We start from the raw sequence: 142,930 nt of genomic DNA, 5'->3' as shown, positions 1-142,930 counted from the left end.
TTACCTTTAGAATTATAAAATATGACAACTTCCTCTGTAACCTTCCTTTTAGCCACAGTAACTCCAATGATTTAAGTAAAAAAGCAACATAAGCTTGACTTGTTGAGTTCTCTCCTGCGTTAGATATCTTGGGTCATTGTTTAGTATTTACATCGATAATGTTTTGAATTATTGAACGCAATTCCGATAGTTTGAAAAATATTAAAATTACTATTATTTTATCACAAAAAAAAAATGTTTACAGATTAAAATAAGAATTAATTTAATTAGTGTCACATCAACCATATAATAAAGTTGACAAATGAATTTGCCATCAACTTTTTAGTTTATTTGTGTATGTATAACTTTTTAAAATTTCATATTTTCAAAGTATATATAATTATACTTAAACTGGCTTTCAACAAATAAACAATCAGTAATATGCAAAAAAAAAAAAAAAAAACATTATGATTGCATCCAAATGCACACAATATTAAATTTAAACCAAAAACTAGGCTTCAAAAATTCAAACTTACACCACCATAGTTGCTAGAAACAAATCTTAATTGCCATCTAATCCAGTCACCAGAAAAGGAAAAAAAATGTGGGAAGAATAAAATGGTTCCCTGAGTGCGACACCATTGATCCATAGTTTCCTGGTCCTTTGTCAAAAGCTAACCGGGTTTTAAGGGCTTATGGTGTTGACATTTCTACTGGCCGGTGTTCATTTCCATGTACAGAAAAAGTCTCTCTTTCATAGTTGGTTTATAGCCAATTTTTATAGTATATCTTATTGTTCTAAATATTCTCTTCTTCTTCTCTATCTGAAGCGTCTTTGACCCAAACATATCTTTGCAACCTTTTTTTCTTCTCACCCTATTTTTGACCTATTGATCAGGCATGCGTATTTTTTTTTTCTTCATAAGAAGTATACACATGTTAGGTATACAAAATTTTTATGAATTGTTTGACAAACTAGCTTAGATTGGAGATTTTTTAAGTAATTTACATGTTCATAAAGTTAAAAATCCATTGCATCTTACATGTTACTTGACCATTCACCAAAAAAGAAAGTTAGAAAGGATGTGATTGAATATGATGCCCTACCTTAAACAAAGTGTCGAACATAATACTGACATAAAATTACACACTCCCACACACTCATACACACAATAATGGACTTCTTAGATCAAATTAATATTATTATGTTGAAGTTTTGATTGAAGTTGAACGCATCAAATTCCAATCCTGATGATCTAAATGCAATTGCTTTTGGACTTAGCTAGCCCCTGCCCATATGATTGGAAAGAACCCAATTAATTAAACCTTTCTTTTTTTAATAGTTTTTGGGCTAGGATAGTTGAATACTTGTATGTACTAGAACTAGCTAGAGCAAGACTGGTAAAATTTTGGCTAAAAAATGAGTCAAAGAATGTTCAAACATGACAAGAAGCTGGGGGTTGTGCACTCTCACCATACTTATCCATGTCCAGTCCGTGTGAAACATGAATGGAATTCAAATTTTTCGACAGAAACAAAGCTGTATTAGAACTCTTGTCTACATTGACCTAATCTAAACTGCGTATTTGGGCAGCCATGTCAACCTTAAAAAGCCTATTTTCCAGTATTGGGCTTGGCCGGCGCAGGAAAACTTAATTATGCGGCTTAGAAAATTTCCAATCCAAGCAGAGATTTTTGAGTTACCAAAAATGGTGTACTTTTTTTAAAAAATTTAAATAAGGATTAAATGATTAAATTCATTATTTGTGTATTAATTTAATCTTTTTGATTAAGTGATACTGAGTTTATCACTCTTTGTCTTGGAACAAATACTTTTCTAAAATATGCGTTTAAACAAAGAAACATTTGATATTTAACAATTCAAGCTTTACCAATATTTTAATTTTTCTCTTACTTCTGTATTTTCAACTTGTCCTGAAGCTTAAAGGACACAAAATTTAATGGTTTATTATATTTTAACCCTTATAGTTTAGGAGTATAACATATGAAATCCTAATATTTAAAATAGTAACAAATTAAAACATATAGTTCAAAAGGTAACAAATTAAACTTCACTCATTTAAGGGAAATTATATTGTGTTTGGAATTTAAAATGAATTGCAGTTTAATTTGTTACTTTTTAAAACCCCACATGACTTTTTTTTTTTAATGAGAAAAAACCCCCCCATAACTTAATTTGCTACTTTTGAAACACTATGATGTTTAATTTGTTACACCTCCTAAACTATAGAGTTAAAAAATTTTAAAGTTCATACAAAAAGGGTAGGTGGCCATTTTCAAATATATTATGGGACACACATATATGATACAGGCTAAAATTAACCCCCAAAAAAAATTTATGGGTTACGAATAGTGTAACAAATAGAAGTCTCCCAAACATATTTAAATATGTTAAATTGATTTGGAAAATTAAGACAGACAAGAGGGAAAAACCTTTAGTCTTTGTAATTTTTGTAGTTTGATGACACATAAGATTCTCTTTTCTTTAATTCTCCCTTTATTTCTAATAAGAAATTATAATTAGTACAAGATGAACACATATAAGAACATTTCTATTCTTTTGATTGAAGCTGGATGCATGTATATTCCCCCAATCTTTCAAACACGTATAGTTAAAATAATTGTAAATGATAGCTGTGGCTAACTATAAAGAAGCAGCCAAAGCAAGGAGAAAAAGATGACCACCAATGTCTCATCTCTAACAAGCACGCCTTCTTGTAAAGCTAAAATTTAAGGTTTAAAGTTTGAGTTTTAAGCTTAAAGTAAGTGTTTATTCAGCAAAAAAAGATTAAAGAATGCTTTTGTGTTCCCCGTGGTTCATTGCCATTTATACAAATTACAAAGTATGCGTGACAATGTTGGTTTCTAACTCTACATTTGGAGCAATTATATATGGGCATGATTCTTCTTTAATATAACAACATTATTTTTAGACGAGCGTGTTGTTGAATCCACTTGCCAAAAGTTTTTTCCATGATAAGTGAACTTTAGTTTAATGATTTGTATTTTTTGATTTGATTGTTCAATTGGCTATTGTGGACCCTTAAAGCTTTCTTACTCAGATTTCATTTCACACATGGTGGTGTGTGGTGGGGAAGATCAGATACAGTATAATTGTGACGTGGTAGAACAAGAAGAAGCACGTGTTGGTCTTCGATGCACTGTGTTTGTAAGTTTGTGACATATGTTTATTATTATAGCAGCCATGAAAGGGGACCATTATCCATTCATTGTTTTGGTCCTGTAAGTAAAATTCCTAATATGGGTTGGTGACCTTTCAGGGGGGAAGAGATATATATATGGGACTTTTTGTCTTTGAGATCTATGAGCATCATTATTGGAGTTGGTCATCCATTGTTGGGTTGGGTTCCATTAGCTGATCAAATCTTGACCCTGGCTCTAAACTCTACTTGACCCTAAAAATGAGTCCTAATGTGTGTGAAACAGGCAAACTGCAATACCAACTGTGCTATAATTACCATGCACGCGTGCATTTTTAGTTTGCTAGAGATGCCACTTTCAGTGTGTATGATAACTTTTGGAGAATGGTATTTTGTGCATTCAATATGTATAATCATCATCTCTCTCTTATAAACAAATCGATTTCTCGTAAAAATCTACATGTTTGTGAGAAAGATGATGCATATTTAAAATGCTTTAAGATAGTTATGTTGCAATTTGCAATTGGTTTGGCTAAGTATAAGGGAATCTAAATAATTTTTTATAAATATAGTATATATATATATATACCCGATGTATGTGATTATTATTACGACTTGCAAATGGTTTGGTTAAGCATTAAAGGACCAGAGTTAGGGTTATATACTATGTTATGTGCAGCAATTGGGCTAAATTTTTTGGTCTTTTGCATTAAGATAATTAGAAATTAGTTTCTATACCTGACACCCACAAAATTTATGAGTTCCCTTTAAAAGAAAAAAAAAGGTTTAGATATCTTAATAACTTTAGTGGAAAATTACAATTTATCTCATATTGTTTGGTCCTAGTTATCATATAATTTAATTCACAATTTTCAATTGCTACATACGATATTTGACTCCATATGACTTGTGATAAACTGAAATGGTTTGAGTTTTTGTTCAAATTTTACATTTTGTCGACAAAAATCATTTTCCTAATTGTAATCTACTCTCGTTACAACTTAGTCGCACAACCTTTTCAACTTCTACATTTTTACCCCTAAAATTTGGACTAAAATGAAATCCTAGGCTTTATATTGGACAAAATCCTAACAATTATATTTTAGTCTAAATATTAGTTGATCACACCTAACAATTAAAAATTTATGGACTAAATTATAGTAGGACCACACCATAGGGGTCAATTATAATTTACCATAAATTCAAATAATAATGAGGTCAAAAGTTTCATAGAAACAAAAGTGATCTCATTAATAAAATTAAATGTTCAAGTATATCACAGAAAAAGTACAAATGTCCAATTAGCCGGGCAATTTTCTTTTATAAAAGTAATTATGTAAAATATTCAGTATGTATTGTACAACAAGATATATATATATATATATTCATAAGAAGACGGTAACCTTTATTAAGACAAAGATAACAACATTATATCATAAGTCACAACAGACTCAACTATATAAGGAGTTTCTTCTATCCAAGTTACATAACCAACAACATGCCTAGCATATTGTGCCAATAAATGAGCTAGACAATTACACTGTCGAAGAATATGTGATACCCTTGACCTCCGAAAGTCTTGCAATTTCAATCTAGTCCCCTCAATTAAAGTACTTATTGCTGATAGTGGTTCACTACATCCAGTTATTGCATCACAAACAATTTTGGAGTCACTCTCAAATATAACATCCTGAACACCCACGTCCCAGGCAAATAAAATGCTCTCCTCTAATGCCTTTGCCTTGGCCTCCAATGGCCCCAGAGGTACTAGAAGTGCCTTGCTAAGAGTTGCTTCAACTTGTCCATCATGGTCTTGAATGATAGTTCCTACTCCGATAGAACTGGTGCTTTCAAAGATTGCAGCATCACTATTAATTTTGTACTACAGGTCATCGGGGGCTCCCATCTTACCTCTTACTTAGGACTGGTCTGGGATAGCTTCAAATTTGCATTCTGGAGCTCATCCAGCATGTATTGTGCCTTTTGTAGAATAGCTACACCTAGTAGTCTTGCCTTATCAAGCCTAACTTCGTTACGGTTGAACCATAAATACCAAGCCACCATAATGACAAGCTCTAGTAAGTCATCCCCCATTCTTTGCCTGAACTTCAAGTGCCATAAAAAAATCCACAAATTCTAGAAAATTGGCCCCACGTACTTCAAAGGGAATACCAGAAAGCTTCCAAATCTCCTGCGTTTTTTCATAATCCCATAGTACATGCCCGCTACTCTTAGCCCCCAAACTGCATGCCTCATAAGTAGGATTATCAATCACTTTTCGGTGACATAAGTTGGCTTTTGTCGATATGATATTGTTACTCGCACGCCATGCAAAGGACTTGACTTTGTTTGGAACGTTGAGCCTCCATATGGTTTTCCAAAACAGTTTATTTGACCGGTTGTTTGATGCTTCCCCAAAACTCCTATCGTGTACCATCTCCATCTCCAAGGCTAATTTGTAAGCACTACGCACCGTGAAGTCCCCTTTTGGGGTAAATGCCTAGACCATTTGATCATAAGGAAGTCGAAAGTTAAGGGGAATGCTTAGAATTGCAAAGGCATCTGTTGGGGAGAAAAATTGTTGAACCATATCAGCCCTCCAAGCCCATGTGTATGGGTCAATGAGCAGGGAAACCTTTGCATCATGTGGGACATTGGCCGGGCTTGATGTGATTTTGAAAGTAGATGGTTTAGTAAGCCATTTATCCCTCCAAATATGTAGTGATTGTCCGTTCTCCACCTACCATCGATGCCTTTTCTGAACAATTTTTTGACCTGCCAAGATACTACGCCAAGCAAAAGAGGGATGGTTGCCTAATTTAGCCGAAAGGAAATCCCCATCAAGAAAGTACCGTGCCTTGAAGACTTTATGGACCAATGAGGTAGTGTTAGTTTGCAATCTCCAACCCTGTTTTGCTGAAAGAGCATGGTTAAAGACTTTAAGATTGCGAAAACCCAAACCACCCTCTTCCTTTGGTAGACACATCTTGTCCCAGCTCAACCAGGCCATTTTGTTTTTTTCATTTGTTTTCCCCCACCAAAATTTACATACCATACTAGTCATCTCATCACAAAGAACATTAGGGAGTTTAAAGAAACTCATAGTATACGTTGGCACCACTTGTGCCCTAATCTTGATCAAGATCTCTTTTCCTGCATTGGATAACAACTTCTCTCTCCACCCCGAAAGTTTACCGTCCAACCTCTCAATTAATTGATGGAATGTGTTACACTTACTTTTTCCTACTAGTGATGGAAACCTAAGGTACTTCTCATGTTGCTTAATGATCTCTGCCCCAAATCTGTGCTTGATCTCATCTTAGCAAGTTTTATATAATCAAAAGGAAGATATATAATTAAATCTTATAATGTAAAAAAGTCTAAAAGAGAAATTTAATCAAGACCCTTCTCTTTTAATATTTTTCAAGTAAAGACATGTATACACATGTATGCATACAGGTACAAATATATGCCCATATATGTGTGTTTATAAATTTCAATTATATTTTCTTATTATAATCGCCCTCCAAACAAAAATTCTTTACTCCACACTTGGTTATGTGAGGTTAAGCTGTAATTTAATTTTTTTAATTAAGATTTATATTTATTTACCAACTTCTTATCATACCACGCAATAATTTGGTTGATGAGCAAATGGTGTAATTAAAGAGAGATTTAAAAAATAATAATAATAAAATCTAAGTTAAAAAGTACTCAAAGAGTTAAGATTGATAAATAAACAATAAAAATTTCAATTGCTATAATTAGGACACAAAACATAAATAAATTTAAAAAAATAAAACTAAGGACCCTTAAAAAAATTCAAAAAAAAAAAAAAAAAACCCAATAAATTGAGAGAGAAGGGGAGGGGCGGGGGGCGGTGGAGGGGGTCATAGATTAGCATATCTTTTTTAAGTAGCCATAAGTCAATTTATATTTTGAACAAATTAATTGCATTATTATGTAGTACGATTACTCTTGTAGAAAAGAAAGAGACGAGGAAAAGAGGAATCGTATTGTTTTTTTTGAGAAGGAAGGAATCTTTTTGTTGATGATGTTACTTAATTATTTTTCACTTTTATTTTGGAACAGGTTAATGTGTATGTTTATCATGAATGAAAAATAGTTAGTAGTTGGTACACGTGTATTACGATTAGATTGCATGGAAAAGAAAGAGAACCGGAGAATTATAAAGGGAAAAAGAAGGTTTTAACGATATTTGTGTTTTTCACGTTTATTTTGTAATGGATTATAAGGCCAAATTTGAGAGCACCAAAGCTATAATCTTTTAAAAGATGGATTTCGATTCAAATCAAGGATAAAGGAGGCATAAGCCTACAATTAGAAGAACCAAATTACCAAAGACAATTTGTCCATCTTTGAGGCTAAATGAAATATGTTCTTTTTTATATATATATGTTTTTAATTATAAAGCACTTTCCTAAATTTAAAATTTAGAAATATGTTTATCTTGAGAAGTATATGAATAACAAACCAACGTGTGTATATGATAAACTCCTTAATGGATTGTTATGATTGTTTTGCTTTTGTACTTAATTTTGATGGCAAAGGAAATAGCACTGAAATTTTCAAAAGAAAACGTTTTTATTTATTTATTTATTTATTAGGTTTCTAAACATGAATTTGACATGAAAATGTCACAAGCTCTAAGATGTTAAATATTGATACCCCATAAGATAATGACACTTATCTAAAAAAAAGTTTGAAACTCCTGGGGGGCCATGGCTCCCCTGGTCTCCATGTGGCTCAACCTTAGGTCATTATACATGTACTACTTTTGCTAATTTGATAGGGTTACCACTCATGCAAGTTTGACAGTATTAGAAGAGAACATGAGATTCGAAAATATGGATTAGCTAACCGTCCATGGTTACTTCTTCTTGTAGCAAATTGACCATTGGTAACAATCAAATTGTCATATTAATTCACTAATAAAGTGACACATATGCTAAAAATGAAAGGCATGGAGAGGAGGGGACCAAAAATCCTCTAATTTGCTTAAGCCACCCGTATGTGCTATGTAGTATAGTGTTCATATATTCAAGATTTTTCTGATTCAATACAGACATTCTACCCTCAATGTTTGATCACCATCACACTATTTTTTTGTCAAAAAAGTATAGCGATTACATTGTATTCAGAAGGTGTTGTTGTGATAGGAATTAGCTAGCTTGGATGACTAAGTGACAAGAAAGATGACGGTGACAATGACGATAAGTATGACAAATATTAGCATCTGATGGCAATAGTTTCGGAGCATTTCTAGAACCACAAATTATTTTACAACTTTTTTGTTACAATTTTGATGAGTGATTAACCCTCATTTACATATAAACTCACAATTTTTTTTTTACCAATCATACTCTATCATGTCACAGTTGCAGTAAGAAGTTGTGAAAATTTTTGTGATCTTAGACTTTAACTTTCATAGTTTTGTCATGTTTTTTTTTTTTTTTTGATTGGTTGTCATGTTATAACTGTGACAACAAAAAAGAAATTAAAAGGAAAGGGCCTGCCTGAGATTGCGATGTGTATCACATGAAATAATCGATAGGAATATGACTAACAATGGAAGAAAAAATAAGACACCTTAGTCCAGATTCAATGGCACTTCATACATGTACATATTTATCCAAGTCCACCATGTAAAACGACGTGTTCTTTGCAACTTTTCTTTTTTTTAATTCCTACTTTTTGGATTTATTCAACAACCATTGTTACTTCCCAACAATGCTACTCTATCACTTATAATGCCATGATTAAAACCCCTTTTTTCCTGGCTTTTGAATCAGATATTTACCTATTTCACAGACTTGAAACTCTCTTTCTTTTTTTAATTTTTTGGGTGATGAAATTTGTCTGATTATGTGATGTTACGTTTCATAATGCTTGATTTAACAAAACCCACTAAAATAAGTTCATTTTCAATAAGTTAGAAAATTTTGTTCAGTTTTGGGATTTAAATTCCATCATGTTTTGGTAATGTTGACCGTGGAAGACGTCCCGGTCAAACTGTTTAAGCTCTTGGTGTTCTGCTTGAATGGAAATGATGGGGTATATCAGTTACTACAAAAAAAAAAGTCAACTAACTGAATAAACATGGTATTGTTAACTTGTAATCAACCCTAATAATGACTTTGTTGAGACTTAAAAGTAATTTTCTTCCCACTTGTGGGAAACAAAGGAAAGAAGTTTACGTGAAATGTGGGCTAATTTGAGCTTCTAATTAGAATTTTGTTTTTATTGGCTGAAATGTGTTCTGGTTAGATTCAAAACCTCAATTATATCTTTGCACATGCATGATTTCTGCTTTTGATTTTTCCTTTTGTTTTTAACCTTTTAACTCTTAGGGTGATTAATAGATTCCTCATTTTCTAATCACACCCGCCTTCTGAGAAATTACTTCATACACGTGTATTATACATAAACTCGAGTTTTCTATGTGATGAAAATATAGTATATTGAATGCATTGAATAATTTCAACTCTTTTTTTTTTCTTTTTTCTTTTAGACAGCTTAAAAATAAACTGAGAAGCTAAGCATGCGATTATAAATTTGTTTTTGTTTGGTGATACATTTTGGTTGGACACAAAAATCTCAGCTAATTATATCTTTGCATGTGCATGGTTTATTCTATTGTTTTAACCTTTTTAACTCTTATGGTGATTAATAGATTCCTCATCTTCCAATCACACCCCTTTGAGAAATTATTTCACACATGATACATCAAGTGTGTTATATCTCCCTCTCACATAAAGTTGTGTCTTACATGTCAGACTCATATGTTGAGTTCATGCTTACGCTAGATGAAGACATAGTACATTAAGTGCATTGAATAATAAAGAATGGTAATTGACTAGCTTGGTTAGTGCACATCATAAAGATTAGTGACAATTTTATAAACAAAAAAAAAAATGCTAAATACATGTTTTCCAATTTGAACTCAACAAAGCCTCCAAAGTGGAAAAGCAAAGTACTTTGAAACATACTTTCTTGTTCTATCCTGTAGATTGGGGACATTCTGTTGGTTAAAGCCCAACAGAATAATTCATTAAGTTTAATCTCACTAAAGGGGCTTTCATTAACACGTATTAAACACTCATGCAGGAGCAAGGCGTTCACTTCAAAATCTTAATAAAAGATAATAATACCATTGTCATTATCTTAACCAAACACCATCAAAATGTGAATGTTGCAACTCATTGTGCTTCGCATTTTTTAACCTCTAGAGGATATTTTTATTGATTCTTTAGTGGACACCATTTTTTTAATCCAAACATTACCAATCTATATATGAATATATTAAGCCACTTAAGCCATCATGATTTTCTTTTATAGTGACTCAAAGTTTCAACACGCCATTCGTGTGTGTTTGCTTGGTTGCTTGCTTGTCAACAAAGGAAGCTTCCTAAATTAATAAAAGAATACATCTAAAATAAAAGTATCTAGATCAACTGGGTTTATTTAATTGTGGCCTAGCTAGAACTCCTAAAACAAAATGTTTAATTTAATGGGAAAGAAAAATGAATTTATTCTAATTCATGATTATTCATTGAATGCAACCAATTGGAGTACGGCTATAAGGTTTTCCCAATAAATAAAGAGAAGTCATGTCTTATCAACAACCCTTAATTTTAAGGAATCAACTTAGCCATTGAAATCCACAATTGAATATTATTAACTTGTATTAGTTAGAAGGATCACCGATCACGTGTATGGTCCAACAGGAGCATTGGTTAAACTCTCTTCATTTTGTTGACCAAAATCTAATGATTTGATTTTAAAGTTGCTAGTTGATATGCATAAACTTCACCAAACTAAGTTTTTAGCAACATGTAACAGGTGAGCAAGTCAAAAACAAAGTTTTACTCAAAAAGTTTAGAATTAAAAAGCAAAAAGTAAGAGACATAGCAAAGTCAACTAGCAATTTACACAAAACAAGCCAATTCCAAGTGGGAAAAACAGTTAGTGAATCAGCTCAACAAGCATCACTTCTGTATAATAATGTTGTAGACGGTATTTTTATCTTGCTCGCTATGTTAGACTGAAGCAGAAACAATAATTATATTAGTTGCAAATGTTAGTTTGCAGTAACACCTAATTCCCTTTGACAATAATGAAAAAGTGGACTGAAATCCACTTCCATTATAGGTTTTTCTACAACAAAGATAACTCAGAAGTCGTTAACTTTTCGATTTCTGGATTTTTCAATGAGAAATCCAATGTTTCTGGTTCATTGGCAAGTCAGCAACTTAATAAGACCAAAGTTGAAAGCCCAGCTCTCATTCACACTCAATTTAGGTTTCAGTTTCTGATTGTATTAGGTGTTTGTTGGGCTTCTTAATTTCTAGTCCTTTTTGGTTGGGCTGGGGAGTGGGGTAGATTTTCTGAGCCTACATTCCAGCCAGCTTGTTGACCAGCTTGCTTGGCTGCAATGCCATAGCTGATTTTTCAATCAGCAAGAGTAAATGTTAGTCATAAAATTTTGGACTATTACTTATCAAGCTGATAAATTTTAATTAGAATAACGTTACTTTTAAATGGATCAACCAATAGCATTACCTTAATTATGTACCAACCACAAATTGTCACGTTAACAATTGTGTAAAGAATTGAAAATTTCTGTGTCACTAGATTTCTTGAATCAAAATATAGTCAAATTGTCAAGAGTTTTGTAATTAAGTGATACTGTTTGATTTCTCGTAGGAGGAAAAATATGGTTTAGATTCCCCTTTCCCCACTAGCTATAACATTAAATTATCAAAAAGGCAAACGACCAAATTAGCTTCATCTGGGCCTAAGACCAACATTGGTTTAATATATGTGCTGTAAATGGATGTCACACTGGGACCAGAAAATAAAGAATTGGATTTTTGGGTACACCTAACGTTCAAGCCGGATGATAACAATCAGTCTACGATCTGGTCCATTGTGTAATAGCTAAAATCCGCCCAATCATCCTATGTTGGAGGTTTTGGGCTTCAAGTTGACACCAAATGGGCCAGTTAACTGGCAAAGCTTATTCAACAGTTATGTAATTAAAGCGTCATGCTAACGAATGCTTTAGAGTAATAGTTAACAATCTATTTTAAGAAAGTTTTTATGGGAAAAAAAAAGTAATTAATGTTTTGACAACTTTTTTTCATTTTCCATAAAAGTGGTGTCAAAACTTTCTTTAAATAGATTGTTAGTCATTACTCTAAGGGCCTCCATTAATATTTCTCATACTTAAATGGTGGGGTGTTCTTTATGGGTGTGGAGAAACCTTGAATATATTGTGAGGTTATCAGAAAACCGAACCCCAACAGCAACACTCCTTTAGTTCTCCCAAAAAAAAAAAAAATCTACTCTCCTTTTTGAAAAATAGAAATAAAAATAAAAATAGTGTTACAGTGTTAGTTAGGAATTAGGAAGATTTCATTAAGACACAATAGTTGTTTAGAGTCTTTAGACTTAGAGCGAACAAAATGATGGGTACTCTCAAATTTCTTCCATCCTAATTGTACAATCATCAATTCTCAAATGCTTAATGGTTAGAAGAATGTTAAGTCCACATCAATTTTACAGTAAATTTTATTGTTAATATGTTAATGGTTCTCATAAGAACTCATTACTAATATAATTTTTTTAGATATCACTAACAATTTGTCACATAAATTTTTAACATATTACCATTAAAATGACCTAAAAACATATTGTGGGGTCCAATAATTGACGGGCCAGGCCCACTTGCTGATGGAGGGTCCAAAGGCCTAAGCCGAAAAAGGACATGGCCCGAGCTCAAGAATAGTATGGCCCAATTGGCCCGGAGAAGCAGCCGAGGACAGTGCAGTCCTCGGCTGACCCAAGAACAAGGGCAAAAAGGTAAAGGAACATGCTTGAAGGGAAATCTAAAATATCTAAGAAAGGCTTCCTTTGCCATCTTCCTCATGCATATCTCTGCACCTAATAGAGCCTTATCCATCAACTTTATCAACTACTCTCAACGACTTAGGTCTGGGACTGATGGGACAAGTATCAGTCCTGAAAAGGTCGACCCTACACGTGGACGAAGGAAATTGAACGCATGCTAGTATAAAAAGAAAAACTATGTAACCTAAAAAAAGGGGGAGGTTCTTTCTCTAGGGCTCCAGTCCCACGGGGAGGGAGAGGGGTTCCAAAGGTGAGTACACCTGAACCATGTATGAACAGCTTAACAAAACCACCGCCGGGCAAACATGACTTAGCCTTTCGATCCCACTCTCTACAAATGATATTGTATGGGCCCATTCACGTCCCGACCCAACTACAATTTCGGTTCGTTCCGGAACGTGACCCTACACATATCAATATTTTATTAAAGGGCAAGACTTAGGTACAGGACTTAGATATTGTTCCTTAAGTTCCATTGTTAAGATTCTGCTATGTGGATTTTTTTCTCGTGGGATGGAAGTGTATTTTTTAGTTAAATAACCACATGGCTGAATCTTAGCACCTAAAGTACTGTACTTAACCTTTATTCTTTATTATAAATAAAAAATAAAATAAAACTACTCAACCATAAAGTAGAACACTTGATGTTAAAAAATGAAAAAATCGAAAAAAATAATTCAACCACAAAAAGAGAGACTTGGGGGTGTTTGATAGTATATTTTGAACAACAGTTTTTAGTATTTAAATAACATTACACATGTTTTCACACACTTTTTCACCCACACGTATTTTCAAAAAATACAAATAATGTTACTAGAACAATATTACCAAATGGACCTTTGGCATGTGAGAGGAGAGAGAAAATGAAAAGAAAGTATAAAAAAGTCATAGCACCATACACTTCTATGGTACTGTAACAACTAACAAATGATTTTTTTTTTTTTTTTTTTTTTTGGCATTTAAGAGATCTCTGGTGCTCATTGTTGGTTCTTCTCACGTGATGTCTTATATTCAGATAAACCGTATCGTAGTAGTGTTTAAGTATTATTGTTCAGTTTTTAGTGTTGTGAAAATACGTGTTTGAGTTTTATAGAAACTAGTTGCAGACCCGTACGTTGCGCGTGATAATTTTTTTAGAGTTCTCTCATAAATATTATTATTATTATTATTATTTTACTATTGTCTATGTAACTTATGTAAAATTCTTATAGGGTAAAATTATCCAAATAATGCTATGTAATAGAATAATATTATATTCTTTATAATGCAATAGAATAATAATTAATGATCAGAAAGAACAAAAAAGAAAAAAGAAAAAAACTTAAAACACAAAACTAAATTGCATCAACTCAAATTAGAGTTCTTAAAAATACAAAAAACTAATAACCTAAAGTAGAGATGTAAGAAAAAAAAATCCACCAAAAAATTGAGAGAGAGAAATAACCTTTTTTGTGAGGCAAAATTACACATTGAAATATAGAATAGAAAAGATAATGAAAATTTTATAATAAGAGGATAAGAATAGAAGAAACAAAATAAATGAAGATAAATGGAAAGATGAAGAGTGATATTAAGATAGAAGATAGTGGGGAGATGAAAATGTGAAAGGAATAAGAAATGTTGGAAAAAGTGTAAATGTTAAAAAAATGAGTACGATTTTATAAGAAATTTTTTATTTATTTGTATTTAATTAAAAGGCAAAAATGCAAAACTGACCCTCTAACTTTCAGTCTTTTTTATTTCAGTCCTCTAACTTTCAATTTTGTCATTTCAGCCCTTTAACTTTCAATTTTTGTCAATGCAGGATTCCGTTAGAACTTAGTTAGGAGCTGCCGTTAATTGAGCCAAAACGACATCGTTTTGATTTTTTTTTTTTTAATTTCGAAATTTAAAGAAAAAAAATATGTAAAAATATATATATATATAAACAAATAAACATAATAGCAAATCAATCAATCAATCTGCAGTTGAAAAGAAAGGTAAGATGAAGATGATGATTGTAGGGACACGATTTGTTTAACGGCCCAAGAGTAACGTTGGGCTCGTATACAATGGACCCCAACAATATAATTTGTAGAGAGTGGACTCGAATGGCATGACATTGGGCACAGGTGGACGGTTTGATCGTGGCGTCCATGAGAATTCTTGTACAGACGAGCTTGGCTTGACCAGCTAAGCCCTCCATTGGAACGGATTGTAGGACCTTTGTTCTCGGACGCAGTCCAAAAATCCTTGTATTATTCCCTTTCTCCCCTCTTTTTCCTGGGGGAGAGAGAGTCCTTCCCCCTTTCTGGGGAGTCCTTCCTTTTATATCCGCCTTTCTTCTCTTACTTCAAGTTCACGTGTAAGTCTCACCCTTTTTTCGGGGTGCAGACCTGTCCTGTCAACCCATACTCCAGTATGGATTGGGGTCACTGGGAAAGTTACAGGGTATGGTCTCAGAGCGTGGACTTGTCAGATACAGTGCTTGATATTATGATGTTGGTAGCTTTTTCCCTTACCCTATCCCTGAACTCAGTTTCTCCCTTTCCTCAGGTATTTCATGAGGTGCCGAGTAGGAGGTTGTCCTCGGCAATGGCTATTCCTCGGCGTGGGCCGTAGCCCCTGAGCTCCCATGCAGAACGGGCCTGGGCCGCGAATTCACTAGCCCCACAATAGCCCCTCAAAATCTTGCTGCCCGACTTCTAGTTGGGGATGAGGATTTTGATAATGCTGGGCCCAAATCGCGACTCACTCAGATCATGTACTTTTGATATTTGGGCTATTCCCATTTGCATAGGAGATTGCATCGGATTAAGAGGCATTTCTGTAGTCTTTGGTCACGCGGTACCCTTTGACGTTTCAGTGTTCGAGGTGCACCTTCACGAGAATCCTTTAATCTAATGGTTGCAGGTGGCGTTGGAAATTGAGCCGGAGCCATTTTGTCTGTAGCGTTCCTTAGGACACTGCGTGAATTAAATGCCACCTCCTTATCTTATTAAATAAATAGGAGGAGAAGTTGCTTTACCTACACACAAATCCTTCAGTTTCCGCCTAAACCACAATCCCTAAGCCATAATCACAACTCCCATATCCGGTGCTATCCTCCCTTAGTATAACATGTTTGAGGTGCGGGTTGGGGTGAAGGAACTCCCTTCGCCACAGCGGCGTCGGGTCCTTACGAGATTCAAGGTAGTGTGGTCTGGGCATGGGGGGCACAGATTCAAGAAAACACTCTGTCTTGACGAAGGGAGAAATGGTGTTTCTCCTTCTTTTAGTCAAAATCCGAAGCAGGTTCTGTTCACGCCAGATTTTTGGTGTGTCAGAAGAAAGATTCTCCGCCATCAGCGCCGTCTGCCTTGTCGCAGGCAAATTTTGGTGTAGGCTCCTCAACTTCTGGCTCCCTGCACCTTTTCTTCAACGGTGTGGGCCTCAAGTTGGGTTCCCTGCACCTTTTCTTCGGTTGCGCTAGCCTGAAGCTGGGCTCTCTCTGCACCTTTTCTTCGATGGTGCAGGCCCCACGCTGGGGTCTTTTGCTGCCTGAGTTATGGGCATGTAAAAGTATTGAGGAAGAACAAAGTCTTGAAGCAGCAGCCAACCTCTCCTCTGTGCTACCTCCTCGGCTTTATCTTATTCTCTTGTATTTTTCTCTTTGATTATGTAGTTAGCTCTAATATAAGCTGATTCCGGCCTTCCATTGTACGCTGTACTATTTCTTTGTTTTAATAAAAAGGGAAATTTATTTACTTGTTTTGGATACTTTTCTTTTTTGCAACGCTATTTTGTGAATGGGTGTGTTCCGTGTGTGTTTTTCTTCAATGATACTTAGAACAGGAAACTTTGAAACATAATCCAAATAACTCTAATCTACCGACATTTCCAGGCATAATAACGATAATTCATTGTAAGTTAAACTTAGGAAACTAACCAAGATAGTAGCTGAATATTCTATAATAAGTGCGAGAATACCATCCGAGAATGATAAACTCTAAATAATTCCTCCGAGGAGGTGACTGAGCAGTAGGGAACTCCGATTGTGTTTTTGGCAACATATTGCTCTATATTGCATCGATCCCTTTGGTGCTGAAGATCCGAGAGCAGACCTGAGAATCCTCGCAATTTAGGAATTAACCCAATTGTTAGTGGAGAGTTTTCCTCGGATAGATTCTAAGGTCCATGTAATGTAGTTTTTCCTTGTAAGTAGTTGGTTTCCCCAGAGGCTTGAGTCCGAAGACCATACAAGGCCTTGGTTCTGTCCAACACTTATATTTTTCTTTGTAAGTAGTTGGTTTCCCCAGAAGCTTGAGTCCGAAGACCATACAAGGCCTTGGTTCTGTCCAAAACTTGTATTTTTCTTGTAAGTAGTTGGTTTCCCCAGAGGCTTGAGTCCGAGGACCATGCAAGGCCTTGGTTCTGTCCAAAACTTGTATTTTTCTTGTAAGTAGTTGGTTTCCCCAGAGGCTTGAGTCCGAGGACCATGCAAGGCCTTGGTTCTGTCCAAAACTTGTATTTTTCTTGTAAGTAGTTGGTTTCCCCAGAGGCTTGAGTCCGAGGACCATGCAAGGCCTTGGTTCTGTCCAAAACTTGTATTTTTCTTGTAAGTAGTTGGTTTCCCCAGAGGCTTGAGTCCGAGGACCATGCAAGGCCTTGGCTCTGTCCAAAACTTGTATTTTTCTTGTAAGTAGTTGGTTTCCCCAGAGACTTGAGTCCGAGGACCATGCAAGGCCTTGGTTCTGTCCAAAACTTGTATTTTTCTTGTAAGTAGTTGGTTTCCCTAGAGGCTTGAGTCCGAGGACCATGCAAGGCCTTGGTTCTATCCAAAACTTGTATTTTTCTTTGTATTTTCTATTTATTTATTTATTTTCTGAAGATTAGATCCTCGAACCAGGTAGGGGGAGGCTAGCTTGATGTTTGAAGCCCCTAGGCCTGCCCATGCCATTGGCACTGCGAGGCGTAGCCCCTAGTGGGAACTTATGTTGGAACAACAACAAAGTGTCGCCGGTCATAAAGGCATCCTCATAGACCCTTGCTCGACAAAAGCTTAACTCCATCGCCGCCTGAGCCAACGCGCAAGCCATCCCCACAGACGGCGCCAATTGTAGGGACACGATTTGTTTAACGGCCCAAGAGTAACGTTGGGCTCGTATACAATGGACCCCAACAATATAATTTGTAGAGAGTGGACTCGAATGGCATGACATTGGGCACAGGTGGACGGTTTGATCGTGGCGTCCATGAGAATTCTTGTACAAACGGGCCTGGCTTGACCAGCTAAGCGCTCCATTGGAACGGATTGTAGGACCTTTGTTCTCGGACGCAGTCCAAAAATCCTTGTATTATTCCCTTTCTCCCCTCTTTTTCCTGAGGGAGAGAGAGTCCTTCCCCCTTTCTGGGGAGTCCTTTCTTTTATATCCGCCTTTCTTCTCTTACTTCAAGTTCACGTGTAAGTCTCACCCTTTTTTCGGGGTGCAGACCTGTCCTGTCAACCCATACTCCAGTATGGGTTGGGGTCACTGGGAAAGTTACAGGGTATGGTCTTAGAGCGTGGACTTGTCAGATACAGTGCTTGATATTATGATGTTGGTAGCTTTTTCCCTTACCCTGCCCCTGAACTCAGTTTCTCCCTTTCCTCAGGTATTTCATGAGGTGCCGAGCAGGAGGTTGTCCTTGCAATGGCTATTCCTCGACGTGGGCCGTAGCCCCTGAGCTCCCATGCAGAACGGGCCTAGGCCGCGAATTCACTAGCCCCACAATGATAATTACCTTAGAAGAAGAAGAAGAGTCGAAGGAAAGGGAGGCAGAATGGACGAAGAGATCAGCGGCATTGAGGACGATGAAGGTGGTATCAGCGACGATGTGGAGGTAGATGGTGACAGAGTCGGCGAAGTTGCAGGCGGTGACTATTATGCTTAATCGTTTAGGCCTTCTTTTGGTATAAGTGCTTTTGTTTAATAGAAATCTTGATTTGTCCTTCCCCCCCCCCCCCCCAAGATTATGCACTGTCACTGGAGTTCGTTGATGGAGTTCTGATGGAGGTCTGAATTGGTTTCTTCCTCATTTTTTTTTTTTTTTTTACAGATTTTTTTTTTCCTTTAAATTTTTTAATTTATTTTTTTTTTAAAAAAAAAAAAAAAAAAAAAAAAAAAAAAGAGCCAAAACGACGTTAAGTGCTTTTGTTTAAAAGAAATCTTGATTTGTCCTTTTTTTTTCCCTAATATTATGCACTGTCACTGGAGTTCATTGATGGAGTTCTGATGGAGGTCTGCATTAGTTTCTTCCTCTCTTTTTTTTTTTTTTTTTTTTTTTTTACAGATTCTTTTTTTTCCTTTAAATTTTGAAATTTATTATTAAAAAAAAAAGCCAAAAATGACGTTGTTTTGGCTCAATTAATGGTAGCCCCTAACTGAGTTCTAACGGAACTTTACATTGACAAAAATTGAAAGTTAGAAAACTGAAATGACAAAACTAAAAGTTAGAGGACTGAAATGCAAAAGACTGAAAGTTAAAGGGTCAGTTTTGCATTTTTGCCTAATTAAAACATTATATGTTTAATTTTTAAAAATTAAAAAAATGAGAGCAAATATTAATAATTTAATGATATGGAGGATATGACTAAATTTAAGTGACCAGTTGTAGTAGTGATATTGAAGTTAGCTTGAATATATATATTTTTGCAACATGAAAAATGATAAACCCTATCTATATAACTAAATTAAAGTTACATTATGATGTTGAGTTAACAAAACAAATTGGTGGTTACCAGAATGCTAAGCATTTAAAAAAAAAAAAAAAAAAAAAAAAAACCTAAAAGCTTAAATGAATTGTCTTGTTTTATTTCTTGTCATTTGGGTGAGATTGAAGCCTCACATAAATTAATGGAGTCTCATTAGACCTATCAACCATTATAATTCTAAAGAATACCAATAACAAAAATTTGGCATAAATCAGTACTTACTCTTTGCAAGTCAAGAGGCTACACATACAATCTAACATACATCATTACCAAACAATGTTTCAACTCACCACAAAGCAAAGTAATCATACAAATGAACTTTGAAGTATCCATTTGGTGTTACGATCGATGGTATGTAGCTTTCAAGAAAAAATATGTTGTAGTGGTAAATTAAACAATAATACTATTCAACTACTCAGATTTATCACGATATGAGGAGAACATGAATGCATTATAGACCCTTTTGTTCCTTATGGCCCATACAAAATTTAAACTGTTGGAATTAAGAAGAAATAGATTTCTAAATATATAAATAGAATAGTTTTTTGTTAGAAGTCAATCACTACACATGAGGAGAGAAAAAGAAAATCAAATGAAAAGATAACATATCAAGTCTAAAAGGAATTTCATAGAACAAATGTCATGTTATACAAAAATAACATATCTAGAACAACTAAATAGGTGAATTCAAAGCAACCCAAACTAAGAATTTAAAGAAAAACACATAATAAAATTAACAATTAAAGAGAGAAAAAAACTTAAATCACAAAACTAGATCACATCAGCTCAATATAAAGTTCTAAAAAACACAACAATTTTTCAACCTAAAGCAGAGATGCAAGAAAAATAAAAAATCCACCAAAAAATTGAGAGAGAGAGAGAGAGAGAGAGAGAGAGAGAGAGCCTTTTTGTGAGGGAAAAGTATGTAAAGAATGGAAAAGAGAATGAAAAATTTATAGTAAGAGGGTGTGAATAAGAAAAAAAAAAAAAAGACAAAGGGAAAGGGAAAGGGAAAGGGAAAGGGAAAGATGAAGAGTGATATTAAGGTAGAGGGTAGTGAGGAGATGAAAAGGTAAGGTAGACAGTAGTAGAAAGATGAAAAAAATAAGAGATAGAGAAATGTTAGAGAAAGTGTAAATATTTTAAAAAGTGAGTAAATGTTATAAAAAAAAGTATAGGAAAATTAGAAAGAAAAATAATAATTACGTGGAAACTAATGTGGCTCAACTGTAGCAACAATAAATATTACGCTTCAATTTTTAGATACATATAGATACGTGTTAGAAGTGTTATGATTGTTTAAATACTAAAAACTGTTGTTTAAACAACAGTGAGGAGATGAAAAGGTAAGGTAGACGGTAGTGGAAATATGAAAAAATAAGAGATAGAGAAATGTTAGAGAAAGTGTAAATATTTTAAAAAGTGAGTAAATGTTATAAAAAAAAGTATAGGAAAATTAGAAAGAAAAATAATAATGACGTGGAAACTAATGTGGCTCAACTATAGTGTAGCAACAATAAATATTACGCTTCAATTTTTAGATACATATAGATACGTGTTAGAAGTGTTATGGTTGTTTAAACATTAAAAACTGTTGTTTAAACAACAGTGTCAAATAGCCCCTAAGTTTTTGAAACAGATAGCATTTTCAAATATAGTTATAAGGAATGTTTGGTTTATTGTGATGTGCTCTTGATGTAATGCACATTACAATGATGTGACTTTAAGATTTTCGGTTTATTTCATTTTTTCTAACATTATCATAATTTAAAATTACAAAATATATCGCATCATCTTAATCTCATCACCTTTCTAAACAATGTAATGTTATATTATTGTATTGAGATTACATTAATATAAGATTATAATAACGTAATATTATGGCGTAATATAACATCACTGCGAACCAAATACCCTAAATGAACAGTAGTTTTGCTCTTACCTTTGTAAAGCAACTCTCAATAATAATGAATCTCCCTCCAAAACAAATTTTGGAGAGACAACTCTTTTTCGATTTGTGGCCTTTTCTTGCTACTGTTTTAGCATTCATAGTTTTTCCTTTCTTGTTTACCACCACACACAATAACACATTAACACCTACATACTTATGCATGAAGCTTATCTTTAGTGGTGGAGTTAGGAGTTTATCTTTGGGGAGGCCATATATAAAATTTTTTTGTGTGTGTATGAAATCTAAAATACTAGTAATGAACAATACTTCATAACTCAATATGTACTATAAACAACTAAATACATGTTAATATAGTAGTATATACGGTATATTTTAATCAAACTAATCAAGTACATTTATAAATTATAATGTCATACTGTATATAATATATTGATTATTATAATAACAAATAATATATTATAAGGAGATCAAAACAAAGCAAATGAAAAATAAAGTGACACAAGAGCATTGCATAGGGGTGAGGGCTTATGGAGGTTTCAAGTTTGTCTTTCACTCTTTCTTATCTAGTCTAGTCACACCTACTTTTTATATTGTAAACACACAGAACTTTTACTTTTTGTATTGTAAACACAAAACTGTAGCAGTAGTGGGAAAAGGAAAATAACTAAAAGGACACAAGAAGAAGAAGACAAACGCCGACAGAGAAAGAGTCACCTATGAGAGCACTAAGAGCCAAATGTTTTGCAATTGTGTGGGAAACTTGATGGTGCGGCGAATCAACAAAACTTCGTACCATTTAATTTTTCTATTGTTGTGGTACAAGTAAGCCCTAGATGTGTGGAGATGAAAATTAGAATTTTTTTCCTTTTATTTGTTGATGTAATTGTTAAAATACCTATGTGTTTATTTTAAAGATGCTAAATGTTTAATTATTGTAATTTTTTGTCATATATATTTAGGAATTGTATTATATTTAAATGAAAGTTAGGTTTATTTTTAGACTTTCTTAAATATATATGTGTGTATATTATCGAGTATGGGGGGCCAAAATGATGAGGTTCATTTAAAAATTTTCAAATTATTTAGAATAATTCCAAAAAAAAAAAATTCTTTAATTTTCTTTCAAAAATTTTGGGGGGGCTTGGTACTGCTAATTATCCGCCATTGCTTGTCTTTGGAGATTGCTCCAATCATATTATCTTTCAATACGCCATTTGTTAGAATTTTCCAAATATTTTGTTTTTTGGGTTGACTTTCCCAATCTTAGATTGTTTGTCACTCTTCAATGTTATTTTTTATTGCATGAGAGCATTCACATTGGTGGAACTATTTTTTTAGTTATTTGGCATCACAAAAACCTACTTTATCTATTTTACTTCCTCACTTTACAAAACATCTAATATCAGTGATTTTATTTTAAGTTTACAACAAAATAATATTTCATTCAACAACCAAAACACAACCACGGCCACCATTAAAGCCATGGAAACAACCAGCATAGTCATAACCCCACCACTACAACCAATACTCATCAAAAACCAGTGAAGAAGAACAAAAAAAGAGAGCAAAAAAACTAGGGAAAAAAAAAAAAACCAACGAGCAAAGCTGAAGGTAAAAACTAAACACATGCAAAGGGAGTATCACACATGCTTGATACTTGGTTAGAAGAGAGTCTATGTAACGGGAAGAGAAAAAAAATGGGAAAGAAACATTATTTTAATGAGAGGTTTAATAAAATACTTTTTTTTTTTTTTTTTTTTAACTTCTTGCTACAATGCACAACTATAAATGGTTGTGCACTATAGATGATGAGCTAAAATTTAAGTTTAGCTCCACCATTGCAGCCTACTTTTTATAATTGGTGGTGCTAAAAATAGCAATGTGATTTTTTAGCACCACCAATAATAATGCTCTGAGATACATTCTTCCTTAGTTCCATTGTCATTTTACCATGAATGATAGGCGCAATTCCTATTGTTCCATATGTTTCAAGCTTACAAAAAGTAATGCAAAATTTTGGTTATCAAAACTTTAATTATATCATCCAAACAACCCAATCAAGATTTTCAACCACAATTATCGTCGGTGTTTATCAGGAGTAATTATATATTAGGTACTCCTATAGTACAATGACGTGGTGCTCTCTATTCTCACATTTATAGTAAATCTCACTAATTAAATTTATAGTGGGGTCTACTATGAATGTGAGACGAGAGAGCACCACATCACTATTGACCATACTACTATGTTATGTGACATATCATACACTTAGGGTGTGTTTGTTTGGAGGTGAAATATGGTGGATGGAAAACATTGGAGAGAAAATAGGAGAAAAAATAGGTTTGTGTTTTGTTTGGTTGGGAGGAGGGGAAAGAAAACTGGAAGGTGGGGCCCAGACATTTTCCACCGAGGCCCACACAAAACTTTTCTTTTCGAAATGGAGAGAAAAGAGAAACGAAAATGCAAGTTGCGTGTAAAATATAAATCTGCCCCAACATTTTTTTCTCTCACCTACCTTCACCTAACCAAATAACTCTCATCAATCTTCATTCTTCTGTCTCTTCATTCCAGACTCTTCACAGATTTTGTTGAATAGTACTTGCATTGAATAGTACTATATTATATATTATAATATAGTATATATATTAGATTATATTATATATAATAACAAAGAAAAATAATATAAATTTATATGTATGATGTATTAATTTTTATATTATTTAATGAGTATAAATAAATCCATTTCTTACCTATTATGTAATAAGGGCATAAGAGTTAATTTATATAAAATACATTTTCTATTCTCCCACTGTTCTCTACAACCAAACAAAAGAGTTTTCTCCTTCCCATTTTTTCACCCCTCCAACCAAACACACGCAAGGGAAAATTAAATTTTTTATATCCTCCCACTTTTCTATCCTCTTACTAATTTTTTATCTTCCTACTTTTTCACTCCTCCAACAAAACAAACCCTTACTGTGTAATGTCGTCCATTTATAATGCTGCAAATTGTGTCCATCATCACGTGCAGTTTAAGACACAGATGTGGCTACTGTTTAAGTTAAAGAGACAAGTGGTTATTTAGATCGGAGCATCTTCAACAACTTAACCATATTTTGGTACTATTTGAAGGGTAAACAATTACTTTTACCTTTTTGCCTGCATACTTTTTAAATATATTTTCCAACAGATTTTCTATCATTTCCTTATCCCATTTAAATATTATTTCATCATTCTTTTTTTAAATTTATTTATTCATCCCCAACAACTACATTGATAAAAAGATACAAAGATGTGGGGAGATGAAAGAGAAAATATTAATTTTAAATTGTTTTGCTCAACTATAGTAACCTATAGATAAAGAGAATGACGGTAGATGAGCAAAAATAAAAAATAAAATTGCCTTATTTGGAGATAGTGTTGGACTTGGTTTTTAAGGCTTAACTCTCTACTTTGCTTATGATTTTGGTTTTAGCTCTTCTACTGAAGATGCTCTAGTTAATTAAAATAAGGGAAAAGTTAATGAATGCTCTCATGGTATTGGTTTAGGAATAATATCAAAACTTTCCTTAAATAACCAATTAACAAATGTTCTAACGGCATCCGTTGACCGAACCCCTAAAACAAATTTCTATTATGCACAATAACTATAATGGCTAGTTAGTTGGATAAGGGATTCATCTTAGTTTTTCTATATAAGAAATAAAGCATTTATTGTGTAACTAATTAAGTAGTGAATCAATGATAACTTTAGAGAAATTATAAAATACTTTGGGAGGATAATTAATATGTACTCTTTTTTCTCACATAAAGGTTAGTCCCATTAATTATATTCGTAGTAAGACCCACTATTTATTTAAGATGAGAGAGTACACACTTCTTGTACTCTCCAAGTATTCTATAATTTTCCTTAACTTTAGATTGATTTCTCCATTTTTATCTTTGCAAGTTTAACTCTCATTTTTGTCATGATATCAAAGCAAATAAACTTTGATCAAGTGTTTTCTTGAGCAATCAATGGCTTCAAGTATGTCTTCCTCATCAATTCTATGCTCTTCTACGCATATCGATGATTTTGGCAATTCCTATTTCTTATATCATGGAGATGGTCCAGGAACATTGCTTGTCACTCAATTGTTCACTGGTAGCAACTATCACACATGGCTTCTCTCCATTATTATGGCATTAATCGCCATTAATAAAGTGAGTTTCATCAACACCGATCATTGATCCTTTATTTCAGGCATGGATCAGGTGCAATAACATTGTCTTGTTATGGCTTCTCGATCCCCTCTCTCAATAAATAGCAATCGGTGTCACCTATAGGAATACTGTTAAAGTGGTTTGGGATGATCACACACAACTTTCATTATTAGCAAAGCAATGGCCCTGAAATTTTTGAGATCGAGAGATCTCTTGCTTCAATTTCCCAAATTTTCTTTGACCATCCTTCAACAAGGTTTCATTCAATCCAAGCCTAATGATTCTTTATTTACCAAGATTCTAGGTGCTTTAGCTTTACTTGTCAATTTAGATGACATATTAATAGTAAGATATATATGACATCAATCACTACTTTAAAAGAGTTCCTACACGATCAATTTAAACTAAGGGATTTGGGGAATTAATGTGAAAGATTTTCTTGGCAAATGATCTTACTTTGCTAAAGGAAATAGGGAAAATTAATGGATGTACTAGGGGATATTGATTTAGGAAACATTTTTAGAAACATTTTATAGAAAAAAAAAAAAAAAAAAAAAAAAAAAAACTAAATTTTTGACAACCTTTTATATTTTTCATGAAAGTGGTATTACAATTTTTCTAAAAATTGTCTATTAAGAAATATAGTAAAGACACCCATTAATAGGAAGAAAAGAAATATGCCTTAGAATTCTTATTTGACAATGGATTCCTATGTTATAAACCTATGAAATTTCCCAAACATACAAAATTAGATAGTGATTTGTTAGAAGATCCATTTGTATATATAAGGTTGATTGGAAGGCTTCTATATGTCACTCTGATCAGGCTTAACCTTAGCTACTCCGTACAAAAGCTAAGTTAGTTCATGGATAAGCCAAAGATACCACACATGGTTGTAGCACACCGTGTGGTGCAATATCTCAAAGCATTTATCATCCCTAATCTTCATTACAACATCAAGGCCTTTTCTAACTTAGATTGTGCTAGCTTCTCTGACACAAGGAGATCAATGACTGGATGTTGTGTTTTCCTTGGAGACTCTCTTGTGTCTCAGAAGTTAAAGAAACATCGTACATTGTCAAGGTCTTCACTTCAACTAAGGCAAAGTATAGAACAATATGATTTGAACACACATAGACATCCTAATTATTATGTGATAATTAAGCTACAATGCACATTACTGCTATCCCTATATATCATGAAAGAACAAAGCATATTGAATTGTCATCTTATTAGAGAAAATATTCATAGTATTATCAAAACTCTTAATGTGTTTATCAATCATCAAGTGATCGATCTCTTAACTAAAGCTCTTGGGTCGTAACAATTCTCCATTTATACTTACCAAGATGGGCATGCTTAATATATATGCTTCATTTTGATGGGGAGTATTGAACAAGCAAGGTGCCTAAGCTTACAGTAAACAACTTGCAGGTTTACAGTCTTCCTATGTTATGCAACATGTCGTACACTTACTGTGCAAGTCTTTTTTTCTTTTTCTTTTTTGAGAAATAACTTACTGTGCAAGTTGAGTGTATCATTGCGTGTAGTTGAAGTGGTGTCATGCACGATTAAGAGAATGGTGTGGCTTGTGTCCAGTGGAAGTTTCCACTGGACACGTTGGATGGTGGACACGTGTCCGAATCCGACCGTGTAATTTCCACTGGTCACAAGCCTTGTCCTTAAGAGAAAAATGGCATGCTTATTAGATTGGTTAGTGTTGTTAGTAAATTAAAATAAATTTCTGTTATGCATAGCAATGTAACAACTAGTTAGTTAGATTAGGGATTGATCTTTGTTTTTCTATATAAGAAATAAATCTGTAATTAATTGAGTAGTGAAATAATAATAACTTTAGAATTTAGACTGATTCCTCCATTTTTCTCTTTACAAGTTTAACTTCCATTTTTTTGTCAATTGTCGACAAGGGTTAAATTAAAAAAAAAAAAAAATTACCTCGTTATGTTGCCAATGTTTTTTTCTGAGCCTTTCAACTATGTTGATTGTTCTTCTAAAAAAAAAAAAAAAAAAACTATGTTGATTGTGTTACCAAATGCCAAAAAGATGTGGTTGACGAGGGTGGATAATGTAGTGATTACCACTAACCTCGACAGTTTTAAGATATTTATGGCTAATCATGATCTTTGTTAATCTTGTTGGAAGTCATATTATTTGATAGCGGCTCAGCGAGATTGATTGTCGTGGGGTAAGCATCCATAGCGTCCACCTCCATCATCATTGTACTTGCAAGGAATATTAATGATTCTCCTTGTAAACCAAACTACATAAAACTATTTTTAGGGACTATTTTTGGGTTGCAATCAAACACATTAAAAGAAATATTCCTTTTTGAAAAACTTTCACCCTAAGAAACAAATTTTGTCAATCTTTCTTTCCTTTGTGTTGTTGTAATTGCATTGTCATCGTCATCACTGCCATTATCAAACAACCACTAATGTCACCACTAGTATCACTGTCATCACTGTTGCTACTATCATTACCACTTTTATATGAATATTAATGAATTTTTTATGCGAGCTAAACAATATTAAATGTTTCGAAATAATTTTCATAGACACAACTAGACATAAGAATCAAATAATTTTCATAGCTACAACCATGTTACCAAAAATATATATATATATATATATATATTTTGTGGGGAATGAATGGAAGGATAAAAGTAGAGTTTAAATAATTAAAATGAATATATTATATTTACAAAGCAAGAAAATCACCTTAACACATCTTCTTCACCTATTAAAAGCAAATCACCATTCAGCGACATGAAAAATAAAAGGGAAGATACAGTTGCTTAAAAATTAAGTTGAATAAAGGTACGGTTGTATTAAAAACCAAAAAAGAAAAGTGGTACAAAAACTATATATATGTAACCTAATAAGTTATATAGCTAAAAAACTGAACATTTTTTGAATTACGATAACTTCATAAACTAAAAAATATTAAAAAAAAAATTACGTGAACTAAAATTAAGATGATGTTTGCATTGAGGAAAAAAAAGATAATTTTTGTGTTAAACACCCATTTTTTCTCTTAAAGATAGTGTACGGCACTGCGCCTCCAGAGCCAGTTGGGCCTTAGACCCCAGCTCTACAGTATGACCCACTATTCCTGACACCCATGTCAGAAATTGGGCTTAAGGTCCACTAGGGCCATGGGCGCAGATCCTATGGCCTCATGTTTGGCCCAGAACCCGTTGGGCCGGTTGTTGAAATATATGCTCATTAATTCATGGTCGGGAAGTTGTCCGGCGCGTCCCAACTCCGACGCGTGTGACTGCTCGGGAAGGCCATATCCCAAATGCTCAGCGACTCCTTGAGAAATTCTGCCACCGAACATCACCTCCCCTTGAAGTGGGAACCAGTTTCAATGCCACTCTCACCACACTCGACTCCTAACTAAACATTCACTTAGCGATAATAATATTGGACCTCCATTCTCACTAGCCATAAGAGTAATCATGATTTTTCCACTAATTTTGGGCTATAAATATATGAGACTAAAGAAAGGAAGGAGGTTGTTGAAAGTTTAGGAAGAAAGTTGAGAACCAAGAATAATAGTCGTAAAAAGTGAGAGGAAAACAATACAAAGATTGGAGAGATCTTGCTGGGTCTCTAGGTTAGAATCACCTAGAGTAGGAAATCCAAAACCCACATTATAAATATATTGTGAGCCCAATAACGAGACAGACCTTTTAAGCTCGTTTGGGGTGCACACAGATAGCATTAAACATTAAGCATTAACCACACAATTTTTTTGATAATTTAATAATTGGATGAGAGAATTTAAAGCTTGGATGATTCATTAAACATGCAACTTATAAATTATTACTTCTAAAATTATATATTTACAATTAAGGCAAAGATTATGATTTTACAATCTATTAAAAAAGATGACACATGATTTTGATACCATATTAGAACATGTGTACATAACTTTGATAAGATGACAAAGTGTATGAAAGGAAAGAAAAAAGGCAAAGAAAGAATGGAGAGAATCAACGTGGTTCATTCTTAGAAGTATACATCCACAATAGGAAGTCCTTTTTTTAGAATCACAATAGAAAGCCCTTGGTAACCACCACATTTTTACTATTAAACTCTACATATTAGACTAATCTAGGGTCACAATATTTGTAATACAAGTAGGATTAAGATTTTTTTAATGTGTTTGACATCATTTTGTTTAGTATCCATTTGGATACGGATGAAAATGGTGCGTTTTGCATTTCACGTTTCATTTTTTTTTCCCCTAAAAGCGCATTCACGTAGGACACAGACCTATTAGTGGGTCCCGTGCACTGTGCCTGAGACCCACTACTCTTTAAACGTCCACACATTTCACTGGAATGGCACTGTCAGTTGGTCCCGTGTATTGTTCACGGGACCCACAAACATATTTTTTCACCAAAACTTTAATTAAAAATGGGTTTCATGGTACTATTCGCATATTTAAAAATTATTTTGCTATATTGTTTTCAGTAAAATAAGTGATATTTAAACAGACCCTTAGTTTTTTTTCCTAAAGGTGGATCATTCTTAGAAGCATACATCCACAATAAGAAGTCATTTTTTTAGAATTACAATAACCACATTTTTACTATTAAGCTCTATATATTAGACTAATCTACGGTCACAATATTTATAATAGAAGTAGGATAAAGATTTTTTTAATGCATCTGACATCATTTTATTTAGTATCCGTTTGGATACGGATGAAAATGGTGCGTTTTGTGTTTCACGTTTCCTTTTTTTATTTTATTATTATTATTATTATTACCAGAAACGCATTCACGTGGGACACAAACCTGCTAGTGGGTCTCGTGCACTGTGCATGGGACCCACTACTTTTTGAATGTCCACACATTTCACTAGAATGGCATTGTCAGTTGGTCCTATGTACTGTTCACGGGACTCACAAACATCTTTTTTCACCAAAACTTTAATTAAAAATGGGTCTCACGGCACTATTCACACATTTAAAAATTATTTTGTTACAGTATTTTCAGTTTTCAGCAAAATAAATAATATTCAAACGGACCCTTAGTTTTTTTTTTCCTAAAGGTGGATCATTCTTAGAAGCATACATCCACAATAAGAAGTCATTTTTTTAGAATCACAATAATCACATTTTTACTATTAAGCTCTATATATTAGACTAATCTAGGATCACAATATTTGTAATAAAAGTATGATTAAGATTTTTTTAATGCGTCTGACATCATTTTATTTAGTATCCGTTTCGATATGGATGAAAATGGTGCGTTTTGCGTTTCACGTTACCTTTTTTTTTTTTTTTTTACTAGAAGCACATTCACATGGAACACAGACCTGCTAGTAGGTCCCGTGCACTGTGCACGGGACCCACTACTCTTTGAACGTCTACACATTTCACTGGAATGGCACTGTCAGTGGGTCCTGTGTACTGTTCACAAGACCCACAAACATCTTTTTTCACCAAAACTTTAATTAAAAATGGGTCTCACGGCACTATTCACACATTTAAAAATTATTTTGCTATAGTGTTTTCAGTTTTCAGTTTTCAGTTTTTGGTAAAATAAGTGGTATCCAAACGGACCCTTAGTTCTTTTATCTAAAGGTGGATCATTCTTAGAAGCATACATCCACAATAAGAAGTCATTTTTTTAGAATCACAATAACCACATTTTTACTATTAAGCTCTATATATTAGACTAATCTAGGGTCACAATATTTGTAATAGAAGTAGGATTAAGATTTTTTTAATGTGTCTAACATCAATTTATTTAGTTTTTTGCTGAAAGTGTGTTAAAGATTAATACTTGAACTTAAAAAAAAGTAAGAAAAAAAAAAGAAATTTTAAAAAGTTGTACATAAAAGTTAAAAACTAGTAAAAAAAAAGCTGGACCCAAATAGATAATACTTGCACTAAATCGGAATGTGTATTTTTAGGGTAAATTGTTAATAAACCATTTCTAAAATGTTTTAATACATCTTTTATGAAAAATATAAAAAATCTTAAAAAGTTAATTAATTTTTTCTTTTTTCATAATTTTTTTAAAAAAAATATCCTAAGCCGTCGGTTAACTTTTCCTTAAATTACATTATAATTTAAATTGACAACACACTAGATCCTGGTCAAAGGCCTTGATAATTCGCCATAATAAAACCTTTTTGTAACGAAACGTAAATAACCCGCCCCGGAAACAATTTAAAGAGGCGAAATTTAAAAGTTGTAAAAACGAAAACCAGCGTCGACGCATTATATATATACACACAAATACAAAATCAAATCCGAAATGGAATTTCCATATATATAAAGTGGAAAGACAGACAAAAAAAACCCCTCCTGCACGCTGCACCTGGTTGCATACGTACGCCTACTTTGTGTTTTGTAGCAAGCAGACATCAAAATCAAAATCATAATCAAAAATCAACCAAAGTCACCACCAAGAAACAACACAAGTAGAAGAAAAAAGAAGCACAAGTAGAAGGAAAACCCCTTTCTCTCCTCTTCTCCTTTTCTTTCTTTTCCTTTCCACCCAATCAATCGTTTACTTCACAGACCTCTCTTTCCTCGATTCTAGGGTAACCTTTTTCTTCAACAAGCTTGAAAGAGAAAGAGAGAGAGCGCGAGAGAGAGAGAGATATTTTTTTTTTTACTTTTTTAACTTTTTTTTCTTTGTGAATTGGGCGAGTCGACTCAGTGGAACATGTACTTCTCGGGTGATCCGTCGACTCGGAAGCGAGTCGATTTGGGAGGTCGGAGTTCGAAGGAGAGAGATAGACAGAAGCTTCTGGAACAGACCAGATTGGAGCGGAACCGCCGATTGTGGTTGCGCCAGCAAAACTCCGCTGCCCTCAAAATTCAGGTTCGCTTTTTTGCTTTTGCTTGCTCTTGCTTTCGATCTTCAAATTTAGAGTCTCGGTTTTGTTTGCAAATTGATTCTGGTTTTTGAGACTGTGTGAAGTACTATTAGGTAATCGATTTTAGATGCTTGCATTGCTGAAATTATCTTCGTGCTTTTACATGTGCTTACTTGATCTTCGAATTTAGTTGTTTTTATCGCGAATTTGTTCTGGTTTTGAGCTAAGGAACATAATTTGGTAGAGGCCATGTGGTATTCGGTAATCGGATTTTGAGACTTAATTTTAATGCTTCTTGCTGCTCTTTTCGAATTTAGTCGATTTCTCACGAATTGATTATACTTGTTACTTAGGGAATTGAAAATTTGGTAGTTTCGGTGAGAAAACTATTAGGTAGTGGATTTGAAATTAATTTTAATGCTTACAGTTACATTGAAACGGATTTTTTTTTTCGTGCTTTTAGGTGTGCTTATTTGATCTTCAAATTTAGTTGTTTTATCGCAAATTGGTCTTGGTTTTTAGAGTTAATTAGAATGCTTATGTTGCTGCATTTTTTTTTTCCCATACTTTAATGCGTGCTTCAATCTTCTAATTTGTTAATTTTGTCATAAATTGTTTATACTTGTTAAGTGAGGAATTGAAAATTAGGTAGAGGGTGTGTGATATGTGGTAATGGATTTGAGACACAATGCTGTAATGACACATTTGTTTATGCTTTTACGTGCGGTACTATGATCTTCAAGTTTAGTTGTTTTATCGCAAATTGAGTCTCATTTTCAGGGTAAAGAGCTGAAAATCTGGTAGTGGCTATGTGAAAAGTGCAAGGTGTTATTAGGTTAATGCTTAAAATGACACATTTGGTTCATGCTTTTACCCGTGCTTCTTTGATCTTCAATTTTAGTTGTTTGTCATTGCAAATTGATTCTGGTTTTTAGCGTAAGGAGCTGAAAATTTGGTAGAGACCACGTGGAAAGGGTGTGTGATATTTGGCAATGGATTTGAGACTCAAGGCTTACAGTGCCATATTTGGTTCATTCTTTTATGTCTGCTTCAATCTTTGAACTTAGTTGTTTTGTTGCAAATTATATATACTTGTTAGCATAAGGAATTGAAAGTTTGCTTGTTACTATATGAAGGGGTGTGTACATTAGGCAATGGATTTGAAAGTTAATTTTAATGCATATATTGTGGTGTTTTTAGTGTAATTTTTTACATCAAGTCTTGGAATTGGGAATGCAACGAATTGAATTGACAGTTTTGAAGTTTGTTGTTAGACTAAATTGTGGTTTCAACTGGGACACTATGTAGTCCATACTTTATGAATTTTGATGCGCTAGATGAGTGGATGATGTGGAAGAGAGAGAGAGAGAGGCTTGGTTATCAAAGAGTTGATAATAACTAATTTTTAATGTAACAACATTGTGACTGGGAATTGGATTCTTTGATGACCTCCATGGATACCATTTACGGTATGGTTATTAGGGGGATTGGGGAGGATAAGATGTGCTGGAAACAAGATCAGAAAAAGGGCTTCAAGGTTGGTACTTTCTACCATCTTCTGGGTGCCTCTCCAAGCATCAATCTTTCCCTTGGAAAATCATTTGGAGATCAAAGGCCTTGTTGAGAGTAACCTTTTTTTGTATGGACTGTTGCTTTGGGTAAGATTTTGACAATTGACAACTTAAGGTTGAGGAAAATAAGGATTACAGATTGGTGTTATATTTGCAAATGTAATGGTGAATCTGTTGATCACCTTTTGCTACGCTGCTCTATTGCTTTAGACTTATGGTCCATGATATTGGGTTTGTTTGGAGTTCAATGGGTGATGCCAAAATCTGTTTTAGAGCTTTTAGCTTGTTGGTAAGGTCGATGTGTTCGTAATCGGAATAGTCATATTTGGATGATCATCCCCCTTGCTTGATGTGGTGCATTTGGAGGGAAAGGAATAGCAGGAGTTTTGAAGACACCGGGAATTCTATGCTTGATCTCAAGTTATTCTTTTTTAGAACCTTATTGGATTGGTTGTCATCCATGAGGAACTCTTCTTTATTTTCTGTTGTTGATTTACTAGATTTATTTAACTTTTGTAACTGATTGTTTACCCCAGTATATTTCCTGTATACTTGGGTGACTCATTTTTTATGATTTATACAATTTTACTACTTATAAAAATAAATGTAACAACATTGGGACATATTTAAGGGGAAATTATTTTCAGAGTAGTTTTGCTAGATGGAGTGGTTGGATAATAATATTATTATATTTTTTATAAGTAAAACTAGAAGCGATTTTGTAATAATAATAATAATATTATTATTAAAATTAAGTCCTTATTATGTTAGGAATGGAATGTGATATGATCTGAAGATGCTGACTGAGTGTTCACATTGTTTTGATGGAAGTGCAAGGGAATGTAATAAAAATTAAACATTACCTGGAAAATCTAAATGTAATATGTGTGTAAGTAATGAGATGGTGTGAAAATAGAGAGAACAGATTGTCAAATGCTGATCATAATTGATTTCTGAAAAAAGAGAGAAAAGTGAAAATTATAGGTCATAGCTAGCAATAGTAGTGCTGTCATACTCTTTCATCTATTGTTATATGTATAAGCATATATTATGTTATTTAATTATTTGGCCTTTCTCTCTCCTACGCATATTCGATGTGATCATTTGTTTTTCTTGATAAGTACATACTTGATGCGATCATTGTAGAAAAGGAAAAAAGAAAAAAAGAAAAGTTAAAAATATTTTTTAGTTATATTTGGTCTGGCCAATAATGCTCTAAGTAGATTTGTGCAACATAAACCTACTAATCATTCTGTTGAATAAAATTAGTAGGGCTAAGGTTCCCACAAAAGTAGTTTTTTCATGTGGACATCCAGTAGAGGAAAGATTCTTACAATGGATGATCTTTAAAAAAGAATTTTTGTGTTGTAGAGTGGTGTTGCATGTACAAGAAGAGTACGGAGTCCATATATTCCTTTATCCTTCATTGGGATTTTGCATTATACTCTATGGTTGGTAGTAATTTGTTTGTTCGGTATTCATTGGTTTTTGGTTAAGAAGGGTTTCAAATTGTTGGCTTGTTGGAAAGGGGGTTTTGGAAGACATCGTAGTGTTGGTATCTAGGGTTTCAAATTGTTTTTCTTCCCCCTCTTTCGCTTTCTTGTGTACACAACTAGTGTATTGGGATTGCTTTTTACCTTTAATAAATTTATTTACTTATCAAAAAAAAAAAAAAAAAAAAACTGTGCATCATGTGGACTATTTGGAGAGAGCGCAACAATTGTACATGTGAAGGGATAAAAAGATGTCCTTACTCTCTACGTATGATTGGATGGTTGATTTAAGTGGTCAACTTTTTTTTTTTTCCCTAATTCAGTGGAATTTCTGGATTTATGTAACTTTAGATAATTTTGTAGCAACTCTGGTGCACTTCCTGTGTACATGGGTTGCGATGTTTATCATTTCAGTAAAAAAAATTACTGTTATATACATATAAAAAAAAGCGTTGAAGGTGTAGCTAGCATCTAGATTGCCTAATAAGAATGTACACTATTTGTTAGAATTATGGTTAAGTGATTAAGCTCACCATTTCCTAATAGCTTAAGCTTTTGGGATAATTGGTAATTTAACATAGTATTAGAGCAGGAGATCCCGAGTTCGATCCCTATCTTCACTCTACCTCCCATTTAAAATGTTAAATTCCCACTTGTTGGGCCCCCACTTACTAAGGGGAAGTTTAGGCCCACAAGTGAGGGGGAGTGTTAGAATTATGGTTAAGTGATTAAACTCGCCATTTCCTAATAGTTTAAGCTTTTGTGACAATTGGTAATTTAACATTATTATCGGAACCTTTTTATTTTCTAAAAACAATGTCAATTATTTTAAAGAAGTGTGTAATAAAACATAGCATCCACATATTACTTAAAAAAAAAAAAATAGCATCCTTATACTTGTTAATGAAAATCAGATTGGACCATCTAGATCCATTTTGAGTGGAGTTATTATTTCACGTGTCAAAATACACATGATATTCCTATCTTGTAATTTATTTTGGGTTTTGTTTTTGGATTTGAGCCTTGGACTTTTATGATTTAGTCGTGTCTAACATTTATAGGATGAATTTTATTGGATGCTTGTGCAAATATGAAATCATGAACTGATATTTGCTCACTTATTCGGTGAAATAGCTAGGCACCGTGCAATACCTTTTCAATAGTTGAGATAAAAAATTAAAAGGTTAACTTTTAATCTCAGCCATTGGATTCAAAAGGTTAAAAGTAAATGTTGAAATTTTTTGTGAATGATTTAGGGGTATTGTACGGTGCAATAGCCCTAGCTATGGCAATTTGCACTGGATCCAAATCCCACTTGTTGTATAATAATCTAGTTAGTAGTTTACATTATAATTTTGATTTAAAGAGCATGCAGCTATTGGCTTTACTGAGGTTGTTCTCTATGTGGGCAATGAAAATAAGTTTCATGAATCTCTTGCATTGTGTTGACTGATTACTAACTGCAGAAATGCTTCAGAGGGAGAAGGGCAGTAAAAGCTGAACATTTTAAGGTGCGAGAGCAGTTCTATGGAACTTATGGGAAGTGCTGCCAAAATGTAGACAGGTAGCAGTGTTAGATCCTTGTTGACATTACAAATTTGTTTAATTGCTTCTTTGCTTGTAGTTTCCCCTAATATATATTTGGTAGTATGTTGTGCAATGGCTTTGCTTGAACCGTGCATCTTCTTTATATTGAATGAATTCTTCCACTTGATCAATCAGGCATTGTTTTAGCCCGGATTCAGAGTTCCTTCGCCAGTTACTTTTTTTCTTTAATGCACGAAAAGATGATGATTTTGCAATTCTTGTGGAGACATGCCGATTACTTGTGCAATTCATTCAAGATAGTGGTAAGTTTCATCAGTGTGCCTTCTCAAAGATTTGTCTTTTGTACAAGTTGTTTGAGTAATTTTGTTATGCAATAAACTTTAGTGTGATGAAAGGGATGATTTGTACATATTTTTGAAAAAAAGGACAACACGCATACTGAAGCAGTTCTCCACTTTGTATTTAGTACTTATCATGATATTGAAGCATGTGATTGGTTTTTGCTCTTCGTTGTACGTCTGAAATGTGATCTGATAATGTTTACAGTATCTGATTGGAATCTTTGCTGCTTCTGCATGTGTCGCTTTGCTGCTTAGAATCTTTGTTTGATGGTTTTAACAATATCTGATCATGCAACAGGGGACACCGTGAGCCTCTTTGCAGGCAGGGATTATTCATCTAATCATGCTTTGGTGGACTACAGAGTGAAGCAGCTTGCATATGCTTGTGTTGAGGCCGTGCATCAGAATAGGTTGGCTATATTAACTCCCCTCCCCACTCCCACAAAATTTGCAAAATTGCTGAGATTCAGTTCTTTAGAATGCAAGAGTTTATTGCATCTTTATGTGTGAGCTTGTTATGTTCACTTATTATATATGGCTGGCATCAAAATTTTCATATACTTTTTATATGAAATCACCATTGTCAGTCATTCATCCTAAGCGTTAACTGGAGTCATTTTATTCTGCACACCACAGTATTGTTTCTTTACAAGCAAAATAATGGTTCTTGAATGTTGTCTTTCTTCAACCCCCTTCTGTATCTAAGAGCTACAGTGATACACAGGCTTTATACTTTTAGAAGGGAGCTATATCTGTATTTAAATACATATAAGATACAATACTCCTCATATAGTATTCGATACGTTTTTCATAAATATTTACAATATTTAAACTTATTAGTTTTAACTTTTGAAAGGTATCTGATCCTTGTTGGATACACAATGGGAATCCAATACTCGGTAAGTATCAGATAGGCCTTGGCATAAGGTTATGAAGCTCTTTGGTATAGAATAAAAAAGTACACGACTGAAAACAACTAAGGGTGTGCCCTATGTTTTGACTAACACGTAATTAAGAATAGTTACATGACTAAACTATAACAAAATAACCAATGGGTATGTACCAGTCTAACAAAAAATTGTTCGGATGTGAGAAAAGATTTATTTTTCAGTAAATCCATGTGTTACTGTGTCCTGCTAGTTTTTTTTTTCTTGTATCATCGTATCTGTATTTTATCATTTCCTTTTTATGTGTTTTTTAATCTAAGAGTATAATGAAGTTATTGGATAGACAATACTTTTTAAATTAATAACTTCAAAATTTTTTCTTCCTTTGTTTGTGTTGCTGTTAAATGCAAGTGTTGCTTATTTGTTTTGTTGGACAGGAATCGATTGAAGGAGCAACTATTAATGAAACCCGAGGAATCTAGCATCTCAATGACTCTCTTGCTGGAAGCGGTAGTTTCATTGATAGATCCAAAACTTCCATGGGTTTGTAACATAGTTGGCTATCTTTTGCAAAGAAAGACATTCAGTCTGTTTAGGGAGATTGCTCTTGCATGGAAGGTATGTTTTTATCAGCATCTATTTCTTCATTTTTTTTCCTTGTTTTCTTCTAGTTTGGTTTATCCTATAGAAGGCATTTCTTATATGTGAGGCTCTCCCCCCTAATTTGCTTCTTTGTCCCCAAATCTTTGGTGTTAAGGAGTGTGTTCTTTGTAATAGGTGAGTATCCTAACACTGCAAGTTCTGATGGTCGTCAAAGTATGTTGAAAGCCATTATATTTGACTTTTTTTTTACTTGACACCCTAAGATTATTGTTAGGGGCCTTTCATTAGCCTTATTGAGTATGTTTCCAAATGGATATGCTATTCAGTCATACATAAGTCCCAAAATTTTTGAAGTTGGCTATGGTTTCTCAACAGATTTGTCAGGGTTGGCCACATGTATTCTTTCCCCCAATCTATTCTATCTGAAGTTATAGTTTCTGCTACTTCTTAATTGACATGTCATTTTTAACTACAGCTATGTTGTTTTTGGTCTTCCTCTACCTTTTTTTGTTCCCTTGACTTGAATCAACTCACTCTTTCTTATGGGTGCATTAGTCGCCCTCCTTTGAATATGACCAAACCATCTTAAGCGACTTTCCCTCATCATTTTATCAATAGGGACCACCTATCTTCAAGAGGATTTCCTCATTTTGAATCCTATTATTTTGTGTATTTCTACTATTTATCCATCTTAACATTCTCATTTCAGCTACACTTATTTTATGAATATGTTGCTTCTTAACAATCCAACAATTAGTTCATAGAGCATAGCTAATCTTATAACAATCTTATAAAATTTTCCCCTTAACTTTAGACCTTGGCGTTGGATAACTTATTGGAATTGTTTCTAATTTTGTGAAATTTTATATTTGGAGATTAAATTTCAGGGCGGGATGCTAGAACCAAATCTATCTACAGTTCTAATCTGGTTTTTTGTGGTTATGAGCAAATGTTTGCTTCTGTTTGAATTTCAAGTAACTGATAAGAGTGAATGGAAGTTTGAGATGAAAGTCATTTGAACAATTTCACTAATATTTCTTTGCTTTTGAGTTGGAAAATTGGATATACTGTGGGATCTCTCCTTTTGTTAATAGTATACTTCTTCTTATTCTTTTTATTTATTTATTTATATATATATATATATATTTAATTTTTAATGCCAGAAATCCAAACATGGTTTGTTAGACTATTCATTGGTTAAGACATATGGTGTCATATAAATTTTTTCTGATACTTCTTTGAGTTCACATATTATTGATTGTTTCTAGTTTTAGTATCTACAGGTGTGAGTTTGCATTTTAAGTTTCATGGACATGGTTTTATGGCATAATCAAGTTTGTAAGATGGGAAATGGTTGGATTTGTTGGATGTCTTTACTCCTCTAAACCAAACATTTAAGTGTTACTTTTTTCAAAGTAAATTATTAGAGTAATATTTAAGGTTGTTTCAGACATAATGTTTTTTCTGTGCATAATGACGGTACGAAATTTAGCCTGCCTGATGCTACATCATAGGCACATTGGGAATGTAAATAATTGTAATTGTATAAATATTAAATGACTGCAATGATGCAAATTGTCAGGTTTTATTTTCTTGGAGCTGCCGACTACAGTGACTGCAGTTTATTTGTTTTTAAATGAGTAAAACAAGTATGTAACTCAATGACAAATTTCTTTACCTGTTCTATCTCTAATAAATCAAGATAACCATTCATTCTTGATGTTTGCTAACAAAGGATATTTCTGAGTTCCCGGTTGCTTGATTGATTTTTGGTAGGTTCTACTTCACATAACGTATTAACTATTGATCTTAGAATGTGATTTCTACTGTCAAGTTAACAGGCATCTCTATGGCTAAGAAAGAAAGATATGAAGCTGAAAGAAGAATAAATAGGCACTAAAAGATTTGATTGATGTTATAAAGCCTTCAGTTTTATAGTGATTCCATTTCCCCTTCTTACTGGCTGGTGCAAAGATAGAATTAAACTAAACTTTTATTCTATATATCAATGAACTTGATCTGAATGTTTCTGGACATTATATAGTATCTTAGAACTATCAAAATCAAAATCAAGGAATGTGAGAAGACAAATTCAGTCATGGTGATATCTAGCTATGTTATTGTTCTCTCTCTATTGTTTTGCTTCTCATTGCTGGAATGTATGTCACTAGTATCAATCATCTTCTCATGATTGGTTTAACTTGTCCAGTGATCTTGTTTCTAGAGATTGTTCTTTTTATTCTATATTGGTCTTTCCATAATGCATTCACATATACTGTGCTTGAAAGTATCTTTTTATGCTCTGCAGGAAAGTACAAAGATTGCTGCTTCCAATGGGAAAGTGTCGTCGTTGGAGCATGTGCTTGCCCTTGTAATTCCTCACATTGGTCGGAAGCCATGCACTTGTCCAAATATTGATCCACAATGGAGTTTTTCATCCCAGATTCTTACAATTCCTTTCTTATGGAAGTTTTTCCCATACTTAAAAAAGGTAGCAATTTTTTTGATTGCCCTCTTGTGGGGACTTAATAGTTATTGTTTTTAATTTCATTTGGTACTTAGTGGAGGTACAAAGTACTCAAGAGCCCCTGGGTTATTTTTAATAAAGTCCACTCTAATAGATTCTGCTTAATGTAACAAATTGTAGATTTTCCTGGTTTATTTCCTACTTAAGCTGCAGGACTGCTGGGTGGTCTTCATCTATATATATATATATTTTTTTTTGGGAATTACTTTTTTCCTGTTAATTATTGTCAAGGCTTGTCTTCTGATCTAACTCAAGTGATCTTTTGCCATCTAGGTTTTTGCAACAAGGGGCCTAAGCCAACATTACCTTCATCAGATGGCATTTTGTGTGCAAAAGTGTGCTAATGTACTTCCTAATGATATATCCGCTGAATTTCCTGGTTATGCCTGTCTTCTTGGAAATATTTTAGAAACTGCTGGAGTTGCTTTATCCCAGCCTAACTGCTCATTTGAAATGGTAAGCAACTGTTACAAATTATGATTAGATTGCCATCTGTTGTTCTTCATTATGCTTTAAATTCTTCGGTACTTCATTAAGAATGAAAATAGTAGAATTTGTGGGTATGCTTTCATTTTATATTTATTTTCCTTTAAAGGATTGGATTCCTTGGGTTTATTAGGTTTTGGAACAAGTAAGGCTGTTCTTTGACATGATCAAGTTGTGCAGTGATTCTGTTAGGTTTTGAAGCTAATTTGATTTATTTTGTTTTACTTGATCAGGCTGTTGACCTTGCTGCTGTTACAACGTTTTTGTTAGAGGAACTTCCTTCCATGAAATCATCTAGTAGAGAGAGTAAGGAAACTATGGCTCTTTCTTATTATATGCTTGAGTCTCTCTCCCTCTCTCCATCCTCACTCTCTTGAATTCATGACTTGATACTTGCTACAAGTTTTCAAGTTAGAAAGCTATCATGTAATCTGGTTATTTTCCCTTTTTCTAATTGTTATTTGCTTTGTATATTATTTCTTTTTGTTCAATTTTTATTTTTATTTTTTATTTTTTTCTGTTTTATTGACAAATTAAATTTGGTAATACAACTTGTGTAAGTGTAATCGTGGTACCTGCTAAGAGTCTTGTAGCTCAACTAGTTGGTACCTCTTGATGTTTCCAATGGAGAAATCCAGAGTTCAAAACCCCCCACCCACCCCCAACTGTCGAATTATCAAAAAGTGTAATTGTGTTAACTTTTATCCTTTTCTTTCAAAAACTTGATTGAAATATTTATGTTTGCTTCAGGTCCCATGCTGGTTGACGATGATATGATTATAGATGATGAAGTAACAGAAGTAATTTTGAATAGGGATTTGGAACAACAGATATGCAATGCTATGGATCCCCGCTTTCTTCTACAACTGGTATTGCCTTCTTGACACTTCATATTAGTCTTCAAAATGAAAAATTTACATTAATAAAAATCTCTTCTTAATTGTAACAAAACTTGGAATTCTTTGCTGTCTGGTGCAGACAAATTTGTTATTTGGAGGAATTTCACTTGCCGGTAATTCACACGATGGACCAGATGATAAAGAGGTGGCAGCTGTTGGTGCAGCTTGTGCTTTTCTACATGTCACTTTCAACACTTTACCTCTTGAACGAATCATGACTGTACTAGCTTACAGAACTGAACTCGTTTCCGTGCTTTGGAATTTTATGAAGCGCTGCCATGAGAATCAGAAATGGTCATCTTTGTCACAGCAGTTATCATATCTATCAGGAGATGCTCCTGGTTGGCTGCTACCCCTGGCTGTGTTCTGTCCAGTGTACAAGTAAGAGGCCTTGTTCAATTCTGGTAGTTCCTTGTAATACAGTATTTTATGGATGTGCAGTTATCTATCTATTCTTACTCTTGTTTTTGTATTGTATTTGATGTTGAATTGACTTCTAGCTGTTTCTGAGGTTGATACAAGTTGAATTAACCTGTCTAACTCCTCTTGGTTAACCAGGCACATGCTTACAATAGTTGATAATGAGGAGTTCTATGAGCAGGAGAAGCCACTGTCGTTGAAGGATATTAGATGTCTTATCATTATTCTAAGACAGGTAATGTTGGAAAATCTGCATCTTAAGGCACATTTGGAAATGTGAAGTACTTTATAAACTTGTTCCTGAAAGACACTTTTTGGATGTCTGGATACTTTTGAAATTCATATCCTTTGGCCAGACGGTGCCATTGGTGTATGGATCAGCAATTATAGAACTGTGATTGGTTGTCTTTTATTGGTATGATAACCATGATCCGTAGTAGTGTGTAGGCCACCTACCACCTATTTGTTTAACAGCTATAACTGGTAATATTAGATTGCGATCATTTCAATTGACATTGTTGTAATACGCACTATGCCATTTTCTGCAGGCCCTATGGCAGCTTTTATGGGTAAATCCTACAACCCCATCAAATTCCATGAAATTTGCCACGAAGACCTCTTCCAATAAGAGGCATACTGAGGAATTCATTCAAGAAAGGGTTGGCATTGTGGCATCTGAGCTCCTCTCACAGGTACATTTAAGCATGGGTTCTTGAATATCTGTGATGTTATTTGGTAAATCATATTTCCTACTTAGAAGTCATCATATGTTGTTTTTTTAGGCTTTCGATTATTTGTCATTACGGGTTATGGGTACTATATTTTTCTTCATTATTGCTAAGGATTTTTAAGTTGCGTTGGACCAAAATTATGACATATAGATAATATTGGGCTCTGTTTTGCTTTTGCACTTCTAATTTATTGTATAAACTATTGTCATAGTTGCAAGATTGGAACAACAGACGGCAGTTTACATCCCCCAGTGACTTCCATGCTGATGGTGTTAATGAATTCTTTATTTCTCAGGTGATAGATTCTCTCTTGCATCTTGACACTCCTAGAACAAAAATCTATGGTTCTGGTTTTCAAACCTTTTCTTGTTTTTATATTTTTTTTGCCAGGCTGTAATGGAAAATACACGAGCAAATGACATATTGAAGCAAGCTCCTTTCTTGGTACCATTTACGAGCAGGGTTAAAATATTCAATGTAAGTGGTTAACTGTTTACACTCAGTTTCAAGATGGGAGTGTCATTAATTGTGAATGATAGAATTGACTGTGTGTAAACAATAGTTGTTTTTTGGATTTCCCTTTTTAGATAAGTAATTATTATTTTTAAAGTCAAGTGACTGAACTAATTCTGAATTGCTTTTTATTTTTATTTTTTAAAGTGTCTGTAACTATTTTCTTTCAATCCATTTATCAGTCACAGTTAACAACAGTCCGGCAAAGACATGGGTCTAATTCTGTTTTTAGTAGAAATCGATTCAGAATACGAAGGGATCATATTCTGGAAGATGCCTATAATCAGATGAGTGCATTGTCTGAAGAAGATCTTCGAGGAGTGGTAAGTCCCTTTTTGTCTTTATGTCTATAACATATTCACATTTGCTATCTGTAGTTCTAAATCTTTGTTGTGTCATAGAAAGACAACTATATGTTTGCTGTTATTTAGTACCAGACTAATTACGGTGGGCTGTTTACTTACAGATTCGTGTAACATTTGTCAATGAATTTGGAGTTGAGGAAGCTGGCATCGATGGTGGTGGAATTTTCAAGGATTTCATGGAGAATATCACTCGAGCAGCTTTTGATGTCCAGTATGGTTTATTTAAGGTTGTATTTAAGTGCCCTATATGAGTCAATAACTAACTTTGAGATATTTTTGGTGGTTAGGAAAAGATGTGGCACCCACCAGTAACAGTTTTTCTTGCAGGAAACATATTTTCCCAAAATGTTGCCTCGCGTCATGAGAAAGTTAAGATCGGGTTACCTCAAAGTTTTCTTGTAAACCAAAAATGGAGTCTAAAGGAAGCATTAGTTGTTACTGGAGATATTTTAAGAAAATACATGTAGGTCAAAGTTCAGTTGCTAACTCCCCAAGTCGCACAAAACCTTATAGAACATTTCAACTTTTTTATCTAGTCGTACAACAAATTGAGAGTTTGGCAAATTACAGTGAATAGTACTTTAAAGCTCAGGGTTTATAAAGCATGCACAGTAAATTGTAGAGTTTTATTCTTAAAAGCTCAAGATTTGAGCTTTTTCTAAAACCACAGAAAAGCTTTATGGGTCTTAAAGCCCTTTTCCCCACTTTTACACACCCCTTTTCCTCCAAAAAAAGCGCTTTCGAGTTTTTAAAGCTCTTCAATGCACAACCATATAAGCCCACAATCTGGGAGGCATTCATCTTAAATCAATGCACCATTTTGATACTACATCTAGTCCTGATGGCCAACTTTAAGAATTTGCAGTCCAAATACTTATTAATGTCTACTGATTTTTCCTCATTGTAAATATGTGCCTTGTGTTCTACTGATCCTCTGCTTGGATTTTATATCCAGGAAACAACCGATCACTTGCTCTACCCTAATCCTGGATCGGGAATGATACATGAACAGCATCTCCAATTTTTCCATTTTCTTGGAACTCTTCTTGCAAAGGTAAGATATGTGTTCCCTTGCTAGTGCATTCTTTCTGTCATATGTTAGGGACCTGCATTTGGTTGGCTGAGACTTGAAGAGCATCCAATGCGATGCTCTTCAAGTATTGACTAAAGAATAGATAAATAAAGGCAACTTGCCTAGTTATCCCTTTTCATTGAGAAGGCAATTTATGAGAAGCAGTTTGGTCAGAAAGAAACGATGAAGCATGCAAATGACACGACTAACATGAATTGATTTTTTTATTATCAGTTAAGGTGACTTTATCAGCTGCTTCTGAGCAGCAGTAAAATGCTATTGGGATAGGCTGCTCAATCAGCTTACTTTAATACTCCAATATAAAGTTATTTAAATTTTGGATGATTTTAATTTGTCTTTGTGCTAATTTAATTCCTTCTATTCTTTCTGATGCGACCTAATGTAGCTTGTCCTTGTAGGCTATGTTTGAAGGCATTCTTGTTGATATACCATTTGCAACCTTTTTCTTGAGCAAATTAAAGCAGAAGTAAGGTTTCAAAATGACTTCCTGCTTTATTCATTTCAATAGCTTGTTTGCTTTTTCATTTTTTTTCCTCTGAATTATTTATGGCTATAGTTGAATCATGTTACAATCTGCACCTGAAATGGGCAAATCAAAGTTACTTAAGCATACCAAAGTTTGTGCTAAAACATAATATACTGGGGAAAAAGACTGGAGGTTTTAAAAGCTGGATCATATCTGCTGCAGATGCGGGTATATACCGATTGAAAAAATATGATAGGGTTCACTTTTTTGTATTGAAGATTCATGAGAAACGACAAAAATGTATTAATTTATAGCCAATATTTTTAGGGTTACTTCACCTTATAGTTGATCCGAAGCCTTTACTATTACACTTTTGGAGATGACAATTAGGTGAATCAGATTTGGGCCCACTTTTTCCCCAACACCCATTATTGCACTTCTGCTCCTGCTTTTTTTGAATGTGCTATTGTGTCACACGTTCATTTATCAACTGTGAGATTGTTATACACCTGACTGGTATTTTCCATTTTTTGACATCTATGGATTTATGTACAAATAATAATTATTATTATTTTTTTTGAATTTTATTGTTTATGATCCCCAAAAAATTGTATTTGACCACACATTTTCTCCTCCTCTTCTACTACTATATATGTTTAAAGGCACTAACCATGAGTCTTTCAGTGAGTTAAGAGTGATAATCAATGTAATAGTTCCAGTGGCAAATTTAGTTCACAATGATGTTGTTGGTAGAATTTGGCTTCTGCCATCATTATGATCACACAAGGGGGGAGAGAGAGAGAGAGAGAGAGAGAGAGAGATTCTATCTCGTTATTGTATATAAAATGAATGAACTGATGAATGCGACATGCTATACTTGCTGTGGATTGCCAATGCCATTAAGTAATTCTGGAGATTTAGTAGCTTTATTATATGTAATTAGTAGCACCCCTAGTATTGGAGTTGAATAAATTGTGGGAAATGTCTAACGTTTTCACATTTCTCCTCTTTGATTTTTTTTCATGACGAATCATATTTAATGTTTTCCCTGCAGTATCATATCTGACATGTTCTTTTTTCTTTTTGAATAGGTATAATTATTTGAATGACTTGCCGTCATTGGACCCAGAATTGTATCGCCATCTTATTTTCTTGAAGGTAATGTTTTGCTGTCTTCCCCTCATATTTTCATGTCTTATGCTATTGTTAAATTTGGCTGACAGGCCTACATATTTTTTCATATCGTCATTCGTGTCTCTGTTACAACATAGCAAAACTATACCAGATCTGACCAACTGCCCATCCTACCTCCTCTTCATGGTTTTAGAGATGCCTGGTTTGTTACCTTTAGTCTAATCTTAGAAAGAGCAAGGCCGCTATAATCAGAGAGAAGAAAAGAATGATTCTAATATCATGACCAATTTCATGGATGACCTGTGCTTATTTAGTTTATGGTCTGCATCATCTCTTTTCTTGTAAAATTGATAAGGCGCTTGTAGTGGGTTATGTGATATCCATACTTGGACCATTGCTACAGGGAAGTCAATGGCATTCTTTACAAGTTTTGGAAGTTGGGACCCTTTTACTTATTGTTGATTTTTAAAATCTTAGTCTTTACTTTTGTGTTTCCCCACTATGTTTATAATTAAAAGGCCAATGCCTGATTACTAATTCTTTTTACCCTTTATTTTCACTCAAATGAATTTTTAGATTAGTGTTGCATGCAGATGATCATTTACCTCCATTTTCTCTCCTTTAAAAAAAAAAATGGAGGGGAGAGGGGAGTGAGCCCTTCTTTGCTTGATAAGGAAAATTAGAAGGGATATTTATATTTCCATAGGGCATCCTTTCACACCCTCACTGGTTATTCTAACCGGAAGCACTCTCTCTTTGCTCATTTATTGTGACAGCATTATGAAGGTGACATTTCAGAGTTGGAACTGTATTTTGTTATTGTCAATAATGAATATGGAGAGCAAACAGAAGATGACCTACTTCCAGGAGGAAGAAACTTGCGTGTTACTAATGAGAATGTTATTACATTTATTCATCTTGTAGCCAATCACCGTTTGAATTATCAGGTAGTGTAATCCTCTTCATTAGTTCAAGTTTCATCCCAGACTGTATCTTCTTTTATATTGTTATGACATGATTAATAATATTGCTTTCAGATACGTCAACAAAGTTCTCATTTCTTGAGGGGTTTTCAGCAACTTATACAGAAAGATTGGATTGACATGTTTAATGAGCATGAACTGCAGGTACTGTTGTCCACTCTATCTTCATAAGTTATGCTTTGTTGCATGAAACTGTCATCATATTATTTACTTCTAGCTGGGAATTGCTTTTGAAGGGATCTATTCAGGTGAATGCATTACAATATAAATAACAGATAATAAAAGTAAAGTTGCTCATCATTTAAAAAAAATTAATTAATGGTCCTAATGGTTGATCTGTGAACTAAGATATTTGGATGTGGTTATCATTGTGAAGCCTGCAGCTTCAGGTACAATGTTTTTTCTGGACCATTAACCTGCTTTGCTTTCTTTTGTTTTTCTTCCTTTGCTGGAAAATCCATTGTATTAGAGCAACCACAGAAAGTCGTGTCTTGCTCAGAAATAGTGTAAACAGTCCAACAAAAAAATACAGTGATTTCACCCATACTGACTTATTCCAAATTGTAGTGTTAGGAATCCAGATGATTTGTTCTCATCTGTTGTATGTTCTAGTTGTTATTTTTTTATTGATAGTTCAACCCTGATATACATGCTATGATATGTTTTCCTGCCATCTCATAATTTCAGATGAAAATCATAGTTACCCGCCACTTGGTGGTGGCTTCATCTATCCAAGAATGTACTTTGTGTTTGAGCACTTAAAATGAATTACAAAACTTTATCACCTATAATAGCAATGCACTTGAGCTCTGATTCAAATTGCACTTCCTCCCCTTGTAAGAGCAAGGTGGAGGGTGAAAATATAATAGCATCGCATTTGTCACTTGAGGGCAAGTGCATGATGTTGCAACTTGCAATATGACAATTTATTTTCTTTCTTTTAGAAATTTAATGTATCATATTGGTCTTTACATCCCACTTTGACACTTTTTTTTTTCTTTTTTCCAGCTTCTGATTTCAGGTTCACTTGAAAGCTTGGATGTTGATGATCTACGATTGCACACTAATTATGCGGGTGGCTATCATAAAGTAAGATTCCATTTTAATTTTATCTTTTTATTGATGTACTCAACAAAGTGGCTTTAAGTATATGTATGGCACAGTATAAATCCATTTATAGTTTGTTGTGTTTGTTGTAGTGTCTTTGTAGTTACTTGATTGTTTATATGTATTCTCCTAGATGGTTCTTGCCCAAGATGAACTTAGTGATCACTACATAGATACTGCCTTCTGCTCTTTTTTTGTCATTAAAATAGCAACTGGGCTGCATGTGCTTTCTCAAGGGCATAATGAAGAGTTAGACTTCTTGCTGCTAAGCTCTCTGGCATTTTGAATTACTAGAGTTTTTATCACAAATTGCGTGATCGTATTTCTAGGTTTCATTCCAATGAAGCATACAATTTAATGTAGATATTTATTATGCATAAGTTTTACATGGCATGATAACAAGATGACATTTAAAACATATACTATTGCCCATTTTACGGAACCAAAATTTGGTTTCTTATGCTTTCCAATTGCAATTACTAAATTTTTATTGTTCAAGCAGGAGCATTATGTCATAGAGATGTTCTGGGAAGTCCTCAAAAGCTTTTCATTGGAAAATCAAAAGAAATTCCTGAAGTGAGTTATATAATCTACCATAACATCCATTCTGTTTATTTATGCAGGCTGCTTTAATTTTATGTATTTTGTTAGCTTTTAAAAAAATGCATATTAAAAAGGATGATTAACTAGATTGGAGTTTTTTCAGGTTTGTGACTGGGTGCTCACGAGGACCCCTCCTTGGATTCAAATATCTTGAGCCTTTATTTTGCATACAAAGGTAATTGTTTGACCGATTTTACTTTGATAAGGGGAATTATAATATTTGATCTTGCCAAGAGCCTTGCAGCTCAATTGGTTGGCATCTCTTGGTGTTTCCAATGGAGGCATCGAGTGTTCAAATCCCCCCACTCCAATTGTAATTATAGAATTATCAAAAAAATTATGGTATTTGATCGTAGCCGAATGGCTTTGAGAGTGTCTGTCAAATCTTTTCCCCACCTCTTTCTCTCCCTCTCTCTAGTTTGACCGTTTGTTTGCCTCTCTTATTTAGGGCTGCTGGTAATGCTTCTGAGGAGGCTCTCGACCGGTTACCAACATCAGCTACTTGTATGAATCTTCTAAAGCTTCCACCATATAGAAGGTTTGTCCCAGTCCTAAATTCCTTTCTGGAAATGCAACGAGTTTTTCTTGGGACCATATAGTGTCTTCTTTCCCATAAACAAGATTTGGAGTTATGGGTTCAACCTCAAGCACTTATGTAGTCATATATATTCTAAAGATCCTGCCATATTACTAGAAGATAACAATCAAAGTAAAACAAATGAAAAAGAATGAGTATTGTACTATATGCATATGGTACTTTCAATAGCACAATTTATAACCTCACCAGAAATAGGTTGTAAGTCAGCCTTCTTTGATAAGTGCAATCATTCCAATATATTAATCTAAGAATTATTATGTTGTTTAATTATGTACTTGTTTGTGAATGACATAAGTGTAACCCATGGTTTCATGGAGGGTTTGGCACAGTCCTTTATTTTTGGAAGATACACATGCAGTTAGGAATATGACATTTAAAGTTTCTAAAATCTTCTAAACTTTCACTCTCTTTTGTGGATGTCTACCGCTTGCCACATCTTGCCAGCAAACTCTGATCATCTGATCATTTGGACCAGTTTTGGCATCGATTTTTTTTTTTCTCACTTAAGGACCTACATGCTTTCATTAGCACTTCCTTTCCTACTGAAAGAAGGCCCAACGCAATTGTAGCCAAATATCTAAATTCATAATCAGCCTAAGAATAGATATTTCTTTTTAAAGAAAAAATTTCTGAACTGTTTACTTTGCCTCATTATTTGTTCTTGTCAATTGTTGTCTCTTATTTCTTGTGTCACTTTCTATTGAAGATTATTCATTCTCTGATGACATGCTTTTTTTACAGCAAAGAGCAACTGGAAACAAAGTTGCTATATGCTATAAATGCTGATGCTGGTTTTGATTTGAGCTGATTGACCCACATGACAACCATGCCAAATGTATGTCAAGTGGAGGAAAACTGTCGGTAGACAGTCTGTGACTCTGATCTGTGTCATCGGTTTTATGTTTCTGCATTCTTGGAAGTGTCAATGACCATCAGAACTTCCTAGAAGACTACAAAGATCAAAAGGCAGAGTGTAGGCTGATTAAATTGGCATGTAAATGATATTCTGGCCAGCCTGCTTATTTAAGTTCAAAATGTACATAAGTGATATCTATAAAATAGATCGGCATTGTGTAGTGCAGGCATGCAGGACTAGTTGGTCTAATGAATGTGATCTTTTTGTAGACTCTAATTTTTTTTTAAAGGTCTCTTATATGTTTGTGTAAATGAGAAGGGATGACCACGACTATCAAAAGAAAAAAGCAAAAAGAAAAAAAAGAATAAAAAAATGAAGTGATGACCACATGTAAGTAGGTCTTTGTAGAAAATTCAGTGCTTAGGCAGTTTTCTAATTTTTCCACCTTTTTTTTTGTCCCTATCTTACATATATATGATGTGTTGTAAATTAGAGGAACGAAGGAGTCTCATATCTCTAATATGCTCAGTTGCTCGCATTGTAAACCGATTTAATAACTATTATTGTGGCATAATAATGATTTTTATTTCGTCTTTTTGTTGGTTGAGCCACTTGGGAACCAAATTTCGAGAACATATTATTTGTATTAATGTTGTTTCTCCTGTGTGAAATCCTTGTTATGAAATTTTGAATGATGTCCTCTCTTTCTGCTTCATCTGTTTCAGTTATTGGCCTCCAGAAAGACTGTTACACTACGCTACATTATAAGCTTATAAGTAGGAGATAATTTGAAGCTATTAAAAAAAAAAGGTAGCCATGTATTATTACATTGGCATTTTAGCTAAAGAGTATGTTTTATATGGTTGCTTTTTAATAGTTTTACCGTGATCAGTAGCAACATTCCAAGACGTGTTTACCTAGTTCATTTCATGGGAAAACCTGGGTTCTAATTTCGTGAATATAGTCTCTCTAAACTAATTTGGAAAAAAACCCTTTAAACTCCCCATGTATTTTTGTATTGAGTGTGGATTTTGAAAATCTAATCGTATATTTTTATTATATCCTTAATGTTTGCAAAATTTCAAGAAAATTAAAGATCAATTGCTATATCATTAGACAAATGTAAAAATTTCAAATTTTTGTGATTTAAAATTGTGTATAAAAAATAAGTTTATTGATTGAATAATAAGTCAAATTCAATTTGAATGAAATTTGATATACATTTTAAGAACATAAAGAGTATCAAATTCAACGGTTAAATTTTTAAAATTCACACTAAAAAAAGAAACATATGAGAAGTTTGAAACTTCTCTCCAAACTAGTTTTGAAAGAAATTTTGTCCCCGTCTCTACTTATTTTAAAGGAATTAAAAAAAAAAAAATTTAAGAGAGCAGATTACTTGTTAATATTGATATTATTATTAGGTTTATTGCTATTATTACGCTTGTTTCGTATTGTTTTTTACTTTATTGCATTTGCCTCAGCAAAAAGGTGACTAAAATCTTGCTAGCATTGCATTGCTCGGATTCCCATTTAGATCGCACTTGTTAACGAATATTAAGGGGTTGTTTGGATTGCAAGTTTCTATAACTCAATTCTCAATTTCCATAACTCATAACTCAAAAATGGTGGGACCCATAGCAAAAAGGTTGTTTGGAAAACGATAACTCTGTTTTCATAACTCATAACTCAATGGCATTTTCGTAAATAAACACACATGGAGGGACCCACAGTCGCAACTTTTGACAACCTTTTGACTTTTTTTTTTTTTTTTTAAATTTTTAGCTTCGGTGAGTTTGGGTATTGAAAAAAAAAAAAAAAAAAAAAAATGGCTGCACCGGCTGACAGGTATGGGCCCACAAATAGTGTGAAAAATATTGAGTGATGGAAATTGGGTGATGATGTCAAACGGGTGTGAAAAATTGAGTGATGAGTTATGAGTTATGAGTGATGAGTGATGAGTGATGGAAATTGAGTGATGAAAAAACCTTGGCCAAACAGCCCCTAAGAATCTCCAAGTTGAATTTTATAAATTTCAGTTTGTTTCTTAACGGCGCATAGTTGATGAAGCAATTAGTTTTAACGTTATAAATTGGGTATCACGTGATTTCTTATTGATAATAGCATTCTTTGTAGTGTTCCATGTTGTGATTCGAATTTCATTTCCTTTTTTCATTATCTATCCATATCAAAAAGAAAAAGCTCATCTCCAAATCAATTTGGAGGAGAATTCCTCTAATAAAATCATCCCTATAAACTTTTAGTATTATAACTTCTCTAATGAGTTATGTGACTTATTTAGATAATATAAATTGATGGTTTTATGATCATGTAATGGGTTAAAGAAGATTTCCAAAAAAAAAAAAAAAAAAAAAAAAAAAATCATTTTTCATCTCAAAACAGTTCTAAGGTTATAAATTGGAAAATTCTCTGTCTCACTTGCATGTTAAACCATGAGATTAAAACACAAAACATTTGAGACATTGCAATCTTTTAAATTTATGATTCCAAAAAATCTAATGACTTGTAAACTTTTTCACTTTCTTTCTTTACAATGGTTGAAGTGATATGTTGTCATTAGTTCATAATAAAAGTATGGTTGGTGAAAAGTTACGTAAAAATGATATCTTCATCACGATTTATCACTTTAATATTGTTGTGATTTTTGCCTACTTTAATTGGTGATGTCAATTGGTGTCCACAATATATAAGAGTTATCTTGTGCACATGATCATTCTCTTCAAAATGAGAAAGTATTTCTTGCACTTGCATAAATTTTATACGTCTTACGCATAATAGATTTTTTCCTTCAAAACCTTAAAAAATGCAATTTTTACTTTAAAAAATTTATACTTTATGTAAATGAAATGGTGAAATTAATACCTCGAAAATCTTTCATGATCAAAATCTTTTTTTTTTTTTTACCCAAAAAAAAAAAACATTTTAACTTCGGGGGAAGGAAAATGGATTTACATTTGAGAAATTGACCAAAACATTTATTAATTTCCCCCCTTATTATTTTGTGCCAGATGGTGTAATTGCAATCTCTCTGAAAAAGGCTCCATTCTCTACTCTTAAGGGTCCGAAGCTCTCTAACCGAGTCTGCTAATTTCATTTCATTTAAAAACCAAAGCTCCGCAAATTCACAAACAAAACCTAACTTTCAGATTCAGAGACACAGAAAAAAGAAAAAAAAGACAAAGATGGTGAAGGTTCGCATGAACACGGCGGATGTGGCGGCGGAGGTGAAGTGCTTGCGAAGGCTAATCGGCATGCGCTGTTCCAATATCTATGATCTCTCCCCCAAGGTCTCTCTCTCTCTCTCCTCCCCTTTTCCATAAACCCTAATTAATTTCCATTTTATCTCTTCTAAGTATTCACCACCTTTAATAGCTTAAACCAATACAACAAAACCTTACACACACGCACACATGTGATTCTTTATTACTTGTTTGGTGAATTCTCTGATATAATTTAAGTTTTTTTTTTTTGATGCAATTCTTTGAATTCTTGCGAGGATTTGTTAAATGGAGAACTGCTATGAAGACATACTTATATGATTGATAAATAGCCTGATAGGATGTGGTGTTGAATTGATTTTATCTATTTTTGAATGTTTAATTTAAGTATCATGTTGGATTCATTGAATTCTTAGTGTGTAATATGTTATGAATTTGGTTATGGTGTGATTTATTTGCATACATACAGAGGATTGATTTGTGTGTGTGTGTGTGTGTGTGTGTGTTGCTGATTACTATATGTTTGATGAATGGTCTGACAGGATGTGATGTTGTATTTATTTATTTTGAATGTTTAATTTACGCTTATGTTGGAAAGATAGAAGTGTGTAATGTTGTGTCGCGTATTGGTTATGGTATGAATTATATGCAGACGTATGTATTCAAGCTGATGAATAGTAGTGGAATCACGGAGTCCGGGGAGAGCGAGAAGGTTTTGTTGTTGATGGAAAGTGGTGCCAGATTGCATACTACTGCATATGTTCGGTGAGTCTTTCTTAATATGCATTACAGAGCTTTTTCCTCTTGTTATCAGCAAGTGTTTGGTTGCCGAGTAATCCAATCAGGAAAAGAAAGAAATAATTATCTTTTGGTTCTCTTTTTATTTTTAAATGCATTCATGGATCCACCTCCTTTTTTTTTTTTTTTTTTTTTTTTTTTTTTTTTAATTAAGAAAGAAAAAACTCTTATTTTTTTAGATAGCAAGTACAACTGTAGGAAATTCTTACAATTGTTTATACATGTCTCTATTTTCTTACTTTCTTTTGCTGACTTGCAAATAGGGGCATAGCCAAAGTTTTTTGCCTTAATTTTTTTTTTGTGGGGGTGGGGGGGTGTATTGATACATCAATCAAGAGACTCAATATAAATTCAAAACATTATCATTTACCTAGTGGAATTCTTGGAAATTTTAATATAATTTTTAAAAATTTCCCATTTCTGAATGCTGCCAAACAAAATCACCATTCTTTTGATGCATTTTTTTTTTCTTTCTAAATCTCTTTTATTCTTTCTAGTATTATTGTCCATAATGTTAAATATTCCCTATTAACCTATTCCTTTATGCAATATAATGAATTCAGCATTTTAAAGGTCGGGCCTTGGTGCGATGGCAAGTGCCTTCCACCAAAAGCGACAGGTCGTAGGTTCGAGTCTAGGAATCAGCCGCTCAAAAAAAAATTGGAGTAAGGCTGTCTATCATGACCACTCCGAGGCCCTGCAAAAGTGAGGGCCTTGTGCATTGAGTACCACTTTTTTGAGTTTCAATAAAGTGTTGACATATAATTGAAAACTAAAACAAATTCATTACTCACAAGAAAATAAAAAAAAAAGGTTTGATTATTGAGAACCAATTTTTTATTCCATGGGCGCAGTTGGTTAGAAAGGGGTAGAACTTTCTTTTATTAGGGAGCCACCTAAGCCAGTTATTTTTTGGTAGACTATTGGGCCAGTGAGTTAATATTAAATTTTGAGAGGTCATTGATTTAGCTCAAATTTTGGGGGAGTGGCACTGCCTGCAAAGTAAAAGGGAAGATAGAAAAAGAAACAATTAAAACCACTGAGCTCTGTATTTTACCTTCAATAGGGACAAAAGTAATACACCTTCAGGATTTACTCTCAAATTGAGGAAGCATATTCGCACCAGAAGGCTTGAGGATGTACGGCAGCTTGGATATGATCGGGTATAACTATAACCATGCAGAACTTCTTTCATGCTTCAGACTGCATCAGAATTATTTTTCTTTTTTTGTTGTTCCTTCATCTGGATTATTTTAATGAATTTTTTATTTTTTATTTTTACCCTAACCTCCTTACAGATTATTCTCTTTCAATTTGGGCTGGGTTCTAATGCGCACTATGTTATATTGGAGCTATATGCCCAAGGAAATATTCTCCTCACAGATTCTGATTTTATGGTCCTGACTCTTCTCCGGTCACACAGGTTGGTGATTCAGTTCCAATAACCAATCTGATTTTGTTCAATGAAATTTGTATGCCTTACCTCAGAATTCACAAAATACCTGGTTCATCAGTAATTTTTGATATATAGACTCCTTTGCAGCCCAATGCACTGATTGGCTGATGTTTGAAGAGAAACAAAGCTGGGGTTTTTGCAATCTTTGTCTTCATTCAATTCTTTTATTAAAGTAATTTCATGAAGAAATTTAGTGAAATCCATTTACTAAGTAGCATTGCTATTGTTTTTTTTTTCCTTTCCCCTTTTTCCCTATACTGAGTTTAAGAGATAGTGTTATGATGCAATTGCCAATTTATAATAGCTTGCAAATGTGCTTTGTAATATCATTTACTCGCATCTATTTAGTTGGCTTATTTGAGAATTTTATGGAGGTATCAAGAATTATCTATTCAGAATGTTTCTTGGTCATGAAGCAGAGGTCACTAGTTCAAACCTTCCCTTTTCCCTCACCTTGGGGCCAAAACTCACTTATATTAAAAAGAAAAAGAAAAAAGAAAGAAATATTTGCTGGTCATGCTCTAGGACTAGGAAGCATAGACACTTCATTGGGGGGTGCCATACCCGTGTCAAACACAGGACACGTCTATGACACCTCTGCATGCGTGTCCTAGCCAGTTTTTTTTTTTTTTTTGGTTGGAAAAATTGCAGGACATTGGAGGGGCACTTATCTATCTTGAACAATTATCTAGTTATCTTTTACTTACTCTTTTGGATCTTATTCTTAGTTTGTATTGTAATTTCAAAACATCATTTTTTTTTTTTTTGATAGGTAATAAAACTTTTATTCAAAAATACTTAAGCATCATGTTCACAATGGTGAACATTTTGATCAGGAAAAAATACAGCAGGTTCAAAAACTTAATCTAATAGTGTAAGAAATTAGAAATGGAAATACAATTCGTAAAACCCCAAACACGCACCCATTGAAACAAAGTACCGAAGAGAAGAGCTTTTAAAAGATCTAAGGTTCTCTCCTTGTCTTCAAAGATGTGTGTATTATGTTCTGTCCAAACCAGCCACATTAAACATATCGGGACCATATTCCATATGGTTGACAGATGCTTTCCAAACTAGTTTCTCCAAGCAAAGAGGAGAGCTAACTGTCTTCAGCATTTCCCATTTGATCCCATAAACCTTGAAAATTGCACTCCATAATGCATCCATAATGCATGAGAAAACTTACAGTGGAGAGGAAAATGATCCACGGTTTTCCCATCACAATAACACAAACAACACCTGTTAACCAAGGACTGACCTCTCTTAACTAGATTATCAATAGTGAGTATTCTATCCCTAGCTGCTGCCCATAAGAAGAAAGACACCCGTTTAGGCACCTTTGCACACCAAATACACTCCCAAGGAAAAACCTCATTGTAGGGTCTAGACAACAACTTATAGTAAGAGCGCACATCAAACACCCACTTCTTAGTCAACTTCCAAGTCAAAGTATCATCCCCCTCACCCCTCGGCATATGGGAATACAAAAACTCAATGAAAGAACAGACATGTTCCTGCTTCCAATCCTTTGGAGCTCAACGGAAATGAAAATTCCAGCTCCTACTTCCCCCTTTTGAGGCAGATACAATGAGGTCAGAAATCCAAGCCTCTTTAGATCGAGAACGGGTAAACTGATCAGGAAAAAGGTCCTTTAGAGGATTACTCCCACACCAAGGATCATGCCAGAAACTAATATGATGACAATCCCCCACATTATACACTACCTGTCCAAAGAACTTCTTTGCTTCTTCTCTAATGCTCTTCCACATTCCACACCCATGAGTACCTCTTACAATTTTAGTGCACCAGCCTCCTCTAGCCTTACCATACTTGGTTGCTATAACTTGACACCATAACCTATTACTTTCCTTCCCAAAACACCATAACCACTTACCAAGCAAAGCTTGGTTAAACAACCCAACCCTCTGGACCCCCAAACCACCATCCTCCACCAGCAAACAAACCTTCTCCCAAGCAACCAACGGATATTTAAAAACATCCTCAGATGCTCCACAAAGGAAAAATCTCTGAATCCTTTCTAGTCTAGCTGCCACCGCTTGGGGAATAGTAAACAAGGATAAAAAATAGGTGGGAAGACTAGAGAGGGTACTTTTTAATAAAGTAAGCCTACTGCCTTTTGACAGATATAGACGTTTCTATCCAAAGAGCTGCCTCTCCATCTTTTCTATAATAGGGTTCCATATCGATGAGTCTTTATAATAAGCCCCAAGTGGCATGCCCAAATAAGTCATGGGCAAGCTACCCACCTTGCAACATAAAACACGGGCCAAGACATTCAAATTCTCAACATCACACACCAGCACAATCTCATTCTTACCACCGTTGACTCTCAAGCCCGTAATAGCTTTGAAAAAAATCAATACCATTCGAATGTATAGTAATTGTTCTCTCGAGGCATCACAAAACAAAATGATGTCATCAACAAAAAGAAGATGAGAAATTTTCAAACCTCGTCAGACGAGACCCTGCCTGAAAACCACAAAGAAAACCACCATCTTCCGTTCTCTTCAACAACTTGCTCAACACCTCCATAATCAAGAGAAATAACAATGGAGACAGGGGATCCCCTTGGCAGATAGCACGAGAACTACCAAAAAAACCCGCAAGAGACCCGTTCACCAGAACTGAGAATCTAACTGTAGAAATACAGGCCCTAATCCATCTCCCCCACCTCGCCCCAAAACCCATCCTCTCCATAAGATAAAATAAGGCATTTAATTCTCATGGTCATATGCCTTCTCAATGTCCAACTTAACAATGACCCCAAGGATACCACTCTTCAATCTCCTTTCCAAGCATTCATTGGCAATTAGAATTGAATCTAGGATTTGCCTCCCCCCAACAAAAGAATTCTGAGAAGCAGATATCAACTTATCCAAAACCCCACGAAGTCTATGTGCCAACACCTTAGCCAAAAGTTTATAAAGGCTACCCACAAGACTTATAGGACGAAAGTCTTTAATATTGATTGCATTGACTTTCTTAGGGATCAAACATGGAAAAGTGGCATTGAGAGACTTCTCAAAAATACACTAACTATGAAAATCCACAAAAAAAGCCATAACATCTTGTTCTAGTACACTTCAACATTTTTGGAAGAATGCCATAGTAAAACCATCTGGCCCAGGTGCCTTATCACCTTCTACCTCCGTAAGAGCCTCTAGAACCTCCTCCTTCTCAAACTCCCTCTCCAAAGAGTACTTCTCAGCTTCGTCTAAACATGCGAAGTCTAAACCATCAACAGTAGGCCTCCAAGATTTCGGCTTTTGATATAATTTCTTATAAAAATCCACTACCTGATTTGTAATTTCAGACTCAACTCATAGAGAGCCCCCTCAACCTCCACCCCCCTAATCTGATTGGTTTGCCTATGAGAGTTGGCGAGTCTATGAAAAAAGCGAGTGTTATTATCACCTTCTTTAATAAGCAGTGCCTTAGATTTTTGCCTCCACGAAGTCTCTTCCAAAGAAGCCAAAAAATCTATATAAGATTTAACCACCACTCTTCTATTTCTGTCCGCTTGGGTCAGAACTTGCATCCCCTCTTTAATATCAATGTCTAAGAGTTCAGTCGTCAAGCATTTTTTCCTAAAAGAAACATCTCCAAAAACATGCTTGTTCCAGTGTTTCAAGTCCCCTTTGAGAGCCTTCGGTTTACATGCTAGAATATAACTAGGAGGTCCCAAAAAATGATAACTACTCCACCATTGACGCACCATATCCACAAAGCCCTCTACCTTTAACCACATATTTTCAAATTTGAAAGGACTCCTCCCCCTAGACATCCCTCCTGCCTCCAATAGTAGAGGATAGTGATCAGACACCACCCTAGGAAGAATTCTTTGAGTCACATCTAAGAAATGATCCTCCCAATCTGCAGACACCAACGCTCTATCAATTCTGGACATGGAGGGTCTGTCAGAGTTACAAAACCACATGAACTCACCTCCCTCCAAAGGCAAATCAACCAAAGAGTGTTTCGCAATAAAATCCAAGAATTTAAACATGGCTGACTGAACGAAGAACATCCAAGTCTCTCAGATAGATATCTAATAATATTGAAATCTCCAAACAAACACCAAGCCAAAAGCCACCGTGATCTCACAATATCTAGCTCTGCCCAACATCATTTTTTAGTCATAAATTTACTTTATTATCCATTATTGCTCTAAAATTTATATATGTTTAGCTTTATATGAAAAACAAATGTTTAACAAGATTTAATGGTATAAATAAAAATATATTTAATAATTAATTAATATGTTTATCCCAGCCGTGTTGTGTCCTAATTTTTTTGAAATTGCCATGTTGCCGTGTTGTATCAGTGTTCGTGCTTCCTAGGTCATGCTTTTTTCTTGGGAGGTTCAACTGCATAGTGTGGCAAGGATTTTTTGACTGATTGATTTTAATATTGTTGGATGTTAGTACTTTTTCCTTAAAACATTAACAGGATAACCTTCGCTAGCTCTTCTTTTGCTTTCTTGTTTAGTGGTAAAAATGAAACCATTGTTTTTTCTCTCGCTCTCTTTTTCCCTGTTGAATTTAAATATTAGTTAGATATTAACAACTCATCAACAACAGGGATGATGATAAAGGGTTTGCAATCATGTCACGCCATATTTATCCAACTGAAATTTGTCGAGTTTTTGAGAGAACTACTGCTGCAAAGTTGCAAATGACCCTTACTTCTTTTAAGGAGCCTGATAAAAATGAACCCGTTGACAATAATGATGCTGGAACTAATGTGTCTGCTACAGCAAAAGAAAAGCAGGTTAGTCGTAAAGGTGGGAAGTCATCTGAGTCAAGTAAAAATACCAGTGATGGTACTCGGAACAAACAGGCCACATTGAAAAACGTTCTTGGGGAGGGACTGGGCTATGGACCTGCACTTGCTGAGCATATTATACTAGATGCTGGTCTTATTCCTAATACAAAAGTTTCACAAGATAACAAGTGGGATGATGAGACAGTTCGGGTTTTGCTCCAAGCTGTTATGAAGTTTGAGGACTGGCTGCAGGATATTATTTCAGGAGAGAGAATTCCTGAAGGATTCATTTTGATGAAGAAACAAAATTTGGGAAAGGACTCTGTCTCATCTGAACCAGGGAGTACTGGCCAGGTTAGTGTAGTAGTCCTTTGTCCATCTTCCTTGACATGCACTAGATCAGAGTGCAGTTATTATTTTATCTTTGGTTTGGCATATTCTTATCATTCTATCAACTAACCTTATTCTTGAATCTCTTTTCAGAGATTGATAAAAATAAATGTCTTTATGTATTTGTTATTAATTTTTTTGGATAAATAACTAAAAATTTTATTAAGAAAAAAATAGTCAACCCGAGTACATTGGAGATGTACTGTGGGGGTAAAAATCAAGAACCAAAATTACAATGATCAAGTAAAAGAGGAAGAGAAAAACAAGAAAAATGCGACAGGGCCACACTCCAAACAAGGAGAGTGTGTAAGAAAAAGGATATAATCTCTAGTAAAGACCATTCACATCCCTCAAAACAGCGAGCATTCTTTCCCTCTAAATACACCACATCAAACAGTGTAGCAAAAGTCTCCAAAAATCTATATTGCGATGCTGCCCAAATTTACCTTGCCAAGATTCAAACAACTCAATAACCTTAAGTGGCATAACCCAATGCAGCCCAAACAAAAAAAAAAAACACCAATGACCACAATTCACGGGCTAAGGAACAATGAAGTAGAAGATGATCCACCGACTCTCCACACCTCTTGCACATGTAACACCAATCGAGAACAGCAATATGTCTTTTGCGAAGGTTATCAGTTGTAAGAATCTTACCTAAAGAAGCTGACCATGAAAAGAAGGAACCTTCGATTGCCACACCAACCTCCAAGGGAAAGAAAGGGAAGGAGGGTAAAAAGAAAGATAAAAACTACTAACCTCAAACCCTCTACTCCTAGCTAGCTTCCAAAAAACCTTATCGGGACCAACCCCTCGCACTTTTGAAGAGTAAACAATGTCCATGAACCGATCAAAAGATTCTTCCTCCCAATCTTGCGGTGAACGACGAAAATGAAACTTCCAATGCAGCTGCCCACCAGACCAGCCCATAACCTCCGCCACTGAAGAATCCCTTGCCCTGCTAAGACCGTAAAGTTCTGGAAAAGCCTCTTTGAGGGAACAATCCCCACACCACACTTGCTTCCAAAACTTCACTCTAGTACCTTAGTAATGGTCAGGAAGTTCTGGTCATATCTAAGCATCTTTATTGAATATCTGGTTGCAAAGTATTTTTATAACTGTTGTTTGGATTTCCTTTGCAGATCTATGATGAATTCTGCCCCATTTTACTGAACCAGTTGAAGACAAGGGATTATGTGAAGTTTGAAACATTTGATGCAGCTTTAGATGAGTTTTACAGTAAAATTGAAAGTCAAAGGGTAGAACAACAGCAAAAGGCAAAAGAAAGCTCTGCTGAACAGAAACTAAATAAAATACGCTTGGATCAGGTTTGCATCTGTAATTGCTGATATTGTTTATCTATAAAGAATTTTTTAGATTTACATCCTGTCCCTCATGTTTTAGTGCATTGTGTGTCCTAAAAAATTCCATAGTTATGTGTCATTTATATTCACTGGCCATCGTTTCTTAACTAAATGACTGTAACCTGCATTCCCTTCTTTTACAGTGTGTTTGGTAGTCTGGATGGAGAGGAGAGTAGAGGGTAAAAGGGGGGAGGAGAGGAGAGGGAGGGGAATGGTCTTTCTTTCCCCTTGTTTGGATGTTTTAATTAAGTAGGGGGAGGGGAAATCTGTTTTATTCAATAAATTTTTTTCATTACTTATCGTAAAAATTATATATATATTTATTATATTAAAGAGATTTGGGGAGGGGAATAGGTGTCCCTCTCCTTTAAAGAAATAGATAATAATTGACATCATAACAGCAAAATTGGCAATTTTGATGTGGTGTATTTGGAGGGAGAGGAATAGATGCACCTTTGAGGATATGGAGAACTTGGTGGAGCAGAAACTTGTGTCATTCATAGGGACTTTATTTGATTAGTCTCGGGTTTGGGGAATCACATCCAATGATTCTCTCCCTATGTTTATAGATTCCCTTAAATTTTGTACTTAATTTTTAGTCTTTGATGTGTTCTCCTGGCTGCTTCATGTTTTTTTTTTTTCCCCATGAAGTAGTCTTTTTTATTGAAAATTTGTCTTACCTATAAAAAAAAAAGGTAAATTATTTTATATATATATATGTGTGTGTGTGTATATAAGTGGAACCCCTCCCCTTTGAAATTCTCCCAAATTGGAGGATTTGAAAATGAGAAGTTTGAAGGGGTATCTTACCCCTCCAAATCCCTTGAACCCTTTCCCCTCACTTAAAAACATCCAAGCAAAGGGAATTAAACCATCACCATCCCCTTCCCTCTCCTCCCCCCTCCATGCAATTTCAATTCTACGTGTGCAAGGCATAATTTCTTTGAACGTATAAGGGGCTTTAGTTTGCCTCTTCTGCTGCAAATTAATGACTCGTCATAAATAGGGTGTTTAGGTGACTTGTGAGTTCGGTATCTTTTTGAAGTTGGAGGGAGGGGGGGGAGATGAGTTCATTTCTGCATTAATTTGTTTGCTCAAATGTATATTTGTTGACAAATTAATGAAAGCCGAAGTGTAAAAGATCAAATTGTTTTCAGCATCACTTGATCTGATCTTGAAATAAAATTGAATAGACATTTTTGTAGGTGAAGATGGTCTTAAGTCAAAATGATAAAGTAGCCAGCCATAGGTCATTTTATTCAGCTTAGAAACCATAAGTTTTCATGTTTGCATGTGAACAAATAGTTATTGTTCTTTCCTTACACTACTTAGGTTTCCATGGGGGAAAAATATCATCGTGAAACCAGTGATCCTTTGGATTAGTATTTTTTCCAGGATATTTTTGAGTCATATTTGAATGTTTAGTTTATGCATTAATGTCAACAAGAGTCTTACTTTTCCAGCTTCCTTGTTCCTTTTTTTTTTTGAGTTTATTACTATTTCCTACACTGTAGGAAAATCGTGTGCATACTCTAAGGAGTGAAGTTGATCGTTGTGTTAAAATGGCGGAGTTAATAGAATACAACCTGGAAGATGTGGATGCTGCCATACTAGCTGTGCGTGTAGCTCTTGCAAAGGGCATGAGTTGGGAGGACCTTGCTCGTATGGTGAAGGAGGAGAAGAAATCTGGAAACCCTGTGGCAGGCCTCATTGACAAGCTCCATCTTGAAAGGAATTCCATTACATTGCTGTTGAGCAACAATCTTGATGAAATGGATGATGATGAGAAGACACTCCCAGCAGATAAGGTTTTCCATTAATTATACATTTGGTATTATTTCAACATCTGCTTGAGATCGAAAGTGATGAAGCACTGCAGTTTATTCTTCATTTTATGCATTTCTCCCATTGATTCTATTTGCTTATTTGGTTTTACTTTCTTCTTAGGCATCTATAGTGATATGCATGGCTGCACACAGTTTTGTGCCATATTATGATCTTAATGATGTTGACTATAAGATGTTTGTGGAGAAGTCACTAATAAACTGTTTAAATTCTTCTTATAGGTTCAGTAATAAAAAATATATTAGTATTATCAATTCTGAAATGTTCGGTTATTATTGTTGTCATCATCATATATCCTACAATCTCTCTTATGAAGCTTAGCTTTCTTTTGGGCTTTATTTTGAGCATTGCTTATCTATATAATAAAAAAGATGTGGTGTCTAAAGCTTGTATTTTTTGTTATCGTACCTCTTAGGTTGAAGTTGATTTGGCTCTTTCAGCGCATGCCAATGCCCGACGGTGGTATGAAATGAAGAAAAAACAGGAGAACAAACAGGAAAAGACGATTACAGCACATGAAAAGGCTTTTAAAGCTGCTGAGAGAAAGACTCGTCAACAGCTTTCACAGGTAGCTTCATGTTGATGTGATACTTTACATATGATGTGCTGGACTGCTGATACTCTAGCTTTGTATGTTGATTCAAAACTATCAAATTGCTGAATGGTCCACTGCTATTGGGTCATGTTATTTGAATTTCAATAATCTAAAGTCAGCAATCATTAATTTCAGGACCAGATGACTATTAACATGTCAGTGGTTTTTAACTGTGGGTGTCTTGTTGGAGGTTGGTGGGCTTATCGTAAATTAGGTAGCTGGTGGTTTTGGGATTTAATAATGCCTTATTTTATCTTGTTGTGGAAAGTTAATTAGGGTTAACTCCGATGCAAAACTTGGTACTTAGGATGCAGGTTTGATGTTATGGTGTAATGTCAATTGCCTTCGTGGAATGTGAGCCTCACAACTATATTTTCCACCTGAATCTGACCTGATTACAATGGCTATGATTTGGCTAAAAATGGTAAAATCAGTAAATAAGATAGATAAATAATAACTTCACCACACACATAAGAGATCTCAAATGTTATCCTTCTGCAAGGGGGGCACCATGTTTGTGTTTCATTCAAGAATTATAGTATGAACTGCAATGTAAAAAGGATGTCAACATTACAATCTGAATTCTGAAATTAGAAAGAAATTACATGCTCTATATGACAGTGGTAAGGCAGTTCTAGTAGTCCATATCTACCATTCTATATCAAAGCCGATATCTCTGAGTGGATATTTCTTGGTAAAAGGTAATTTGAAACTGATAAATGATTACTGATGATTGTCATTTTGTTATTTTCCATCCTGCCAACTTTCATTTTGATTGTTGTTTTTATTGCTGAGTGTCTTCTTCTCATAAATAATAATGCAGGAAAAAACCGTCGCCACAATTTCACATATGCGCAAAGTTCACTGGTTTGAGAAATTCAATTGGTTTATCAGCAGTGAGAACTATTTGGTTATAAGTGGGTGTGATGCTCAGCAGAATGAGATGATAGTCAAGCGTTATATGTCAAAAGGAGATCTGTAAGTAGATGCTATTATGTTGTCATTATAATATGTACCAACTCCTGATTGGGTAATGGTGTGTTTTTATCTTCATTATCTTTCTAGGAAAAATAAGTATATCTTCGAAGATTTCAGCTTTTATAAGTATGCTAGTCATTAGGGTTAATGAGGATTAAGCTTGATGTCTACTTCTGATGTTGATTTAATTATGTAACAGGTATGTCCATGCAGAACTGCATGGAGCTTCTAGTACTGTGATAAAAAATCACAGGCCAGAACAACCTGTACCTCCTCTGACTTTAAACCAAGCTGGATGTTTCACAGTAAGCCAATAATCCTTCCATATGTTGTTAGCTTTAATTTTACTTTATCTAGTGTTTCTGAGGTGGAGTGAATAAGAGCACTAGATGCGGGATGACTCTACTGTATCTTTCAATTGATGATGTAGGTTTGCCATAGTAAGGCATGGGATTCAAAGATTGTCACTAGTGCTTGGTGGGTTTATCCTCACCAGGTCAGTAAAACAGCTCCTACTGGGGAATATCTTACAGTTGGGAGTTTTATGATCCGAGGGAAGAAAAACTTTCTCCCTCCCCATCCTCTTATTATGGGCTTTGGGTTATTATTTCGCTTGGATGAGAGCTCCTTGGGATCACATTTAAATGAAAGGAGGGTAAGAGGTGAAGAGGAAGGGATAAATGATGTTGAAGAAAGTCAGCCTCACAAAGAAATATCTGATACTGAGTCGGAGAATGAAGCCACAGATGAAAAACTTAAAGTAGAATTGGAAAGTGTTCCTGATTCATCTACAGAACTGTATAAATCAGTAATAGAAGGAACCGCATTTGAACCTGCTAGTGGATTGACTACCACCAATACTAAAGCCATTGATTCACTTGAATTTCCTGTTGAGGAGAAGACTAACTTGGATGGCATTGATAAGAATAATGTATCCAGTATTGCTGGAAATGCTGTTGCTTCAGTAACCCCGCATCTTGAGGATCTTATCGATCGAGCTCTTGGATTAGGATCTGCTAGTGTATCTGGTAAAAGTTATGGAATTGAAGCATCTCATGTTGATCCATTGGAGGAACATGATCATGAAGAGAGGAAAGTGGTGGTCAGAGATAAACCTTATGTCTCAAAGGCTGATAGAAGAAAGCTCAAGAAAGGCCAGAAAAGTAATGGTGTAGATGCAAATATTGGGCAGGAAACTGAAAAACCAAAAGAAATTGATGCTTCTGTTGGTAATCAAGAGAAAAAGGTTCAAATTACAAATCCAGGTGGTGTAAAAATTAGCCGTGGGCAGAGGAGTAAACTAAAGAAGATGAAGGAGAAGTATGCTGATCAAGATGAAGAAGAAAGGAACATTCGAATGGCTTTACTGGCTGTGAGTATAATTACTTGCGCTATTGTTTGGTACTGCTGTTTATTCTACCCCTCTATATATTGATTTTTTCTTGGTTCCTTTATTTATTTTTAATGTGTTGATGCCTTTTTATCCGGACCATGCTCTCTGTGTGTTGCCCTTTTTTTAGGGTAATGCAAGTTTTCAGTGTTTTTTACCCCACAGTAAATACCTATTTTCCTTTCAGAAATGAAGTCTAACATTAAGTTGAATGTGCTATACCAACAATGAATTGGTATAAGTTGTTATATAACAAATTTTGGTATACTCAATAAATCCATAACTTAATGAAATCATAGTTTATTTGGATACACACATAATTTTAGTTGCCAAATACTAAAACCTGTGGAAAATATGCCCAATCAGGATATGATTCCACTTTTTCTGATGTGGATTCTTTGTCAAGAACAGATTAGGACGAGTTTTGAGGATTTGTAGAGCACTAGGGACTAACATATAGCTCATTTTGTTGGTACCTTGTTTGATTCAGTTCCCATGTTTATTGAGTCTCTATCTTTTTGTATTTGTTTGTAATTCTTTAGACTGCTTTATGTTGTTTTTCCATGAAGTAGTCTCTTTTTAATACAATTTTATTACCTATAAAAAAAAAAACAAAAAATGTTTATGGGATGATATTTCTTTTGAGAATGGTGATCTGGAAACTTGCCAAAGAGCTCTAGCTCAACTGGCTACTCCTCCCCTTGCAAGTGCTAGGTGGAGGGTGAGGTCGTGGGTTCAAGACTCATTGGTTGTGTGTAACATACCTATCCAAAAAAAGAAAAGAAATAGTGATCTGGAAACTTGTCCAATGCCTCTTTGTTGTCATCCCATTTTCATGTTGCTCCAAAACTGACAATTTGTTTGTATTTTTAGTCTGCTGGAAAAATGAACAAGGCAGATGGAGAGACACAAAGCATAAATGCAGCTACAGCCAAAGAGAAGAAGCCTGGCAGTGGTATGTTCTCCAAGGGTTTTTTTTTTTTTTTTTTTTGCTTTAATGAATGAATGTTTTCCAAGTTTTTAGTCATTAGAAATGTTATTTATAGTTATCGAATTTTTAGTTGCTGATTATCAATGCTTGAACTATACATGATTGTTTATTCCCCTCAAAAGCCATTACTTGATGGTAGAGAATCCATAGTCAGGAGTGGATAAGTCAAGTTGTCACATATCACAGAACACTAATGATGAAACATATTTTGTATCATCTTTGTTTTTGTTTCATGATTATCTGATGTGATCCTTTCATGTCAATTTCATTAATCTGGCAGCCATTGAAGATGCTTCAAAAATTTGTTACAAGTGTAAGAAGGCAGGTCACCTGTCTCGGGACTGTCCAGAGAATCCAGACGAATCTTCAAATGATCATGCAAATGGTAGTGTTGAAGGTGATCCCCATGTGGGTTTGGGTGATACTGCTCCAGAGATGGACAAGGTGGCCATGGAAGAGGATGATATTCATGAGATTGGTGAAGAAGACAAAGGGAAATTAAATGATGTTGATTACTTGACCGGGAATCCACTGCCTGGTGACATTCTCTTGTACGCTGTGCCTGTCTGTGGTCCTTATAATGCAGTTCAATCATATAAATACCGTGTTAAGATTATTCCTGGCTCTGCAAAGAAAGGAAAAGGTATCCAAAATTTCTATTCCTAAAATCTACAGTTTAACAAAGTTTACTTGTTTCTTTCAAAGTTGTCTTCTTTCCACCCTTCTTTTGATGTGATCGGAACTTGCTCCTCTATTTTTCATGCTATATATTTGTAGATTTACACATTTATTTATTTTTCTTTTTCACTTTTTGTAGCTGCAAAAACTGCCATGAATTTGTTTAGCCACATGCCAGAAGCATCAAGTAGAGAAAAGGAATTAATGAAAGCCTGTACAGATCCTGAGCTAGTTGCAGCAATTATAGGCAATGTGAAGATAACAGCTGCTGGACTGACTCAGTTGAAACAGAAACAAAAGAAAGGCAAGAAGAGCAGCAGCAAACAAGAAAGCTAGGCAGCAAATTGTGTAATGGGTCTTTTTGAAATCAAGCCAGAGGTTTTTTCAAATTTGGCTGTCTTTTAGGAAACTGGTTTCTTTGGATTAAAGTTTTAAAAGTGAGATGTATAGCTGATATGACTTCTGTAAATGTCGGTGTAGTCCTTGATTAGCCAATCTTGACATTCAAAGAAGCTGAAATCTTACAGAGCTTCTGTTGAGATCATACGCAATGAATATGGTTATTTGACAGTAAAGACTAAAGAGTCTAAGCGGCATTCATTTCTGTGTTCCTTGTTTACTTTTCTTTTTGTCAACAACAAAGAGTGAAATTTTTAGGTATATATCTAATTCTTTGCTCGCAGGTCACCCAACATCAAGGTTTTTTTTTTAATTGACGAGTACCTTGTAATTCATGGCTTTCTCAAGTTTGAATACCCTTTTTTTTTTTAGTTTCTAACTAATTAAAAGAGGTCTGCTATCATATGCATGTATAACTTGCTACTAAAAACTAAAAAAATATGTATTCGAGATGCCATCATTTGTAACTCAATACTAAAAAATACGTGCTTTTGTCAAGAGTTTTGTAGCTCAACTGGTACATTATGATGTTTCTAACGGAGATGTGAGGTTCAAATTTCCCCACTCAACTATCAAATTATGAAAAAAAAAAAAAAACTTTTTGAAATACTAACCTTAAGAATTACCGACAAGTAATTTATGTTAAAAATATTATCGGCATTGCCCACAAAATGATAAAAACAATGACATTTGAGTTACGTATGTTAGATCTAAATCAATAAATAAGTAAATAATAAAAGGTTGATCATGCCTAGGAAAGTGCTTACTCCAAACGATCTTCTCTAGTTCTTTTAAAATGAAGAAAGTCTATTTTATAGTGTGAACATTTTATTTCTTGGTGTCACGTCACATTAGAATGCTTATTTAAGACCCAGTTATCTCGTGGCAGGGTGTTCGGTTCTTAATCAAAGAGTGCTAATCAATGACACTATCACAGCAAACCCAGGAAACTATGCGCATGAAGTAACCTTAGTAAGAAACGTTTATTTTTTTAGAAAGACTTAAAGAACAAGTTTGGATTAAGGCAATGTGATTAACAAATTTACTTATAGGCTTGCGGTAACAATTTTACAAGCTAAATAACATAGGAACATACAAAAGGAGAAAAGTTATGCAACTGGCAACCCTGTTTCTTCAGCTGGAGGAACATCAGTCAAATCTAGACCCTCCGCTGGTAAGTCAGAAGTAAGCGGACCCAAGATTCCATCAGAGCTGAGAGTCAGTCCACTCTGCAAATAGATAAAGTATTTGCACAATTAGGCTTGCCAAATTGGACAGATACTCGTTCAAAAAACACACCAATGATCTCTCCAAGCACCCTTAGCCTTCAGGAATGCTAGTTCATGTACTTGGCCACAAGGCTGGAACTCAAATTAAAGTCAAATATATATTTTGATCTTCTATATTTTATTTTTTTACTATTTTGGACCATATTAAATATGTAAGTATATAGTAACTAAACAAGTACCTCAGGCTGGAATCTAAGCATGTCTGCACGAGCCATGGCTTCAGCTTGAGCTATTCTCTGTCTAAATGTCTGAGCCATTTCCTCCGCCTGTCAGAACAGAATCAGAAACATAACCATAATTTTCAAATTTGCTTGGCAGCAAGATAGAAATCTTTCATGGATCATAGAAAAAGAAACATCAACTCAGAATACAACATTTTGAGCTTCCTCTATCCACTGTAACTACAAAATATTAGTCACACTTAAAGCATGGCTAATGTGAATTTACGGTAAAATCATACATGCAACTGGTAGTGAGGTTTAGGATATGTGTCAGAAAATACCTTCTCAAAAACAAGCTTTGGATTGCGAATCATGTCTCCAGGAGTAGGTTCTAACTTCTTGGTGGAAAGACTTACTCGGCCTCTCTCACGATCATGGCTGAGTATCATGACCTACACCATGAGAATTAGTTTTAAAATGTTCACCTCTACCAAGTAGCATAAATTTTCTGCCAAGGACTTGTACTATGGACATACCTTGAGAGTATCACCAGGTTGAAGTACCGTTGCAATATCTGAGACACGATCATGACTAATCTGACTGACATGAAGAAGGCCATTGATTCCACCAATGTCAATGAAGGCACCATATGGTTTTAGACTCTGCACAGTTCCAATGACCACAGATCCAATTCCCAGTTGTGCCTGGCTATCAGCCATGGCTTTGCGGTTACTGAGTACTAGCCTTGACTGCTCCTCATCAACCTCCACAAACTTTAGTGGAAGCTCCCTTTCAATAAGGTCTTCGGCAGTTGATTTCTAATATATATGCAAGAAAGAGTGACAAATTTGTATTAAAAAATGGATTACAAATAATATGAAGCTCATTAACGAAAGAAATGCATGCCAGAAGAAAGAATAAAATTTGTGATGATGATCTTATTCTCTAAATCATACAAGATAAAATCCAATCACATATACAATGGTGGGTAGAATACTTACCTAATACATTAGTATGGAAGAAACTTGTTAACATGACATCAAACAAGTATCAAGCATACTTAGTTGTGAGGTTATCATTATTTGATACATGCTTAAAATTTGGGCCATATTACAGCCAGATCATTTTGATTTCGACTACTACTTCCAACTCTAAATTCTTTTTCACCAATTATTACTTCCCATACAACTTATTGCCACCCCTACAACAACAACAACCAAGCCTTAGTCCAAAATTTTTTTGGTTGGCTATGGATCCTCAATAGAGTGAACAAACTAATCAGGGTTGGCTATATACATTCTTTTTTGTCATTCTATTCAAAGCCATACACTCTGTTACTTCTATAATTGACATGTCCTTTTTCATTACTTCTATTAATGTTATTTTCAGTTTTCCTCTACATGTTTTTGTTCCCTTGACTTGAACCTACTCACAATTTCTTACTAGTACATTAATTGCTCCTTTGAACATGACCAAACTATCTCAAGTGCACTCTTCTCATCTTTTCATCGATTGGGGCCACCCCTATCTTTAAGAAAATTTCCTCATTTTGAATCCTATCTTTCCGTCTATTTCCACTTATCATTTTAACATTCTCATTTTACCAACACTCATTATGTATATGTTGCTTCTTAATAGCCCAATATTTAGTATTATAGAGTATAGCACGTCTTATTGTAAGTAGTCTTACAAAATTTTCCCTTGAACTTAATAGGTATTTTATGATCACACAATATACCTTACTGCAACCTCCCAGACATATGATTACTATTAGTTTCAAGCTAATCAAATTGAGCATTGGGAACGTGCAAGCCATATTTAAGAACTAACCGATGATATCTGTGAAAAAGGAACAAACCCTCTAAGGCCTTCCACCACAGCCACCACTCCACCTTTGTTTGCACTAACAACCTGCATATATATTCGAGGTATTAGTTCATTTTTTCCCCCAAAAAATAGGGCAGTTATTTGAACAGCATAAATTTCTCTTAATGCACGAATAATCAAATTAGTAAAAGAAACAACATGAAGCAGAAAAGGAAGGATCTATAGCAAGAACTTCCTCAACTGCTTACTTAGAGTTTACTAAGGTACAAGAAAGCCTTTGACCTGCAACACTACAGGGAATGATACTCAATATGGTTAGCATCTTACTCATTACCTAAATGAAAATACTTGACAAGGATCACAACTAATATTCCTGACAAAAGAAGAAACAGAAAAGAAGCAAATTTTTGGTGTGAAAAAACCCACCTTACCCTTGACGACAACATCCTCAGTTTGAAGCTGTCTACACCTTTCCCATGCAAGTTCATACTGGATTGAACGTAAGCTAACAATCAAGCTATCATCAATTTCATTTTCACCAATAATTACGAACTCATCTTTCAAACCAGGAAATATGCCTGCATCTTCTACATGTTTTATTTTGTGAATACATGCCTCTTGGACAGGCAAATATGCTGATGACTTTGCAGTAATGTCAACTAGTGCACCATTGTTATCTGTTTTGAACACAGTTCCTTTGACCTGTAAGAAAATATGCATCAAATGCATCAAGCTAATGTTCCTTTTTGTGTATGTGTATGTGTATGTGTATTTCTTTTAACTTCTTTTTGGGCTTTTGAAAGTAGACAGAGGTTTAAAGGATAGTGTATCATACAAAAAATTCCCTTCCCTAAAAATCAAATAAATGCAAACCATATCCTTCTTCTTCTTTCCTGAATTAAATTGATGCAAGCATATCTTCCTCAAGATTACAAATGTGGAAGAAATGAATCAATTTAGCACGTAATTCAGAAAAAGTTAAATAATTCAATCAAATATGTCAAAAAAACCATTAACAATATTCAGTGGAACTCAACGTGTATCCAATCACACACCCACAATATCAACTTGCACATAAAAACCCACTAAGCAATTCCTCATTTGAGCTCACAGCCATTAAAACCCAAACACAAAGTTCCATTCTATGCGTGCCTCACTTTGAACAACACAACAATTAGTCATTCTAGCTCATACCCACCAAAGAACTCTCACTCAAAACCCAATTCCTACTCACAATTTCAAAGAAAAACATTGAAACAAAAAAAGAGTGGCCAACCAACCAACCTTGGTTCCAATCTCAGCATTGAAGTCGTACTTTTCAAGAGCAGCGTTGAAGTCATCGAGAGTGAAGGGCACACCTTCAAGAGGCGTAGTACGACACCGTTCATAGGCATCCTCGAAGAGTTTCTTAAGCTCAGCCCTTTCTTTGGTCTGTGCGTTTGAGATTGCCACTGCTGAGACAATGGGAAACAAAGTGGGCTTGTGGGTTTGCTTTGAATAGAAAGGCTTTGACTTTGAGAAGCGAGAAGAAGAGAGTGGTGAACATCTTAGGCCTGTGAATTGCTGAGCTAAAGACGCCATATTCCCTCACTCCAATTTTGTTCCTGTGTTTCGTTGGAGTCAGATAAGATAGAGAAAAAGGAGGACCAGAACAAAACAACATGTTGCACACTTTGGATAATAGATACCAGAAAATGGTGAACCGGTTGAATTTTTGGTTTTGGTTTTTATTTTTATTTTTCTTAGGACATAATTTTACCTTAAATTAATTAATTTATAGAAAAGTTCTTGAAAATTTCTCATTCTATATCCTGTAGTTTAAGAGATTTAATAATGGATAAAATACTATTTTGGTACCTTAAAAAAAAAAAAAAAATCTATACAAAGGACCCAAACTTTTTTTTTTTTTTTTTAACTATTCTATTGAGTGTATGCAAACACCACAAAAGACCCCATTATTAGTGAGTTATTACTTAATCTCTCAAAAGTTATATATTAAATCTGATAATTTTATGCCAAAAACATTATAACTCAACTAGTTAGCATCTTGTGATATGTCCATAACATCTAGCCATTTAGGATTCAAATCCTCTTCCCACATTGTAACTATCAAATTATCAACAACAACAAAAAAATAATAAATAAATAATTGAGGATTTTAAAAAAGTAGCTATTAAATCTTATCTCCAAATGAAAGAGGGATATTGAAAAGAGCCTTGTAGCTTACTAGTACACTCCAAATGAAAAAGGGGTATTGTGGTGAAGAGTCTTGTAGCTCAATGACAGGGCCTTGTTCTCCTTTAATCGAAGGATCATGTTTAAAGCATCTTCTTCAAAAATCATGTAAGTTACAGGCTTTTGTTGAGGTGTGTTTTGCGACAAGGGTAAAAAATGCAAGAATAGTCCACATCTCCCATCAGGTTTTTTAGAAATGATTATTTGAGAAAAGTGAAGTCCAACTTTCAAATGTATGATGAACAAAGGCTTATGGTGTTTTAACAAGAGAAATCGAAAATACAATGACAAAAATGCATAAAATACACTTAAAACATCAGGTCTGAGACTTTGACTCACTGACAGCATGAAGAGGAAATTGACAGAGGTCGCAAGAGAGAGAGGGAAGGTTTCTCTATACTAATATTTACACCCCTAAACTTTAGAATAGTGAGAATTTCGCAAGCTGAATGGATTTTTGCTCTAAAATTTCAATTCTAAGGGTAAAACATGGCTAGCTTGTTTTGAATCTAATTGAGGCATTTTATATTGAGTTTTGGGTGCTCTTAATGACTAGTTTTTAGTCAATAGAAGAGGTTTTGGACCCCAATGTGTTAATTAAGGAGTTATTTTCAGGTTTGCTTTTGTTTGGATAAAATGAAGACTTTCTTTTATCATTATTAAGGGAAATTTCGACTAAGCCCTTATTGGCTCCCCATTTTCAGATGTTTCAAGCTCTTGAGAGGCTCATCTAAGCGAGGGCTAGAACTTGAAGTTAGCCAATGAAAGCCAACTATGTTTTAAAGGCAAAAAAGGTTAATGCAAAAAACTTGGGACATAGACAACATGAGCATAAAACCTCTATTGTGGTGAAAATTTAAGATATAAGACTTTTTTCATGAGCTTGAGTACCTGACAAAAACAAGAAAGGACAAGGCAGCAACGAAACTGTGAATGGGAGTGCAAAGGAGAAGGACTCATAAAGTACGTTCGGCCCATGGGTTGTGGTGGCTCGTAAGCGCAATGGGACAAGGAAACAGGCAGTTGGTGGGTCCTTTATGGGCCAGGTACATGATCAGCCGTGGAGTGGTCCTGTGTTGAATGGGAGTAGGATGACAAATGTCATGGATAATGTACAACCCAGCCATATCGCTGGGCTTGGGAAAGAAATGAAGCGTAGACTTTTGGCCACTAGAGATTTAAATGGGCCATTGCTGGCTAGCTCCTTGCAATGGCTAGGGGAGACGCCCAATTCATGGGCTAAAAAGGATGTTGTGGGAAGCCCAGATAATGTGGGTGTGGAGAAGTTTATGGGCCGGACTGGGCTTGGAGAGGAGAAGTGCGCCTAACCAAAGCGGTTCGGTTAAAGGAAAAAAAGCTCTTGCGCGTGCTAGGGCTCTTAAAGTCAACTCCCTTGGCACTGTTAGAGCAGCTGAGGAAAAAAATACTCTCACTGAATCACCACACACAAGGCTGATCTGCTTAAAGTTGCGATGGTGACCAGCAGCCACGGATTTCTTCAGACTTCCAGTTCACAGCCACGACATGCTTGGAAGTGGGCCTTAAGATTGAAGGGAGAGATTACTGATCTGAACCCGAGTTAAAGCAGGGGCGGCTTGGTATGGATGTTGTTAACATGGAGCTCATCGGTTCCGATACCAGGTGAAACGAACCCACCGAAGTGCTTAGTCGAGTTGAAGACGCTAGTACTACTTCCGAGCACCATGAATCAATTGGGGTTCAGACCCGTGGTGGAGGTTGTGTAAGTCTTCCATTTGGCTATTCTGGATAGTCTTCAAATGGCTGCGCAGGAGATGTAATGAGGGGTGATGTAGGAGTTGCTGAAGTAGAAAGGATGGATTTTGAGGGAGAAGGTGAAATTGTTGCTAGCCTTTAAGGTTTGCTCCTCCCAGACCATATTTAATCATGAATATTATCATTTGGAATTGTCGAGGGGCGTTGAAGCCCTCCTTTCAAAAACATGTTAGTGAGCTGGTTCGGATTCATAATCCAGTGATGATGGTAATTTTGGAGACCCGTGTTGGGGGTGACAGGGCAAAAGGAATCATTGACAGATTGCCTTTTGATGGCTCAGTTCATACGGACACCATTGGGTATACGGGTGGTTTCTGGATGTTGTGGGATTCAGAAAGGGTGGATGTCAATCCGTTGGCTAACACTGAGCAGGAAATTCATGCTATAGTTAAGGTACGTAATGCAAATTCTAGCTGGCTTTTTACTGCTGTATATGCTAGTCCTAGAACTGATGAAAGACATATTTTATGGAATAATCTTATTAAAACTGCTGAGTTACATGATTTGCCATGGGTTGTGGTGGGCGATTTTAATGAACCTTTGTCGGGGGAAGATAAATTCGGGGGAAGAGCAGTGAGTGTCAGTAGATTGTTGTTGTTTAAAAAGTGTCTTGATAAATGTAATATGATTGATATTGGGTTTTCGGGCCCCCGATTTACTTGGACTAATAGAAAAGATATTCAAGCACTTATACAGGAAAGAATAGATAGGGTTTTTGTTAACCCCAACTGGTGTTTATCGTACCTGGAAGCTCGGGTGGTCCATCTTACCAGATGCCATTTCGATCACTGCCCTATTCTTTTGGAGATGCAACTGATAATTAATATGGGGAGAAAGAGGCCTTTTAGATTCCAGACATGCTGGCTGTCTGAACCTTCTTTCCCTTCTATTGTGTCAAGAGCGTGGAGTGATTCACCTGCTCTGGGAAAGGCAGTTAACAGATTTACCCAGGCAGCAATTAGGTGGAATGCTTCTCATTTTGGCAATATCTTTACTAGAAAAAAGAACATTATGGCTAGGATCAATGGGATTCAACGGGCACTATCTATGAGACCTTCTGCTTTCCTTGTAAATTTGGAGAATGAGCTCCTTAAGGAGCTAGACAGAGTGTTAAGCCAAGAAGAGGAGCTTTGGGCGTTAAAGTCCCGCCCGTGTTAACTGGATGATCCAAGGTGACCGTAACACTACCTTTTACCATGTGTCCACCCTTGTTCGAAGGAAAAGGAACCAGATCTTAGCTATCAAGGATTCTATAGGGCAGTGGGTACATGAGGAAAGTGTTATTAAGGAGGTCTTTAGAAGCGGTTTCAATGGTATTTATACCTCTTCCTTTGTTTCGGGCTCTCGAGTTGCTCCCGGTATATCCTAATGGCAGGCTAGCTTAACGAATGAGGAGAGGGAGAGTATTGGTGGGGTTGCATCAGAGGAAGAGATAAAATTTGCCCTATGGTCTCTTAAAGCTTTCAAAGCCCCAGGATCGGATGGGCTGCATGCTGGTTTTTTCCATAGATTTTGGTTGATTGTGGGTAACTTAGTGGTTGATGTAGTAAAGAAGGTGTTTGCTGAAAAGTTTGTGCCGGAATACTTGAATAGAACTCTTATTGCTTTAATTCCTAAGATACAAAGCCCTGAGACGTTGAATAACTATAGGCCTATTAGTTTGTGCAACACCGTGTGTAAGATTATTAAAAAGATTATTGTTGCTAGACTTAGACCTTTCTTGGACAAGCTTATTTCTCCCCTCCAAACAGCTTTTATCCCGGGAAGGAAAGGCATTGATAATGTGATTATAGTGCAGGAAATCATTTACACTCTCAGTAGAAAGAGAGGAAAGGCGGGGTACATGGCCATTAAGATTGATCTTGAAAAGGCATATGACAAACTTGAGTGGAGTTTCATAAGAGATATGCTCATTAGGGCTAATTTGCCGGCTGATTTGATTGACATTATTATGAGTTGCATATCCACGGTTTCGACCTCTATTTTATTTAATGGAGAAGCTCTTGACCCGATCTATCCATTGAGAGGCATAAGGCAGGGAGACCCACTATCTCCATATTTATTCATTCTATGCATGGAATTTCTAGGTCAACTCATTGAAGAGAAAGGTAATGCTAAACTATGACAGCTTGTGAAGGCTTCGTGTGGTGGGCCAGCATTTTCACATCTATTTTTTTGCAGATGATTTGGTCTTATTTGCCAAAGCTGACCACATCAATTGCTTGGCTATAAGGGATGTCATTGATGCTTTCTGCAATGCTTCGGGTCAATCAGTGAGTGCCTCTAAGTCTAGAGTTTATTTCTCGCCAAATGTGGATAGGGACTCGAGGGAGTCGTTCTGTGATATCCTTGGATTTGCCTCAATGTCATTGCTTGGCAAGTACCTTGGAATTCCTATTAAGCACCCTGGTTCTTCTTCTCAAGATTTTAACTACATTCTTGATAGGGTGAAGAACAAGTTAGCGAGCTGGAAAGCTAACTTGCTCTCCTTGGCTGGTCGGGCAGTCCTTATTCAAGCATCTTCAGCAGCTATTCCAGCATATGTCATGCAATGCACTTACATTCCGAATAAAATCCTAGAGGGAGTTGATCGGGTGAATAGAAATTTTCTTTAGGGGTCGACGGAGTCGTCCAAGAAAATTCACTGGGTTGGGTGGCAAAAGGTAACAAAACCGAAGGAGGAAGGCGGCCTTGGTTTGCAATTTGCTAAGGGCAGAAACACCGCCTTACTAGCCAAGCTTAATTGGAGGTTGAATGTTGAAAAAGAAGCTTTATGGGCTCGGGTATTAAGGCAAAAATTACTGCAGCCAGAGGAGAATCAGTTCAGCCAATGCAGATAAGTTGCCATGTTCGCAGATTTGGAAAGCAATTAAGAAAGGGAAGGGTACTTTTAATGAGGGCAGCATGTGGATGATTGGAAGGGATAGTAATCTCCGATTTTGGTGGGATAACTGGACGGGTAAAGGGCCTCTTGGCTGTATAATACAAGGTCCTTTAACCCGAGGAGTCGACCAATGGAAGGTTTGTGAGATACTTTCAGATTTTAGTTGGGATTGGAGGCGGATTCCCTTCGATCTCCCTTTCAAGGACGAGCTTGAGATGGCATTGCTGCTTAAGTGGAACCCCTTTTGTGGATGCGACCTTCTTTCTTGCTGACTTTGTTGGATTTCCGCGAGCTATCATGGCAATTTCTGGCAGCACCCTGTCTGTTTCAAACCATACATGCACTTTGGTTCCTGGACGTGTAATGAGCTGTGAAAAGAGTTAACCCTCTTTCCGGAAGATTGATTGCATTACTGGACGGACCAGCACCGTTGTTTCCATGCGCGAGAAGTGGATTCTGCATAACGTTCGGCTTCTCTTCTTGTGATTCAAACTTCAACAGTTCTTTGCAAAGAGATCCTGCACCTTATGTCTTAGATTGTAGCATCGATCTGTTCCCTCTTAACTTGCTTCCTATAGCCAGAAAGATAAGACGGTGCAAACCTTATACTTTCAGTAACATCGTCTTAATGTCTTCATCTTATCGTCTGCGTCAGCCTAAGTGCACCAAGCATTGCCATTGAGCCAGTTGTTGGGGAGTATCCCGGGAAAATACTCTAATAAAGAAAGTCATTTCTCTCTTTGGCCGAGGATACCAAATTAGGGGAGAGCGAGCTTCCTGAACCCCCAACTTCCATTGATTCAACTGAAATGAATGATTCAACCGCTACTTCAACAACATCAATCGATGAAGCTGATACAGAACAGAAGGAGCAGCTTATGACTTTGAAGCAGTAGGATATGCCTGCCTTTTCTTTCCATTATGTACTTCGGGAGCTAAGAGTGGAGAGGAATCCCAGTAGTGGAACCTAATCCATTGACATCGGGGATGGAACAGAACCCGACTCTTATCAGATTCTCCTTCCCTTATATTATCCAAGCCATCCCCATTTCTTTTACGAGTAGAGGGCAGGATAAGCTAGCCTGGTCGGGCAATTCGAGGGGTACCTTTGACCTCAAGAGTGCCTACTTTATTGCCACGGCTGAGGAAGCTATTCATCCCTTTAATTCTAGGTGGATTTGGAAGCTTGAAACGTTGCCTAAGATCAAAACTTTCCTATGGAGATGCCAACATAACAGCATAGGTGTAATGAGTTGCCTTGTTAGGAGAGGGGTGGAAGTTGATGAGTTATGCCCAATCTGCCATAGAGAACCTGAATCAATCATTCATGCCATTAGAGATTGTGCTTGGGTTAAGGGAGTTTGAATGCAGTTAGGTGTGAGCATATCTAATCAGGAATTTTGGATGAGTAATCTCCAAGTTTGGATCAACCTCAATGGGAAAGCCAAGTGTAGCCATGCCCAAGAAAAACCTCCTTGGAAAATTACCTTCTCTTTTGATGTGTGGTGTATATGGTTAAACTGGAATATGGATGTTTTTAAGGGGAAGAGGGTGAACCACAATCTGTCAAAGGATATTATGAACCAAGTCTTGGAATTTATATACTGTGTGCACTCTCTAAAGAGCTCGAACTGGAAAATTAATAGGAGTATTCGATGGGAAAGGCCTTCGTTGGGTTGGAAGAAACTTAATACTGATGGATCATGGTTGAGAGGGGTGGATAGAGCTGGTTGTGGCGGCTTAGTAAGGGATGATTAAGGGGAGTGGATTGCGAGTTTTACTAGATATATTGGTTCAACAAATAGCTTCACAGCAGAGTTATGGGGGCTGCGAGAAGGCCTTCTTCTTTGCTGCAATTTAAACATTGAAGCCCTTGTTGTTGAATTGGATGCTCAAGCCGTGGTGGAAGACTTGAAGAACAATGCTTATGTAAATAACATTGTCTCTCCCATATTGGATGATTACAGACACTTGGCAGCGCGCTTCCAGCAAATCCAGTTTAAACATTGCTATCGTCAAGCCAACCGGTGTGCAGATTTGCTTGCTAGAATGGGTGCTGTTCAGGAAAGTGATTTTATTTCCTTTGTTAGTCCACTTGTGGACATTTGCAATGTTTTTGAGGAAGACTTGAATGGTGTATATTTTAATAGGATGTGCACTGAACCTATTGTATTTGTTTAGTTGTTTAATGAAATCGTCTGTTTACCAAAAAAAAAAAAAAAAAGAGTAGTACACATGAGTAGACTCATGCAAAAGGTTCAAAAGAAACTGATTCATACTCTTCAAACTACAGTCCCTCAATTTTTCTAATATGTCACATGGGCTTAGGTCATGCTTAAAAGAATAACATATGTATAATATATGAATTGGGCCCACAAGAAGGTTGAACTTAGTTGAATCGGGTTTGTAGAAAATGTATCACAAATATGGCCATTAATAGCTTTTATAGTGGGCTTTTTAATAGTAAACATCAATTAAATATTACTCTATCTGTCTCAGTTTGTTTGTCCTCTATTCTATTTTTGGATGTTCCAAAATATTGTCCTGTTTCTAAAAATAAAATTAATTAATTTACTAATATTCCTATTATACCCCTACTTTATTTTCAAAACTATTTGAAAAGAAAACTAACAAATATTTAAAAAATTAATTTAATTGGGGCACCTTTTTAGTTGTCTTATTAAGAATAACTCTTAAAAAAAAAAAAAAAAACTGATAAATTTATTTAAGGATAGTTTTGTGAACTTATACATTTTTATAAGGCAAATAAGACAATAAATGATATTCCTTTAAAATGTTTGACTTTTCAAACAAGACAAACAAATTGGGACGGAGTGAGTATTTATTTGACCTTTTATTTTATATACACTTTTCCATTTTAAAAGCATTCTTGTTTTTTGATATAAAAAATTGCTAAATAAGTTTTAATTTGTATTTATGTTTTATCTACATCTCTTTCACAAGTTGTTTGAAAATTTTTGTCAATGATTATTCAACAGACTCATAAAAATTATCTTTTTGGTGAAATAGTTTACTGTTTCAATAAAAATGGATTTATATTAGCTCAATATTTTGTGAACTTTTTTTTGGAGGTGGAATAAAAATTCAAAACTTAACAATATTTTTTTCTTGAAAAAAAAACAATTATCATATTGCTCACTATTGCATGGTGAAATTAATAGCCTCAGATTTGAATCCATACCGATCCCAGTTATTGCATGACACGCAAGGTCGGCTCAAGTGAATTAGAGGACGAGATTGAAAGTTAAAAATTCTTTTTTTTTTATCTCAATTATTGGATTAGAAAATTTTTTAACCTTTAAACTTTTTTACTTTTTCACTTTTTAATCTTTCTAATTTTACATCTCACACACTTATGTTAGTTGCACCATACAATCATTTCATAGGATCCAAATCCGATTGGCATAACCATCCATGCACACGAGAGAGGTGGCAATCTGCTTGAGAGTTGAGACACAACAAGAGGGACATACAACTTACAACGTTTTAACTGCAACAAATGAATAGGTGATTTCGCTCCAATTCCAAAGGATTTTAAATTTAATTCGTCGTTAAAGATGAGTAATTATAGCAAATGCTTTCTCCTCTTAACTGAATTTATGATAAATTTAATTTTCCGTTAAAAGAAATAATATATGATAGTAATTGTTTGCATTAATGTACCAAATCTCCGAAAATTTGGAAATGATGTCGCAATTTTTTTGCTTTATTGACTGATTTAGACCTACTTTGGCAAGGCTTAGATCCAATCGGAACCGTTGATCACCTCAGAAAATTAATCACATTCCATGATCATTCTTATCCACCCTTTATTTCTACCATGCAGGGAAAAAGAACTAAACAAGAAAATACACAAACCGTTGATCGCCTCATCAAAATGTCCATACTTCACAATGAGCCATAGAGTTTATCATCTGCATGGAAACATACCAAATCAGAGCCATAATATTTGACAAATAGATACAATAGAATAATTTATTTCCTCTAATATCAAACATTCCGTTTTCACCACCCACTGATCCCCTATATATAGAGCCATACCCTTAATCTTCAAAACCCATCTTGCAAGACTCAGTATTGTGTTCTTTCTTCTTTCTTTTATAAAAAATCTTGTTTCTTTCTCTTCCTTTGAATCCCAAGATGGCACCAGAAGCAACAACCAAAACTGTGAGTGTCCCTAAGAGAGCCTATGTGACCTTCTTGGCTGGCAATGGTGACTATGTGAAGGGAGTGGTTGGTTTGGCTAAGGGTCTGAGAAAGGCCAAGTCAGCCTATCCTCTTGTAGTGGCCATTTTGCCTGATGTGCCTGAGGAGCACCGTCGCATACTTGAATCTCAAGACTGTATTGTCCGTGAGATTGTGCCTTTGAGCCCTCCGGAGAATTATGCTCATCAATTTGCTATGGCATACTATGTCATTAACTATTCTAAACTTCGTATTTGGGAGGTAAATCTTTTGCTTATGAACCCTTGTTATGTTTTTCATGGTGCACATCACGCAAGCCATAAAGTCTTTCCTATCTAAAACATTATTATATATATATATATATATATATTTTTTTTTTTTCTTTATTTAATATTTCTTTTACTTCTTGATTAAAGAAAAAAAGTCTTTTTTTTTTTAGGAAAAATAAAAAAACAGTCTTTATTGCAAAGGTTAGGATGTGATTGCTATATATTGTAAGATAAAATCAATATTTGATTTGGTTATTGGTACGTATAGTTTGTGGAGTATGACAAGATGATCTACTTGGATGGTGACATACAAGTGTTTGACAACATTGATCACCTGTTTGACTTGCCGGATGGGCACTTTTATGCTGTGATGGACTGCTTTTGTGAGAATATATGGATCAATTCTACTCAACACAACATTGGCTATTGCCAGCAGTGTCCAGAAAGGGTTCAGTGGCCAGTTGAGATGGGCTCTCCTCCTCCACTTTACTTCAATGCAGGCATGTTTGTTTATGAGCCTAAGCTTTCAACTTACCATGATCTCTTGGAGACTGTCAAAGTCACTCCTCCAACTTTATTTGCTGAGCAGGTAACATTTTTAATGGTTGGCACTATTTTTAATTTGTTCTTGTTCGTTTATCTTATTGATTTTGTAACCATCATTAATTCCCATCTTTCTTTATTTGTTTCACTTAAAAATACACTGTTTTGGGCAATGTTTTGCAGGACTTCCTTAACATGTACTTCAAGGATATATATAAGCCCATCCCTCCCATATACAACTTTGTTTTAGCCATGCTTTGGCGTCACCCCGAAAATTTCAACTTTGATGAAATAAAAGTTGCTCACTATTGTGCTGCGGTATGTTAATAAAGATTAACTTTTGGTTGCTTTCAATTAGTACACCTTTTAATTAGGTTAGTATGATTGCTAATCAATTGAGTACATTTTCATGATAAAGGGTTCAAAGCCTTGGAGGTACACAGGAAAAGAAGAAAACATGCAAAGAGAAGACATCAAGATACTGATTAAGAAATGGTGGGACATTTATGAGGACGAGTCTTTGGATTACAAGAATGTCATTGCTGTTTCAAAAGCTCAACCTGTCTTTGAGGCCCTACAGCTAGAGGAGATTGATGTGGTTGATAACATGGATGCTCCATCGGCTGCTTGAATAGTTTTACTAGTAGTGCTAAGTTCTACCACTGTCTTAATATTAGAAGAAGACAAGTAGGGTAGTTTGCTATGTTATAGTAGCAACCTTGGCCGTTGGATATTGCCAAGTAAATAATGTGGGAACAATGCTTTTTTTTTTTTTATGTTGATTTAAGCCTGATCATTTATTTAATTTGAATGGATACCAGTTACTGGTAAATGGTGCGTTCTCCGCTTCTCTCTTCTTCCTTTCTCAGGTGTTTCGCTTGCGTTCTTTAATTTCATCCCCTTATATTCCTGTTTTTCTATCAATCTAGGTAGGATAAAAAAGCTACAAAATTTTATGAAGGTTTCCGAACTTCGAAAAGGGGTTGTTGCCTTGTTGCGGGTAATTCATCTCTACGTACGATTTGGTAGTTTCTTAATTTCTCTGTTTTTGTCATCAGCGTGTAATCTTCTGTATATTACTAAAAATTTTAGATTTGGGTTTGACTTTATTTTTTGGATTGATTAGTAGCCGCAAAAATGAGGGAAGATTGAACAAAAATTTAAAATTTCTGATTTCCTGCAGTCTAATAAAAAATCTTAAAAGACAGTCCTTATGGGGACTAAGGAAATTGGCATAATAGCCATCCTTATTTAGTTTATTAAATAATTATTTTTTTGAATTAATCGTTGGACATTTTTTTAATTAAAAGAAAAAAGAAAAAAAAACTATTTAAAGTATTAATAAAAAATTAAATAGTTTTGACTCTAAAAGAATTTAAATAATTTTAAAATTATTTGATTCTTTCCTTAAAAATAAAATTTGATTATTCCCTTAAAAAAATTTGATTAATTTCTCATAAAAAAAAGTACTAATAAAATAAGACGCTAACCCAAGTTCTTGGTCATTGCCATTACGTCCAGCTGCTAAAGCCAAAATGGGCATTGCCATGAGCAGGGCCATAGGCTAGCATTTTCTCTTTCGACCCAACCGACCTAGCCCATTAACTGGTCAACAAGCCGCTATGCCTAGCCTATTAGGCCTATGAGCCCAGTAAAAATGGGTAAGGCTAGCCAGACCCAACCCATTTACAATCTTTGTCTAGATGAAACTTGACAGCTCTAGGTTTACAGTAAGTCCATTGAACTTATCACTTGAGTATCCTTAAAGGGATTGATAGTGTGATAAGAGAAATTAAAAAGCAAGACCATTTCCTAAAAATAAGCCATTCTAAATATATATTTGGTAGTTCGAGTAATATTACTATTCATAATTCAATTTATAATATTTAGAGCACTCATATCAGTGGGTGTATAATAGAAAAAAGATGTAAAATTTACTCATTTTAGCCAAGAAATACTCACATTACTGATTGTAAAAGTGTGCAAATTTACAAAATTGCTACAGTATCCATGTATATTTACATGGCTATTGTAGCTTGGAATTTTATTATTTTTTTCTTCCACTGTCCCATGTCAAATTTGCTTTCTCTCTCTTCCCTTTGCTTTTTATCAATCTCACACTCTCTTTCTCTTTTTTCTTTATTTCTCTCTCTCTCTCTCTCTCTCTCTCTTCCACTAATAAACTTGTTGAACACCACAATTGAGTATGGTGATTATATGGGCTCGTCGGTGTGTTGGGGGGACTTGGAATCATCGCTTAAAGTCGTTGATCAATCCTATTGGTGGATTGGGTTCTTAGGTTTTTACGGATCTAGTTGCTGATGTGTTTTGGGTTGATTTGTGATGGCGGGGTAGGATGTTGATTAGACCACCATGAGTGAGAATAGTGATTATGCAAGCTCATCAGTCCGTGGGAGAACCTAGAATCGTCGACTAGTTGTGGAGGATCTGTGCAATGGGTGAATCGGTTATGGAGGAGGAGAGAGAGAGTCTTGGGTTTAGAAAAGAAGAAGAGACTGGTTGTGGAGGAGGAGAGAGAGAGCCTTAGGTTTGGAAGGAAGAAGAGTCTGGTTGTGGAGGAGAGAGAGTTTGGAAAGGAAGAAGAGAGTGATTTCGAAAAGAGAGACTAAGAGATGTGGTTTTTGGTTGAAAAGAGAGGGAGATATGATTTTGGAAAATAATAAAAAAATTTATAAAGAAATAATATTTTAATTAAATGTAGTGTAAAAGAGATAATTTTATGTTTAGTTTTTATTTTTATTTTTTTTAAGTGAGTATGTAAAATAGAAAAATTAAGTTTTTATGCTAAAATAGACAAAAATATTTACAAGAACTTGATGCGAATGCTCTTACATCTCCTTATTATTTTTCTTATAAAATAAATTTTTTGGATAAATCAAGAAAGATTTTATTTCCAAAATAGCATCAATTTTGAGTGGACATCAAGGAGCCGGACTTAAATGAAGTGAAAATTTATGCATAGGTGTAAGGTCATAAATCAAAATTTTATATGTATTAATATGTTGTGTTGTAATTGTTCCCTAATCAAAATTTTAACTATAATTCCCATGGGATATTTTTTAGTAACTAGATAAAACTTAAGTTTAGTATAATTTACTTCAATTTTTGTTAAATTCATAAAATGATTAAATTATAACAATTTTAAACCATATATAGCAATCGTTTATGCTTTTAAAATTTTATAGCTTAACTTGAAATAATATCAAATTTGAAGTTTATATATACTATACACATATACACACACTAATTATTTCCAAATTTTGTTACTTATACACTTATTTTATGAAGAATAATATTTTCTTCCTCTGTTAAAAATTTCAAATCTTTAAGAGGGAGTTTCACACATACACATTTAGAGTAAGATAGGAACGGACCCATGATTTCAAGATATGGGAGATTAGGGTATAAGAAAAAGAAAAAAACTTCAAATAAGTATCCATATAGTATTAATGAACTATCAACCTTGACAAATACCCAAAATCATTATTTTTGAATACATTAAGGTGCATTTATCTACCAATAAAAATAAAAGACACAAAACATCATTGGTTTTTATTTTGTTATTTTTTTAAAAATCTTTTAATAAATTTTTTTAATATTTTGGGTTAAGGTTTTACATGGGTTTGAGCCAGACAAGATTAGGTTGGACTGATCATTTTGAAAGGGAAGGCGTCAAGCTACTTGGTAGAGGAGCCTAAATTTAATTTAATTTTTTTCATTAGGCCCATAGGGGACTGGGCTCCTTTGGGCCTCCTCCTTAGTTCGTCCTTGAAGTAGAATTTCTATCATAAATAAATAAATTCATTTTTTTTTAAAATTTGTTTTTCTTTCATAGCTTATAAATATCGGAGAAAAAAAAAACTTAATAAAATATAAAAAGAAATTATTTTTCTTTTTCAAATAAAGTTTGGGATATAATAAAGATATATGAGAAAACACATAAAGAAATGTGTGCATATATATATATATATATATGCTTGGGGTATTTGCCCTCTTTAGAATTTTGCCTCTTTCTTCTCCTCCTCACTCCAGAGAGCTCAAAAGGCTGTACATGGTATCAAAAATTCTAAATTATCAAAAATCAGATAGTGGTGCTAGAGGCAAATAGCTAGTGAGAAAATTGCCCTAAGAGGGTGTTTGTTCAATGAAACATAGAAATTGGCTGATGGTAGGCGAGACTCACCTTTATGTGAGAGGGAGAGAAAATACTTTCAGAGTACTCAAATAACAGCTCATTTTTATGGCTCTGTCACATCACTACTAGAAATTACCGGTATGTGTTTTCAAACCAGAGGATTTGGTAGATGTTTGTTTTATTTAATTAAGTCTCGTACTATAAAATTTGGAACTCCAATCATGAATATGATCATGAATATTGTTTATATTTAACTATTCCGCAGGTTTTCAGACACAATTTGTGCAACATGACGAGGCTTCCCACCTGCTATTTTTGAACATTAAAGTTCTTTGAGCAATGTACTTTGCGGTAATTACCCCTTATTTGTTTGTGATATTTTCTTAGGTTGCCTCTTATACATACAAGAGTACTTAGTGAAATATTATCGAGCAGAGGTTTCCATACACAATATATAGATTCTCAATTTTGATTAGGAAATTGACACTTATGACTTTCTTCTTGTGCTTCTGAAACGGACATTATGGCATGTGCTGCATGCAAAATCATGAAAAAAGGATGCAAACATATATAATTGTCCTTTCGCAGATTTTTTTTGCACGTCAAGATACAGAGAAGTTTCTGAAACTCAAACATCATTACCCACTACCCAGTCAAATTGATGAGAAAAAAGTTGAGTGATGCTAATACTACTAAGAAATACAAGGAACTGCTTGTACAAGAGTGGTATGCCTAATGCGTGCGTCAATGCTAAAGGCAAAGAAAAGCAAGCAGGAACGTCCTCTTCAAACAATGAAAAGAAAGAATTGCAAGCTTCAAAATGTCAAGCTTCAAAATGTCAAGCAGCTGCCTCCACCTCGAACATGGAAGTCACTACTCAAAAGAAAGAATGGCTCTAATGTTAGGGGGATTGAGAATATGTCATGACAGTGGTAGAATGCTCTTGGTATAGTGAACTAACCACACAATTCATCAGGTGAATCCCCCGCCGATATACAAAGAACTCCAACTACTGCCCATTACTTTATTTTAATGGTAATAGAACACCACCACATGGAAACAAGGTTGAACAGAACACAAACCTGTGGCTTGGCTAGAAGAAGCACATCATGATCAATACCAGAACATCAAAAACTATCGTTCTAAATTTGTAAGTAAAAAGCTCAACAAAAACATGAACAATTTCACAAAAACTAGCAATCACAGAGGTTCAAAAAATCCATCTAGGAACTTTCGCAACATTGACGAGTCATTGTAAATTTTCCTAGAACAAATAGACAACAAAACGAGAAATAGCTGAGATGTTATTGTAAAAAACCCTACTTAAACCCTAAACTAGCTCTCACTCTACAAAAATTAATAACCAAACTTCATCCAAATTTCTATCACAATTCCAATACATAACAAATCAACAATTTACTGATCCATCAACAAATTATGGAGATTGAAGAGGAATGACTTCACATGTCTAACACATATTGCTTTCATGTTCAGATTACAAGAAAATAAGGAATGCCGTGCAATGCATAAGTTATCTTATGCCGTCAACGTTTACATTCAATCTCGTTGCCCATCTCGTCTGCCAGTTAATACTATCATGCATAACATCTAGTAATAGAGGCAGCCTCTACAGCTTTGTAGAGGAAGATATGGATTGAATGCCTGTAATTTATTAGAATTTGGACCAAATTGTGTATGTGAAATATATAAAATTATTCGTCGTTGCAAATTAGTCAGTAGCAAATAACAAAAGAATATATATATATATATATATATTATCTTTTTTTTTCCTTACCATATGAGTTCCACACACTTTGAAAATGAAGATGTATATTGGTCACATAAAATAATTATTTAAAAAAGTGCTATATCCACAATACTTTCACAATAATCATATGTGGTAAGTTATTATTTACTCTAATTTAAATCCATAACTTAAATTACTTTTTTGTGCACCCATAACAACCTGCCACTTACTACCATCACTTACAACCATGCACCCATAGCGCAATGGTCACTTTACAAGTATAAGGGCTTGTAAGGTGATTCAAGTCTCTAGAAAAGAGATTCACTCACATTACACATACATACTTAAATTAGACTAGAGTAAAATTTCTATTTTGTATCTAAAAACAACCTACCGCTTAAGATTTATTGTGAAAGTGGAGGACTTTAAATATTTGTTGTGAAAGTGGAGGAATTGATTTAGTATCATGGAAGAAAAAATTGCCCTGTCGATCTATAAGATAAGGCAGTATAAATTTTTCAAGTCAAGCTAGCTCTATATTCCATATGACAATTAAATTAACATTCTTTAAGGGAAGAAGTTCACCTACAAAACAGGTTGCTGGAAAATTCCTCCAGGATGAAAAGGCAATTAATTAATATACATAACTCCTACTTCTGCATAGTTCAAAAAAGATGATTGATAAGTAACCTTAACCTCAATTTGGAAAAGTTGATTCCTTAACTCAAATTCGCTTGGACAAAATGCACTGAGGGAACTTAAATCGCACATGTAAGTCCATATGATTACTACATAGAAAGTTTGAGTTCTTGAAAATTGGAGAAAACAAATATGGGATTGCCTCCTTCCTATGGTTGGGAAGGTTTGAATCTTAACACCCTAAGCATAACCAAATGATTTGACTTGACACTAAAATGCAGAATAAGAGTGTAGAGAAGAAATGTTAACTAATTACTTCAATCCTTTAGTCCCTGTAGATTTTTAACAAAACATAATGTCAAATTATTAGAATGCTTGCATCCTTAGATAAAACAATGTTGCTTTGAATTACCTAGGGTTACAGAGGTTATCAAAAGCATCCCCTTTCAAAAACAACAGTTGCCCCCATTCCAAAGCCTACATTTCAATTAAAAACATTCGTAATGAGTGGCATACCCTTGCAAATAAACATGCTTGCACTTGCACATCATTTACACACAGAGAAGGGAAATAGAGTACCTATACACATTAATATCACTCCAAAACAGCAGTCTTTTCCACAATGCTTCATCTCATGCAATAGAGTAGCAACATAGCGAGCACATGTAATAGACACAATAGTCAAACAAATTTCTTTGTTGATAAAAGACAATCTCCATACTATGTTGAAGCTCCAACTAAAGTCTAAGACAACAATTTAAGCCTGTCACCAATAGCATCTTCATGAGACACTTGTGATGCAATACTAAGTAACTCAAACAAGAAGCTTAAGAATTACCATATAACATCATGCTTGCATCTACTATTTATCTTGCGAATTTAGGTGCATGTTATATATATATATATATATATATATATATATCTTGTAATATCAGCGCTTCAAAATTATAGATAGTGTAATCTAACTTATTTTGAATTTTCTAGAATATACTTGTAGCACATCCATTCACATTGACTTTTTCTGGATCAAGTTCTAGCTTGTTAGAACAAGCTACAAATTGGGATACAAATGCCTACATAGTTGCAAATTTCCTAATTAATTATACATTCGCAGTTCCTAAACACAAATTAAGTATTTCTACAATAGTTTTATACCACATTAATCTCAAAAAAGTCAATATCATCAAGCTCTAAACCGGCAGCCTTGATAGCAACTAGAATGCCTTGATAGCAACTGGAATTGCAGTGACTGGGCCGACACCCATGATTGTGGGATCAACACCAATAGTAGCAAAAGTTCTGTAGGACCACCAGAAGGTAATTTTCTTAGTATATTAGAAGTAACAAGTTGAGTTCCCGCACGATGTGGGATTAGTTTTATCCAATATTTCGATAAGTTTTGCCAAAAATCTTGTAACTCAACTGATTAGCACCTCAATTTCCAATTGAAACATCCAGGATTCAAATCCTCACCCCCAACTATCGATGTATAAAAAAGATATTTCAATAAATTTCATTGTAAAAAATTGTAATCTTTAATTATTTTATATATAGACAAAATAGGAATACACTAAGAGTAGTATAGTGATTTGATCATATTATATATATGTGTTTACAAATTGAAAATTGCATGATATAGTAGCTAATATAGATAGGCATGTTTCATGCCTACTAAAAAATGCATATATCTTTCATTTTTTTTATTTTTTTTTATTTTTTTTATTTTTTACATTCTTGATTGTGTGTTACTAAAAAAAAAAATTCCCTTTTTGTTGGATATGGTTTCAATTGTTGCAAAAATAACTAAATTTGAGTAAAAATGCCATATTTCAAATCAATTGTTTCTCACATTTAAAAAAAAAAAAAAAACCAATTATTTCTGATATAAATCTTAGAAAAATGATATTAAAATTTCATTATGCTTAAAATAAGTAATATAACAAAATAAACATATTTATTATATTAGTAATCTTTCTAATTACATAGAATACATACTACCGTGTTAGTTCCACACAAACACATGAGCGTGCGTACGCACACACACACAAAGGAGTTAGGAAATTTAACGGATTAAGATTAATTTTAGTGAATTCACAAATATTTAATTTTTTTAAGACTTTTGTGACAATTGTTGTCAAAACAACTAAATATAAGTAAGAATGTCATATTCTAAATTTATAATTATTATTCCAACTAAAAATTATTTTCTATATAGAGTTTATAAAAAATAATTATATAAATTCATTTAAATATAAATTATTAATGTACTATAGTAGATAATTAATATATGCATTTACTCTATTGGCTAATTCAATGAATAAATACTTTAATATAAATGTAAATTTTGTTAAAGTAGAAAACTAAATAAAGAGAATTTCAAAGAATGCACTAGGTCTCTGCTTTTAAATATACTAGTAAGTTGCCCGTGCGATACATGGATTATTCAATGATATTTTATGTAAGACAGTTTTGGAAAATGTTGCACATATATTATAAAGAAAAAGTAAACTAAATTAGAGTAAAGAAACATATACATTTTGAGATATTAAAAATTAGTTTAGTAACTTCATTGCACTTTTGTAGCATTCTCAAGGTAATATTATTATTATTTTTGAAATCATGAAAACAAAAATAAATGCAAAAAAGTAACAGGACCATGAAAATCAACTAATTTGTGTTGTGTTCACAGACTACATACTATGAAATGAAAGCATGCCCAACTCTCTTACAGATTATTTAAAATCATGGTAGAATATGGCTTTACATTGCGCACTAAATATTCTCTCTACTTATACACAAAAAAAAAAAACAAAAATCCAACCAAATTACCCAAACTTACATCATATTTAAGCCCCTGTTTTAAAAATAAAAAATAAAAAAAATAGAAAATTATCCGTAGGGGTTTCGACGGTTTGATGGTAGTGGGAGGCCAGTATGACGGAGGTAGCAGTTAATAGTCCTTTTTTTTTTCTTTTTTTTTTAATACTAATATAGTGGCTCAAGCAATTAATGAGATAACAGTAAAAATAAGTCAATGTGAACTTTTTGGTAACAACAAAAAAAATCTAATGAAAAGAGGTAAAAAAATGTTAAATGTAAAATTAGAGTGCCACATGACAAGACCTCAAATACTCTTGCATGAGGTCTTTGCTTTTATGTATATATATTGATTTCAATTGTTTTGCATTAATTTATTGATGTTTGTTTGTCAGTTTGGTATTTTTTTTGGATAAGTGAAAAGAAAATCATAAAGTTTAATAGAAAAGGGGAAATAAATCCTCATTTACTAGATGGGTTAATTTAGTCTAGTAAATCATGATAAACGCTAAGTGATTAATTATCTACATCAAGGGTAAACCTCTCTCTCTCTCTCTCTCTCTCTCTCTCTCTCTCTCTCTCTCTCTCTCTCTCTCTCTCTCTCTCTCTCTCTCTCTCTATATATATATATATATATATAGATTGGTAACACATGCACCCTGTGGGTCTTGAACCCACAACCTCACCCTCCACCTAGCACATGCAAGGGGAGGGAGGAGAGGAGGAAAGGGAGATTCAAACAAGAGGCATCCATGTCTTGAGGCATGGTCCCACCCAGGGTGATACCCTAGGGTTCATAAAGAGTCAACTCTTAACATATAAAAACATGATGAATAAGGTTTCCAAGTTGAGGTTGTGAGAGAAGTATTCATTCTACGTGGAGTTGTAAGAACCTCTTTATTGTGTTTTGAATCCTGGAATATAGGATGGTAAGGTTAATGAACAATGTAAAACCATGACAAGGCAAATTAATGACAAAACCTCTTTACTGTGTTTCACTACATTGTCTCAAAGAGCCACTGAAATTACAGAGCATACTTATTAACTTACATGGTCATTTATTTGGGTGAGCACTGGTGGAAGATACTTCACTTCAAATTAATGTCCATGAAACTATTTGTGAAATTTGTTATTAACAAGAGAAACTAGGGACTAGTAAGTGGTGAGGCTTCCAACAAATATATGTAGACCAAACAGAAGTAGTGAGAATACCAATAGAAACCAAACACTATAATAAAGTAGGCTTCTGTGCATTAAAGTGACAATGTGAATATTGCCTATGTGCTAGACATTATTTGAGCAACTTCTAAGATAAATGAATAAGCATGATCTAGAAGTTACATACCTAAATACACCAAGGATGGGTAGTCCCTTTTGCATTGCAATGCTTCTCTTCATAAGGAGAACAGCCCCCACACCATCACTCACTTGGATAGAATTGCCTATGATAAAAGTACCAAATTATGAAATGGTATAGAATCGAACTAAAAATGTGATACGTTTATGAGAAAAATAATCATGCGTGTTATGTATCCAATACTAGCAGTGGTACTCCCATCTTTAAAAAAAGGCTGCAGCTCTGCCAGATCTGAAAATCTTACATTAGGTCAAATCCCATCTTCAATAGAGATTGTAACAGTCTTCTTGTCACTAGTTTTTGGATCTAAAATCTATTTTAAATGAAATAACCATGTATGCTCTTGCACAATAACAGTCTACTAGAACTGCAATAGAATAGTGAAATTCTTATCAAAGCCTAAAATTGAAATACAATAATGGATACCTTGGTTGGTACAGGAATAATTTCATCCTTAGATTTACCAGAGGTAATAGCAGCAGTAGCTCGTTGATGTGACTAGACCTAACAGGAAAAATTTAAGAAAATCAATAGAAAAAAAAATGCATTGGATCGCTTTGAACACTGAAAGGTTCATTCAACTTACTGCAGCTTGATCTTGTTCTTGCCTTGTTACACCAAAACGATGTACGACATTTTATGAGGTTATCTCCGTGGGAAGAAGGTAGTTTTGGTCTTGTTCAAAAATCTTTACCTATACTTATGAGGAAGATCATATGAGAACCTAATTATCCCGTCTTGTATTTTTCCAACAATCATATGCATATTAGTAAAAGGTGATGAGAGAGAAAGAGTGTACTTTGGGATTCACCGATCCTTCCCCTACCAATTGACTAGAAGTCATGGATTCCAAGCCAGCTCCAATGCCTGTATGAAATTAATAGAGACAAATCTTTATCTTTAACCCAAGAAAATAAAAAATACAAGAAGAAGACAAAGCAGTGTGGGGCATAGTGAATTATTAAGTCCGCCTGGAGCCTATTCCATTCTCACATGATTGTGTCCCATGTGTATGGGGCCCATCTTCATGCAAGAAGGTGGCAGACTCTACCAGGTGGCCCTAATAATTTCCCTTTGGGGGGATATGCTCTTTACCAATTTTATAAAATCCAGCTCTTATATTTGCAGCAACATTAGCAACTGCCTGAAGCCCAGATGAACATTGCCTATCCACAGTCCCAATAGGCACAGTTTCTACACAACACAATTGTGACATACATGAGCAATTAAACCTCTATAACTTCAAGGTTAACAAATTAAGGGCTGGAAAAGCAAAACCCACCAAGGAAACCAGCATATAATGCAACCATCTTACATTCAGTTAATCTTTGAGAATCGTAAGATCCTACTTTCCGAGTAAAAAAAAATAAAAAATAACCATTATTATAATTCATAATATATATTAAAGAAAAATTGAAAAAAAAATTAGTGAAATTACTAATAAAGTACCGAATTACAAATTACTACTGTAGGGACACGATTTATTTAACGGCCCAAGAATGACGTTGGGCTCGAATGCAAAGGGCCCCAACAATATGATTTGTAGAGAGTGGGCTTGAAAGGCATGACCTTGGACACAGGTGGACGGTTTCATCGTGGCATCTATGGAAGTTCTTATATGGGCGGGCTTGGCTTGACTAGCTAAGCCCTCCATTAGTACGGGTTGTAGGACTTAAGTCCTCGGACCGCGTCCGAGGAGCCTTATATCCTTCCCTTTCTCCCTTTTACCGGGGGAGGGACTCCCCTCTTTCTTTTGGGGGGTTTCTCCTTTTATACTAGTGTTTGTTTCCCCCTTTAGAGTCCACGTGTAAGTTTCACTTTTCTGGGGTGCAGACCTGTCCTGTCAACCCATACCTAGAGTGGTTTGGGGTCGTTGGGAAAATTAAAGGGTATGGTTTAGAGTATGAGCTTGTCAGATACAGGGTTTTGTATTATGATGTTGGCAGCTTTTTCCCTTGCTCTGCCCCTACACTCAGTTTGCCCCTTTCTTCAGGCATTTCGTGAGGTGCCGAGCATGAGGTCGTCCTCGGCAATGGCTCCCCTCGGCTTGGGCCCTGGGCCCTAATGTAGAGTGGGCCTGGGCCGCGAATTCTCTGCCCCCACAATAGCCCCTCAAAATCCTGCTGCCCGACTTTTAATCGGGGATGGGGGTTTTGGTAATGTTGGGCTTACATCATAGCTTGTTCAGATTCTGTACTTTACTAAGATTTGTGTTTTAACATTTACATGGGAGACGTGCCATATTAGAGGCATTCCTTTACCCACTCACGTGGAGTCCTTTGACGCTTCAATACTCAAGGCGCGCCTTCACGAGGATCTTCAGATCCTACGATTGCGAAGGGCATTGGAAATTGAGCCAACTCTACCTTGTCTGTAGCATTCCTTGGGAAGCTGCATGAATTGAATGCCCCCACCTTACCTCTTATATAAGTAGGATAAGAGGTTATTTTCCTTACACACAAACCTTTCGATTCTCTTCAAAATCATAACCCTTCAGCTATAATCACAGTTTTCGTCTTCAGTGCTATTCGCCCTTTGTGCAATATGTTTGAGACACGGACAGGGGTAAAGGAACTCCATCCGCCACAGAGGCGTCGGGTCCTTCCGAGACTCAAGGTAGCGTGGTCTGGGCAAGGGAGGCACAGATTCAAGAAAATCTTCCGTCTTGACAAAGGGGGAAATGGTATTTCTCCTTCTTTTAGTCAAAATCCGAAGCAGGTACTGGTCGCACCAGATTCTTGGTGCGTCAGAAGTAAAGTTTTCCGCCATCAGCCCCGTCTGCTATATCGCAGGCGTGGTTACGTGGAGGCCCATCAACTTCCGGCTGCCTGCACCTTTTCTTCGACGGTGCTGCCCTCAAGTTGGGTTCCCTGCACCTTTTCTTCAGCTGCGCTAGCCCGAAGTCGGGCTCTCTGCGCCTTTTCTTCAACGGTGCAAGCCCCGAGTTGGACTCTTTGGCTGCTTGAGTTATAGGCATGTAAAAGTGTTGAGGAATGGTTTCCTTGAACAACATCTTGGAACAGCAGCCAACCTCTCCTCTGCACTTCTTCCTCGGCTTTCTCTTTATTCTCTTGTATCTTTCTTTTCGCTTATGTAGTTAGTTTTAGTATAAGGTTATTCCAGCTTTTCATTGTACGCTGTACTATTTCTTTGTCTTAATAAAAGATGAATTTATTTCTTTGCAAATACTTTTCCTTTCTGCAGCAATTACTTTGTGAACGGGTGCGCTATGTATGTATCTTCCTTTAGTGATGCTTAAAGTAGGAAACCTTGAAACAGAACCTTACCAATTGAGATAACGGCTTAATGCCCTGTAATGCATGCGCGGCGACCGTCTGAGAACGATAAATACTAAATATTTCATCCGAGAGGGTAGCCGAGCAGCGAGGGACTTTAACTGTGTTTTGACAACGTATGGCCCTATATTGCAGTTGCACCAATTCCCTTGGTATTGAGGATCCGAGGGTAGGCTGGGGAATCCATGCAGTCCTGGGATTAGCCCAACTATCAAATGGGGAATTCTTTCTCGGGGTAGATTCTAAGGGCCATCTAACGTCCAGGTTGTGTCCAAACCCCGTATTGTCTCTTCTAAGTAGTTGGTTTCCCCAGAGGCTTGAGTCCGAGAACCATACAAGGCCTTGGTTCTGTCCAAAACTTGTAGTTTTCTTCTAAGTAGTTGGTTTCCCCAGAGGCTTGAGTCTGAGGACCATACAAGGCCTTGGTTCTGTCCAAAACTTGTAGTTCTCTTCTAAGTAGTTGGTTTCCCCAGAGGCTTGAGTCCGAGGACCATAGAAGGCCTTGGTTCTGTCCAAAACTTGTAGTTCTCTTCTAAGTAGTGGGTTTCCCCAGAGGCTTGAGTCCGAGGACCATACAAGGCCTTGGTTCTGTCCAAAACTTGTAGTTCTCTTCTAAGTAGTTGGTTTCTCCAGAGGCTTGAGTCCGAGGACCATACAAGGCCTTGGTTCTGTCCAAAACTTGTAGTTCTTCTTCTAAGTAGTTGGTTTCCCCAGAGGCTTGAGTCCGAGGACCATACAAGGCCTTGGTTCTGTCCAAAACTTGTAGTTTTTCTTTTAAGTAGTTGGTTTCCCCAGAGGCTTGAGTCCAAGGACCATACAAGGCCTTGGTTCTGTCCAAAACTTGTAGTTCTTCTTCTAAGTAGTTGGTTTCCCCAGAGGCTTGAGTCCGAGGACCATACAAGGCCTTGGTTCTGTCCAAAACTTGTAGTTCTTCTTCTAAGTAGTTGGTTTCCCCAGAGGCTTGAGTCCGAGGACCATACAAGGCCTTGGTTCTGTCCAAAACTTGTAGTTCTTCTTCTAAGTAGTTGGTTTCCCCAGAGGCTTGAGTCCGAGGACCATTACAAGGTCTTGGTTCTGTCCAAAACTTGTAGTTTTTCTTCCAAGTAGTTGGTTTCCCCAGAGGCTTGAGTCCGAGGACCATACCAGGCCTTGGTTCTGTCAAAAACTTGTATTTTTTCTTCTAAGTAGTTGGTTTCCCCAGAGGCTTGAGTCCGAGGACCATACAAGGCCTTGGTTCTGTCCAAAACTTGCAGTTTTTCTTCTAAGTAGTTGGTTTCCCCAGAGGCTTGAGTCCGAGGACCATACAAGGCCTTGGTTCTGTCCAAAACTTGTAGTTTTTCTTCTAAGTAGTTGGTTTCCCTAGAGGCTTGAGTCCGAGGACCATACCAGGCCTTGGTTCTGTCCAAAACTTGTATTTTTTCTTCTAAGTAGTTGGTTTCCCCAGAAACTTGAGTCCGAGGACCATACCAGGCCTTAGTTTTGTCCAAAACTTGTAGTTTTTCTTCTAAGTAGTTGATTTCCCCAGAGGTTTGAGTCCGAGGACCATACAAGGCCTTGGTTCTGTCCAAAACTTGTAGTTCTTCTTCTAAGTAGTTGGTTTCCCCAGAGGCTTGAGTCCGAGGACCATACAAGGCCTTGGTTCTGTCCAAAACTTGTAGTTCTTCTTCTAAGTAGTTGGTTTCCCCAGACGCTTGAGTCCGAGGACCATACAAGGCCTTGGTTCTGTCCAAAACTTGTAGTTCTTCTTCTAAGTAGTTGGTTTCCCCAGAGGCTTGAGTCCGAGGACCATACAAGGCCTTGGTTCTGTCCAAAACTTGTAGTTCTTCTTCTAAGTAGTTGGTTTCCCCAGACGCTTGAGTCCGAGGACCATACAAGGCCTTGGTTCTGTCCAAAACTTATAATTTTTCTTCTAAGTAGTTGGTTTCCCCAGAGGCTTGAGTCCGAGGACCATACAAGGCCTTGGATCTGTCCAAAACTTGTAGTTTTTCTTCTAAGTAGTTGGTTTCCCCAGAGGCTTGAGTCCGAGGACCATACCAGGCCTTGATTCTGTCCAAAACTTGTATTTTTTCTTCTAAGTAGTTGATTTCCCCAGAGGCTTGAGTCCGAGGACCATACAAGGCCTTGGTTCTGTCCAAAACTTGTAGTTTTTCTTCTAAGTAGTTGGTTTCCCCAGAGGCTTGAGTCCGAGGACCATACAAGGCCTTGGTTCTGTCCAAAACTTGTAGTTTTTCTTCTAAGTAGTTGGTTTCCCCAGAGGCTTGAGTCCGAGGACCATACAAGGCCTTGGTTCTGTCCAAAACTTGTAGTTTTTCTTCTAAGTAGTTGGTTTCCCAAGAGGCTTGAGTCCGAGGACCATACCAGGCCTTGGTTCTGTCCAAAACTTGTATTTTTTCTTCTAAGTAGTTGGTTTCCCCAGAGGCTTCAGTCCGAGGACCATACAAGGCCTTGGTTCTGTCCAAAACTTGTAGTTTTTCTTCTAAGTAGTTGGTTTCCCCAGAGGCTTGAGTCCGAGGACCATACAAGGCCTTGGTTCTGTCCAAAATTTGTAGTTTTTCTTCTAAGTAGTTGGTTTCCCCAGAGGCTTGAGTCCGAAGACCATACCAGGCCTTGGTTCTGTCCAAAACTTGTATTTTTTCTTCTAAGTAGTTGGTTTCCCCAGAGGCTTGAGTCTGAGGACCATACAAGGCCTTGGTTCTGTCCAAAACTTGTAGTTTTTCTTCTAAGTAGTTGGTTTCCCCAGAGGCTTGAGTCCGAGGACCATACAAGGCCTTGGTTCTGTCCAAAACTTGTAGTTTTTCTTCTAAGTAGTTGGTTTCCCCAGAGGCTTGAGTCCGAGGACCATACAAGGCCTTGGTTCTATCCAAAACTTGTAGTTTTTCTTCTAAGTAGTTGGTTTCCCCAGAGGCTTGAGTCCGAGGACCATACCAGGCCTTGGTTCTGTCCAAAACTTGTAGTTTTTTATTTATTTATTGATTTAATTTCCAAAGGTTAGCCCCTTGACCCAGGTGGGGAGGGGTTAGCTTGATGTTGGAAGCCCCTAGAATTGCCCGTGCCCTTGGCACTGCCAGGCATAGCTCCTAGTGGAAACTTATGTTGGAACAACAACAACATGTCGTTGGAAATGAAGGCACCCTCGCAGACCTTTGCTTGACAGAGGCTCAACTCCGCCGCTGCCTAAGCCAACGTGCAAGCCTTCCCCACAGGCGGCGCCAATTGTAGGGACACGATTTATTTAACGGCCCAAGAATGACGTTGGGCTCGAATGCAAAGGGCCCCAACAATATGATTTGTAGAGAGTGGGCTTGAAAGGCATGACCTTGGGCACAGGTGGACGGTTTCATCGTGGCATCTATGGAAGTTCTTATATGGGCGGGCTTGGCTTGACTAGCCAAGCCCTCCATTAGTACGGGTTGTAGGACTTAAGTCCTCGGACCGCGTCCGAGGAGCCTTATATCCTTCCCTTTCTCCCTTTTACCGGGGGAGGGACTCCCCTCTTTCTTCTGGGGGGTTTCTCCTTTTATACTAGTGTTTGTTTCCCCCTTTAGAGTCCACGTGTAAGTTTCACTTTTCTGGGGTGCAGACCTGTCCTGTCAACCCATACCTAGAGTGGTTTGGGGTCGTTGGGAAAGTTAAAGGGTATGGTTTAGAGTATGGGCTTGTCAGATACAGGGTTTTGTATTATGATGTTGGCAGCTTTTTCCCTTGCCCTGCCCCTACACTCAGTTTGCCCCTTTCTTCAGGCATTTCGTGAGGTGCCGAGCATGAGGTCGTCCTCGGCAATGGCTCCCCTCGGCTTGGGCCCTAGGCCCTAATGTAGAGTGGGCCTGGGCCGCGAATTCTCTGCCCCCACAACTACAATAAAAAAGCTATATTGCAACGAAATTTTTTGTTGCAATTAGCTTCAAATTGTTGCAATAAACCTCTATTACAACAGAAAAAATTATGTTGCCCACTGTTGTGATAAAGTCTGTGGCAATGGACTATTGCAACAAAAATTTCGTTGCAATAGAGCTTTGTTGCAATAAAATATTTTTATTATTATAAAAAATACTTTATTGCAACAAAAAAATATTGTTCCTACAATTTGTTGCAACAAAATTTATGTTTTGATAGGTTACCGTAACAATACGGTTAATCATTATAAATAATATTATTGTCATTGTTAGCAGTTATATGACCCGCACCATCCATTAGATAATCATCAAAGTCTCTTAATATTGCATTTGAGGGTTTTTGTTGCAATAAACTTCAAATTGTTGTAATAAACCTCTAATGCAATGAAAAAAATTTCGTTACCCACTATTGCGTTAAAGTCTATGACAATAGACTATTGCAACAAAAATTTCGTTGTAATAGAGTTTTGTTGCAATAAAATATTTTTATTATTATTAAAAATACTTTATTGTAATAAAAATATTCTTGTTATAATTTGTTGCAACAAATTTTTGGTTGCAATAGGTTACTGTCACAATACGTTTGATCATTATAAACAACATTATCGTAATTGTTAGTAGCCATATGACCCACATCATCCATTACATAATTATCAAAATCTATAAGTATTGCATTTGGGGGTTCATTCACTTCATTTTAATTGGCATCACCAATTAAAGCATGCACCATAAGGTTGTGGATTCATAGTGGAGAAAATCTGAAAATCAGAAAAAGCATAATTAAATATTTTTGTGTTTGTGTATTCCTTTGGTGTATTGTATATGATATGCATATCATATACAAGACACCAAGAGATGACACAAGACACCAACAGATTAAACCTGAAATTTACGTAATACTACAACTAATTATGCTAACTAAGAAAATGGACACATTCAGTTGTTTATGCTGACTAAGAAAATGAAATGAAACCTAAAGATTCATATGGATTCACAATCACCAGAGATATGATGAAAGATTAAACCTAGAAATCAGAATCAGAGATTACATAAAGAATGATCAAACCCTAGAAATCAGAATCAAAGATTACATAAAAGGGCCCAATTGCGCGTTGCGCCCACATGGATGAACTCCATGCAAAACGGCCTAACCCATCTCCGGTGGCAAGCTTTGAACGAGAGAGAGAGAGAGATGGAGGGAGTGAAGTTTGAGGACTAAAGGAGAGAGAGAGAATCAAAGAAAATATGATATGGAGAGAGATAGAGAATGTGGAGTGGGAGACGGAGAGAGAAAATATTAATTTTATATTATACCATCTGCTACAGTACCATTATAGAAGTAAGACCTCACTGTAGCAAGATTGTAAAAAAATTTACAATTGGAAACCCAATAATGCATGTTTTTTGTGTCTCGATGCTAAAATATACCAACATATGGTATATGAAAGATTAGGTGCTAATGCTCTCCATTTTTTTCAAGCCCAAAGCAAATGGTCCAAGCAAAAATTAAAGTCTTAATGTTACAAGTTACCAGCCCAAATAAACCCAGGCCCGATATCCTTTCATTTTTCTACCTCATTAGGCTCCAAGGAAAATATTATAAATGAGTTTGGAGCATTTGAAAGACCCCATGAATGATGCATTGCGTAAACCAAGCACTCACTAAAAATTGGCCAAAAACTGTTGAGCACTCATACAATTTTCAACCTAAAAGCATAGCCCACCATAAATACTTGCCCATCACCAATAACAAGAAAAATCCTTCAAATATAGCAGTTTTTTATAGTGTCAATCCTATCACGAAAACAAAATAAGTAGGATTTGGTTGACCAATTTATCCCAATCAACATAAAGCCATTTATCTAAGTTTCATACAACTCACTACTTAGGGTTGTTATTCCCTAAAAGATAAAACTATTTTTTATTTGTTTTTTGAGAAAGAACTAAAGTTGATTCCTACTTCTCAAAATAGATTTTTTATATTTCTTTGAACTACTATAACACAAAGTTGTCAATACCATACTAGAAGTTGTTTCAGTTTGAGTAAGTAAATGAAATATTTCGGTGTTGATTTGTTATTTCAAGATTACCACTAATTACAAATATTATTTATAAATAAATGAATTCAAAGTGTGTGTGTATATATGTGTGTGTACATTTATAAATTTAATTATTCGTTCCAAAGTCAAAAACTATATAATTTGTTATGGACTTTTGAAAATGCACATTTATACCTAGCCCAATATACCTGGGTTTCAAGACTAAGTTAATAAATTGATCAAGAAAAGAGAAAAAATAACACAAATATTAAAGTGGGTTGGGCTGCCTCCTGCGATATTAGACCCGAGTATTCTGAGTAAGGGAGTTGAGATCGGTCCAACTGCAACTCAATTTGGTCCGGCTTGTGCGCAAACTATATCTCATCTGCCAGGAGCATGCTTACGGCGGGCAGAACGTGTTGCTTATCCTCTGTTTCTGCCGCAGAAGTAACTTTTCTCCAGTTTCTGCTGCAAAAGGAATTTTTCTCCAGTTTCTTCCGCAAGACTGACTTTTCTGCTATGCAATAAAGCTTTCTGCTTTGCAGTAAAGCTTTTTGCTATACATTGAAGTTGTTTGCTGTGCATTAAAGCCTTCTGCCGTGCAGTAAAGCTTTCTGCCGTAAAGCCTTCTGCTGTGCAATAAAGCTGTCTGCGGTGCTTTAAAGCTGTCTGCCATGCAGTAAAGCCTTTTGCAATGTGAATGACTACTCTTCGTTTTTACTGAAGAAATATTTTTCTACTTCCTACACATAAACAAATCTAAAACCCAAAGAAAATACCCATCAAACAAATGTTAGTTTAAATAAGTTAGCATATTCTCAAATATATACATACATATATAAGTATATATACTTATACGTATTCACATATACATATATAAAACATATTTTGCAGAACATGAGAAACAAGACATATGTATAAATATATATATATATATATATATACTTATGGTAGGATAATGATTAGTTTGTGTCAACAGTGAAACACGTAATAACAAATAAAGAAGAAAACTTCAGCAGGAAAGCTTTAGTAGTATAATAGCTAACACGGTAAACATAATGAAAAGGTGCTACAGCAGAATAACTACAACAGGACAACTGATGCAGCAGACGTGATAAAAACGTGCTACGGCAGGATGACTAAATACAACATATATAATTTATAATGAGAGAAATCAAATATATTTGCAATCAAAATCAAGTATTGAATCTTCCCATAGGATAAGTAAACCAAGAAAGAACCCAAACCCCAACTTGAACAACCTTGTCATAGGCTTTTGCTATCAAAGTTGTGCATTTTGGAGAATAAGCCTAAATGGCTACTAGCTATTACTTTCGGGGACATCAAAGAGTGGGTTTGCTAAGAGGGAGGGAAAAGATGGTCTATTGATGCATGCCCCTATTCCTGCCGTATTTTCTCTCTTTGTTTTACCACTTTCTTTCTTTCTCTCCGTTCTTTTTTTACTCTTAGTTTTTTATTACTCTTCTGCCGTGTGTTGTTCCCCATTTGTGGTATTTCCTTTTCCTGGGTACCTCTCTCTGGGTGCTTACTACTCTCTTATCATGGGTTTTCCTCCCTTAAGTGCTTCCCTCCATTGGGTCTCTCTCTTTCGGTGTTTTTCTCTCTTCCCCTGTTTTTCTTTTTCTTCCTCTGTTTTTCCTCCTCCATTCGGTCTCCTTTTTTCTGCCTGGTTACCTTCCTTTTATAGCAAACTGATTCAATGGGATTTCTCCCTTTTACCCCTAGGGCTTTACCAATTGTTTTTGGTTTGTTGTGGACATCCTTTCAAGATTACCCACTCACCCATTGGTTGCCCAGACCACTGCCATTGTTCAGTTCATGTCCGCTGCACCACTACCCATCTCACGACAAAATTCCCTTTTGTTTGTTCCTGCTGTATACCTCTACCTCACTACCTAGCTCTATGGCATGCATCAGATGGTCCCAACCATTTATTACTTCTTTTGGGTAAGATACCATCCCAGCAAGATATCTTTCCCAAAAGAAGTTACGGCAGGAAACCAAATATAGGCCCCCTTTTCCCCCCACCACCAAACCACGCCCTCTGAATCCCCTTGACCCTGGGCCCACCTCCCTTGTATTGGCTGGGTACAGGTTGGTGGTGCCCTGGCCCTTCTGTGCTTGCTCTACTATCTTCTGTGTTTGTCTCCCACGCTGTTTCTTCTGTAGCAGATTAGCTTTGTTTTGTTCTGCTGCGTATTTTGTCTTATTTCTTCACGCGTTTCTTGCTATGTTTGTAATTTTCTTTTGGTTTGGCTTTTCTTTCCTTCACGTGATTCCTGCTGCTGACACTTCCTGCTGCTCCTTGTTTCTTTTCATCGTGCTTCTTTATATTAGCTTTCAAGCCTATCCTTTTATACAAAAGAATTTGGGCCTTTGTGGGCCAGATAATGTTGACTGGATCAAAAGGGTCTTGGGCTCAATTTGTCTTTGTCTGCCGAAGCCATTCTGTCAGGAAACTGTATTATGCGGCAGATCTGTATTCTGCAGCAGATTTGTATTCTGCGTCAGATTTGTGTTTTGTTGTAGATTGCTTTCACTTGCACTTATTTCTTTGGACCTTTCTTGCTCTTCGGTCTTCCTGGTGGGTCTTTGGTCCTTACTTTTCATTGGGCTTTCTTTCTCATGACTTTTGGATATGGATTTGCAAAAATGGGCATCAACATATATATATATATATATATATATTTGCGTAGGTGTAGGTGAAAAAGTTAAAACTTAGGCATCATTCTTTAGGAGATGTAATACATTAGGTTTGTCCAATTAAATTCACAATTATGATTACATTGATCAATAAAATACAAACATGATTATCTTTTCCAAGAAAAAACTATATATAATAGAGTCATATATTCGAATTTAATTAGGAAAGCCTAATGTACTATACCTAAATTTTATCTAGGTGACAAAAGTAAACACATTAGAAAAACCTAATGTACTATACCTAAATTTTATCTAGGTGACAAAAGTAAACACATTAGAAAAACCTAATATACTATACCTAAATTTTATCTAGGTGAAAAAGTAAACAATTAAAAAAGTAGGTGTTAATGAGATAACATGAGGCCCGAGGACACGTTAGAGTTAGGATTTTTATTTTTTACTTTAGTCCCAACTCAAGCTATATATGCTAATACCGTTGGGGGACTGGGCCGACTGGCCGCACTTTTTATTGGTGGATTCTTTTTGAGTCACATGCACAAGAGAGTTGAGACTTACGAGAAAACCCTAGAGCACCACACGACTAGGGTTATTTCAACGAAAAGAGCCCACATTATTGGCCCAGTGAATAATCAATGCGGTGGAGATCAAGGAGATTTCAACAACATTAATTGCTAGAATTTCAATTTTATTGTTATTTTTAAAAAAGATTTGCTACATCTAGGTTCGTTTTCTTCTACCAGAATTTTCATTTTCAAATTGGCTTGTGTTTGTGTTATATGTGAATTACATCCTAGTTTTAATTTTGCTAGAAATAGGCTTTGTAAATTGTAATAGTAACCACACACATTGGTTTTTTTCCCTTGTCAACCCAGGCTTGTTAATTTTATGTCATTTTTCTTAGAAAGAGGATAAAAACAATTTTACCCTTAGAGCAACCGTATTAGTCAGTCTAAAATAGAAAAAGATGTCTATTTTATACATTTTTGTTCAAAAACTACCCACATTAATGGGTCTATTACACCCACATTTTTTCTATTTACACTATTACTACTGCTGTATAAATCAATATTTTATTTTATTTTTTCTCTCACCAGTCAGACCTGTTTTCTTCTTCATCTCAAAGCTTATTTATTTTTTTTCTAAACTTTTATTTTTTTAAAAAAATCCTAAACTATTGAAAAGTTTGTAAATAACCCTAAACTATTAAAAAAAAATTATTTTTCTATTTCTATTTTTGTCTCTAAACTATTAAAAAAAAAACAATAATTTAGAAACAAAAAATGATCTTTTAAAAGTTTAGGGATGGAAAATAAACGTTTGATAAAATTTAGAGACCGAAATAGTATTTTACCCAAAAACAAAATCCATTTTCTAACTAACAAACTCTAGTCTAAAATGATTATTTTTAGGATAAAGTTTAGTTACAAAACTGATTGTAACCTAAGGCTACAACCTTATTCTTAAAATAAACATTACTACATAATTTGAAAATTTAACCGTTGAATTACATGATCTTTACGCTCTTAATACACATGCTAAATTTTGTGTCAATTGAATATTATTCACTGTATGATCTATAAGCTTATATATTATGCATAATTTTAAATTACAAAAATTTACAATTTAAACAATTTATTGATGACATAATTATTCATCTTTAATTTTCTAGTAATTTTACAAGTATGAAGAAATATAAGAAGAAAATGTAATCCATTAGTGGATTTGTCAAAATTGACCTCTAATAAAAAAATATTGAGTAAGGTTATAGCGTATAACTACAACAAATTTTGTAACTAAATTTTGTCCTTATTTTAAATAGTGACTCTCACTATACTTGTTATTGAAGCAAAATCCACTTTCTACCTAACAATCTTGAGTCTAAACTATAAACTTACGCTTCCTCATTGTAAGAATAAGTTAAAAAGTTAGGTAGTTGAATCATGACCCATCATATATACTTGTGTAACTTATAAATATAAATTCTTATTATCATATTTCCTCAAAAAAATATATATATATATTTTATCATATACTTTTCATCCAAATAGAAATCCGGCCGAATCACTTTTAAAAATTAAAACATCCAATTAGCAATATCAAAACGATAACATTAGATACATTGAGCATCCCAAGGGTAACATAATATCCCATTATTATATATGCCTTTCTTCCAAATAAAATCCCAATCATCTTTAAAAAAATAAAAGAACAAATTATCAAAACCATAACCATCTATTACGAAACCCAAGTGGTAACATAAATTACATATTCATGAGACCACGCCACATGATCATATATTAGTTCGAATCTCAAAGTCTCCATTCTCTCCAACAATTGTCTCATTTATGGATATACGATTATTCCCTGTCAATGCATTTAGGGTCCGTTTGGGAGTTTATAAAGGAATGGAATGGAATGGAATGGAATGATCATTAAAGGAATGGAATAGAATGGAATGGATTTAGTAGGGAAAGGAATGGAATGGAATGGAATGGAATGTGATTTAAAAATCTTGTTTGGATGTTATAAAATAAAGGAATGGAATGGAATGGAAAGTAAGTAACACCGTTTGGGAGTGACATTGGAAGGAATGGAATGGAATCATTTTATAATAACATTACTATTATACCCCTCATTTTAAAGAACATAAAAATAATCAATGAGAACTTATAATTGCTTTGAAATGCTTAGTATTTAGTGGATGATGTGAAACTAGTTAGCCACAATTGGGTCTGTGTTAGATTATTGAATTACAATATTGTTTTGTCAAGGTGAATAGATTGTATCACGCTAATCAATAATTTAACAGATAAAGATAATGGCATGAAAAATTAACAATAGTACAATTTCTTTATTTCAATTTGCAAATTTTTTTTAGGGGCTGCTAGTTTTGGATTGGATCTTTTTTGGCTGGTATGCTTTACAATGGATTTGATAATTTAATACATCTCCATCTCCCAATTTCATTAAGGAAAAAAAAATTATTGTAGCTAAAAAACAAGTTATGTATATTTCTATGTTGTAAAGCAATTCACGCATCATATATTTATTCTCAACAAAATAAATATTGTCTAACAATGCAAACAAATATCTTTAAAAAAAAAAAAACTTCGGTAATGAGTTATGCCAAAACAAAACAAAATAACATAATCCATTCCAAAACTAAGGTTGGCCAAAAAATCCCACACTTTTTTAATTTTTAGGCCTAGACATCAGTGTCAATAAGACACATTTGCGCTCATGATCTGAGCAATCAAAGAACATCTCTTTATATGTTGGATTTTCCATCAAAAATATGTAGGCCTCAGGCATAAAAAAATTTATATTAAAAATAATCTACTCCAACTTATTAAAGTTCTAAACTACTATTATTTTAATTAAAATACTTTTCATTTTATTTTCTTCTCATTTAAAATTTTTTTTACTCTTGTTTTTTTCTTAACCACACACTTGTCCTTGTACACTAGCTTTAACATCTTAATAAGTTGTAAACAAATGCATAAAATATATTATGTATATATTTTGTTTAGACAGAAAGGGAATTGACGTTGATAAATTATAACATAGATTGATGGATAGAAAAGGAAACTATCTTGGTCTGATATTGGTTTTGTTATTTGCATTGCAAGAATTCTGTTGTGATTTCATGAATAAGTAGTGGGCAATAAATTTGTTTGAATTATTTTTGGCTAAGAATATATTCAATGAAATGCCTTGATTTGAATTTGGGCAGAGTCATGTTACTCGGTCCTAGGCTGAATCATTTTCATGTTCAGCATTAATAGTAAAAAAATAAATTTCTATGCTAACTCAGTGTATGATTTTCTACAACAGTGCATTACTTTCTAGTTTCTTCTCATTTAAATTTTTTTTACTCTTGCTTTTTTCTTAACCACACACCTGTCTTTTGTCTAAACTTGTACACTAGCTTTTGTAGACATTTCCTCTTAACCATACACGTGGTGAAGCCTTGGAGCTATTAACTAATTGGATGGTTGACTTAAAGCTGCAAGTGTACGTAACACACCACTTGCTTCATAAATAACAGAAGAATCAAAGAGGAAACAGAGTAAAAAGCAAATTTGAGTTCTCTAGCGATTCTCAATTTCAAATTCACAGCAGTTCTACAGCAGTTTTCCAGCAATTCTCACTTTCAAATTTCTAAATACAATTTTTTTTTTAGCTGTACAAGTAACAGCAGTTTTCGTTTCTTTTCACTTTCAAGGTTTTTTCGTTTCTTTTCACTTTCAAGGTTTTTAGTTGTACAGAATGTAATTTGTTTTGGTTTTTAGGTGTACAAAAACACTATATATCACTCTCATGAATCACTAGCAAATAGTTCATAAAAAAAAAAAAAAAAAAAGACTAGCAAACAACCGAAAAGGAAAATGAAAAGATAGACATACTTGGTTTGAGCAATATCTGAAAATTGCAACAGAAAAAAAAAAAAAAAAAAAAAAAAAAAAAAAAAAAAAAAAACACCCGCGGCAGCAACTTCACTTTGTAGAGGACGGACAATATTGTGCAAGAATTATAGCTTTATTTTTCTTACGGCTGAATGAGAAAAAAAAAGGTTGATATTAAAGGGGTATTTTAGGGATTTTAACAAAAATTTCATTAAACCTAAATTCATTCCCTCCCATTCCTCCCAATTTTGAGGGGAACAAAAATTTGAGGTTTTGAGGGAAAAGGAAGGAATGAGCATTCCCTCCTAACCATTCTATTCCCTCCCACTTAAACTCCCAAACGAGGGAATGGACATTCCATTCCCTCCGTTAAAACTCCCAAACAAGAGGAGGGAAGAATATTCTAAAAATATTCCTTTTATTCCATTCCATTCCATTCCATTCCCTCCTCCCAAACGGAGCCTTAGATTCCACTGTATAAGAGAGCTAGGGAAGATGCATGTGGAACGCATTGGTGACCCGTCTTCTTCCGTGTTGTCCTGACTCCTGAGGCTTCATTCACATTTTTCCCCAAAAATCTTACACTGCTCAATTCTCTCATTCGAACTGGTGCTCTCACATTTACTTTTAAGTTTAACCCTTTGATCTATCTTTGGTTTAAAATACCCTCTAATGATGGCAATCTATAATTCACTTTGTTTAGCAAATGCTCTCACATTATCTTTGTTTAGCAATAAGAAGACTCTATATAATAATGGACCATATATATAGTGTGTTCTCTCTTCCTTGACAAAGAATTTTCTTATTTGAATCTAAAGTGAAAATGACTTTAAAATCTTGACAGGTTCAAAATTCTTCTTTTCAGTTTGTCATTTCTATTTATTCAGATTATGCTTTATGTTTTTTTCCTCTTTAATTTATTTAACCAATTGATAAGCTTTATTCACTATTTTATCTAGAATTACACATTGGATTCTACTTAAATTTAACTTTGCATTTGACATTTGAAGAATCTAAATTGATGGATGATATTGGTTGTTTAACTTGATTAATTTTTTTTTAAAAATACTAAGCATTTTAACATATGCATGGATACAGGGAGAGGGGAGAATGTCTTAAAGAACTTGGTTAGTTTTTGAGTGTTGACTTTAATGGAAGTTGTTAAGTTATTTTTTTATTTCTTTTTGAAATATTTGTTATATGATACTTTTGCAAAAGGGTAACTTTTTTTTCTCCCAAAAAAAAAAAAAAAAAAAGAGCAAAGGGGTAACTTTTTTGTGTGTATATATATAGCATCCCCCCCCCCCCCCCCACACACACACACACACACACACATTAATTCCTGGTTCCGCCCCTGTCATAAGGTTGCTACTCTCTTGGGCCTCCTCTCCTAATTATTTTTAGGAAAAAAAAAATGCATGTGGATCCAAAATCTTAATAATAACTAGCCCCATCATATGCGTTCTGCACCTACGTTGAGGCTCTTTTTTATTTTGAGTTTAATGTAATTTTTCAATTTGAATTTATCTATTGTTAGCGAGGTTACACTGGAAGAGATTTTTAAAAGAGAAATTATATGTCCACAACATTTTTACAACAAATTCTAAGTAGCAGGTTGTTATTGTTAGGTTAAAAAATTAATTTCAGTGCTAAATTCAAATTTAAACTAATAATAACTAACCACCCATGATTTGTTGTAAAAATGTTGTAGACGTAGTACTTCCCTTTTTAAAAAGCTAAAATTTAGGATTTGAAATAGAATAAACTACTTGATTTAGTGTGTGCTAGTTTTTAGAAAAAAAAATCTATTAAATGTGCGTGAGATATATTTAAATAGAGAGTGTGTTCTTATCAAAAAAAAAAAAAAAATTAGAGAGTGTGCTAATTTTTAGGATAAAAGTTTCTCAGGTAGTTTTTTTTTTTTTTTTTTTTTTTTTAATTTTGTTGAATTACAATTTTAACCCTATTTATTTATTTTTATTTTTTTTGAAACACTCTATTTTTTTTTTTTTTAAGAATAAAGATTATCTAATTAGTTTATGTGTATTTTTGATATTTTATGAAGGTATAACTAACTTTCTAAATTCTCTTAATAATAATAATAATAATAATAATAATAATAATAGCCTCATCACACACATTTTGTCCATGTAATGATACTCTTTTTTTAGATATAATTTTTTTTTATACAAGAACTTGGGGTATTTTTTTTTATATGAGAACATCGGGTAATTTTGGTTATGTAGATGGGGTAGTGGGAAGTTTTATATAACATGGTTTAGTTTTATGATAGGTTTTTTGTTTTTAATTTTTTTATCAATTTACAGTTTTAATCTCATTTTTATGTTTTAGGAACAATAATAAGTTAATTAAATTAAGAGTATTTTTAAAAGTAAGAAAAATAATAACAAACTTTCTGATACCTCTAAATACGTAAAGATATATTGAGATAAAATCTTCAAGAATTTTAGGAAATCTTTGACCAGTGGTATAATAATAACCCATAATAATATTCACAACATAATTAACCATAATAAATAGCATTAGGCGTGAACTGCGTGGTATTAATAAGAGGAAACTCAGGAAAGACACAAAAGGTAACAAAGCTGATCTTCAAAGTTCAAACTTCAAAGAGAGAGAGAGAGATGGAGGAAGGGAAGGGAGTGGTGAAGCACATGGTGCTGGCCAAGTTCAAAGATGGAATCTCAGAGAACCAGATAGAGGAATACATCAAGGGCTATGCCAACCTCGTCAACATCATTGAACCCATGAAGTCTCTCCACTGGTAAAAAAAAAAAAAAAAAACCATAAACTCTCATCAATTTCCTTTTTGATTTTGGTTTCAACTCTTTTAACGTTGACTGATCTCCATTTCTGCTTTTGCTGTCTTTGAATTTTCATTTTTTGTATAAATTAACGTTTGTATATGATGTGACATTTGATATTGATGAATTGGCAATTGGGTCTGTAAGATTATGGAAGCTAGAATTAATATGTGTGTTATATAATTATATTCCAATAAAGAGCCATCACCAGTCGCCAAAGGTTGAAACAAATTCCAATAAAGATGATTTTTTTTTTTTTTTTTTTTTTGAAAAAAAAAATTTTGATTTTAGTGAAATGTGGCCGACTTTGTTGGGGATCTGACTCCAAAATTTTGGGACTGCTTAGTTGTTATTGTTGTTGACTTTTGTGAAATCCTATAAAATTCAACTCAGATGTATATTACAAAGATCTTCCAAATCCTAAATTCTATTTTGGGTGATGAGAATGGTGGCTTTTAAGGTGTCTTCTTAACGGTCATCAACTTGGTTCATGGAACCTGATGCCGCAAGATTCACCTAATGTGTGAACTAGAGTTTCGAGTTTTGTTGGGTTTCAACTTTCATGAGGCCTCCAATGGCATCATCATAATTTATCAAGTAAAAATCTAAATCATTTTTTTAGTTGAGACTTGAGGGCCAGTTGTTTGTTAATAAGAAAGCGGATTAGGTTTGGAGTGTTTGTAGCATTGTCACATACTAAAAGTTGATAGAAAATTGGGTAGGAGCCTAGAAGATCTTTAATGGCTTATGGGGTTTGGATTTCAGAATCCCCAAGAAGGAAGACAGATTTTGTGTCTTACGGCAAATTTCATTAGGCAAATAATCTGTTACCTTCACACTTGTTACTTGTTACATTAAGTCTGACTGTTTATTTCCCACCTTGAAATTCTTAGGTTGCATTGCATGCTAGGAGTATCATATTTAGATGAGAAAGGGGAAGTACAGGCTGTTTTATAAAGCAAAACATTGAATGTGACACATTACATATTGTTTACTTAGGCAAGATATTGGATTTTATTTTTACTTCTGTAATTTGTTTAGTAATGATTGGAAGGGTTTCAACTCCAAAGCATTTGAGAAAATATCTACATTGATCACCCTGCAATACTTATTAAAACCACTTAAGTTATTTAGTTATCAATTGCCATAAAGAAAAGAAATGATATTCTTCTTGGCATGATATCAAGCTCTTACACACTTGTGCTGCCTGCTCATCAGTTCTAACATCTTGATTGAATGAATGAGAGACTGGTGTTGATGGTTATGAATGCTACAAGCAACCACTAGGCCTTAAATTGTTGGATAGATGAATACATTGATTAGACAAAATAGCCAATAGCCTTGTTACTTAGGCCCTTAGGGCATTGTTTGGTCTGCTTTATAAGAAGAACCAGGGTTTGAATCCCACCTGACCCACCTGTTCTAACAATTGAATAATTAAAACATTGATTAGACAAAATTCCTAATAGAGAATTTAAATTTTTATGCTGGTCGTCAATCTACTGCAACCCTTCTCTTTTTCCTGGGCTTAGGACTGGCTATGAACAAAATATATAACACTAAGCACAAATGCAAGCAAAGTTTGATTTGAAAAATAATGATTGGAATATTGCAATCCGTGGTGAAGTGGAATGCTACTGGTTTTTGAAATTATTGGCTGTCTCTTGAATCTGGGATGATCCCAACTATTGTACTTAGTCAAGCACACATTGTGAAATATGAATATCACATAGCCAGATATCAACTGGAAATATACGTATATACAAACCTATGTAGGTTTTTTTAGCTTGTAAAAATTTAGACAAGTTGTTTATGTCCATTGAATTTGTTTTGAAAAATCTGCCCCTGCGCTCATAGCTATTAAATCAGTAATCTTCTCTTACCAAGTCTTCACTGGATATATAAAATCTATAGTGAATTTTGGTAACTGAAATACTGTTTTAAGTTGCCTTCCTAACTTCATAGATCTTAACTTTGTTTGTCACTTATTGTATATTAATATTACAACTACTTTAACAGGGGCAAGGATATCAGCATTGAAAACCTGCATCATGGTTTCACTCATGTCTTTGAATCTACATTTGAGACTAAAGAGGGTCTTGCAGAGTATATAGCTCATCCTGTTCATGTTGAATTTGCAAACGTGTTCCTTTCCAGCTTGGATAAAGTCCTTGTGGTTGACTTCAAACCTACTACTGTTGATATCTGAATCAAAAGAGCAGTGACAATCATCTTAGATCCATCTATGCTGCCTCTTATTGGAACTTTACTATGCATAAGGTTTAAAAATCAGGTCTTATCTCATTGAATGTGGTGAAGTGTCTTTCTTTTTGTTTTATCTTTGTTATGTCAAGTTAGATTAAAGATTGTTCCCAAAAATTAATAAATTTATGGAAACCTATGCATATTTCTCAATTATTCCAAAAAGCTGCTAATCTAAGCTCTACTTTATTTCTCTTCTCTGGCACAAAAAGGGAACTCAAAGTCTAGCATTTCCATCTTCTATGTTTTGATACTGGAGAGTATGGTTAAATCTTCACTCAAGTTTTTTACTTCTAAATATATTGTCCAGATGTGTTGAGTTAATCACAGTGGAAGTCTTATCCATAAATAGTTAAAAGCATCTTAATATTGCTCATTGACAGGTGATGATAGGCTTAATTATTGGGCCTAAGAAATGAGTTGAGTTAATCACAGTGGAAGTCTTATCCATAAATAGTTAAAAGCATCTTAATATTGCTCATTGACAGGTGATGATAGGCTTAATTATTGGGCCTAAGAAATGAAGTGGGATCCCTTTTTAGGGTATGTTTGGCAACTACTTTTTTTTTCCCAATTTTCTATTTTCAAAAATTATTTTCTATTTTCTAAACCAAAAAATTTGTTTGGTAACTCAAAATAGACAGGAAATAAAAATAGTTTCCAAATCTCAAGTAAACTGAGAATAGCTAATAACTTGTTTTCATTTATGAAAACACAAAGAAACTAAATGAACTTAATGAAGTCTAGGCTTTGAGTCCTAGCTAAAACAAAAAGGCAAAACCAAATGCACAATAACAAAGTACAAATTAAACTTGCGGCCAAACCGAAACTCACATTCCTCTCGTCATCCATGAAATCCTCTCTAGTTCACAGCCTAACTCGCGGAATTACCAGACGTGACAAACTAGAGCATCAATTACCAATGATATATGAAGAAACGACCCAAGCCTAGAGTTAAATGAGACTTCATGTTCAGGTTTCATTCTTATGTTTTGAAAGATACAAACAATGCCTGCGTGTTCAGACTTTAGTAAGCTTGTTTTAATCTGGCAACAAATGCATGTACCTGCTATGCTGGCATGTGATTGTTTAGACCCATCTTTTTTTTCTATTATTAATAAAAAAAAATCATAGAATAACCTAAGAAACAATATATAATATATTGGTTCATCGTATAGTTAATAGCCAAACTAACCAAACGTTTTTTTATTTATTTTTTACTTTTTATTTATTTTTTTGTGGATTGCAATTAGCTTAATTGGTAATTCTCGCATACACCAAAAATCGATCGCTATCTTAATCTGATAATAAAGAGCTATCACCAGAAGCAAACGTCATATGTTAAAACTCTAATAAAAAAACCAAACGTGTTTTTAATTTTTGAAACACAATAAAATCTTTTTTTTTTATTCTCCAAAACAAGTTTTTGGAAACTAAAAGAAATAAGTCAGTGGGTAGGACTGGAGTATAATTGATTAGTAAATTTCCCAATTTGATTCAAACACATGAAGGGTCCGGTTAACAGGTGCCCTTAGAAAAATAATTAATAAACCATTTTAGGAAAGTATTGACACCACCTTTATGAGAAATATAAAAAGTCGTTAAAAAAATTAATTTTTTTCTTTTTTCATAAAAAGTTTTTAAAAATATTTCTTAAATCAATACTCTTAGAGCATTTGTTAACTTTTTCCTATAATTAATTGACTTTGGAAAGGAAAATATTGTTTGTGTTTCATTAATTAATGCAATAAATTGTTTGAATTTAATTAGAGAACCAAAAAGCCTACATCTAAGGAGCTAAATTTAAGTTTTCACCAATGCTATAACTTGACGATAACAATGGACCTCATATAATAGTACCACTCCTCAAAAGCCAACACTTAATTAGATAGGCTTAAAACATTATTAACTAAATGGGAAATGCTAACGAGTGCCCTAAGGGCACTCGTTAAGAATTCAGTTAAATAAAGTTTTTATGGGAAAAGAAAAAAAAAAAAACAATTAATGTTTAGACAGCTTTTTTCATTTCCTATAAAAGTGATGTCAAAACTTTTCTAAAATAGATTATTAACGAGTGCCCTTAGGACACTCGTTAGCATGATCCTTTTGGCTTGATGATAAAAGACAAATCATTAGTGCAAACGTCATAAATTTCAAATCCTATCGTATCTATCAATCAATAAATAAAATCATATTTACAAGAAAACATGTAAGATTATTTTATAGATCATATTGACGTTACAACTTGATCATATCTAGCCAAATACACGTATATAAAGACCATGCTTGATCAAGGCAGAAATTTGGTCATAACCAGAATGATACTACAAAAATCTAACAAATTCTTGTTGCTTTTTTGTAGTGTAGATGGATCAGCTGGTGGTTGCCTAAAGTTTTCTCCACAAGCATTAAACTCTCCCATAGCAGTAGCCGCTGCATCCTTTAGACCATTCTTGTTACCTTCTATCAATCTCTTTTTGGCTTGCTTAAAGTCACCAATAGCATTATCATAGTTTTTGGAACAAGAAGTGTACCTTTCCGTTAGTTGAGGATTATCAGTGTGTTGTATTACGGAGTGGATTTGGTCACTTGTGGTTGTAGCTTGGGATTTTGCTAAGTAAATGGTTATTCGAGCAAGGCCTGTAATGTCTCTTTTGTGGGGATGATCAGCATATGATTTTAGAATCCCCAAACAGAAAGAGGGATTTAGGGTCTCAGTGCAGATAGCATTAATCGTAGACTCGCTCACTTTCAAAACTAGATTTGCTGATGAGGGAGTACTTATGAATGGGATCATTAGCAAAAGAGAGAATATAGAGGATGAGCTAGGTAATGGAATAGCCATTTGTATCTCTTTTTTGATAGCTTCCACTCTATTCTGAAGTTGTAGAATTGTTTTATTTGATTGCAAGAAGAACATTATATAGTCAGCGAAGTGGAAGTTTAAGCGTGTGAAGCATTTAAGATTTATTAATTATTGTCATGCATGCACTTGAAGTTTCCTTTTTATTTATGGTAGTTTGGATACTCCATTATTTATGGCCTTTCAAATCTCCTTCGTTGCCAAGAAATCTAGTAACCTTTCATCATCTTCCTCTTGGGTGAATCAAACGATTCAGTTGTAAAAACCTTAGGACATGACTCATATATACGTATGGTATTTTGTAGTGCCAGTTTGCTAGAGGTTTAAACGACACCATTTTTTTTTCCAAGATAAGCATGGTGATTTTATTTATTTCCTAAAGAAGTATAGCCAAACCGAATTCAGTAACCTGAACTTGTAACTTAAGTAGGGGCATTAAAGTGCAGAATTTTAGATTCTTAAAATAAAAAATTTTAAAAAAAAGTATAGGCAAATAGTTTTTTTTTTTTTTTTTTCCTTTCCTTTTAAGACAGTTTTAACATATGAAGATGATAATTGCTCTTTATCATCATACCAAGACACTAATTGTTTTTTTGGTGTAGTGGGGATTGAATCTTAAATCTCTTATTTGACACTAAGAGACTTTACCAGTTTTTTTTTTTTTTTTTTTTTTTTTTTGAGAAAGAAACTGAATTTCATTAATAGAAAACCTCAGCCATAATCGGCTAAAAGAACAGATACAATGGGTGGGGGAACTTCCTCCCTCCAAACAAATAAACCGCTAACATGTTTCGCATGTCTAGCAAGGCTGTGGGCGACAGAGTTCCCTTTTCGCTTAACATAAGAAAAATTACAATTAAAAAAAGAGTCTGCATGAAGTTTTACCAGTTAAGTTAATTAAAACCCACTAAAACAATGTAATCTAGTGACATCAATCGGTGAAAATTAACAAACAATGCATAAGTAAGCTTTGTTACTAGACCGTCCACCTTGTTGTACCACACAAGTAGAATATCGAGTTAGAAACACTCGATCTCATTCATATCATAAGGGTGTTAAGAAATTATGTATATAAATTAAACCAAAAAAAAAAAAATGAATTAATATTGTAAGAAAAATATACTTTATCAACTGTCTAAATTAAATAGATCTTATTCATCTCGATAAAGGGTGAGCATAGCCATTAACCATTTTGGCCTCAATGCATTCAAATGAAGCAAAGTTCACTGGGACATAATATTAGAAATGACTAGGATGATAGAACAAATATTTTCTAAATCTTTATTTCTCTTTGGAAGTCTTGAAGGATCAGCTGGTGCCCCTTCGAACCTTTCCTCGCAATCACGAATTTCATTCAAGACACCAGTCGTTTCAACGTTTACACCACCATAGTCCCTAGAGCTCAAGTCTGTTTTGGCTTGGTCAAGGTCACCAATGGCTATATCATAATTTTGGGAACATAATGTGTAACGCTGTTTTAATTGAGGGTTCTTTGTCTGCTTGATAAGTGATTGGATTAGCTTGATAGTTTCCGTAGCATTTATATGTGCCAAGTCGATGGTGAATTGGGCAAGGCCTAGAAGAGATTCGGGCACACGAAGATCAGATTCTACAACATCCAAACAGAGAGAAGAATTTGGGGTTCTTGAGCAAATATTTTTTACCATATCATCAGTTACCATTGAACTTGGCATTATTCCATTCCCATATGAAAAAGTAGCTAAGGAAAGTATTAGTAGAAGTGAAGCCAGAAAGGAGTTACCAAGAGTAAAAGCCATTATTCTCTGAATACTTTGAGCCCCCTTTTTTTATTTTGTGATATTGCACAGAAGGAGATCATTATATAGTCACTAATTACTATAGCAAAGTGTATGGTTTGTTTTCAGAAAGTGCACTTGGGACACATTTATTGATGAATACTTTTTTTGACTCAAAAATAAAATTATTGATTTTTTTTTTTTGAGAAGCAAAAAATATTAAAAAAAATTATTGATGAATACTTATAAATTTGAAAACTTTGGAGATTGTCTATTTATTTGCTATTATTGCAAGAAATTCAAGTTTTCTATATTTAACTAGTATTTCAGATTCCACAAATTTCCAAGTATGACTTCATAAATAAACACAATTATAATAAATACCTATTTATAAGTATCTTAATTATCAACCATTATATTTAGGGAAAAAAATCATAGAGAATATTATGTGTTCATTTGGGAACTGCTTATCTAATTTTTTGCTAAAAGTGTACTAAAGTATACTTGTACCTTGAGAAATTTTGAAACAGTGAGAAAATACAAAAAAAAAAGGTGAGGTTTTAAAAAACTATACATATAAAAACTAAAAGCTAAATCTAATGCCAAACAGACTATATATGGAAAAAGTTTGGCTTCAAACATGTTAAGAGTATTGGGCTTGATTGGGTTAAGTGAGCTACGTTTATTGCATATGATGAGTACTAATGTCATCTTCTTGTTGGTAGATGACGTGTTTCGTCGTGTGCAATACATATAACTCTCTTAGTTGATTGAGTTAAATGAGTTATCTTCCTATTTGTAGTTGGAGCCTAAGACTCAAAATATGTTTGGAGTCAAACTTTGGCCATATTATATTTTTGTTGAACATTCTAGTATAGTGCATGAATTACTAATTAGGTAACAATAATGTTACTAACCCAACATTCAAAACCATATAAGAATGTTGTTATGGCACCACTCCATGATGATTTTTCTTATTATTAGCGCTCAAGTTAAAACATCAATTGGTTTTGGGTGTAAATAAGAAACTTTACCGGTTGAACTAACACCATATTTCAAGTTTTAAGTAAAAGACTGATATGGTGTAATTATGTGTGGTAGGATATTTTTAGTTTTTTTTTTTTTTTTAGAATGAGGATATTTTTAGTTTTAAGTAAATGATTGATGTAGAAATCTCTTATTGAATGTTGTAAAACTTTAGTTTTATACCATATCCTTACCAAATTTAGACTCATATAGGAAAGTTAAACAAAAATATCCTCTATGTTTTTTTTTTTTTTTTCCATAAGTTGATAATTATGATACTTATAAATGGATATTTATTATGATTGGGTTTATTTATAAAGTTATTTATTGTAGCATTTAAAGAAAATATAATGTGACCAGATTCTAATGTAGGTTATAAATATAAGAAGTTTTATAAAATCCTTATAGTATTTAAACATATTAAAAATAGGGTAAACTACACTTTCTCCCATTTAATTATTGGGTAATGCGTAAGGCCCTTGTGTTTTGTCTAAACACTTGCTTTTCCAAGGTCATTATTGAGAGTAATTTTGCTGAGCTGGTGGACTTCATTAATTCAGATAGAATCTGCACTCTAGAGGTGGCTTGGATTTTGGAGGATATTAAGCTTATATGTGAACAATTTGTTAGTATATCATTTGTTTTTGTTCCTGTAAGGACTCGATTTGTAACGACCCAAAAAGGATAATGGGTTCGCACATAAACAGGCCCAAACAATATAATTTGTAGAGCGTGGGTATTAAGAACTAAATTAACTTTTGTAGAATGAAAAGATTTACCCTCACGTATATTGAAGGCTCAAAGCTGGCACAACAATCAGTTTTTTTCTTGTAATAGATACAGTTCTTTTGCTTTTTTTTGCTTTTCTTCTTCAGTCTTTGCCTTTCTTCTTTTTTTATGTTCCGATCTCCCCCTCTGCATGTTCTTCTTTCAGTTTATATACCACCCTCTGTGTTCCATCCTCACCACACACGTGTAGGTTGGGTTCGGGGGATTTCTTTCTGTCCCATCTAGCGCCTCCTGGAACCTCCTTACAGCTGCCTCATTACTGTTCCAGTATCACCTCCACATTAATGTGGTCAGAGAGTTGGTTAAGAGGCAATTAATGCGGAGGCAGCTGTAGTTATAGATATTTGTTTGTCTTTTATTTCTTACCCTTGGTCTGTTATCCTATCTTCAATGGTGACATAATTCCGAGGTCCGATTGTAACAAGACCGCGTCTTGATCGTCCTCGGACTCATACTACCGAGGAGTATGGTGTCCTCGGACGAATACGGAACTCTACTTTCGTGATATTGACTACCCCCCCTCGGTAGTTACCCTTACGACCTGACTTAGGCCTCCTCGGACGGATATGCATCCTTGGATGGGCCACAGGCCCAACAATCCTGACCTTAATGGACCTGTTGATTGACTGGCCCCCACAGTTCCTTTAAAATGTATGCTCTAACTTTAGCTAGTGCTGCAAAAGAGAATGAGAAGGCTATTGTTTGGTTAGAAGAATACCCCTCTTATTTATTTTCCATTGTACAGCATAATATTAATTAAATAAAGCCTACTATTGTTTTGTCCCAAAAAAACAAAAAAAAAAAAAAAAATATTGGGTCATTTGCACCTTTTCCTTCTTAACAATTTGATCATTTGCAGTTCCTCTCTCAAGGTATTTTATAAATTTGTGTAAATTTTATATGAATATTCCATTATGAGAGAGAGAGAGAGAGAACTTTTTTATAGCTTAGGTGAAAAGGTGGGAGGGAAATTGTGAACTACCTTGTACACAAAAGGGGCAGCAACCCATTATGCCTTTTTAAGCCCATTTTATTTCGTCAAACTGCTAGAACTTAACTAAGATTTGAACAAAATTTTCCTTTAAATTAATTTGAAATAATTTATTATTGACGATTCAAACAGGACCATTCATTATTGATGATTCATACAGGCATACTTTACCTGCACAACCTAGTAAATACGCCAGGGGCCCAGGGGATTAAAAATACATGTAAAATGTTATTTAAATTATCAGGTAATCATTTTTTTTTTAATTTTTAAATCCACTAAATCATTTTGACGCAAAACTGGAACCGAACGCATGCTAGACAAAAGTCATTGTCTATCCTACCTCTATAGAGTTTTTTTTTTTTTTTTTTTTTTTGGGGTGGGGTGGGGTGGGGGGAGAAACAATCCTAACTCTATAGAGTAATGTTACATTCTACATACAATACAATCGTTTCCATAACTATTTGAGTTCATAAATTTTTATTGGTTTTCTTATGAACTCATATTACTCATTATTAACATTACTTTCTTATTTACCAATAAAAATTTGTCACTTTTTTGTGTCTTATTATTAATATTATGGTAAAGTATGTATTTAGTCTCTATCCTTTATACAATATTTCAATTTGATCCCTAACTTTTCAATTATGTCAATTTGGTCCATAACCTTTCAATGTCATGTCAATTTTGTCTCTATCATTATCTATTGGATCGAAATAGTTAAAGTGGTAAACAGTCGAAATAAAAAATTAGTTTCCATTAATGTGGCAATAAACTAATTTTTTATTTCGAAAATTTTCATCCAAGGATTATATTTTCACGACTTTGAAAGGTTAAAGTCCAAATTAACACAATTGAAAGATTATGCATCAAATTGAAATATGGTATAAAAAATATTGACTAAAAATATTGTAAACATATCATTTCTCCTAAATATATTGTTTATATTATATAATAACTCTCTCGCTCTCTTTCTCTCTCTCATCGGGTATCTTTCTTGGGTCATCTTCGGGCTCGTAGCCGTTTTCATAAGGCCCATCATAGACCCAACCCAGAAAGCGACCTAACCGACGTTGAGTACGGAAAGTGGAAAAGTCTCTTTTAAAAAAAAAAACAAAAACAAAAAACAAAACAAATAAACGAGGTATCTAAATTCTTAACAACTTCGAGCCCCGCGCACCCAAAACACAACAACAACCTCTTCAATGGCTACAACCAACGGTCCCGACTCCTCAGGTACCCTTTTGATTTCTCTCTCTCTTTTCTGAGATTTAAGGTTTCTTTGATTTTACTTTAGGATCTGTTTGTTTCCCTGGAAATTGTTTGGAATTTCTTTTGTTCTTTCTATTTTGCCGAGGAAAAGAACTGAAGCTTTTTTTAAGTAATTATATTAGTGGGTTCTTAAAGATTAAGGTAAAGAGTTAATCTTTTCAGTGACTTGGCGCTCTCTTTGACTTGGCAATTTTAAAGGGTGTAGCTGGTTTTGCTTAACTCTGTTTGGCTAGGCATACTTTTGATCCTCTATCTATGTGTGTTTGCTGCTTATTGTGGGTTTAAGCACATTGTTTTGGTTTTGGGCTTTTTGTTTTTTTGCGGGTGTGAGGTACTGTGGTTATTGGGACTTGTTTAGTTGTTGGCATTTGTTGCTCAGTGCTGTAATATCTATCTTCACATTGTTTGTGATATTATTGGGTTTTTCTGTAGCTTATTTATATAGTTGCTATAATTTTTTTTATTTTTTATTTTTTTATTTGAGAAACACACACACATATAGGGGAAGGGGATGAGATAAGGGAATACACTCACACGTCAACAACAAAACTGTATGCGGCAATTAGTGTCGCGGAGCAAGTAATAAATCCCTTCTCAATATCACACATTACCGATGTGGGATGACTCAACAACACTGAGTATCTTTTGTATTTGAGAAACACACACACATATATAGGGGAGGGGGGATGAGAAGTTGCTATAATTGAATCTGAAACATTTTGAGAGAATTAATTATAATGGACCGGGAGTCGGGAATTCCTCTTTTCGGATATCCAATAAAACTGGAATGTTAAAGTGTAGATAAGATTTTTTATTTTTTAGCTAAAGAGGTCCATTTTACATTGCATCAGTAAATTGGAGGATTTCATTTGCCAACAGAGACTTCCAGTGTTCAAATCCTCACCTCCCCAGCTCCCAGACTTAAATTTTTTTTTTTTTATATAATAAAAAATAAATTATTAAAAAAAATAAATAAAAAAAAAAAAACCTTGGAGGATTTTACTTTGTGAGAAGATTCATGTTTTACAACATCCTGTGAGTCCTTGATGCTGGTTATATGCTCTCGAGTCTGCAGCTTATTATATGTTGGTTATTTTTCATGTTTTCATGGGATTGTGAAAGATGATTTGTTTTCTCTTAAGAGCTGATCTGAAAATTAGTCGAGGGTGTTTTGAGAGAGAAACAAATCTTAATTGTTTTGCAATTAGTGTAGGCACATCCTAGACTGATCAGTTCACCTTTTCGTAAGTTCTGATCAGGTAACACTAGTTGGGTCACAAAGTATTCGGTGACACATTAATTGGAACTTGGAACATCTGTAATTGTCTGGAGACACAGCTAATTGAACTATCTAGCCTTTGTTTTACACCCATCCAAACAAGGATAATCCTGCACCCACAATGCGATTAACCCTAGACCTCCTCCTTTGTGTAGATCAAGAATGGATGTATGATCCAATTATCTAAATCAATTTTTGGTAATAATCACTAATGAGGTTAATGTCCTTGCTAGACTTCCCATCATCTTTGTTGATGTTCATAAAGAAATGGATTCTCATCCAAACTCTTCCTTGCAAAGACTTTTATGATCAGAATATTTAATTGAGGCTTCCAATCATTCGCATTAGGGGTGCATTTTTTGTTTTCCTATGTCTGTAACTGTTGTAATTAGATTTTCAGTTACTTTTTTTTTTTTTTTTGATAAGCACTTTGATGTTCAGGTATTTTAAACGAAAAGGATGGAATATCAAATGAGCCTAAAAAAGAAACTGCTCCAATTCCAAACTCTGAGGCAAAACATGAAGAAACTGGTGAGGGTTTAGGATTCTTTATCTTTGAAAGTTGCTTCTCGTTTCTATTCTTGTTTTGTTGTGATGACTATACTTATATTGGGCTTTTGTTTGAAACAAAGTGGCTAATGTGTTCTTTCATCCTGCTAGAAATTAAAGCCCGGGTAGATGCTATGTGGGAGCAAATGAATAAAGGCATACCTAATAAGATGCCTAATTTTTCTTTAAACAAGCCTCGCTCAACTGTGAATAAAAAATCAAAAAATTCATCCACGGTGAGGAAATTATTATCCATTCTGTTTCTAATGGAACTATTATACAATAGTTTGCTAGAATTATACATTTATTTTTTCTTGATTTTATTTCATAGAATTATATGGCGTATCTGGGTCTCGCACCAAAAAAGACAGGATCCGTTGAATTAGATTCACTGCAGAAGGAACCTAGTGTTATGCAGGACAGCGCAAGTGAGGAGGCCAAGAGGCTTGCTGCTGCTGCTGCTCTTTCAGCAGTTAAGGATGCTGCAGCTGCTACAGCTGCTGCTGCTGGCAGGGGGAAAGTTGAAGTAAGCACTTCTTTTAGTAATACCCTTCTTATTGACCTCCTTTGTGGTTCATGTAATGGTGCCTTTTATGGGCTTGGTAGTCATGAAATTAGTCTGGTGAAAAAAGTCAATGGTTTATATTGATAATATGAAAGTGGACTTTGCTAATTAGCTGGCGAACTTTAACAGGTTACTCTTGCTAATTAGCTGGAATCCCTGAAAGATATTTCATACAAGCATTGACATCAATTTTTATCCATGTATATTGCTGCATACTAAATCTGACGTTCTTTCAAATGCCGTGGTAGATGGCAAACCTTAGTTCGTTTATGAGTAATTTGATAACACTACACATTTCTTTCCTTCTACAGATTACTGAAGTTCGGGACTTCGCTGGTCAAGAAATTGAAGTTAAGAAGCTTGTTGATGCTGATTCAAAGGAGGCTTCTGAAAAAGCCAAAGGTGCTGCACCCTCCGCTGTTGATGCTGTCCTTGAACAAATAAAGAAGAAACAAAAGCTCAGTGTGCTAGACAAGTCGAAGAAGGATTGGGGGGAATTTAAGGAAGAAAAGGGGTTGGAAGAGGAGTTGGATGCTTACAAGAAGAGCTCAAACCAGTATTTGGAAAAGGTTTCCTTCTTGCAACGGACAGATTACCGTGAGTTTGAGCGGGAGAGAGATGCACGGCTTGCTCAGCAGGCCAAGAGGAGGACAGATATGCGAGAGGAACCATGATTGCATCATGCTGCCAAGTTTCATTATGCCCTTGTAAGCAATTGCAAATAGACAGATGATGGGAAGTTGCTCAAAATTTTTATGGTCTCTGATTCCGACGAAAAGAACCCTTCAATATCGCTGATGGGGATATAATGCTTTTGCATGAGGTGTTTAGGTTTTAGATTTCCCCTAAGTTATGGGGATTTCATGTAATAGGAAATTTCTGAGGACAGAATTTATTGCAAACCGATTATTTGTCCTCTTATTCAATTTTTATTTGGTGGGATTGTAGGCCTCTTGATTTTTAGAGCCTGGAGCATGCAGTGCCACTCGAGGAAACAGAACAGATGAATTATCATATCTCGCTCTTTTAGCTTTATCCCATAAAATACAAATGATCTAGCTATGGCTTTACCATTTTCCTTTTCTGTTTCTTTTCCTTTGATTTTTCTTAAAACTTACTGATCTGGTCTCTTAAGGCTCATTTTGCATCATAAATATGGACAATTGCGAAGGGAGCCAACAATCAGGTTACTGACTTACCTGTCAATTTCGTTTAGTAACAAATAGATTGGGAAAGCACGTTGGTTTTCAATTAGCACAACACCTTCCAGAGGTAAATAAACTACTTCGAGCATTATAGGAGCATTAAAGAATCCAAGCATGAAGAAACGCTCTGTAGTCGTACCCAATACACAACTCTCAGCATCAACTTTTGTGGGTTTAAGAGAGGAGATGATTGGTAGGTAGTCTTATACCCCTTCACATTTTTTTTCCCCGAGTAAGAGTGATCCCTAGACTCAAGCCTATGACCGTCATTTCTAGTGACAGGCACTTGCCAACACTCCTAGACCCAACCTCATACATAAGGAAAATACACACCCACGCCCAAATCCCAAACAAGACCTCATTTTGTGATCAATTTGCAACAAAATGGATGAAACTCTTATGTGACAAATTCTTTTATATATTCACAACTCTATAAAATTGGAACATCATTATTTTATATGGGTCAACCACTGATATCACATCTTAACGCTAGTCACAAGATGTCAACTCAGCAATTATGAAAAAAAATAATGAAAGTTCTTGTCCCAAGACTTAACTGAAGTAATAATGTATTATAATGAAAACCCAAGCCATTGTTTTGACAAAGATGCAGACGACTTGAGTGCAAATGCCCTGGTTCCACAACCAAGTCTAAAAAGACTCGAACAAAAAGGCAAATGAAGGTGAACAACACTCTATATTTTAATATTTGCCTGATTAATGGAGAATGAGTAAGAAAAGAGGAATGCCTACGCAAGTGAAGCATGCGTGGATGGGTGTTACATAAAGAGGAAAACGTGGATGATAAACAGAAATGTTGATAAATGTATTTCTATAGTTATGAATGCATGTTTAACAGTTACAGCCAACAGGCCTGCAGAAAACAAATCATCGACTGTAATTTCCCATTGGCTCCACATTCCCCCTCTTATGTTGTTATTAAAGCACAAATGAGGAAAACATACAAAGTTATTTTTGTCATTGTAAACAAAGGGATACTATAACAGCATATTTCTATTCAGAAACTTCATCTGCTCCCATGGGTGGATGAATAAGAAAAAGGAAAGTCTTCACAAGTCATTCCAAAACTCTTAGAAGCAAAAAATAAAATGAAAACAAAGATTACAAAATAATAACCAGCTTTCTAGATGTGAATGGGCTTGTCATAAGTGGCCATGGCAGCTTCCTTCACTGCCTCACTCATTGTTGGATGTGCATGGCAAACACGTGCTATATCCTCACTCGCTGCATCGTACTGTAAGGCTATCGCTGCCTCGTGAATGAGCTCTCCAGCATTGGGTGCCATAATGTGGACTCCCAATATCTTGTCTGTCTCCTTCTCAGCCAGTATCTTGACCAATCCTTCCGCATTATCAATCGCCTTGGCCCTGCTGTTTGCCATGAAAGGGAACTTTCCAACACGATACTCAACACCAAGTGCCTTCACCTGCTCCTCAGTCTTGCCAACAGAGGCAACCTCAGGGTGTGTGTAGACGACCCCAGGGACCTTGTCATAGTCCACATGGCCTGTCTTACCAGCAATAAACTCTACACAAGCAACCCCATCTTCTTCTGCCTTGTGGGCTAACATAGGACCCGGTATTACATCCCCAATTGCATAAACACCTGGCACATTTGTAGAAAACCTTTCATTGACTAAAATCCGTCCAATCTTGTCAGTCTCCACTCCTATTTTGTCCAGCCCAAGTCCACCTGTGTATGGAGATCTACCAGCAGAAACAAGAACAACATCAGCTTCAAGTATGGTCTGGTCACCACCAGCTGCTGGTTCAAGGGTCAGCTTAACACCATCTGCAGAAGAATCAACTCCTACCACCTTAGTCTTGAGCATGAATTTCATCCCTTGCTTCTCAAGAGAACGCTGAAATTGCTTACGGATTTCCCCATCCATGGTTGGGACAATATCTGCGGCAAACTCAACCACAGTTATCTCAGAGCCAAGTCGGCCCCAGACTGAGCCCATCTCTAGGCCAATGTAGCCTGCTCCAATGACCACAAGTTTCTTTGGGATTTCCGTCAAAGCTAATGCGCCCGTTGAAGACACAATTCTCTTCTCATCAATGGTGATCCCAGGTAAAGATTTGACATCAGAACCAGTGGCAATTATAATATGCTTGCCTTTCACAACAGTGTTACCCCCATCAGGAGTTTCCACAGAAACTTCAGAGGGAGAAATGAGCTTGCCATAGCCTTTTACATAGCTCACTTTGTTCTTCTTGAACAGACCTTCGATACCTCGAGTCAGATTAGACACAGCTTTATCTTTTTGGGCCATCATGGCAGGTAAATCAATCTCAACAGAAGAAAACTTCACTCCATGGTTGGCAAATGAATGCTGAGCTTCATGGTACATGTGGGAGGAATGTAGAAGGGCCTGAACACAAGAACATAAAACTAAGACCAACAAAACTTCAAATGTTACCAGTACCATCTAAAATGCCAGTGATGAGAAATGCATTTAGTCATAAACTGAAACAGCTCCACCAGGATATACCCAATTCACCAGCTGACACTAAACTCTAAATTACAGCAGTCAAACATCTCAAGTAAATTTGCAAAGTAGAAGAGACCTGAAGCATTTTTCCACTGATTCCACTCAAATAATGATTTGAGGAATAAAATCTTTAGTCCTAAGACAGATTCTTACATCCTTCAAAACTTTTATGGAAAGTTTTCGCATCCTTCTAGCATCTAAGGATGTGAAAAATCTGTCTTAGACCCAAAACTTTTATGAAATAAATATGTAGTGAAATTACAGAATACTTAAAACAGTTCAGTCAAATCATACCATAAACACTATTCAGACACAACATTATGAGTGCTCATACACAACCATGATTGTTGCAGAAACACCTTACCTTAGCAAAGTTCTCGCACCAAAACTCACGGTAAAAGACGCTTGCAAACAGAACTGTGCTTTGCAAACTCAGCTTAACATTCACTTATGCAAAGTGAAAACCCAAAAAAAAAAAAAAAAAAAACTAATTGCGTACACGGTCTTAATTGCATTAGTACATCCTAGTACAGACCATATGCATCACTCTCCGAAGACATTAAACATTGGATAGAACAAACATAAGTAGTTTATCATCAAATCCAAACTTTCAGCAATTAGAAACTGCACTTTTTCAACATACAGCTTTTTTAGAAGCTCACCCTTTTCCTGGGTTCAAAATTTTCAAGCAACACATTTTCAAAAAGCTGGAAACTAAGCTATACCAAATAGGCCTAATCAGACTTTTTTCCTCATATGCCATTGAAAATAAAAAACCAAAATTCTGGAACGCAATCAAATTCAATTGTAATTAAGCAATTAGATCTCAGAAGCACTAAACAAAAAAAAAATAATGTAAAATTAAATCGAACCTTGGAGGGGATGCAACCAACGTTGAGGCAGGTGCCACCGAGGGCACCACGCTTCTCAATACAAGCGGTCTTGAGACCCAACTGAGCGGCTTTGATGGCGGCCACGTAGCCACCGGGGCCACCGCCGATGACGACGACGTCGTTTTCCTCAGATCCCGAAGCGAATCCTCTGGAGAAGGAAGTCACCGTAGGAGAGTACTTCAATACATCGGAACTCGAATTCGATAGATTTCGCGTCAACAGGTACGCCTTCCGTCTCGCCAAACTTGCCATAGCCATTTCCCCTTTCTTTTGTTTTTTGGTTCTCTCTTTCTGACACAGAGAGAGAGGCTTTTGATGAAAAAGAAAAACCCTGCTGGTAGTGGGTATGGGTGTGGCTTGGTTTTGGTCTTTTTGGGTATTCAGATTAATTTATTGGCGGCTTGTCTTTGAAGACGAGTAGAGAGGACTAGAAAAAAGAAAAATAAATAAATACTACTACTTTATTTCTTAGGGTGATCTGGTGTGGCTACGGTTCATGAATTACTTCCGTGGTGTGCTGCTTACCATTTTTGACTTTTAGTGAATCAGAGACGTACAAATACGCCATTCAATCTGGGGCGTCCGATGGAAAAAAAAAAACAAATATATGAATCTGGAGCCGTTCATTTATAATTTATAAATGTGACGGCGTGAACTGAATAGAGAACCAAACAAGGTGTTTGATATATAATATTAATTGGAGACATTGTGAGCATGAAGTATGATAATAAATCCCAACTACTTCATGAATATGACTAACAGAGAATGGTGTCCTCACACGCCTTACCATCATCAGCATTTGGATGTTTGGTGGAGGTGGAGGAGGAGGAGGGCCTTTTGTCTCTAACACTTGTTGATGAGGTTATTGTGGGCTGCCCAAGTTTCAAGGTCCAAATCCAGTACATTCATTTTATCTCTTAAACATTACTCTATGTGGTACATACTTCACTGATTGTATGGCATGGAATATCGATAGATTTGTAGTATTATCACCCCATTTTACAAATGAAAAAACAAAAAAAAAAACAAAAACAAAAACAAAACTTAAGTTTCAGAAAAGCAAATTTAATTTGGCTACGGTTTAATAAGTTTCACGCATATTGATCGCACTACTAATCCTCAAAGAATCATTTGTAAGCAAAGCATAATTAGAAAGTAACCAATATATATGATACAATTAACGAACTGTATGAAACGAATATGATTTAACAAGAAGCATGGTACAAATATGGTTGGCCCAATACAAATCATTTTAACAAATATGGTTGGGCTAACTCAGTGAACCCAGTACATTCATTCAACACAATTAAGCTCAGGTTCATGTTACCGTTACACAATAAGAAACACACCTTCCAATTGGAAAGGCTGATTAATAACCTAAAGTCTCTTCTAAGCACTACAAAACTGCTGGCCGCTAATCTAAACTTATCTGATAACAGCCTATAATCCTTTCTCAGTAACTTAACTGTTTCTGCTTCTTCTTTTTTTTTTTTTTCATTTTCTTTTTTTTCAACACTCAGTTGCCTTCTAGCAAGTTCCTCAATCTATTCCGGGACTCCTCAGACAGACTAGGGGGCCTCCACCTTCGTGGCCGAGGACACGTCTCAACAGCACGATCAAATTTTTGGGCAGATAAGCAGATAACAATCACGGTGATGTTATCAGAAGAATATAGGCGTAATGCTTCCATGACTAGTTCTCTGGCACACTCCTGTGGATCACCATGCCTCCTCAGAGCTCGGCGGACAAGACTGACTGCACTCTGGCTATTTACCACATCCCAGAGACCATCACAGCCAATGATCAAAAATTCATCATCCTCGGACAACGCAACCTGTTGAACATCTGGCTCAGCAATGAGAGGCGATGCGGGGCCAAGTGGGGATTTGAAGTCCCAATCTCCAAGGGCTCGAGTGACACTGAGATAACCATTGAGATATATATCTTCAACGTAACCACCTAACCCCTCAACTCTCTTTCGTTCTGGTAAATAAGTAGGCTTATGATCTTGAGACATCGCAACTGCTACTCCTTTCCTGCAGAGTACTGCTCGACAGTCACCAGCATTTGCAACCAGTAAATGCCTTCCAAGTATAAGGGCAGTCAGTGCTGTTGTTCCACAGGAACTGCTTACACTGCTGCGTTCATCAGCCAAGGCAAGGTCAGCTTGTTTAAATGCCTTCCGATGAGAATCCTCCAGCTCTTTTAAGAAGACAGCATTAATCTCAGATGTTTGTGGCAAATCAGCATCTTCAAAGAATAATCTCATTGCGTGTCTCTTGATATATGCAGCAGCTTCAGGCCCTCCATGACCATCGAATACAGCATAAAAAGCACTTGGCACAGGGAACTTGAAGAAGGAATCCATTTGGGCAGATAGATCATCTATTCTAATGTGTTCATCATCCATTGAATCGCGTGGCCCAATTTCAGCATAGCTACCAGAACGAATATTTGGGACAAACAGTGAAGCAGCAGACTCTATGGCAGCATCATTAACAGTGTCTGAGCAACTCATAACCTGGTTAAAACATTTATAAAGTTTTGTCAGTGTCCATAGGAACATATACATAATACATTGCAAGACATTGCCAAAAAAGAATAAACGAAGAGAAAAGGACAAAACCATTAACAAGGAAGCATAAAGGAGAATAATACCCAGTACTAGATCAATTATGCAGTAGAATACATAAATCAATCTGATTTCACAATTTGTAACAATTCTCTTTCAATCAAATCAGGATAACTTGTTCTTTCCCACTCTACTGTCAACAAACTTATCTTTTTTTTTTATAACCATAAATTCCACAACGCCCTAATCGCACTCTTATGTCACAGATATGAAAGCTACCAGACATATCTTACAGAATCACGAAACCTCAATTATCCAATTATAGATAAGACACAACACAAAAACCAAAAAAAAACCCTTAAATTCAAACCTAATTACAATAAAGCATCCATTGCTTCCATTCACAATAACATCAAGAAACCTCCAATTAATCTGCGCGATTGACCATTCTGTCATCCCAAGAATACTTAAAATAACACCAAATCCTCCTAAAATTTTCCTACTTAAACCTTGTACAAAGCTGAGAAATTCTGAAAGGGCAAAGAGTCTTCTACAAGAAAAATTCCTAAAAATTTTAAACCTTGTACTATAAAGTTAAGAAATTCTGATAAGCCAAACAGTCTTCTACAAGAAACCCTAATCCCAACAAACCCATTCTTCATACTACAAGTTCTTTCACATAATTCAACAAAAATACAATCTCTCTCTCTCTCACACACACACACACAGAAAATTGACAACACACATAATAACTCAGATTGCCACACAAACCCAAAACTAAAAAACAAACAATTCAAGAACCAGAAAAACCCCATCAACCATCATTCAAATCAAGAATCTTGCAGATCAAACATAGTTTTAGCTGTCCAATTACAACAAACCAAAGCCAACCCATCAAAATTAAAAAGAAAGAAAATCATAAGCTAACACAAAAAATCAAAAGAAAATTCAATTCTCTCAACAATAAATTGAATCTCCAATTTGGGTTTCAATTTAAAAAAAAAAAAAAAAAAAAAAAAAAAAGATATTAATCAATTATAAGACCCACAAAATCAAGAAAACCATATAGACCCAGAACACCAAAAACAAAGAACATTCTAGAAATCCCCAAAAAAAAAATTATTTTTTTAATTATTTTAAAGAACGTACCGGTTCGAAGCGAGAGATATCGGCCGACATAGAATCCGAAACGCGATGTACATCGCGAAAGCTCGGAGACGAAGAAGAAGAAGAAGAGGAGGGTTGCGCCACGTCAGCAGAAGAAGCAACGCATAGATGGTGGTAATTCACGTCCAGCACCATCTTCTGGGTCGGTGGCTGGTAATTCATATCGGCGTCCGCCACCATCTTTTGGCTCACTATCATATCCAACAACGGCGTCGTTTTCGTTTTCGTAGTCTTCTTGTTGTTGTTTGAAGCAAGGGTTTTTTTTCTTTGATTTCTCAGAGAAACAAAAAAAAAATTTGGGGGATTTGTTGAATCGAGAACTGAGAGAGAGAGTCTGTAGAAATAGGTGTTTATGAGTGTTGTTGTTGTTGTGGATTTGAATGAATGAATTGAAAAGGAGTATAACGTAACGGGGTTTATAAATACTATTAGAGAAAGAAGAGACCTGGTTGGAGAGTAATACCGATCATGCTAACTGACACGTGTGTACTTTGAGTTCTCTTTAACTCTAATGGGATTTTTAAGGGGTGTGCTCGACACGTGAACGCGTGGAATGTGAGCTCTTTTGTTTTTTTTTTAATTAATATATTAAAACAAAAATATATTATATATTATACTTTTTTTAATGGGTGTACTTTTTCTAATTTTATTTTTAAAAAATTGACAGGTTAAAATTTTCTCCACCTACCAATAATGCCGACAGTATGTTACAAAATTGACCATATTATAAAAAATAAATAAATGGTAAAAAAATTATTAATGTTAAGTGCAATGGGTTTTGTACTTTTAGTTAGTTTAATTGATAAATTTTTTTGTTAATAAATAAAATATTCAAGATTTGAATTTTATTTATATTAATAATTAATTAGTATCTTGATATGATAATAAATAACAATCATCATATTATAAAGAGTAATCATTATAAAAACAGATGTCATATATTGAAATGAGCTCTTATATGCAGTATTTAGGTTCTGTTTCTTAGTTAAATAGTCACATGACTGAATCTTAAAAAAAAAAATCTCAAGAGCAGCACCTAAGGTACTGTACCTAAGTTTTGTCATATTAAAATTTTTATCAACTTAATTATAAACTACCCCTAAAAAAAAAAACTTAATTATAAACTAGCATGATTTTATTTATTGAAACTGCAAATAACTATGGCTTAAATGTAAAATATGTCTTCAAATTTGATGGACTGCTTTATTTTTGTCAATTTACCTTGAAAAACAAAGAAAAGTAGACAAAAAAAAAATGTTATATTTCAATTTATATTCATACTAGTAATATGTTAATAAAATATTTTCCTAATGTTATTGAAACTATCTCAATCATTAGTGAGTAACTTGAAACTTCAATAGTTATCTTAATAATTAAGGAACCATGCCCACATGACAAAAATACATTAATATTATTATATTGTATTAATGTGTAATATATACATATATTGAGCCATTTGGAATGAGCACACTATAAAACGTGTAAGTTTTATTATATTCAATCACCAATTTGTGATATATAATCAAAATAATTAAATTAAAATTTTAAATTCTATAAAACATTTGGTAATAGAACTTTAGTTGAAGTTAATTTTTAAATTCCTTGAAACTAATAGGTAGAATTTCTTGAAGCTTCTATGGTTTGACAAGAGATTTATACTCTCTCATTAAATTATTATTATTTTAATCTCATTGTTTGGCCCATTAGATTTTTTTATGTGCCATTAAATTTTTGTGACCCAATATTAAAAAATTAGTGACTAAAATGGCACGTTTAAAACATTCAAGTTCATTAATAATTTGCATGATAATTGGTATTAGAATTTAATTTAAAATAAGTTGTTTTAATAATAATGAGAATGTAATTATTTGTGTTAAAAAAGATAATCATTTGACTTATTCACGTCATTTAAAACCAATACAAATCTTCTTTGTGTTTGACTTCATATTTCATCAATTATAACTTGTCATATATTTGACTTTTTATTTTATTTTAAATTTTGGTTATTTTATAAGAAAAATCAAACAAATACATAGTAAATTGTGATTGGTAAAATATGAAATAGAACAAAAAGTAGTATAAAATAATTGTATTAGTTAAATTGTACATGATTTTACTATTTTTTTTAAAAAAATAATGGAGAAAAAAATAATAGTTCAACTTCTTCTTTTTTTTCAAAAGCCATGCGGATTTTATCCGGATTCTCTAATTCTGTACCCCACTTCTTTTAACTTCCACGGACAAAAAGTAGCTTACGTTATTGAGTACTCTACGCTGAACGTTATTGCACTCTTTTTAACTTTGCGGCGTCTTGATATGAGTTGGAAATTGGAATTGCCTTTCTTTTTTCACGGTGGGTTCTATTTTTCCTTCAACTTTTTTTTTTTTTTTTTTTTGAGAAAAGTATTTTTCCTTCAACTTGAAGCCATGTTTACTGGCTGGAAAGGAATCATGTTATTGAAGACTTTGCATCGCCCACAAAATAATTATTAAATACTATATTCTAATAGTAAAATATTTACGAGTGTTTTTGTTTTCTTTGGTCACGGAAATAACTCTAATTTATTATATATGTTTATTTGTATATAATATAATCATTCATCAATTTCACTGTACGTATGCACCAATTGGTGCGTGTTATTAGATTGCACTAGCATAGCTTGAGGACTTTAAAATATAGCGTACGTGAAAATTACACGTGAGGTAAAGACTACTAGAATATGTCACTTTATTGGTTGTTGTAGTTATACGTTTAATCTTCATATATTGTACTCAAAAATTCATGTGATGCTTGCAAGGAAAGCTGCTGTCAAAGTTGACAATATGTATTTTAAAAAATATGATAAATATGAAGGTTCCTTTTTTTTGTTTTTGTTCTAATTAAGTTATTCGAAGTTTCCTTCTTCCTTTTTTTTTTTTTTTTTTTTTGAGAAACCGAAGTTTCCTTCTTCTAAAAAGAAATTTATTCAAAGTTTCCTTAATTTTGTTTCTCAACAAATATATATATATATATATAAACAGTGTCCCTTATATTGTTCCAATTAAGATGTATTTAGGCCCTTAAATGAACCGAATTGTTTAGGATGTGCTTGAAAGATAAAGATATTTATAATTATTTTAAGTTAAGTTCAAATAAGAGAGGTGCTACGTTCACAATATTTTCACAACAAATCATAGGTGATTAGTTGTTATTGGTTGTAATTTAAACCTACCACTGAAATTACTTTTCTACAGTAACAATCTGCTAAATAAGATTTGTTGTAAAAATATTGTGAAAATATTGTGGTCATAGTATTTCTCTCAAATATAAGTTTAAGTTGAACTATTAAACCAACTAAATTCAATATTATATACAAATTTTACCCAAAAATAAAATAAAATATACAAATAGCAGTTTAAGATAATATAAACAAAATATTAATCAAACAATAATACTAGATATAAAACAAATCTTAACAGTAATATAAATAAACAATTTTCATCTAAAATTATTTAACAAGATCATAACACAAAAATCTCAATGTACCAACATATTAACCAAAATCAAAGTATTTTACCAAGTAACAACGCACAATGATAACATAAAAACAAATATTTAACAATAATACAAATTAACCACTAATTTCACACTAATTTTTTTAACAAAATAATAATTCAAAGTCCAAACACTAATTTGTTTAACAAAACGATAATTCAAAGTCCAAATGTATTCAATATTTTTTGCATCAAAATAAAGTAAAAATACAAAGTTCCTAATTGCCATAATGGTTCTTTTTTAATTTTAAAAAATTGTGAATTCTGAAAACTTTTCTTGAGATTTGGAGGAATAACACTTCATCCAAAACTTTAAAAAAATGACACTTCCTTCTCATGATATTTGAAAGAGATTAATATATTAGTCATTCCATTAATTGCAGTAATAGATATTCTAAATTTTGAAAAGATTTTCTTGACCAAACTCTATTCATAGCCCCTGAAATGTGGCTAAACATTATCATTTCTCGTCACCAAAGGTCCTAAAAAAATAAAAATAAAATAAAGAACAACTCATCAGCAAATTTTATGCACAACCCAAATAGCAAGCAACTCCAAATAGATTGGTGAACAATTTCTTTAGGTTTAAAGTTTAGATGTACCTGTGCAATTTTTTGGCTTTATTCCATTGGGAATTAGGGCGGTACTTTATTTTTATTTTATTTTGCCCCACACACTTATCCATTCAACTTGGGTAATTTTTCTAATTTTACAAATTTCATTGGATGATCGCATCTGCTTAGAGTTTCTTGTTGTTAGGGTTATGCAAAAAATTTGCTCATGAAGTGTTTTTTTTTTTTTTTTTTTTTTTTTTTTAAGTTTGATGATAAGGAAGGATATATAGTATTTAATTTTTTACTAATCATGATTAGGGCTTGGTCAAGAGAATCTTTTTAGATTTTCAGTTTTGTTATTGTTATTAATAGAATGATTATTATGTTGATTTTTTTTTTTATAAACAATGATATTTAAACTTTTTTGAATATTTGACCATTCGCTCTACCATGTGCAATCCCCCAGTCCCATACATACTAGATCAATATTTTAATTTTCTTCAAATCTCAAGAAAGGGGAGTGTCATTTCTTTTAAAATTTTGGACGTAGTATCATTGCTCCAAACCTTAATGGAGGTTTTTGTAATTTATCATTTTCTAAAATTATAAAACTGCAATTATGACCATTATGAACTTTGTATTTTTACTTTATTTCAATGCAATGTTGAATACATTTAGACTTTGTATTATTGTTTTATCAAACAACTTAGTGTGAGGCACCCATGATCTGGCTCTACCTAATTTCATTGCCATATCTAAATAGAGAGCTAATAACTATTGATTGAATTAATAGAGATCAAGTATGTAAATACTAAGCACTTTTATTATTTGTTCTTTTGTCATTTTTCACAAATAAAAACTCTTTCTCTATTTAGTATTAAAAAAAAATGATAATAACAACTTCAAAACACTTGGACAGTATAGTTTGTCAAACACTCTTAACTGTTAAAGGCTTAAAGCTTTATTATTACTATTATTTAGGATAATCTAAAGCTTTATTATTATAATTATTATTCTATAACTAATAAACCCATGCTGGGGGAGATCTTGAAGTTCGTCAAACACTTTGATAATCACAACTCATTTTAAAAGGGACATAAATAGGTACTGCTTTTAAGATGTAGTACATTAAGTTATTCTAATCGAGTTCAAA

The 142,930-nt window shown here is 34.7% G+C and overlaps 13 protein-coding genes and 1 pseudogene across 13 annotated transcripts; 7 read left to right on the top strand and 7 right to left on the bottom strand.

The window, feature by feature from the left end:
• Positions 1 to 4,569: 4,569 nt before the first annotated feature.
• LOC126690220 (uncharacterized) lies at positions 4,570 to 5,604 on the bottom strand. Its single transcript, XM_050385343.1, has 3 exons — positions 5,320 to 5,604; positions 5,080 to 5,267; positions 4,570 to 5,008 (listed from the first exon to the last, which is right to left on the bottom strand). Exons 1-3 carry the CDS (start codon positions 5,602 to 5,604, stop codon positions 4,570 to 4,572), a joined length of 912 nt encoding a protein of 303 aa, XP_050241300.1.
• Positions 5,605 to 32,301: 26,697 nt separating this feature from the next.
• Positions 32,302 to 52,608, top strand: LOC126688850 (E3 ubiquitin-protein ligase UPL6). Its single transcript, XM_050383726.1, has 26 exons — positions 32,302 to 32,792; positions 37,318 to 37,415; positions 37,574 to 37,701; positions 38,039 to 38,150; positions 39,065 to 39,245; positions 41,539 to 41,721; positions 42,031 to 42,213; positions 42,477 to 42,549; positions 42,994 to 43,112; positions 43,222 to 43,523; positions 43,701 to 43,797; positions 44,111 to 44,254; positions 44,505 to 44,588; positions 44,684 to 44,770; positions 44,989 to 45,129; positions 45,273 to 45,398; positions 46,127 to 46,225; positions 46,663 to 46,730; positions 47,822 to 47,888; positions 48,641 to 48,811; positions 48,902 to 48,991; positions 49,856 to 49,936; positions 50,457 to 50,530; positions 50,661 to 50,732; positions 51,006 to 51,095; positions 51,897 to 52,608. The coding sequence occupies exons 1-26, from the start codon at positions 32,634 to 32,636 to the stop codon at positions 51,961 to 51,963; spliced, it is 3,096 nt and encodes a 1,031-aa protein (XP_050239683.1). The 5' UTR covers positions 32,302 to 32,633; the 3' UTR covers positions 51,964 to 52,608.
• Positions 52,609 to 55,030: 2,422 nt separating this feature from the next.
• LOC126688849 (uncharacterized) lies at positions 55,031 to 71,124 on the top strand. The gene is made up of 14 exons (XM_050383725.1): positions 55,031 to 55,319; positions 55,903 to 56,015; positions 57,115 to 57,211; positions 57,347 to 57,471; positions 62,106 to 62,643; positions 63,822 to 64,007; positions 65,558 to 65,851; positions 66,304 to 66,456; positions 67,307 to 67,461; positions 67,661 to 67,766; positions 67,892 to 68,833; positions 69,725 to 69,806; positions 70,123 to 70,485; positions 70,660 to 71,124. Exons 1-14 carry the CDS (start codon positions 55,215 to 55,217, stop codon positions 70,854 to 70,856), a joined length of 3,456 nt encoding a protein of 1,151 aa, XP_050239682.1. The 5' UTR covers positions 55,031 to 55,214; the 3' UTR covers positions 70,857 to 71,124.
• Positions 71,125 to 71,938: 814 nt separating this feature from the next.
• On the bottom strand, positions 71,939 to 75,854 carry LOC126688848 (30S ribosomal protein S1, chloroplastic). The gene is made up of 7 exons (XM_050383724.1): positions 75,481 to 75,854; positions 74,623 to 74,898; positions 74,200 to 74,280; positions 72,906 to 73,187; positions 72,711 to 72,821; positions 72,388 to 72,474; positions 71,939 to 72,148 (listed from the first exon to the last, which is right to left on the bottom strand). Exons 1-7 carry the CDS (start codon positions 75,775 to 75,777, stop codon positions 72,029 to 72,031), a joined length of 1,254 nt encoding a protein of 417 aa, XP_050239681.1. The 5' UTR covers positions 75,778 to 75,854; the 3' UTR covers positions 71,939 to 72,028.
• Positions 75,855 to 78,336: 2,482 nt separating this feature from the next.
• On the top strand, positions 78,337 to 79,383 carry LOC126690218 (uncharacterized). Its single transcript, XM_050385342.1, has one exon. It carries the CDS (start codon positions 78,337 to 78,339, stop codon positions 79,381 to 79,383), a length of 1,047 nt encoding a protein of 348 aa, XP_050241299.1.
• A 2,535-nt stretch (positions 79,384 to 81,918) lies between these two features.
• On the top strand, positions 81,919 to 83,290 carry LOC126690217 (uncharacterized). The gene is made up of 2 exons (XM_050385341.1): positions 81,919 to 82,001; positions 82,915 to 83,290. Exons 1-2 carry the CDS (start codon positions 81,919 to 81,921, stop codon positions 83,288 to 83,290), a joined length of 459 nt encoding a protein of 152 aa, XP_050241298.1.
• Positions 83,291 to 85,164: 1,874 nt separating this feature from the next.
• Positions 85,165 to 86,758, top strand: LOC126689725 (galactinol synthase 2). The gene is made up of 4 exons (XM_050384916.1): positions 85,165 to 85,576; positions 85,853 to 86,173; positions 86,311 to 86,445; positions 86,546 to 86,758. Exons 1-4 carry the CDS (start codon positions 85,271 to 85,273, stop codon positions 86,756 to 86,758), a joined length of 975 nt encoding a protein of 324 aa, XP_050240873.1. The 5' UTR covers positions 85,165 to 85,270.
• A 6,223-nt stretch (positions 86,759 to 92,981) lies between these two features.
• Positions 92,982 to 99,856, bottom strand: LOC126690216 (3-ketoacyl-CoA thiolase 2, peroxisomal-like; annotated as a pseudogene).
• A 15,863-nt stretch (positions 99,857 to 115,719) lies between these two features.
• Positions 115,720 to 118,405, top strand: LOC126688847 (stress-response A/B barrel domain-containing protein HS1). Its single transcript, XM_050383723.1, has 2 exons — positions 115,720 to 115,947; positions 118,007 to 118,405. Exons 1-2 carry the CDS (start codon positions 115,808 to 115,810, stop codon positions 118,194 to 118,196), a joined length of 330 nt encoding a protein of 109 aa, XP_050239680.1. The 5' UTR covers positions 115,720 to 115,807; the 3' UTR covers positions 118,197 to 118,405.
• Positions 118,406 to 120,539: 2,134 nt separating this feature from the next.
• Positions 120,540 to 121,094, bottom strand: LOC126690215 (pectinesterase inhibitor-like). Its single transcript, XM_050385340.1, has one exon. It carries the CDS (start codon positions 121,092 to 121,094, stop codon positions 120,540 to 120,542), a length of 555 nt encoding a protein of 184 aa, XP_050241297.1.
• A 1,241-nt stretch (positions 121,095 to 122,335) lies between these two features.
• On the bottom strand, positions 122,336 to 122,890 carry LOC126690214 (pectinesterase inhibitor). Its single transcript, XM_050385339.1, has one exon. It carries the CDS (start codon positions 122,888 to 122,890, stop codon positions 122,336 to 122,338), a length of 555 nt encoding a protein of 184 aa, XP_050241296.1.
• A 3,878-nt stretch (positions 122,891 to 126,768) lies between these two features.
• Positions 126,769 to 130,410, top strand: LOC126688846 (uncharacterized). The gene is made up of 5 exons (XM_050383722.1): positions 126,769 to 126,908; positions 128,665 to 128,754; positions 128,884 to 129,008; positions 129,104 to 129,298; positions 129,649 to 130,410. Exons 1-5 carry the CDS (start codon positions 126,878 to 126,880, stop codon positions 130,009 to 130,011), a joined length of 804 nt encoding a protein of 267 aa, XP_050239679.1. The 5' UTR covers positions 126,769 to 126,877; the 3' UTR covers positions 130,012 to 130,410.
• Positions 130,411 to 131,435: 1,025 nt separating this feature from the next.
• Positions 131,436 to 134,369, bottom strand: LOC126688844 (dihydrolipoyl dehydrogenase, mitochondrial). The gene is made up of 2 exons (XM_050383719.1): positions 133,930 to 134,369; positions 131,436 to 132,937 (listed from the first exon to the last, which is right to left on the bottom strand). Exons 1-2 carry the CDS (start codon positions 134,206 to 134,208, stop codon positions 131,687 to 131,689), a joined length of 1,530 nt encoding a protein of 509 aa, XP_050239676.1. The 5' UTR covers positions 134,209 to 134,369; the 3' UTR covers positions 131,436 to 131,686.
• A 758-nt stretch (positions 134,370 to 135,127) lies between these two features.
• LOC126688845 (probable protein phosphatase 2C 13) lies at positions 135,128 to 138,104 on the bottom strand. The gene is made up of 2 exons (XM_050383720.1): positions 137,672 to 138,104; positions 135,128 to 136,471 (listed from the first exon to the last, which is right to left on the bottom strand). Exons 1-2 carry the CDS (start codon positions 137,885 to 137,887, stop codon positions 135,467 to 135,469), a joined length of 1,221 nt encoding a protein of 406 aa, XP_050239677.1. The 5' UTR covers positions 137,888 to 138,104; the 3' UTR covers positions 135,128 to 135,466.
• Positions 138,105 to 142,930: the final 4,826 nt, after the last annotated feature.

This window comes from Quercus robur, chromosome 6 (assembly GCF_932294415.1).
Source record: "Quercus robur chromosome 6, dhQueRobu3.1, whole genome shotgun sequence".
NCBI lineage: Eukaryota > Viridiplantae > Streptophyta > Magnoliopsida > Fagales > Fagaceae > Quercus > Quercus robur.
Note: the sequence above shows the minus strand (reverse complement) of the source record. Positions and strands in the feature narration are given on the sequence as shown.

What these genes read in the sequence shown, in the direction of transcription:
- LOC126688848 (XM_050383724.1), bottom strand. Translation starts at nt 75,777, where the DNA reads ATGGCGTCTTTAGCTCAGCAATTCACAGGCCTAAGATGTTCACCACTC. An exon ending in ATGCTGAGATTGGAACCAAG is followed by an intron (nt 74,899 to 75,480) that starts GTTGGTTGGTTG and finishes ATTTTCTTACAG; the next exon opens with GTCAAAGGAACTGTGTTCAA. An exon ending in CAAAGCTTGTTTTTGAGAAG is followed by an intron (nt 72,475 to 72,710) that starts GTATTTTCTGAC and finishes CTGTTCTGACAG; the next exon opens with GCGGAGGAAATGGCTCAGAC.
- LOC126688845 (XM_050383720.1), bottom strand. Translation starts at nt 137,887, where the DNA reads ATGATAGTGAGCCAAAAGATGGTGGCGGACGCCGATATGAATTACCAG. An exon ending in ATATCTCTCGCTTCGAACCG is followed by an intron (nt 136,472 to 137,671) that starts GTACGTTCTTTA and finishes TGTTTTAACCAG; the next exon opens with GTTATGAGTTGCTCAGACAC.
- LOC126690220 (XM_050385343.1), bottom strand. Translation starts at nt 5,604, where the DNA reads ATGGAGATGGTACACGATAGGAGTTTTGGGGAAGCATCAAACAACCGG. An exon ending in TTTCTGGTATTCCCTTTGAA is followed by an intron (nt 5,268 to 5,319) that starts GTACGTGGGGCC and finishes TGGCACTTGAAG; the next exon opens with TTCAGGCAAAGAATGGGGGA. An exon ending in CTATCCCAGACCAGTCCTAA is followed by an intron (nt 5,009 to 5,079) that starts GTAAGAGGTAAG and finishes AATCTTTGAAAG; the next exon opens with CACCAGTTCTATCGGAGTAG.
- LOC126689725 (XM_050384916.1), top strand. Translation starts at nt 85,271, where the DNA reads ATGGCACCAGAAGCAACAACCAAAACTGTGAGTGTCCCTAAGAGAGCC. An exon ending in CAACTTTATTTGCTGAGCAG is followed by an intron (nt 86,174 to 86,310) that starts GTAACATTTTTA and finishes AATGTTTTGCAG; the next exon opens with GACTTCCTTAACATGTACTT. An exon ending in TTGCTCACTATTGTGCTGCG is followed by an intron (nt 86,446 to 86,545) that starts GTATGTTAATAA and finishes TTCATGATAAAG; the next exon opens with GGTTCAAAGCCTTGGAGGTA.
- LOC126688849 (XM_050383725.1), top strand. Translation starts at nt 55,215, where the DNA reads ATGGTGAAGGTTCGCATGAACACGGCGGATGTGGCGGCGGAGGTGAAG. An exon ending in ACTCTTCTCCGGTCACACAG is followed by an intron (nt 57,472 to 62,105) that starts GTTGGTGATTCA and finishes CATCAACAACAG; the next exon opens with GGATGATGATAAAGGGTTTG. An exon ending in CTCGTCAACAGCTTTCACAG is followed by an intron (nt 66,457 to 67,306) that starts GTAGCTTCATGT and finishes ATAATAATGCAG; the next exon opens with GAAAAAACCGTCGCCACAAT.
- LOC126688850 (XM_050383726.1), top strand. Translation starts at nt 32,634, where the DNA reads ATGTACTTCTCGGGTGATCCGTCGACTCGGAAGCGAGTCGATTTGGGA. An exon ending in AGATTGCTCTTGCATGGAAG is followed by an intron (nt 39,246 to 41,538) that starts GTATGTTTTTAT and finishes TATGCTCTGCAG; the next exon opens with GAAAGTACAAAGATTGCTGC. An exon ending in GTGTTCTGTCCAGTGTACAA is followed by an intron (nt 43,524 to 43,700) that starts GTAAGAGGCCTT and finishes TTGGTTAACCAG; the next exon opens with GCACATGCTTACAATAGTTG.
- LOC126690218 (XM_050385342.1), top strand. Translation starts at nt 78,337, where the DNA reads ATGAATATTATCATTTGGAATTGTCGAGGGGCGTTGAAGCCCTCCTTT.
- LOC126688844 (XM_050383719.1), bottom strand. Translation starts at nt 134,208, where the DNA reads ATGGCTATGGCAAGTTTGGCGAGACGGAAGGCGTACCTGTTGACGCGA. An exon ending in TTGGTTGCATCCCCTCCAAG is followed by an intron (nt 132,938 to 133,929) that starts GTTCGATTTAAT and finishes TCTTGTGTTCAG; the next exon opens with GCCCTTCTACATTCCTCCCA.
- LOC126690217 (XM_050385341.1), top strand. Translation starts at nt 81,919, where the DNA reads ATGAATGATTCAACCGCTACTTCAACAACATCAATCGATGAAGCTGAT. An exon ending in CAGCTTATGACTTTGAAGCA is followed by an intron (nt 82,002 to 82,914) that starts GTAGGATATGCC and finishes TTCAACAAATAG; the next exon opens with CTTCACAGCAGAGTTATGGG.
- LOC126690214 (XM_050385339.1), bottom strand. Translation starts at nt 122,890, where the DNA reads ATGGCTTTTACTCTTGGTAACTCCTTTCTGGCTTCACTTCTACTAATA.
- LOC126688846 (XM_050383722.1), top strand. Translation starts at nt 126,878, where the DNA reads ATGGCTACAACCAACGGTCCCGACTCCTCAG. An exon ending in GGCAAAACATGAAGAAACTG is followed by an intron (nt 128,755 to 128,883) that starts GTGAGGGTTTAG and finishes TCATCCTGCTAG; the next exon opens with AAATTAAAGCCCGGGTAGAT. An exon ending in AATCAAAAAATTCATCCACG is followed by an intron (nt 129,009 to 129,103) that starts GTGAGGAAATTA and finishes TTTATTTCATAG; the next exon opens with AATTATATGGCGTATCTGGG.
- LOC126688847 (XM_050383723.1), top strand. Translation starts at nt 115,808, where the DNA reads ATGGAGGAAGGGAAGGGAGTGGTGAAGCACATGGTGCTGGCCAAGTTC. An exon ending in CCCATGAAGTCTCTCCACTG is followed by an intron (nt 115,948 to 118,006) that starts GTAAAAAAAAAA and finishes CTACTTTAACAG; the next exon opens with GGGCAAGGATATCAGCATTG.
- LOC126690215 (XM_050385340.1), bottom strand. Translation starts at nt 121,094, where the DNA reads ATGGCTATTCCATTACCTAGCTCATCCTCTATATTCTCTCTTTTGCTA.